The 121,896-nt window shown below is 36.4% G+C and overlaps 6 protein-coding genes and 1 pseudogene across 8 annotated transcripts; all 7 read right to left on the bottom strand.

The window, feature by feature from the left end:
- Positions 1-1,153: 1,153 nt before the first annotated feature.
- On the bottom strand, positions 1,154-4,153 carry LOC142626492 (chaperone protein dnaJ 49). 3 transcript variants are annotated; one of them, XM_075800322.1, is made up of 3 exons: positions 4,078-4,153; positions 2,531-3,915; positions 1,154-1,655 (listed from the first exon to the last, which is right to left on the bottom strand). In XM_075800322.1, exon 2 carries the CDS (start codon positions 3,580-3,582, stop codon positions 2,533-2,535), a length of 1,050 nt encoding a protein of 349 aa, XP_075656437.1. In that variant the 5' UTR covers positions 3,583-3,915; positions 4,078-4,153; the 3' UTR covers positions 1,154-1,655; positions 2,531-2,532. The 3 variants fall into 3 exon arrangements, with proteins under 3 accessions (XP_075656437.1, XP_075656436.1, XP_075656438.1); XM_075800321.1 differs by lacking the exon at positions 4,078-4,153 and having other exon boundaries at positions 2,531-4,070; XM_075800323.1 differs by lacking the exon at positions 4,078-4,153 and having other exon boundaries at positions 1,154-1,605; positions 2,531-4,070.
- A 13,463-nt stretch (positions 4,154-17,616) lies between these two features.
- Positions 17,617-20,925, bottom strand: LOC142623488 (ferritin-like catalase Nec2). Its single transcript, XM_075796918.1, has 3 exons — positions 20,600-20,925; positions 20,061-20,286; positions 17,617-17,988 (listed from the first exon to the last, which is right to left on the bottom strand). Exons 1-3 carry the CDS (start codon positions 20,923-20,925, stop codon positions 17,617-17,619), a joined length of 924 nt encoding a protein of 307 aa, XP_075653033.1.
- A 5,592-nt stretch (positions 20,926-26,517) lies between these two features.
- Positions 26,518-28,701, bottom strand: LOC142623366 (ferritin-like catalase Nec2). Its single transcript, XM_075796764.1, has 3 exons — positions 28,376-28,701; positions 27,837-28,062; positions 26,518-26,889 (listed from the first exon to the last, which is right to left on the bottom strand). Exons 1-3 carry the CDS (start codon positions 28,699-28,701, stop codon positions 26,518-26,520), a joined length of 924 nt encoding a protein of 307 aa, XP_075652879.1.
- Positions 28,702-34,874: 6,173 nt separating this feature from the next.
- LOC142623456 (ferritin-like catalase Nec2) lies at positions 34,875-48,554 on the bottom strand (annotated as a pseudogene).
- A 3,635-nt stretch (positions 48,555-52,189) lies between these two features.
- On the bottom strand, positions 52,190-53,436 carry LOC142624865 (uncharacterized). The gene is made up of 2 exons (XM_075798598.1): positions 52,272-53,436; positions 52,190-52,200 (listed from the first exon to the last, which is right to left on the bottom strand). The coding sequence occupies exons 1-2, from the start codon at positions 53,434-53,436 to the stop codon at positions 52,190-52,192; spliced, it is 1,176 nt and encodes a 391-aa protein (XP_075654713.1).
- Positions 53,437-58,923: 5,487 nt separating this feature from the next.
- Positions 58,924-64,131, bottom strand: LOC142624864 (uncharacterized). The gene is made up of 2 exons (XM_075798597.1): positions 61,176-64,131; positions 58,924-59,294 (listed from the first exon to the last, which is right to left on the bottom strand). The coding sequence occupies exons 1-2, from the start codon at positions 64,129-64,131 to the stop codon at positions 58,924-58,926; spliced, it is 3,327 nt and encodes a 1,108-aa protein (XP_075654712.1).
- A 34,876-nt stretch (positions 64,132-99,007) lies between these two features.
- LOC142623452 (ferritin-like catalase Nec2) lies at positions 99,008-101,566 on the bottom strand. Its single transcript, XM_075796871.1, has 4 exons — positions 101,235-101,566; positions 100,861-100,928; positions 100,509-100,666; positions 99,008-99,379 (listed from the first exon to the last, which is right to left on the bottom strand). Exons 1-4 carry the CDS (start codon positions 101,564-101,566, stop codon positions 99,008-99,010), a joined length of 930 nt encoding a protein of 309 aa, XP_075652986.1.
- Positions 101,567-121,896: the final 20,330 nt, after the last annotated feature.

Below are 121,896 nucleotides of genomic sequence, written 5' to 3'. Positions count from 1 at the left end.
AGACATTATCAATTATGATTATTAAAATCTATATTTGTTTTCACTCTTTTTCGAGTGTCTTTTTAGTCATATGTTTAAACTTACCATAAATATTATCATGTGAGTAAGAATTATGTGAAATCATAAGATTTTTTTTTATTGATTTGAGGACCCAAATAATGACTTGCAAGGTAACATAGGTAATATTTTGTGTCTCTATGTTTCTTGTATCTTGTTGCGCTAAGACAAACTTCTTGAAAAGTGATCAATTGTCAACAAAATAAGGAACATCCAACTTATATGCATAAAGTCCATAGAAGTCAAACTAATTAAGAGTGTATAGCTTACAATCTCATTAATGACTAGTAAATGTGATTACTTTCAAGGCATGTTGGGCTATACTCTCTCTTAGTATTATATTCTTTAATATATATATATACACACACACATATGAGCATCTCTTAAGATTATCTTTTTTGGTCTACTAGAGGTCAATTGTACATATGGACACACAATAAAGGACAGTACCCTTCCTTTCCTCAAAACCTTCAATTCAATCCCTAATAAACCTTTAAAGATATGTTGGACTTATGGGATACACAATAAGAAATGATCATCTCCCTTCATTTTTTAGTGTAGACAAGATTTGATCCTTCTAACACCTCTGTTAAAAGATAAGTTGACACAGACATATAGTATATGTTTTAAGAGTTGTAACTTAAATAGTTAGACATATACTATCTGTTTTAAGAGTTACTAACTTAAATAGTTAAACCATTCAGCCAAGAAAAAAAAAAAAAAACTTAAATAGTTAAACCAAGCCGAAGAATCTTAGGGTCAATCCTCTATTGTCAAATTCAGTTCATGGGCCTCTGCTTAATTACCCAGCCTCTCTCCATTAAAGTTCTTGTGAAGAGCATCTACTGCGATGAATTATGGTTTCCATGTCATTCTTTTCACATGCGCATCTTCGATATAGCATACTAAACCTTTTTTTAGATGAATCACAAAAGGGAAACTTCCTAACTTTCAAAACTTATTCATCGGCTTCTGTTTAATTACCCAGCCTCTTTCCATGAAAATTCTTATTGGGCCTCTACTGTGATGAATTATGGTTTCCATGAATGAATCTTCTGTATAGATTCAATAGAATGCTAAACCACAAAACAGAAACTTTAGATGTCAAAAAGCTCAGGAAAGCCTATGCATAGGTTTTGGGCATATCTGCACACCTATCAAATGTTTGTACATTTAACATAATCTGAGAAAATTCAGACCCCCCCAAAAAAAAACACTTGTTTGACTTCCATTATTCTTTATAACCATCCTCAGTCTACTAGGAGTGTACAATTTTTACATTGCACTACTGTATCACATTTCCTAAAGAGCATAGTATCATGACATGATAAGGGTATTGAAAATCTCATAAATAACAATCCCGGACCACTTGGCGAACTGATTCATGACCAAACAGTGGTCTTTAGATAAAGAAGGAAATCTCAGTAACATCCATGGAATACAACCCCACGATCAGCCACATCCACATCCACCAACCATTACTATTGAGTTCAGGCTCATCATCATAAACTATCATTGAAGCTCTCTCCCAGATTTTACCAATATATCCTAATTAGAAAACAAATGGAAGCATTATTTCAACTGGTACATCATCATACCTACAAGCACAAGCACACAGGAGATTCACCATTTGTTAACACCAGTGTAGAGAGAGATGTAATTTTTGCAGAATATTTTACCACCCAAAATGACAAGAAAATTTAACACATGCATAATGCAATCTTAAGTGACAGGAAACCATGTAACTCAAACTTGTTATAAATTCACAATGATCCTTAATGTTTTAATTCATCAGGGTTGATATCGAGCACCAAGGAGAACAAGCTCCATGGTATAATTACTTCATTAACAACATAATTTTAGTTAATAAAACTAGATCAGTTCCATGTTTAGACAATCAACAGAGACCTTAGTATCTAAATGATTTAGGTTGAGAATGGCTATTAAATATCTTATGGAGAACCACAATATTAACCATTTTTATCTTGGCCTTGATTATGCACAAATCAGGGTAGAAAGAGGCAGCCATTGCCGATAAATTAAGGTAATGGATGAAGTAAAAATGTTAATGTGAAGCATGGCATAATATAGTGCCTATCAAGTTTTATTTATTTTCAAAAACCTATGTTTGAGTCATAGGTGGAAGGTGTATAATGTATGACAGGAAAAAGACAAAAAAAAAAAAAAAAATAAGTAAAACAAAATTATAGGAAAGAAATCTGACTCAAGAGAACATCAATTCTAAAATAACTCTGTCTGTCAAGTAAATTTAGTTATGCTGTCCATATGGGAATAAATTTAGTCATGCTGTCAATATGACAGCAGAAAGCATACGTCCCCTTCGTGCAGATAATTTTGAAAAAAGTCACCACAATTTAGCAAAACCAAGACATGTACAGTTGACAACACAGAACTAATAACAATATAAGTATATAACAATTTGTCACCCAGAAAAGAGAGCACTTTAGTTTACCTTCACGCTACTCCAAAGTCACGTAGCTTATCACAGTGAGGAATTGGCAGATTTCTATTCCAATGATGCCTCTGGAGCTCCATGTGACAGTAGCGGCCAAGCATATTTTTGTAATCCCTGATCACATTGTCCTCAATGTTATCTCGGGCAGGACTTCCAAGAGGATATTTATTCTCAAACGCTGATGATTTGACAAAAAATTCCACTTCATGTTTTTCAGTCATCTTAGGAATCTGGTAAGAGTAATTCTTATGCAAAGAATAGTCGGGCTCGGAAAACGGCAGATATGCAAGCAAGAAAATTATCAGAAATGGCAATAATTGAAGGAGGATAAAAAAACTAGGTCCTCGTTGCAAATTCTCCCTCTGATGACCATCCATTCCTCTGGTCCTATAAACACGGCTTCCTCGAAACATGTCTCCCTGACCAAAAAAAGCCCTGAATATCTCATCAGGATCAATATCGTCATCAAACAAGTCATGTGCCGTTCTCCTCCTTCTCCGCCTAACATTGTATTGCTGGTTGTGCTCAAATTCCTCAACCAAACCTGTCTGATCATACTGTCTCCTTGAATCACTTACACTTAAACACTTGAACGCCTTGCATACTTTCTTAAATGCCTCTTCAGAACCAGGAGCCTTATTCTTATCAGGATGAACTTTCAATGACAACTTCCTATATGCCCTCCTAATCTCCTCAACCGCACAATTCTTTTCCACTCCAAGAATATCATAATAATCCTTATTCCTCTTAATCTGCCTAATCAATTCAACATGTTCTTCAGTATAACTGCGCTCCCCATTTAATCCCTCATCAGATTTCGCCGGACCAAACTCACTCTTATCCTCAGTGACAACTTTTTTATCTGCAGAAGACGCAGGAGAACCCGAATCAAGCTTCTCACACGCAGACAAAAGCTCATCTGCTGGCAAATTCTGGTTTAAGCGTTGCGCAATCTTAATAAATTTCAGCGCACGCTCTTTATCACCAGATGCAATTGCTTCTTCAGCAATACGAACACATCTCAATGCTTCATCCTTATTACCCTCCATTGTCAAAAAAACACACTTCAGTTCTAACTCCAACACCAAAATTTCAATTCCAAAACATCTAAACACAAAAATTCATAATCCCAACAGGGTGAGTCTCAAAATTCCTGCTCCAATCCAACAAAACCCAGTTCACCAAAATCGCCAAATATTCAATCCCAACAAAATTCACAATCCAAAAGAATCAGAATTCCCAACTACATAAAAAGCTCACGATTCATATCCCAATTACGAAATCAACAAACCCAGTGCCACCAAAATCCCAAAATTCGTATTCTGAATCAGAAATGAAGATCTGGGTTCGAAAAAATTCGAACCCTTTAATAGGAAAGTCACCTAATTGATAAAAAAGGACATGTGAACTAGGGCTTTTGATCTAAAAGCCTAAAACAATATAGATTGATAAGTATACTGTATATAACATTCCTATAACACAAATTTGAACTAATAGAGTTAAGAATTTTAATTCATTGAGAGAAAAAAAAAAAAAAAAAATACCAGAGAGATGGCTGGAACAGAGATCGAATTCCTTTGCAAAATCATTGATAGAAAAAAAAAAAATTAAGTCTTCGTTATTCAAAGATGTGCAAAAAACGTTGTCGTTTTAGATAAGGGTCTGAGTGGGCTCAATTTCTTTTTTGATAGTAGTGGCCCAAAATCTGAGACTGTGAAATCTTATTTATTACGTGAGTAAACTTTAGGTAAAATTGGGTAAATTTGACACATTTTTTTTATCTATACTATATATATAAGAGGATTCTACACTTTCAACTGGACTAATTAAAGGCTTTGAAACTGAATTGACACATCTCCATGTACAAAGTGCTTAGGGGTCTAGGGAAAAAAAGATTCGAGCTGCAAGGTTAGCAGCATATAGTAATTATCCTTAAAAAAAAGGAGTTTTATGTGATTCAAAAATACCCTCATTAATGAAGGGTAACTTCATTTAAAAATAGGGTCATAAATGTCAAATAACAAATTTCATTTTGAATTTAAAAAAAAAAACTCTTAAAATTTAGGATTTTGTTCCTTCACCTTAAAAAAAGAAATTACAATAAATGCTTATCTTTAAAGTTTAACATTTTTATTTGTTTGAAAAAAAAAATATTTCTAAATTATAAAAGATGCAAATTATTAGTCTTTACCTAAAAAATTAGAAGAGCCTCTAAGCACGCTCTTAGTGCGTGCTCAAAGGCTAGTATTATATATATATTTTAAGAATCAATATACTAATTGATGTGAATACTTAGGAGTGTAATGAGATGTACCAAAATTAACTTAATATGCCCACAAACACATACATTTCATGACAAACCTAAGTGTATCAGTTATTAAAAAACACACAAATCTCATTCTCGACTACATAAACCCTAGATTGAGATAAAAGAAAAGTAATATTTGTTTAAAAAATATAGAAAAATTTCTAAGCACATGCAACACATGTGCAAAGAGACTCGTATAGATTAAAATCAATGATAATGAGAGATTCTTTAATGTAGTTGGGTTTTAAAAAGCTTTATTAGCATGTGACATGCTCGTGCTTTTATACCTTATTTTTTTAATTTAATTTATTTCCATCTTTTCAATTCATTTATTTTCGAGATTTATGTAGGATTACATGGGACACAAAATATAAAAACGTCCTCGCACTGGATAATAACATCAAATGCTAGTTTGGTGAGAGACAAATACATGAATCTCAATTAAGACGAATTGTAATTTTGACATTTAAAGAAGAAGCATTTGAATACAATTGACGAGTCTATTCTTACAATTATAAAATAATAGGAAAAAAAGAATACAATCATATTAACATTAATAAAAATTGATAATGTGGCAAGCGCTGACATTATATAGGAGAATTTTTTTTTTTTTGGATATAAAAAGTCGTTTTGCCTTCACATTTTTTGTCCTCTCTTTTTTTTTTTTGAAGCTAAAGACAAACTCTCTATCTTTCTCTTTCGATTCCTTTTGTGTATATCTATAAGTCGTGGAGTAAGCTTCAAGGTATAAATTGCTTTCAATTGTTTCTAGTTTTGTTGTAAATTGTACGAAATATATTCTCAAAAGAAAAATAAATAAGTATTAAAATGGTAATTTGAAATACGTGTTCATTTTTCAACAAAACAAAAAGGAAATAAAATTTTACCATGTTCTTTTTGGCAAAAATGCAAAACTGACCATTTAACTTTTATTGTTTCTCATTTTAGTCCTCTAACTTTCAATTTTTTTGTCAATTCAAGGCTCTGTTACCGTTCTGTTACTGTTGCCGTCAGACCCACTAAAACGACGCCGTTTTGGTTGTGTGTGTGTGTGTGTGTGTGTGTTTTTTTTTTTAATTCGGAATTAAAATAAGAAAAGCAGAAAAAAAAAAAACATTAAGGGGAATGATGTCCAGGTGGGATTTCGAAGAGAGGAAGAGTTGGATACAGAGATTGTATTGCCCAAAATTCCAGGTGGGATTTCGAAGGAGGCAAGGGATTTCTTGAAGGATTTCTTGTGAGGAAACCCATGTTTAGGTTAACCTGTTTCGCTCGCTTTCCAAATACAAAAAGCATTACATCAATCACATTGCTTTTCCCACTCCCATTCGGTCCAACCACTGCTGAAAAGCTCTAATTGTCCCAAACAAACAAAACAAGCCAAAAATATTTCAAAATTCAATGAAATTTTGAATTATTATTTTTTTTTTCAAAACTTTCCACTCAATTTTTCTCGGCATCCAAACAGGAGGGAAAAACCCTAACCTTGTGGAAAGGACAGACACGTTGTTCGCCAGCGTAGGACTTGAAGTTTCGCATCACCATCTCTTTGATGAATAGTCTCGGACCTGCTCCGGATCTCCGCTCCGCCGAGCCAGACCCGTCCGCCATCACTTTGTCCTCCGATTCCCCTAGGTATCAGCGCCGGCGACACGCACTGGCCGTACACGTAAGGCTGGTAGCTCGGTATGTCCGGATTGTACACCACCTCCAGATCTGGCACCACCGCGTACACCATCGGCGCCGTTGGCAAATACATCACCGTCTCTCTCTCTCTCTCTCTCTCTCTCAAATCGGCTCACTCTCTCTCTTTCTCAAACTTTCACGGGTTAGGGATTTTGCGTAGTCGTTCCCCTTAATTTTTTTTTCCTGATTTTTCTTATTTTAATTCCGAATTTTTTTAAAAAAAACACAACTAAAACGGCGTCGTTTTAGTGGGTCTGACGGCAGCAGTAACCGAACAGTAACGGAGCCTTGAATTGACAAAAAATTGAAAGTTAGATGACTCAATTGACAAAAATGAAAACTAGAGGACTGAAATGAAAAATAGTGAAAGTTAGAGGGTTAGTTTTACATTTTTGCCTTCCTTTTTTCTTTTTCACTTAATGCATATTTTAGTACTGGATTTGAGTTGTAAAATTTTCGAACATGTCCAAGATGGCTGGGTGAGGGTAATGCTTATTTGAAGGATGATCCATGTAGCCCAAATTGAACAATAGATTAGGCTGGCTACAATGGGTCTCCGCATGGTATTCTAAGATAGGCTTGGGCTAGCTCGTCACCGTTTCTAGCTTGACTATTCAGGCCATATGCATCAGTGTGGCAAAATAGACCCCTCTTACTCAAAATAGAAAAAAAAAAAATTGTAAAATTGGTAGTGAAAATTGGTTCCCACCCCAATGAGAAGAAGAAAAAAAAAATGCTAATGCCCCAAAAAATATCACAATGTTTGCCGCGAGTTGTGAGTAGTGAAAATATGGATCCATGTAAAGAACCCCAACCACAATGCACATTTTCACTCTCGTACTCATCCTTAAACCCCCAAAAGTCCCTAACCCTAACCCTAATTTCTTCTCTTATGGCAGAGGTGGAGTAGTTAGATGACCCAAATGCATACCGGCTTACCGGAAGAATAGCTGGTAATGCCACGATTTACAGGCAACACAGTTGGGCAGGGATGATTCTCTAGCCATCAAAGTAATTTTAGATGCTTCACAATTAGAGTATTGGCCGAGTCAACGTGATGGAGAGGTTTCGCGACACAAAAATATTCTGATTGCCATTTGTTACTTGATATTTGAAATTAGTGATGGTTCGATTTGGGTAATGATCCTAGAGATGGTTTTTGTTATGACCTTAGTGTCCTACATTACTTAAGTATAAGCTTAAACATGTGTTTATAAGCTCTTGGGCACCCTCCCTTTACAAACTGGTTTTCAATGGGTGAGTTTTACCCATGGGTTTGTAATAGCTTTCGTAATTCTCAAACTAATTCTCGTACTCAAATTATAGGCTATAGCTACTAGCCTATACTTGTATCTACTCAACACCATTTTAATCCTGATGCAGATTTTCTCATACTCAAATTATAGGGACCAAAAGTATTCTCAAACTAATTATCATACTCAAATTAGAAGCATTAACTTAATCCTGATGCAGATTTTATTCACACTTATTTTGTAGCTAAAACTTAGAGGACTCAAATTTATGCCAAATTTTCCAGTTTTCATCTTCGATAGCACATTATGTATTATCTTGGGTTTTCATCTTTTTCCTAATTGCCCTTTACATCATTGCATTATTCAATTATATGTACATCCATGCAATTGTTTGGTGGTTCGATTTCTTAATTGGCAAATTATGTGTATTTTGCTTTAATTGTGTTTAGCCTAAAATTAATTAACCAAAATTAAAATTGGGGTCTAAAAGACTAAAACATCTAATAATTAGGCTAAGTGCACTTTCAGGCTTCAATTCAGAAACCACCCACTTGTGAGAGAATTACTTCACCTTTGTTCGATGTTCATGGTGGGTGGTAGAGGTGCAGATGAAGATGCTAAAGGGAAACTCATGGTTGATGTTATAGAACTTGGACCTCAAAAAAGGCATATTTTCATCGAGAAGCTTATCAAACACATCGAAAATGATTGTTAGGTATGTAATAAATATTATACTCACATGTTAGTTATACATATTTAAATTTATATATTTCACATGATTTGTTTATAATTAGTCTTTACATGAAATCTACATATATTTCACATGATTTGTTTATAATAATTCTTTGAAATAAATATTCACATGATATGTTCTATATATATGGGTAGTGAAATTGGACATGACCCGTGAACCCGACATGACACAAAATTAGCAGTTTATGGGTTGAGGCTTAATGGGTTTGTGTCATATTCGGGTTGACACGACTGACCCATTTAATAAACGGGTTCGATTAGTGTTCAACACATGGAACCCGTTTGACTCGTTTGACCCGTTTAATTAAATAATATTTTACTAATATACCCTTTAAGCCCAAGGTATATAAACTTATTAGTTGTTATGGTTTATTTTCTTTGACATATTGTAATTAATTATTTGTGATATTGGGACATACTTTAGTTTTGAATGATTATTTGTGATGCAGTTACTCGTTAGTTTTGAATTTTATATTAAAAATATTTATTTGTTTGTTTTTTCATAATTTTTTTTTTATTTTGATAAAATTTGGTAAACAGGTCGACACAACTGACCTGATTAATAAATGTGTCATGTTAGGGTTGATGAATCTTGACCTGTTTAATAAACATGTCAGGTTAGTGTTGACTTATATAGTTGAATACTTATGAGTTGACATGACACGAACCCAACACGTGAACACGAATTGTCACCTATATATATATAGTTTGTGCAAAAATAAAAAACCAAATGCCAAAAATCTAATTTTTTTCCCTAAAAAGTTAATGTTGGAATAAAAATAAAAATAGCGTACTATCCTTTGGATAGGCAGTGTGGGGTGCCTAACACCTTTCCCACCTGTAACCGCACTTCCAAGTCCAAAATATTTGCTTCAAGACTTTGGTTTACCTCAATTAATTAAGGCCTGTTTGATAAGAGCATTTAAATATAGTTTTTTTTTTTTTTTGCAATCCATAAAATAGTAGGGCTCACACTTAAATCTATTGTTTAGCTCATGTTTCTAAATATAGTTTTCATAAAATTGTATCATATTTTCCTTATTCAAAATAGGATTTTGAAAAAGGGAGAGAGGATGTTTTCATGATACAAAAAATGTTTTTAATGGCACAGTTGTAAATAAATTGAAATCAGTGGACCCCACATATTTGTCCAAACTCTTCTATCTCTTAAATTAAGGAGCTTATATTTACCACAAAAACTTCAAATTTAAAACTTATCATTATTAAAAAAAAGGTACGTAAGTTCTATTTCCTTATCATTATCCACAAAAAAGTAATTTATGGCATGTTTGGTAAGAGTATTTAAATATAATTTTTTTTTTGCAATTCATAAAATGATGGGTCTCACACTTGAATTTATTGTTTGGCTAATATTTTCTCAATTCAGTTTTCAAAAAACACTATCCTATTTTCCTAGTTTAGAACAAGATTTTGAAAATGGTTAAGGGGGTGTTTTCAGGATACAAAAAGTATTTTTAATGACATAGTTGTAAATAAATTGAAAACAATAGACCCCACATAACTCTTTTATCTCTTAATTAAGGAGCTTATTTTTATCACAAAAAAATTCACACCCTTCAAATTTGAACTTATCATTAAAAAAAGAGAGTATATGATGAGCTCTATTGCCTTATCATTATCAAAAAAAAAAAAAAAAAAAATTACAGATTCTACACGTTACTTTTTGTAAATATATTTTTTAAATTTCAAAAATATAAATGGTCTCTCAAAAAATTATTTTTTGTTTTTAGTATTTTGAAAATTGTTCTTAAAAGTGGGAGCCAAAAACGTAAAATATAAAAATTATTATCTAAAAACTAGTTTCAAGTTCACTTTTTTGAAAATTGTTTTTATATTGTTTTGAAAACAAAAGCAAAAATCCTCCTACCAATCAGGCACTTACAAATTTCACACATTACTTTTTGTAATTTTTTTAAAAAAAAAATCTCAAAAATAGAAATGGTCTCCCAAAAAAAAAAAAATATATATAATAGTTTTTTTTAGCATTTTGAAAATTATTCTTAAAAGTAGGAGCCAAACACCTATAATAAAAAAATTATTATCTGAAAATTAGTTTCAATTTTAATTTTTTGAAATTTGTTTTTTTACAGTTTTGAAAACAAAAACAAAAATCCTCCTACCAAATAGGCCCTTAATTACCCTTGAATTGGTTTTTAGTTAATTAGGTAACTAAAAATAAAATTAGAAAAATAGGTGACTAATCACACCTAATACAAAACCAATGATTAGTAGTGACTCCTACCCAAGGACCCAGTGTGCAATAAACCAAAAAGCTTTTACAAGATTTTTTTGGGGGGAAAGTAAAAAAGACTAACAAATTCCCTAATTGATTAACAAAACTAACCAATGAGATGAAGCCACCTATCATCTATTTCTCCTATCACTAAATAATTGAATAAATGTTGCAGCTACGACTTGTATTTTATATTTACAATAGAGGAAAATGACATGTCATTCTTGTAGAAACTTCATCTTGATTATGCCTTGCAACTCCATTTTGTACTTGCTAGTTCACTCTTCAATCTTTGTATATCTTGATACTCCCCGGAGCATATATATTATGTGATGATGCAAAAATCATTAGTGAGCCGAACAGTCCTTATGTGCTCTTTGACGAAACTTGCAAAACACAAACACAGAGAAGACCTTACAAAGAGTATTGGTGTGGTACCGGCTAGAGACCCTCTGAATGTTAAGTTAGAGAGAGAATTTCTACAACTCTAAAGTGCCAAACCTGGGGAATTATGCGTACCTCAGAAAGGTGGGAGTCAAGTGCTTATATAGTGGTGAGTGGTGAATCAAGATCCTTGCAAAGTAGGGATCTTCCCTTATGGGGAAGATCTGTCATTTAGGGTTTCCATGATTTTAGGGTTCCTTTCCATAAGAGAGAGATATGAGCGGGTAATGGGTTTTACTCTGTTTGTCAGGCAAAATGTTTCCTTATATAGGCATTCGTGGGGGTCAAGTTTAGACACGTTGGACCCATCGGCTTCTTTACCTCGTTGGTCTCAACATGCCTAGGAGGACTCTGTCCGCTTAAAGGGGCGTCCGTCGGGTTATCGTTACTATGGACCCATCGCTTGTTATTGCTGTCTCCCTTACCCCATCAACTCACGAGGAAGCTGATGAGTCTATGGGTACCGCCGGCTTCCTTGTGTCCTATGCAGGCCCGTCTCTTTTTGTTGCCTTTGGGTTCTCCATCAGCTAATGGGGGATTGACGGACCCGTGGGTGTAGTCAGTGCCTATGTGTGATGTGTTTGGGCTATGGTTGAAAATACTCCTATCATTATGAATGTCCATTTTGGAAAGGAGATTGAAGAACTTAACCTTTCCTAGAGGTTTAGTAAATAGATCCACAAGTTGGAGTTTAGTTGGGATGTGACAAAATGACAGCCCAATTAAGAGTTAGCACAAAATTTACAAATTAATTTTTTGTAATTTTATTTTTTATTTTTGGCAGTTTATGTAATTTTCATAATTTTAGGATTAGAGTTATTATTTCCTTAATTTTAGGTGCCTCTAATGTTGTTTAGTCAAATTAGGGTTTGGACGTTTTCTAGCGCTCTTAAGTTTTCTTTTACTATTTAAATTCATTGTAGTCTCTAGTGTAATTCAGTTTTTTAGATTAATAAAAATTTAGAGTTTTTTCTATTATTTTTCTAGTGGATTCCAAACTTGTCACTTTGTGGATTAAATATACCCCTCGTGGATTCGAGGTTTACTACCAGAAACTAATAGTTTAATTTTTTTTTTCCATCAAAGAGAGTATCGTGTGTGCTTTCTTCAGACTTCTGTGACATTAGTTGGTATCAGAGTCTTGAATTACCCTAGTATGATGGCTAACCGGCATGATGGTAGCCATCACAATGATGATAATGAAGTTGAAGACATAGTCCCCACTAGGGCTGAGTTCTACCAATTTCGTGAAAAGATTCAATAGTTTTGTGAAGAGGGACATCAAGATATGCGTGAAATTTGGCGAATGATTCTTCTTGTTAGGAAATCATCTCACAATAACACTAATCAATATATTCAAAATGCACTCTTATATACAAGAAAATTCCATTCTTTGATGGAGATGCATAAGTTGGATTTTATTAATTGCTTCTTGATTTGGAAAAATATTTTAATTTTTGGAAGATTTGTGATGAAAAAAAAAAAAAAACAATTTATGTTTAATAAATTGGACGGTGAAGTAGGAATGGTGGGAAGACATTCAAATCAATAGAAAGTGTTGAGGTAAGCATCCAATTTGCTCTTGGCAAAGAATGAAAAATGCGTCAGTTGATTTATGGTTTTCGCCTGATTATTATGATATACTAGCTTATAAAAGTGTTAATTATAGATCTATATATTCATATGAAGAGGAATATGTTCAAAACATGAAAGGCAAACCACAAAACCAAAATGATAACATCCAAATCCATGTGTCAAGAAAAGAAAAGGGTTTGAGAGTTGACAAGATGTAGTCAATTTCTAAAGAAAATTATAAAGTGGTTGAAAAAGATCAAGACTTGCAACAATTTGTTGAATTGAAGCTCGAAGATACCACTTTTCAAAATTTTGATGTTGAGGTCAAAGAAAAGAAGATTGAGTTGATTGTGGATAATAGTGAAAATGAAGAGATGGCAACTATTGAGAATATTATGGAAGATCCAGTTTAGGTCAAATATGAGAATGAGTTCATGACCCACAGTCCCAGGTTCCAGTGGATTTGCTGAAAATGATGACTACACAATCTGTTGATTGTCTTATAGTATAAAATTTTAATTTTATTGTCAATCCTTTGTTAATTGATGTGGCAAATAAATTGAAGGCAACTGAGAAGAAATTTTTCGCTACACTATATGAAGGATGTAAGTTTCAAAATCGAATCAAGTTACTAAAGCATTTGAAGTATTTTTTTTTATATTTGGAACAAAAGATTTCAGATCTCAAATATCAACTTGATGGCGAGTTTTTTTTTTTTTTTTTCAAGCTCAAGGATCTAATGTGGGACATCGTCTATAAATTAATTTTTGTAATTTGTCATTTTTGATAATTTATGTAATTTTCAGAATTTAAGGACTAGAGTTATTGTTTCCTTAATTTTAAGTTCTTTTAATGTTGTTTTGTCAAATTAACCTTTAGGGACCTGACGTTTTCCTCCTAGCCATAAGTTTTCTTTTACTATTTAAACCCATTGTAGCCTTTAGGGAAATTCAATTTTTTTGATTAATAAAAATTCAAAGTTTTTCTCTGGTGAATTCTAGATCTATCATCTTGTGGATTTAAGGAACCCTTTTTGGATTCGAGGTTTACTAGTAGAAACTAACATTTTAGTTTCTGTTTTGTCAAAGAGAGCATCTTGTGTACTTTTTTTAGGCTTCCGCATCATCAGATTCAATATGCTTCTTTCTCTCGTGAAAGATTGGATTGGCATCAATATGAAGAGTTGTATTGCTATAACAATTGAGAGAGGCAGGCTTTGTGTGTTTGATTGTGAAAACCTTAGAAGAGCAATCAACCATCACTTATGAGTTACGACAATGGTCATAGATCGATACCTTGATTTAGCGGAAGATTGAGACACCACCTGTTGTTTCTTGCACTTCCAGGATATCAAAGAATCTCCCAAAAATATGCAAAAACTTGAAATGGATCTTTTTGTCTATGGACAACTTCCTCAATCAGCATCACAATATGACTGAAGCTGTAAACTTGAATTTTCTGATAAAAACAAAGCCTTGTCCTAGAGTGCTCTTTGGATACTTGAGACCTCTATAAGCATATTGCGAATGAGGAACCTTTGGTTGGACAAGACATGAAATGACTTAGTTTGTGAATACTATAGCTAATGTCGGGTCTTGTTAACGTAAAATAGAGGAATTTCGCCTCAAACCTTCTGTATAAGGAAGGGTCAGCTAGAAGAGGTCCTCTAGAAGTAGTAAGAGTTAAGTGTTGCCCCATGGGTGCATGAACTAGTTTGCTACCCAATAAACTTGTTTAAGATAATAAGAGTTCTAAGGTGTATTTTCTTTGACATAGAGAAATATGCTTGCTACCTCCATTCCTAGAAAGTATTTCAAAGGACCAAGATCTTTGAGCTTAAACTTATCATTTAGGAATTGTTTGAAAGCATTCAATGTTGCTACATTGTTGCTGGCAGTCAAAAATATCATCAACATATACTAAAATGAGGATGATTGAAACTCCCTAAACTTTGGTAATGATAGAGTAATCTTCCCTGGAATGAATGAACCCTTGACTAAGTATGGTAGTGCTAGTAGACAGTTTTGAAAACCACTGTCTACTAACCTTCTTAAGTCCATATAGGGATTTTGTAAGTGCACACTAGATTAGACTCCCTTTGCTACCAAATTCAGGAGGAAGCATATAGACCTCTTCATCCAAGTTCCCAGGAAAAAATGCATTATTCGCATCTAACTGTGTGAGATGCTACCCTTGTATAGCTACCAATGCAAGAATTGTTCAAATAGTAACAAAATTTAACAACTGGTGAGAATATCTCACAATAATCTAGGCCCTCAATTTGGATTGGGTATATCCTTTGGCCACCCACCTACTCTTATGTACCTTTCAATTGAACTATCTACTTTAATCTTGATTTTGTAGATCCACTTACACCCAATGAGATGTTTAACAGGTGGTATTTTGGTCATAACCCAAGTGTGATTGGCCTTTTAAGGAAGAGGTTTCAGCATCCATGGATTGCCTTTGTTGAGTTTATAAGGGAGGCCAAAATCAAGGGAACGTGTCAAAAACTTTATGACCCATCAGCTTCGAATTAGTGTAGTCAATGTGGAGTTTCCTATTGAATTACCTCCTTGCAAGTGTCCTCTTCATGATTTTGTGATGCATACACAGTAGCTTGAGATAGTCGGTGGCGGAGCCATGAATTTTTCTTAGGGGGCTAGGCTAATTATAATAAAGTTATTAGGTTGAAAAAAAAAATTCATGACTAAAAAGTAAAATTAGTGTTTTATTTCATAAATTAACTTTAACTCAACAAAGTTACCTTACATTCTTTTATGCTACTGAAATCATTAATAATTGATTTTTAGAATTGGATTGTTTTTAATCCTAACTTCTATTTTAATATGGTTCAACTTTGAAATATTCAACAAGTCGATTAATGGAGATATTAGTAGTTGTAATCCAAGATCACATTTTAAGAAAACAATATCTATTTCTTTAGGTTCACAACTTTAACTCTTTTCTAGGAGTTTCAAAATCTGAAATTTAAGCATTTGAAATATATGAAAGTGATAACCTTCAAATCTTGAACACTTTTTTTTCTTCATATATGAATATGTCTACACCAATTATAAAATCTAAATAAAATTTTATAATCTAATTATATAGTCTTAAAAATTTTACACAGGCTAGTATTCGAATATAATAATATAAGCCAATCAATATGATCAAATTTGAAATTTGGAATATAAATAAAATATAATAACTTTTTTTGTGCAAATGCAATGAACTTACTTCAGTGCTTCATAAAAATATAAAAAGCTCAAATGTGTTAAACCTAACCAAAAAACAAGTCAGTGGAAAAAAAGCTCGGTGCAAACTAGTTGTAACCCATTTACCGCTTTTTTTTTTTTTTTGTTGAGAAAAAGGTAAGTGAGTTTTATTGGATTAAATCAAAATGGAATACATCATCCAATAAAAAAAAATCTTTGCTATGGGTTTCAATTGGACTAGAGCTAAGAGGATAACATGAGGCTCATGCAATGAATCGGGGTTTTAAGCCAAGCAACAATGGCACCGTAAGGAGGATTTATTTTTTGTTTTTTTTAAACGGTTAAAATATGAAACTGGCCTTCTAAGTTTTTTTAGATTTTATTTCAGTCTTCTAACTTTATTTTCGTTCATTTTAGTCTTCTATGTTTCAAATTTATTCAATTAAGGTTTTTTTGTCAACTTTTATTTATTTAAAAAAAAATCAGAAAAATATTTTTCAATCATTAGTTGAATTTTTTTAAATTAAAAAATTTGAAGAAAAATTTTAAAAATTGAAAAATTAATTACAATATATAATAAAAAGATGATGGAAAAGCCTTAATTGAATAAACTTGAAAGTTAGAAGACTGAATTAAAATTTGAAGAAATTTAGAGGGTTAGTTTTGCATTTTACCATTTTTAAATTTATTTTCAGTTTTTGTTCTTGAGTAAACAACAATTATTGAGAGGTGCTACGTCTACAATATTTTCACAACAAATTATAGGTGGTTAGTTGTTATTAGTTTTAATTTGAACCTACTACTAAAATTACTTTTCTACCTCACCAATAACAACCTGTAACAATTAGCCATATAAAATTTGTTGTGAAAATGTTATATTCATATCATTTCTCACAACTATTAGCTATAGCTATAAGGATTTTTTCCCGTATTTGGAGGAATCCTAATACTTTGAATAGAGTCCTAAACATTTAGGTTTTTTGTTTTTTGTTTTTAATATATATGGAATTTGGAGAGGCTTTGTCACCAAGGAATGGGCGGGTGTTATTTCTTTTTTGAAAGGGAATAGTACGTCTGTTTTGAATTTTTTTTTCTCAAAATATTAGGGGGTGGGGGGGCGGGGGAAGTAATTTTAAAGATCAAATATGGTTTTGTTATTACTATTAGTGGAAATTTTGAAAAGCTAGGGGAGGCCATGGCCCCAACGTGGCTCCGCCTATATATATGGCATTTTCAAGCTCACCTTGTGCATGCATGCACGCACATATTCGTAGGTTATAAATCATTATGGTTTCAAAGACATTATTTGCCGAAGCTCACTATTCAAATTAGAAACTTTAAAACCTTTTTTTTAATGATATGATAGGATTTGAACTAATAACGTCCATTCTATTTGGAATCCACAGAAAGTGTAAGCTTTTAAACAAACTTGATAAAAGCTTAAAATGACAATTTTGTCACACATATATAGTACTTAATAATAAAGACTCACAAATGTTTTATTCATTATTAATGTAACTGGCACATAGCTTAAACAATGAACCAGAAAACACGGAAGCTTGTTTTCTTGTAATAAAGTTGTGTGCATATAATTAAAGTAGATGAGATCTGGCAATGCGACCATTGCCTCCTTTTGGATAGAATCCACCGGGTTTTTTCTCATCACCAGAGCCATACACAATCCTCAATATCTCTTCTGCGGTCCTGTCAAATGCAACAGAGTCTGCATCTCCAGCAAGCACGTTTCCATTGATCTTTCCCTCAGCACCTTCAGCTAGAGGAACCACAAGGCCTTCATCTTTGTGACCTTGATGTCCAAGCCTATCTCTTAGTTCTGAAAAGCGATTTGTAAACTCTCCCACAGTTATTCCATATGGCGACACTATCTCCTTTGCATGCTCGTATAGGTATGCTCGAATAACAGCATCTTGGCCTGATTCCACGCCTAAAAGGCCTGCAACAAGCTGAACATATACAAGTCAACATTGTTAGAATAATGGTTTGATAATTTTTGGACAAGTAGTAATTTATTATGATATTAAAGTAAGTGTTGTGAATGTACTCCTATTTCCGTGCTCTACTGATCTACTTCTCAAATAATAAAAAGGTTTGAGTTTACATTAAATTTGGTGTAACTTTTATCAACTTTACACAGCTCAATAACTATATATATTAAACGTAAATCTTGAAAAATCCACTATTAAATAACTTGAATTTCATTGTCTCCTTTTATCTTATATGTATGCTGTGAGGCAGTGGCGGAGCCAGAGGGGGGCGAGGGGGGGCACCTGCCCCCCCTGACTCCACCTCAAATTTCCTTCTATATGCAATTGTAATCTTAAGAGACTGACAATCTGACATAGGAAAAAGAAAGGAAAAAATGACTCCCAATCTGTTGAAACTTAGTGATTCTGACACAAGAAAAAGAAAGTAAAAAAAAAAAAAAAGTTTTCTCAAACATCAAATCATATCCCATTTTCACCTATTTTATTGTTCTTGTAAGCTTTTGTTTTTTTCTTGTAATCATATCCCCTTACTATTTATATATCACAAATTGACGTGTCACCAATCACAAAAAATAATCACAAACATATATTCATTATATTGTTTAAATAACACTAATCACATTTTTACCACATCAGTTTGTAAACTTTTTGTTGTAGATTTTATAGTAACTATGAATTTGTTATTTTTGTTTATTTATTTTAATGATATGAAATATATTTATTTTCTTATAATTTTTTTATTTATTTTGTTATTATTATCGATCAATATTTGTTAGATTTATTTCACTTTAAATATTGTCTTTTAATTTTGCCCCCTCTGAATTAAAATCCTGGCTCCGCCACTGCTGTGAGGTCACTTTCCCAATTAATCGGTATTGTCCGCTTTGGGGAGCCAGTCCCTCACGGTTTTGTTCTCGTCCCCGAGTGCAGGCAGGATTTTCACCCGGACCAAGAGCTGGCCTTGTAATTGCAGGCTTGACACCAAGTCCCACATCGGTTAGAGTTCCCTCCCACTCATGGTTTATAAGCTTCTGGAGCGACCATGAGTGTACCACAGGCCCTTTTAATGTGAGGTCACTTCCCCAATTAATCGGTATTGTCCGCTTTGGGGAGCCAGTCCCTCACGGTTTTGTTCTCGTCCCCGAGTGCAGGCAGGATTTTCACCCGGACCAAGGGCTGGCCTTGTAATCGCAGGCTTGACACCAAGTCCCACATCGGTTAGAGTTCCCTCCCACTCATGGTTTATAAGCTTCCGATGTGGGACTTGGTGTCAAGCCTGCACTCGGGGACGAGAACAAAACCGTGAGGGACTGGCTCCCCAAATCGGACAATTCCGATTAATTGGGGAAGTATCCTCACATATGCAAAACATAAAGATGATCAAAGATTAATTATTATCTCATTTATGAAATGCTTAAAATTCAAAATTTTTTTTAAACTTTAAAAATAGTTAGAAAAAAATGATACTGCTAATTAAAAAATAAATTATATCTAGTTGATACCAAATATGGCTTGTACGTTAAAAATATAGAAAACATATATAATTCAATGATAGGATTTTAATTTTAATATAATAAAAAAATTATTGGGTGAGTTATATGAAATATAACTTGATTATGGACCATTAAAAGAATTACAAATTTCATTTGTCAAGCTTTATTACTGTTTGTGTGTGCTAATAAGTATTAATGTTTCCTAAAAAAAAAAGGATGTTTATCCCACGTTGGTTGTGTGTGTTAGAGTTTCAATCTTTATAACCCTAGGCTATTACTATAAATGTTAGACCTTTTTATTGTGGTACTTTGGTTATATAATATATTATAAGCCTTTTTAAAAATAAGTATTACTGTTTTCTAAAAAAAAAAAAAAAGCTTTATCATTTCTTAGCATAAAAAAATAGTTTATTCCACAAAAAAAGGTAGTATATAACTATGTATATATATACACACACATGCGCATAGAAGCAATAGATTATTGATACTGTTTGTTTTGTAGAACATTACTATGGATCAAGTTTAAATCTTGACTACCCTTCTAGAACTAGGGGCTTTGAGTTTTGGAATTGTTCCAACATAGCCAGTAAGTCCAACATAAGGAATAAGGTAAGATGCAAGGAGGAAGTGAACTCCACTGTAATAAGGATCAAAAGGTGGGGACAACTTTTTCCCTATTGCAGCATCAACTGTTTTTGCAAATGATTCTTTACTTAAGTCTAATAATGGTCTTGGAAATCCTTTAACGACTTTTTGAATGGCCCTGCATCAAGAACTTAATAGTTAGTACCATGATAATTTTGATTATCAAAAAAGTACCATGATAAATTTTTTTTAAAAATTTATAGCTATGATAGGATTTAAAATCTATAGTATCTACATTATGATAATTATGATACTTGTTTATCATTATGTTAAGACATCAATGTGTTCCTATTCAATGTAGGTGGTATTCAAACCCAAATCCCTTATTTAAGGCAAAAATATTTATCAATCAAACTAACTGGAACCCATTAGCCGCTAAACCCAAACAAAAAAGCTCAAATGAAATTGAATAATGATTTTAAAAGAGAAACCTCAAGTGTCCAACTTCTTGGTAAGCAAATTGCAGGATAACATCTTGGGTAAAATGATCTAAATTTGCCTTTTTAGCGCCAAGGGGTGTTGGGCCTCCCTTGGTTAAATTTGGAGCAACTTTATCTAAGCCATAACCCAAAGCGCCATACAAAAAGAATTCAGCTTCAAAGAATTCTAAATTTAGAGGAAATTCCAAAAGATCCACGTCTGCTTTTGCAATATGGTGATGGTCTATGGTGAATTCAGAAGAATAAATCTTGGGGAGGAAGAAGAGGGAGATTAGTAAAGTGGTGATGGTGGCTGTGCTAGTAGCAGTTAGTGCCATCGTTTTTTTTTTTTGGTAGGCTATTTTTGCTAGCTAGTGGTAGATATGTTTTTGTTTTTGTTTTTGTTTTATTTTTTATGCTAATATTGTTTGTATTTATATATAATCTCTAGATAGTTATATTTAGCAAAATTCCACATGGCTAAGTAACATTATTGTTTATATTTAGAATAATTCCACATGGCTATCTAACTTATCTACAATCGTATTATTCTAGCTAGAATAATACGATTGTAGATAAGTTAGATTGATGCTGATGCTATTGTTTATATTTAGAATAACATGGACATTGTCTTTGCATGGTTAGGTGACTGTTGAATGGGGGGTGATTTGAAAAGGTAAAACTAATTCTGTATTATTAATTTGAGTTGTGAACTTACGATTTATTGATGCTCATGTGGACTTTGTAAGAACCAACTCTAAAAGCTAAATCAGCCCTTGCATCATATATAAAAAATACATAATTTCATAAAGGACATTTATATTCTAGATTCAAATCCTATTAGTAGTAATCTGTTAAATAAGAGAAAAAGATGGATTCAAATCCTATTAGTAACAATTTGTTAAAAAAGAGAGAAATATATGGATTCAAATCCTATCAGTAACAATTTGTTAAAAAATAAAGAAAAAGATGGATTCAAATCCTATCAGTAACATTAGTAACTTTCAGGTCCCATACATGATTTGGTTACCACCAATTGATGGAACAAGTAGGTTCTCCCTTACGGTATAAGTCTAATAATAACCAATTCTACCCTATTCAAATCCTATTAGGCTCCCTTTGCTACCAAATTCAGGACGAGAAAGCATATAGACTTCTTCATCCAAGTACCCAGGCAAAAATGCATTATTCACATCTAACTGTGTGAGATGCTACCCTTGTATAGCTACCAATGCAAGAATTGTTCAAATAGTAACGAAATTTAACAACTGGTGAGAATATCTCACAATAATCTAGGCCCTATTTGGGTATATCCTTTGGCCACCCACCTACGCTTATGTACCTTTCAATTGAACTATCTACTATAAGCTTGATTTTGTAGACCCACTTACACCCAATGGGATGTTTACCAGGTGGTATTGTGGTCATAACCCAAGTGTGATTGGCCTTTTAAGGAAGAGATTTCAGCATCCATGAATTGCCTTTGTTGAGTTTATAAGGGAGGCCAAAATCGAGGGAACATGTCAAAAACATTATGATCCCATCAGCTTCGAATTAGTGTAGTCAGTGTGGAGTTTCCTATTGAATTACCTCCTTGCAAGTGTCCTCTTCATGATTTTGTGATGCATACACAGTAGCTTGAGATAGCCGGTGGCGGAGCCATGGATTTCTCTTAGGGGGGCCAAGCTAATTATAATAAAGTTCTTAGGTTGAAAAAAAAAAAATCATGACTAAAAAGTAAAATCAGTGTTTTATTTCATAAATTAACTTTAACTCAACAAAGTTACCTTATCTTCTTTTATGCTATTGAAATCATTAATAATTGATTTTTAGACTTGGATTGTTTTTAATCCTAACTTCTATTTTAATATGGTTCAACTTTGAAATGTTCAACAAGTCGATTAATGGAGATATTAGTAGTTGTAATCCAAGATCAAATTTTAAGAAAACAATATCTATAGTGTGTGTGTGTTTCTCAAAAAAGAAGAAGAGATACTCAGTGTTATTAAGTCATCCCTCATCGGTAAGGTGTGATATTGAGAAGGGGTTTATTACTTACTCTGTGACACTAACTGCCGCATGTAGTTTTGGTGTTGGCGTGTGAATGTATTCCCTTATCTCATCTCTATTTCCCTATATATGTGTGTGTGTGTTTCTCCAAAATGTGTGTATATATATATATATAAAATAAAAAAATCTGATGTTGTTCTGTTCACAACATTGTAGCTCAAATCTTCAAAAATATTTCATCTTTCTTTTATCTGTTTTTGGGACACAGAAACATAGAGGGTTCAAAGATATAGGGATACCCATACCCATCACATTTACAACTCACAAGACCCCTCACCCACCACCAAACCAGAAATATATAGTTCAATATTCTTCACATTCACTAGCTGTGAAGAACCCATTAACCAGCCAAAACCAAGCCATCCATAAATGCTGTTCAGTTCACAATGCTATTGATGTCTGCTAAGTAAATTTAGAACTCACTTTCACTTTTTATATTTCTTTTCGTTTGACTAGATGATGTAAAAAGCTTGGATTTTTCAAGTGGGTTTGTTGACAGAAAAAATGGACAGTACTGGGAATTTTGTAGTGGGTTTGTTGTCTTGTTGATAGAAAAGATTGGAGCAAAGAACAGAGAGGTGGGGTTGGGGTTTCATGTTTTAGGTTTCATTGTTCTTCACTAATTTCATCCAATTTTCCATTTATTATCTCTCATTTGTGATTATTCTTTGTGTTTGGCTAATTTCGTTGTGTTTTTGTTCAAATTTGTATGCAAGATTAGTGGGTTTTAGATATGTATAATTGTTTGTGGAGAGTGTTAGCAAGAGCTCAGTTGGATAATTTTTGTGTTCTAAAGTTCTTGAGCAAGTTTCTAAATTATTAAAAAGCCACCTTTTGATCTTATTTTTTAAAATTTTGTTATGTTTTTTAAGTTTGTAACGGAGAAAGTTCATAGGTGGGTAACAGACCCCTAATAGAGCAAATCTGAAGTGGGCAAAGTGTCAAATTCTAAACTATAGGTAAACAACTTAAATTTTGACCAAACCACATGTGAATAATTTGTAATTTGCCCTAAAACTTAATACTAGAAGTTAGTAAACTTAGATAATATCGCTAGATCTAAAGACTCTAAACATACCCATTGGCAACACAGTCATATAAGAGAGAGAGGGAGAAAGAAAGAAAGATACTGCTAGAGTTGGGTTGAGGCTAGAGTCCCCAGCCATCTTCGCTGTGGGTTTCCATTTGACTAGAGCTGAGAGGATAACATGAGATTCTCATAATGAATCGGGGTTTTAAGCCAAGCAGCAACTGCGCCATAAGGAGGATTTATTTTTTGTTTTTTTTTTTAAATGGCTAAAATGTGAAACTTATCTTCTAAGTTTCTTCTGATTTTATTTCAGTCATCTAACTTTACTTTCGTTCATTTTAGTCTTCTAAGTTTCAAATTTATTCAATTAAGGCTTTTCTAGTCAACTTTTATTAAAATTTTTTATAAAAAAATGTTAGAAAAATATTTTTCAATCATTAGTTTTTTTTAATTTAAAAAATTTGAAGAAAAATTAACTGCAATAATTGAATAAACTTGAAAGTTACATGACTAAAATGAACGAAATCAAAGTTAGAGGACTGAAATAAAATCTGAAGAAATTTAGAGGGTCAGTTTTTACACTTTTTAAATTTATTTTCAGTTTTTGTTTTTGAGTAAACAACAATTATTGAGAGATACTACGTCTATAACATTTTCACAACAAATCATAGGCGGTTAGTTGTTATTGGTTCTAATTTGAACCTACCACTAAAATTACTTTTCTACTCCACCAATAACAATCTGTAATAACTAGCCACATAAGATTTTTTGTAAAAATATTGTGTACATATCATTTCTCACAACTATTAGCTATAGCTATAAGGATTTTTTTTTCCTGTATTTGGAGGAATCCTAATACATTGAATAGAGTCCTAAACATGTAGGTTTTGTTTATTTTTAATATAAATGGAATTTGGAGAGGCTTTGTCACCAAGGAATGGGCGGGTGTTATTTATTTTTTAGATTTTTCCGAACCAAATTTTAAAATTTGAAAGAGACAAAATGGAATTTTGAAAGGGAATAATCTGTTTTGAATTTTTTCTCAAAATATTAGGGGGGCCGGCAAGTAATTTTGAAGATCAAATATGGTTTTGTTACTACTATTAGTGGAAATTTAGGGGAGGCCATGGCTCCAATGTGGCTCCACCTATATATATGGCACATTTCAAGCTCGCCCTGTGCATCCGTGCATGCATATAGTTTTAGGTTATAATTCATTATGGTTTCAAAGTAAGGGTGGCAAAGTAAGCCTAAACTCATTTTCCCACCCAAACCCACCCACTTTAATTGAACCCAAACCCACCCAATTATTAGTTGGGTTAAATGAGCATCAACTCAATTAGACCAAGTGATTATTGGGTTTTAACTAAAAACCCATTGAGCCCATTTAACCCAAAAACAATATATCCAAATTCAATCGGCCCTTCCCATTAAAAAAAAAAAACCCTCAAGACTTTTCAGTGTTTCAGTTTCATTTTCCTTCATTTTCTCTGCCTCCAAACACTTCTCTCTCTCTCTCTCTCTCTCTCTCTCTCTCTCTCTCTCTCTCTTTCTCGCTTGCTCTCTCTCTTTCTCTCTCTAAATTCGGGCAAAGAAAAGCAAAACTCTCTCTCTCTCTCTCTCTCTCTCTCTCTCTCTCTCTCTCTCTCTCTCTCTCTCTCTCTCTCTCTCTCTGTTATTTGGATGTAGATGCTCTTTGAAACTTGTAACTTGTCAACGCGACTCACCATGACTAGGCCGAGTTCGACTCAGGTTGTTCCACCTCATGGCTAATAATCCGTTGGAGGCCACTAATGACGATTTCCTCGAGTCAAACTGATATTGGTGCTGCTGAGGCTGGAGATCGGTTTGTGTGCTTGGATTGTTGATTTTTATTTGCTGACCTGTCATGGTTCAATTTGGGTTTAAAGGGTTGATTAGGTCTTCGTTTTCATGGCTGGGTTTTTCATGGTGCTTTCTTGGCTGGGTTTTCATAGTTGTGCTCGATTTTCATGGTTGGAAAACTGGTGGATTTTCGTTTGGATACTGAGAAAAAAATGGTGGAAAGAAATTTATATTTGAGTTCTTTTCTTTATTTCTGTTCTTGTTTGTTTCCATGTGCTTGGCTTCATTTGGATTTTTTTTTTTGATTTTTCAATTTTTAGTCTTTATTTGGAAAGAAAATCTTGATTTTCTTGGGCAAATTTTGAATACCCAGAAAATCAAAAATATTGTAAAAGAAAAATATTTTTAAAGATTTATTTTAAGTTTAGTTAATGACATGGAATAGATAATTACACGTGCCACTGTTTAATTGAACCAAAACTAGGCATGACATAACACTTTAATTTTTGGTCATTTTCACATTGATGGCATTTTGGTAATTTTAATAATTGGGTAATTGGGTAAGTTGGGGATTACCCATAATAATTGAGTTGGGTTGGGTTGGATTTGGGTAAGAAGTAATTAGTTAAATGAGTTTTAATGGATAAATGAGTTTTATATACCCAATCCAATAATGCCCACCCTAAACCCACTCATTTGACACCCTTGTTTCAAAGACATTACTCGCTGAAGCTCGCTATTCAAATTATAAAGTTTAAAACTTTTTTTTAATGATATGATAGGATTTGAATTAATAACGTCCATTCTATTTGGAATCCATAGAAAGTGTAAGCTTTTGAAAAAACTTGATAAAAGCTTAAAATGACAATTTTGTCACACATATATTACTTAATAATAAAGACTCACAAATGTTTTATTCATTATTAATGCAACTGGCGCATAGCTTAAACAATGAACCAGAAAACACGGAAGCTTGTTTTCTTGTAATAAAGTTGTGTGCATATAATTAAAGTAGATGAGATCTGGCAATGCGACCATTGCCTCCTTTTGGATAGAATCCACCGGGTTTTTTCTCATCACCAGAGCCATACACAATCCTCAATATCTCTTCCGCGGTCCTGTCAAATGCAACAGAGTCTGCATCTCCAGCAAGCACGTTTCCATTGATCTTTCCCTCAGCACCTTCAGCTAGAGGAACCACAAGGCCTTCATCTTTGCGACCTTGATGTCCAAGCCTATCTCTTAGTTCTGAAAAGCGATTTGTAAACTCTCCCACAGTTATTCCATATGGCGACACTATCTCCTTTGCATGCTCGTATAGGTATGCTCGAATAACAGCATCTTGGCCTGATTCCACGCCTAAAAGGCCTGCAACAAGCTGAACATATACAAGTCGACATTGTTAGAATAATGGTTTGATAATTTTTGGACAAATAGTAATTTATTATGATATTAAAGTAAGTGTTGTGAATGTACTCCTATTTCCGTGCTCTACTGATCTACTTCTCAAATAATAAAAAGGTTTGAGTTTACATTAAATTTGGTATAACTTTTATCAACTTTACACTGCTCAATAACTATATATATTAAAAGTAAATCTTGAAAAATCCACTATTAAATAACTTGAATTACATTGTCTCCTTTTATCTTATATGTATGCAAAACATAAAGATAATCAAAGATTAATTATTATCTCATTTATGAAATGCTTAAAATTAATTTTTTTTTAACTTTAAAAATAGTTAGAAAAAAATGATACTGCTAAAGTGCTAATTAAAAAATAAATTATATCTAGTTGATACCAAATATGGCTTGTACGTTAAAAATATAGAAAACATATATAATTCAATGATAGGATTTTAATTTTAATATAATAAAAAAATTATTAGGTGAGTTATATGAAATATAACTTGATTATGGACCATTAAAAGAATTGCAAATTTCATTTGTCAAGCTTTATTACTGTTTGTGTGTTTTAATAAGTATTAATGTTTCCTAAAAAAAAATGGATGTTTATCCCACATTGGTTATGTGTGTTAGAGTTTCAATCCTTATAACCCTAAGCTATTACTATAAAGGTTAGACCATTTTATTGTGTTACTCTGGTTATATAATATATTATAAGCCTGTTTAAAAAATAAGTATTACTATTTTCTAAAAAAAAAAAAAAAGCTTTATCATTTCTTAGCATAAAAAAATAGTTTATTCCACAAAAAGTATATAACTATGTAAATATATACACACACATGCGCATAGAAGCAATAGATTATTGATACTGTCTGTTTTGTAGAACATTACTATGGATCAAGTTTAAATCTTGATTACCCTTCTAGAACTAGGGGCTTTGAGTTTTGGAATTGTTCCAACATAGCCAGTAAGTCCAACATAAGGAATAAGGTAAGATGCAAGGAGGAAGTGAACTCCACTGTAATAAGGATCAAAAGGTGGGGACAACTTTTTCCCTATTGCAGCATCAACTGTTTTTGCAAATGATTCTTTACTTAAGTCTAATAATGGTCTTGGAAATCCTTTAACGACTTTTTGAATGGCCCTGCATCAAGAACTTAATAGTTAGTACCATGATAATTTTGATTATCAAAAAAGTACCATGATAATTTTTTTTTAAAATTTATAGCTATGATAGGATTTAAAATCTATAGTATCTACATTATGATAATTATGATACTTGTTTATTATTGTGTTAAGACATCAATGTGTTTCTATTCAATATAAGTGGTATTCAAACTCAAATCCCTTATTTAAGGCAAAAAATATTTATCAATCAAACTAATTGGAACCCATTAGCCACTAAACCCAAACAAAAAAGCCCAAAAGAAATTGAATAATGATTTTAAAAGAGAAACCTCAAGTGTCCAACTTCTTGGTAAGCAAATTGCAGGATAACATCTTGGGTAAAATGATCTAAATTTGCCTTTTTAGCGCCAAGGGGTGTTGGACCTCCCTTGGTTAAATTTGGAGCAACTTTATCTAAGCCATAACCCAAAGCGCCATACAAAAAGAATTCAGCTTCAAAGAATTCTAAATTTAGAGGAAATTCCAAAAGATCCACGTCTGCTTTTGCAATATGGTGATGGTCTATGGTGAATTCAGAAGAATAAATCTTGGGGAGGAAGAAGAGGGAGATTAGTAAAGTGGTGATGGTGGCTGTGCTAGTAGCAGTTAGTGCCATCGTTTTTTTTTTTTTTTTTTTTTTGGTAGGCTATTTTTGCTAGCTAGTGGTAGATATGTTTTTTTTTTTTGTTTTTTTTATGCTAATATTGTTTGTATTTATATATAATCTCTAGATAGTTATATTTAGCAAAATTCCACATGGCTAAGTAACATTATTGTTTATATTTAGAATAATTCCACATGGCTATCTAACTTATCTACAATCGTATTATTCTAGCTAGAATAATACGATTGTAGATAAGTTAGATTGATGCTGATGCTATTGTTTATATTTAGAATAACATGGACATTGTCTTTGCATGGTTAGGTGACTGTTGAATGGGGGGTGATTTGAAAAGGTAAAACTAATTCTGTATTATTAATTTGAGTTGTGAACTTATGATTTATTGATGCTAATGTGGACTTTGTAAGAACCAACTCTAAAAACTAAATCAGCCCTTGCATCATATATAAAAAATACATAATTTCATAAAGGACATTTATATTCTAGATTCAAATCCTATTAGTAGTAATCTGTTAAAAAAAGCGAAAAAGATGGATTCAAATCCTATTAGTAACAATTTGTTAAAAAAGAGAGAGAAAAAGATGGATTCAAATCCTATCAGTAACAATTTGTTAAAAAAGGGAGAAATATATGGATTCAAATCCTATCAGTAACAATTTGTTAAAAAATAAAGAAAAAGATGGACTCAAATTCTATCAGTAACATTAGTAACTTTCAGGTCCCATACATGATTTGGTTACCACCAATTGATGGAACAAGTAGGTTCTCCCTTACGGTATAAGTCTAATAATAACCAATTCTACCCTATTCAAATCCTATTAGGCTCCCTTTGCTACCAAATTCAGGACGAGAAAGCATATAGACTTCTCCATCCAAGTACCCAGGCAAAAATGCGTTATTCACATCTAACTGTGTGAGATGCTACCCTTGTATAGCTACCAATGCAAGAATTGTTCAAATAGTAACAAAATTTAACAACTGGTGAGAATATCTCACAATAATCTAGGCCCTATTTGGGTATATCCTTTGGCCACCCACCTACTCTTATGTACCTTTCAATTGAACTAACTACTATAAGCTTGATTTTGTAGACCCACTTACACCCAATGGGATGTTTACCAGGTGGTATTTTGGTCATAACCCAAGTGTGATTGGCCTTTTAAGGAAGAGATTTCAGCATCCATGAATTGCCTTTGTTGAGTTTATAAGGGAGGCCAAAATCAAGGGAACATATCAAAAACATTATGATCCCATCAGCTTCGAATTAGTATAGTCAGTGTGGAGTTTCCTATTGAATTACCTCCTTGCAAGTGTCTTCTTCATGATTTTGTGATGCATACACAGTAGCTTGAGATAGCCGGTGGCGGAGCCATGGATTTCTCTTAGGGGGGCCAAGCTAATTATAATAAAGTTCTTAGGTTGAAAAAAAAAAAAATTCATGACTAAAAAGTAAAATCAGTGTTTTATTTCATAAATTAACTTTCACTCAACAAAGTTACCTTATCTTCTTTTGTGCTATTGAAATCATTAATAATTGATTTTTAGACTTGGATTGTTTTTAATCCTACCTTCTATTTTAATATGGTTCAAATTTGAAATGTTCAACAAGTCGATTAATGGAGATATTAGTAGTTGTAATCCAAGATCAAATTTTAAGAAAACAATATCTATAGTGTGTGTGTGTTTCTCAAAAAAAAAAAAAAAAGTTACTCAGTGTTGTTGAGTCATCCCACATCGGTAATGTGTGATATTGAGAAGGGGTTTATTACTTGTTCTGTGACACTAACTGCCGCATGCAGTTTTGGTGTTGGCGTGTGAATGTATTCCCTTATATCATACCTCTTCCCCTATGTATGTGTGTGTGTGTGTCACTGGCGGAGCCAGAGGGGGGCGAGGGGGGGCACCTGCCCCCCCTGACTCCTAATTTTTTTTTTTTGAATTAGTAGTCACATGGAGGAAAAAAGAAAAAAGAAAAAAAAAAGACTTCTACTTGTTGAAACTTGAAAGTGACCAAGCCACCTATTTCACTATTTTTTTATATTATTATTTACAAAATTTTTACTATTTATGATACTTTTCAAAGCATTTTATCTTTGAATGATGCTAAAAATATTACAAATTTTACTACTTATGTCTTACAAATTGGCATGTCACCAATCACAAAAAATAATTTCAAACATTTATTCATTATATTTTTTAAGTAACACTAATCATATTTTTATTCCATCAGTTTGTAAATTTTTTAGCAGCTATGAATTGGTTGTTTTTGTTTATTTATTTTAATAATATGAAATATTCATATTTGCTTACAATTGTTTATGTATTTTGTTATTATTGTTGATTAATGTTTTTTTAGATAAATTTCACTTTTAATATCGTCTTTTCATTTTGCTCCCTCTGACTAAAATCCTAACTCCACCACTGGTGTGTGTGTGTGTGTTTCTCCAATATATATATATATAAAATAAAAAAATCTGATATTGTTCTGTTCACAACATTGTAGCTCAAATCTTCAAAAATATTTCATCTTTCTTCATCTGTTTTTGGGACAGAGAAACATAGAGGGTTCAAAGATATAGGGATACCCATACCCATCACATTTACAACTCACAAGACCCCTCACCCACCACCAAACAAGAAATATATAGTTCAATATTCTTCACATTCACTAGCTGTGAAGAACCCATTAATTAACCAGCCAAAAACCAAGCCATCCATAAATGCTGTTCAGTTCACAATGCTATTGATGTCTGCTAAGTAAATTTAGAACTCACTTTCACTTTATATTTTTCTTTTCGTTTGACTAGATGATGTAAAAAGCTTGGATTTTTCAAGTGGGTTTGTTGACAGAAAAAATGGACAGTACTGGGAATTTTGTAGTGGGTTTGTTGTTTTGTTGATAGAAAAGATTGGAGCAAAGAACAGAGAGGTGGGGTTGGGGTTTCATGTTTTAGGTTTCATTGTTCTTCACTAATTTCATCCAATTTTCCATTTATTATCTCTCATTTGTGATTATTCTTTGTGTTTGGCTAATTTCGTTGTGTTTTTGTTCTAATTTGTATGCAAGATTAGTGGGTTTTAGATATGTATAATCGTTTGTGGAGAGTGTTAGCAAGAGCTCAGTTGGATAATTTTTGTGTTCTAAAGATCTTGAGCAAGTTTCTAAATTATTAAAAAGCCACCTTTTGATCTTATTTTTTAAAATTTTGTTATGTTTTTTAAGTTTGTAACGGAGAAAGTTCATAGGTGGGTAACGGACCCCTAAAGAGCAAATCTGAAGTGGGCAAAGTGTCAAATTTTAAACTATAGGTAAACAACTTAAATTTTGGCCAAATTACATGCGGGTAATTTGTAATTTGCCCTAAAACTTAATACTAGAAGTTAGTAAACTTAGATAATATCACTAGATCTAAAGACTCTAAACATACCCACTGGCAGCACAGTCATAGAAGAGAGAGAGGGAGAAAGAAAGAAAGATACCGCTAGAGTTGGGTTGAGGCTAGAGTTGCCAGCCATCTTCGCTGTGGGTTTCCATTTGACTAGAGCTGAGAGGATAACATGAGGTTCACACAATGAATCGGGGTTTGAAGCCAAGCAGCAACTGCGCCGTAAAGAGGATTTATTTTTTGTTTTTTGTTTTTAAATGGCTAAAATGCAAATCTTACCTTCTAAGTTTCTTCTGATTTTATTTTAGTCCTCTAACTTTACTTTCGTTCATTTTAGTCTTCTAAGTTTCAAATTTATTCAATTAAGGCTTTTCTAGTCAACTTTTATTAAAATTTTTTATAAAAAAATGTTAGAAAAATATTTTTCAATCATTAGTTGTTTTTAATTTAAAAAATTTGAAGAAAAATTAACCGCAATAATTGAATAAACTTGAAAGTTACAGGACTGAAATGAACGAAATCAAAGTTAGAGGACTGAAATGAAATCTGAAGAAATTTAGAGGGTCAGTTTTTACACTTTTTAAATTTATTTTCAGTTTTTGTTTTTGAGTAAACAACAATTATTGAGAGATGCTACGTCCACAACATTTTCACAACAAATCATAGGCGGTTAGTTGTTATTGGTTCTAATTTGAACCTACCTCTAAAATTACTTTTCTACTCCACCAATAACAATCTGTAATAACTAGCCACATAAGATTTTTTGTGAAAATGTTGTGTACATATCATTTCTCACAACTATTAGCTATAGCTATAAAGATTTTTTTTTCCTGTATTTGGAGGAATCCTAATACATTGAATAGAGTCCTAAACATGTAGGTTTTGTTTATTTTTAATATAAATGGAATTTGGAGAGGCTTTGTCACCAAGGAATGGGCGGGTGTTATTTATTTTTTAGATTTTTCTGAACCAAATTTTAAAATTTGAAAGAGACCAAATGGAATTTTGAAAGGGAATAATCTGTTTTGAATTTTTTCTCAAAATATTAGGGGGGGCCGGCAAGTAATTTTAAAGATCAAATATGGTTTTGTTACTACTATTAGTGAAAATTTAGGGGAGGCCATGGCTCCAATGTGGCTCCGCCTATATATATGGCACATTTCAAGCTCGCCCTGTGCATGCGTGCATGCATATAGTTTTAGGTTATAATTCATTATGGTTTCAAAGTAAGGGTGGCAAAGTAAGCCTAAACTCATTTTCCCACCCAAACTGACCCACTTTAATTGAACCCAAACCCACCCAATTATTAGTTGGGTTAAATGGGCATCAACTCAATTAGACCAAGTGATTATTGGGTTTTAACTAAAAACCCATTGAGCCTATTTAATCCAAAAACAATATATCCAAATTCAATCAGCCCTTCCCATAAAAAAAAAAACCCTCAAGACTTTTCAGTGTTTCAGTTTCATTTTCCTTCATTTTCTTTGCCTCCAGACACTTCTCTCTCTCTCTCTCTCTCTCTCTCTCTCTCTCTCTCTCTCTCTCTCTCTCTCGCTTGCTCTCTCTCTTTCTCTCTCTAAATTCGGGCAAAGAAAAGCAAAACTCTCTCTCTCTCTCTCTCTCTCTGTTATTTGGATGTAGATGCTCTTTGAAACTCGTAACTTGTCAATGCGACTCACCACGACTAGGCCGAGTTCGACTCAGGTTGTTCCACCTCATGGCCAATAATCTGTCAGAGGCCACTAATGACGATTTCCTCGAGTCAAATTGATATTGGTGCTGCTGAGGCTGGAGATCGGTTTGTGTGCTTGGATTGTTGATTTTTATTTGCTGACCTGTCATGGTTCAATTTGGGTCTAAAGGGTTGATTAGGTCTTCGTTTTCATGGCTGGGTTTTTCATGGTGCTTTCTTGGACGGGTTTTTATAGTTGGGCTCGATTTTCATGGTTGGAAAACTGGTGGATTTTGGTTTGGATACTGAGAAAAAATGGTGGAAAGAAATTTCTATCTGAGTTCTTTTCTTTATTTCTGTTCTTGTTTGTTTCCATGTGCTTGGATTCATTTGGATTTTTGTTTTGATTTTTCAATTTTTAGTATTTATTTGGAAAGAAAATCTTGATTTTCTTGGGCAAATTTCGAATACCCAGAAAATCAAAATTATTGCAAAAGAAAAATATTTTTAAAGATTTATTTTAAGTTTAGTTAATGACATGGAATAGATAATTACACGTGCCACTGTTTAATTGAACCAAAACTAGGCATGACATAACACTTTAATTTTTGGTCATTTTCACATTAATGGCATTTTGGTAATTCTAATAATTGGGTAATTGGTTAAGTTGGGGATTACCCATAATAATTGAGTTGGGTTGGGTTGGATTTGGGTAAAAAGTAATTAGTTAAATGGGTTTTAATGGGTAAATGAGTTTTATATATCCAACCCAATAATACCCACCCTAAACCCACCCATTTGACACCATTGTTCAAAGACATTACTCACTGAAGCTGGCTATTCAAATTAGAAAGTTTAAAACTTTTTTTTAATGATACAATAGGATTTGAATTAATAACGTCCATTCTATTTGGAATCCACAGAAAGTGTAAGCTTTTGAACAAACTTGGTAAAAGCTTAAAATGACAATTTTGTCACACATATATATTACTTAATAATAAAAACTCACAAATGTTTTACTCATTATTAATGCAACTGGCACATAGCTTAAACAATGAACCAGAAAACACGGAAGCTTGTTTTCTTGTAATAAAGTTGTGTGCATATAATTAAAGTAGATGAGATCTGGCAATGCGACCATTGCCTCCTTTTGGATAGAATCCACCGGGTTTTTTCTCATCCCCAGAGCCATACACAATCCTCAATATCTCTTCCGCGGTCCTGTCAAATGCAACAGAGTCTGCATCTCCAGCAAGCACGTTTCCATTGATCTTTCCCTCAGCACCTTCAGCTAGAGGAACCACAAGGCCTTCATCTTTGTGACCTCGATGTCCAAGCCTATCTCTTAGTTCTGAAAAGCGATTTGTAAACTCTCCCACAGTTATTCCATATGGTGACACTATCTCCTTTGCATGCTCGTATAGGTATGCTCGAATAACAGCATCTTGGCCTGATTCCGCCTAAAAGGCCTTCAACAAGCTGAACATATACAATTTGACATCGTTAGAATAATGGTTTGATAATTTTTGGACAAGTAGTAATTTATTATGATATTAAAGTAAGTGTTGTGAATGTACTCCTGTTTCCGTGCTCTACTGATCTACTTCTCAAATAATAAAAAGGGTTGGGTTTACATTAAATTTGGTGTAACTTTTATCAAGGTTACACTAATCAATAACTATATATATTAAATGTAAATTTTGAAAAATCCAATGTTAAATAACTTGAATTACATTGTCTCCTTTTATCTTTTTTTTTTTTTTAATCTTATTTTTTTTTTTAATATTTTAAATACAAGATAGAATTCTACTCTAACCTAATCTAAGTATATATATGTGTGAAGCTCCCTCTCGGAGACTGCCCCCCACACCCCACAAGCACCACAAGCATTTATACTTGTGGAGTGACCATCGCACCAAGGATGTGCGGTGGTGTCTCCTTTTATCTTATATGTATGAAAAACATAAGGATGATCAGAGATTAATTATTTTCTCATTTATGAAATGCTTAAAATTCAATTTTTTTACTTTAAAAATAATTAGAAAAAAATGATGCTACTAATTAAATAGTAAATTATATCTAGTGGATACCAAATTTGGCTTGTACGTTAAAAATATAGAAAAAAATATATAATTCAATGATAGGATTTTTAAAATTTTAATATAATAAAAAAATTATTAGGTGAGTTATGTAAGTGCACAATTGTGCCTGGACCAAAAAACACACGTGGGCTTAGGCCCAATGAGCCTTAAACAATGAAATTTGTAGAGTATGGACTCGCAATCTAGTTTAGTGATATTCGAAACTTGACAAATAGGCTAAAATATTACAGTATTTACAAATAATAGACAAATGGGGCAAAATGAACCTCCTCGGACGTAAGCCGAGGAAAACTTCCCTTTCTTAATATATTATTTCTCTTTCTTCTTTCAAAGGTTACAGTCTTTAATGTTTTTTTCCTCTCCCTTTTTCTTTACTCTCTTCCCTCCTTAAATACTTCTTCTTCTTCCCTCTTTATCCACGTGTAACGCAAATCACCCTATTAGACACCTGTCCCATCCACCACCCTCTGGAAGTCTTTAAAAGATAGCAAGAAGGCTGACTTCTACTATTCAGGGGTCATTCCCCCATTAATGCGGCCATGGAGGTAGGTGCAGGGTCTTTAATGTGGAGGTAGCAGCCTTTTTCTGAGATATTTTTCTCACATCGTTGCGTCCGGAGGGTGCTTAAATCCCCCTCTTAACCAACGGTTTTTCCAGAACTCTGCCTTGATCTTTTTGGCGAATCCCAGGGTCATCGTGCGTCTGTTCGAGAAGAGATTCGTCCTCGGACGAATCCTCGGACTCTCGACTCATGGGCCGACCTACAGTTCTAGGAGGCTTTTAGTCTAAAACAAACTAGCGCCCATCAATAAAGCCCAAAGCCCAAATACTTACTTAGGTCCTTTTAGTCCCTACAATAGCCCCTCAAAATTTTTCCTCATCCGAGGAGAAAAATAGGATTTTTATCTGACCAGAGCTCCCTTCACACGTTTCGTACATCACCATGCGTGTGGGGGTTGTTTCATTCCTAGAAAATGCCATTTGGCGCTTCGATTTCCAGAACGCGCGCATTTATGACCACAAGTTACACCCTGTTCCCCACGTTCAATGGTGAGATGAACATCCAACAATCCTCATCACCTCCTGAAAATTTGGGCGGGAAGAATCCAATTTCGAGGCCGCCTCCCGCACGTCATGACGTTTGGAAATCTGCGCCCTCATTCATTTCTTCAGAATTCAATCACATCAGAGCGTCAATCATCATCTTTTCTCTCTAGAAACCCGTGGAAACTCGCATAACTACAAACTCGTAAGTCCTTACTTTCTCTACTTTTTTTCTCCTCGGATTCTGTCCTCGGCTTCCTTCTTAACCACATTCCTTTTATAAAGCTTGCCCTTTCCTTTCTCTTAGATGGGTAGATTTAAGTGTTTAGTTGATACCACCGCTGGGATGGAAGGCTTTAGGGCCAAATACCATATTCCCAGTGACGTGGGTTTGAAATACTGCCCGGTAGAAGCCGTAGGTGGTTCTAGGAATACGGGAGAGGTCATTATCCCCATGATTGGTGGGATGACCCTCCATATGAGAAGCGTAACTAGGGAATACCTTCGTAACCACAGGTTGTGTCCAGACCAATGCGCACCCAATGTTTTTAGGGTCTTAGGAAGTGTCGACGCTCTAAATGAGCAGATGGGCCTGAACCTCACTTGGCATGATGTTGTCTTCATGTACGAATGCCACAAACTTAGGAACGTAGGCTATTACATTAAATCCCGGTCTAGTGTAGTTAGGTTAATTTCCTGTCTGCCCAAGTCTAATAAAGGCATGAAGGATGACACCTCATCGCGTCAGGCAACTGGCACGACGGCCCTCACTGCCCAGTCGTATGGGGAGACCCAGGTTTGGTTCTTTAGGAGTTAATTTCTCTACCCCGACCTTTAATCTAAAAATCTTCTAATATTTATTTCCTTTTTACACATTGTCCATTTCGATTTCTCATATGCATTGCAGATCTGACCATACTTGGCTTCTTTGGTATTCTTTCTTGCAGATAAACAACTCGTGCGCCCCCGTCTGAGCCACTGCAACGTTGCTGATCTGAACCGCATACTGCGCTCAGAAGTGTTTGTAAGTGAAGACCTGAAACTTTGAGCGGCTAACCTAATACTAGGGTACGATCCAATATCCTCGGATTTCTAGGAGATAGAGAACTCGATTATCACGGGGGATAGGAGGCGTAAGAGAATAGACGTAGCAAGGCTGCACTTTCTTGCCGACCACGACATCCCCGACGACCTCAACACCATCCTATACACGTGACCCATCGTGGCGATCCCTCTCTCGGCGCACTCTCAAGCAACTGCCGTTGCGGAGGAGCAAGTATCCTCTTCGGACACGTTGGACGACGAGATATACCAGTTTCAGCTTGAGAACGTCGAAAGACCCCGAGGAAACCAGTTTGTCGTGCTCTCTGACGAGGAAGAAGAGCCCGTCGAGGCCTCCGGAGTTGCAGGTTTAATTTTTGCTTGGCCTGACGACGATTCCGAAGAGGAAGAAATGGACGTGCTTCAAGGCCTTCTAACGAAGAGAGGCGAGAAAGTCGCCCAAAAAAGAGTAGGAGGGTCCCAAGTTCCTCCATCCTTGCCACCTCCACCTCCTCCAGCTGATCCTAAACCTCCGATTGAGGAGCCCAAGAAGAAAAGAAAGGGGGAGGCCGAGGAGGCTGGTGGTGAAAAGCAGAAGAAGACAAGACAGCAGCCTCAGCAAGCTCAGCAGCAGAAGCTGGACAAAGGCAAGGGACGTGCTCGTTTAGTTGAAAGTGAGGAAATTAGGGACATGGCCGAAGTGTGCCGAGCACCGGCTACCTGGTCTCCCAACTTGAGATTGGACGGAGCACCAATCTCTTGCCAGTCCAGCATCACGACATTCCAACAAGGCCACACCCACCACCTGGCCGAGGCGTTGGAACGTCCCCTTCTGCTGCCCAATGATATGGACGCCTTGGAAAAAATGAGCCAGCCTCAGCTGTTTCTTTCTTTGAAAAGGGACTTAGCCCTGGTAAGTTTCACTTCTTACGAATATTTCATTTTTAATGATATCGGATTATTAGTAAGTGTTTTCCTGCATCTAACTCTCTGATACTTTGCCACAGGCCATTCAAGAGGTCTTTACTGCGGAGAAATTTGTGGAAGATTCTCGGAAGAAGGTCAGAATGGAGCAGGAGATACGACTGGAGATTGAGAAGTCCCTGGGCCAGGCCCTCGCAGAAAACGAGAAACTCACCTCTCAGCTGGCCAACCTAAAAAGGGAGAGAGACGGCGCCGAGGCCAGCCTGAGAACGGTGAGGACTCAAGTGGAGGGGCAGTGCAAGCTTCTTCATCAAAAGGACAATGAACTCTCCAGAGCGTAGAAGGAACGCTCTGACTTGGAGAAGGAGCTTGCGCAGATAAAGAAGGAAGCTCGCACCTTCAAAGGTTTACTGGAGACTGAGAAGAAGGCTAGCTACTAAGAAGGGGTGACGGTGGCACAAGACCAGCTGACAGAGGCGTTCGCCCTTGTGCCGAGAATACTGTCAGCAAGTCTGGGGCAAAGCCCTAAACGTAGCAGGGGTTCCTTTAACTTCCGAGTTGAGGAAGCCCGAGAACGTTTGGCTTCCCCTTGACATATAGGAGATAGAAGAGGCTCCTGGTGTCCCATCTGCCCCTAAGACAGCTCCTGCTCTCCCTCCTGTGATCCCAGAACCCATTCCAGATCCTACAAAACCTTTAGGTTCCAATAAAGAGAAGGAAGGGTGTGGAGGTGCCGAGAAAGACCCAAGCCAAAGTGTGGAGCCTACTGTCCCTCCAACAACTACAGCAGATAAAGGGAAGCAAGTTCTGTCTTCCTTTGAGTTGGAGCTAAGAAACACTGAGGCAACCAGCAGTTCTCAGTAAGACCCCCCTACAAAAGTTTAGGGCCGAGCCTAGGACTTCTCTTTCTTTGTAATTAAAGTTTAGCATGTAATGTATGTCAGAATAATTAATGAAAGACAGTTTCGTTTGATTTTCATTTGACTTGTATTTATTTAATCTTTGTGTTTGCCATAAGAATTCCTCTCAAACTATATTTCATGAGTATATTAGGCACGAAGTAATAACAAACACCTAACAGACTAACTTAACTATTTGCAAACATTTGAAAATTAACTATTTGCAAACATTTGAAAAGTAAAGCGTTCAAGAACCTACCAAAAACAAACTTGGTTTAGATGATAAATAGTGCCACACTTTGCAAACCCATGTGATACTTAGAATTTGTAACTTAAACGCTAATAATAGTAAAATGTGGGGTCCGAGAATCCTACCTTACCAAATTTATGTTTAATACTTAAAGATGTATGACTTAAAATTCTATTTAAACATGATATGTGGTCCGAGGACCATACTTAACCAAACTTCTGTTTGATGTTTTAAAACATATCAATTTCCACAAGGCAGGTGGTCCGAGGAACATATATTACCAAGTTTCTGTTCGATATTTTAAGAACATATTAATTTCCACAAGGTATGTGGTCCGAGGACCATGCATTACCAAGTTCCTGTTTGATATTTTAAAACATATCAATTTCCACAAGGTATGTGGTCCGAAGACCATGCATTACCAAGTTCCTGTTTGATATTTTAAAACATATCAATTTCCACAAGGTATGTGGTCCATGGACCATGCATTACCAAGTTTCTGTTTGATATTTTAAAACATATCAATTTCCACAAGGCATGTGGTCCATGGATCATGCATTACCAAGTTTCTGTTTGATATTTTAGAACATATCAATTTCCACAAGGCATGTGGTCTGAGGACCATGCATTACCAAGTTTCTGTTTGCTATTTAAGAACATATCAATTTCCACAAGGATGTGGTCCGAGGACCATGCATTACCAAGTTTCTGCTTGATATTTTAGAAAATATCAATTGCCACAAGGCATGTGGTCCGAGGACCATGCATTACCAAGTTTCTGTTTGATATTTTAGAACATATCAATTTTCACAAGGTATGTGGTCCGAGGACCATGCATTACCAAGTTTCTGTTTGATATTTTAGAACATATCAATTTTCACAAGGTATGTGGTCCGAGGACTATGCATTACCAAGTTTCTGTTTGATATTTTAGAACATATCAATTTCCACAAGGCATGTGGTCCGAGGACCATGCATTACCAAGTTTCTGTTTGATATTTTGAGAGTTGTGATTGATAAGCCCATATACATTTATAATTTAAACCACAAACGACAAAAGCGCCCTTTATTAATAATAATACCTTCGAAGGTTGTTTACATTCCACGGACGTTGTACAGCTTTTTCATCTAGATCAGCTAGTCGATATGACCCTATGCCTGCTACAGAAATAATATGATATGGTCCTTCCTAGTTCGGTCCTAATTTGCCCCAGGCTGGGTTTCTAGCAGTACCTACAACCTTTCTTAGGACCAGATCCCTAGGCGCGAGTGGCCTGAGCTTCACATGGGCATCATACCCTCGTTTAAGCTTCTGCTGATAATAAGCCATTTGGACCATAGCTGTCTCTCGCCGTTCCTTAACTAAATCTAGGCTCTTCTCCAGGAGGCCGTTGTTATTTTCTGGGCTAAAAGTACTCGTCCTCAATGTGGGGAAGCTCGACTCTAAAGGTATCACTGCCTCGGCCCCATAAGTCATAGAGAATGGTGTTTCTCCTGTGGATTTGCGCGGCGTAGTTTGATACGTCCATAGAATGTGTGGTAGTTCTTCTACCCATCTGCCCTTCGCATCGTCCAGTCTTTTCTTGAGTCCACTAACTATAACCTTGTTAACGGCCTCGGCTTGCCCGTTTCCCTGAGGATAAGCTGGAGTGGAGTATCTATTTATGATGCCCATGTCACCACAATATTTCCTAAAAGCTCTACTATTAAATTGAACGCCATTGTCCGAAATGAGTGTATGTGGTACTCCAAATCTAGTGATGATGTTTTTCCATATGAACTTCTTGGAACCGATGTCCCTAATATTTGCCAAGGGCTCAGCCTCTACCCATTTGGTGAAGTAGTCGGTCCCCACAAGTAGCCACCTTTTGTTTCCTACAGCCCTCGGAAAGGGTCCTACTATGTCCAATCCCCATTGAGCGAAAGGCCAAGGACTGGAAAGAGGGTTAAGGACTCCCCCAGGTTGATGGATGTTAGGAGCAAATCTCTGGCATTGGTCACACTTTCTTGCATAGTCTTGAGCTTCCCTTTGCATATTCGGCCACCAATATCCTTGAGTGAGTGCCCTATGAGCTAGGGACCTTCCCCCAGTATGGCTACCACAAATTCCTTCATGCAGTTCTTCCAAAAGCGCCTTCGTTGATTCGGGGTGCACACATAACAAATATGGTCTGGAGAAGGACTGTTTATACAATTTCTGATCCTCAGACAACCAGAAACGCGATGCCTTTCGACGGATCTTGTCTGCTTCAGACTTGTCGTCGGGAAGAATGTCGTGTTTCAGAAAAGATATCATAGGATCGATCCAACTAGGTCCAGGCCTTATCAAATGGATCCGGGCTGCACCAACAGTGGTAAGAGCTGGCGCTAGCAAACCTTCGACAAGGATAATCCTAGGCAAACCCTGAGTCGAGGACGTCGCTAAGGTAGCCAAAGAGTCTGCATGCATATTTCCACTTCTAGAAACGTGAGACAAGATAAAGGAATCGAATTTAGATTGTAAACGTTTGACCTCGGTCAAGTATTCTTGCATTTTTGGGTCCCTAGCCTCCATGGTCCCCGTCACCTGGCCGACCACTAACTGAGAATCTGAGAGCATGTGAACTTCCTTTCCGCCCATCCTATGTACCATGTTCATGCTGACCAAGACTGCTTCGTACTCGGCCTCATTATTAGTAGCCGAAAACGCCAACCTTAGGGATTTTTCAAAGACAATCCCTTCGGGGGATACCAGGACGAGTCCGATGCCAGACCCTCTCTAGTTAGCTGCCCCATCAACGGATACGTTCCAAGTCAAAGGTCTTTCGTTTGTAATCATGCCAACTGATTTCTCATCCATGTGTGATTCCTTCAAAGTTTCTTCCAACAATGGTTCGGCGAACTCTGCCACCAAATCTGCAAGAACCTGGCCTTTCACCGAGGTACGTGGCATGTATTTGATGTCAAAGGCTCCCAAAATAGTTCCCCATTTAGCCACCCTTCCAAAGTAGTCGGCACTACGCAACACTGACTTGAGAGGCAGTTGGGTCAAAACTACAACGGTGTGGGACTGGAAATAATGAGGAAGCCTCTGCGTGGCATGAACTACGGCTAGAAGTGCTTTCTCCAAAAGTAAGTAACGCACCTCGGTGTCATTCAGCGTCTTGTTGACGTAATAGACCGGTCTTTGCACCCCACTGTCATCCCTTATGAGGACCAGGCTGACTGCATGGACGACCACTGTCAGATACGCAAATAGGACCTCATCTACTTCAGGCCGAGACATAATGGGTGGCGGGGAAAAATATTCCTTAAGTTGTTGGAAGGCTATAACGCACTCTTCGGACCATTGGAACCCCTTCCATTTATTCAACAGTTGGAAGAAAGGCCTGCATCGGTCAACTGACCGCGAGATGAACCTATTGAGAGCAGCGATCATTCTGGTTAATTTCTGAACTTCCTTTGGATTCCGAGGTGGCTGTAAAGTTTGAATGGCTCTGACCTGTGCCGGATTCACTTCTATCCCTCTATGAGTAACCATATAACCCAAGAACTTACCAGAACTCACCCCAAAAGAACACTTCGAGGCATTAAGACGCAACCTGTACTTTCTAAGTACCTGAAAAGTGTTGTCCAAATCTTTCACGTGCGCAGATATCGTCTTACTCTTCACTACCATGTCATCCACATATATCTCAATGGTCTTTCCCAGCTGCAATTCAAACATTCTGGTCATCATCCTTTGGTAAGTAGCCCCAGCATTCTTCAACCCGAACGGCATCACTTTATAGTGATAATTCCCTGTTGGAGTAATAAAGGCAGTTTTCTCCTGATCTTCTGTCGCTAATGGAATTTGGTGATAACCTTGGAAGACATCCAAAAAACTCATCCGAGGATGTCCGACGGTGGCGTCCACTAGCTGGTCGATGCGGGTCATCGGGAACGAGTCCTTTGGGTAGGCTTTGTTTAAATCTGTGAAGTCTACACATACTCGCCATTTTCCATTCTTCTTTTTGACCACAACCGTATGCGCCAACCACTCCGGATAAAAAACTTCCTTGATAGCCCCAGCCTTCTTGAGCTTGAGCACCTCCACTTTAACGGCTTCGGAATGCTTCTTGGAGGAACGTCGAGGGGGTTGCCTTCTAGGAGGAATAGCAGGACTGACGTTCAAATGATGACAAATGAAGCTTGGGTCAACACCCGGAGCTTCATAGGGGTCCCAGGCAAAAATATCGATGTTGTTCTTTAGAAACTCCATCAATTCCATCTTCTCCTGGTGTGGTAAACATACTCCAACCTGGAAGAACCTTTCGGGATCTTCCGATATCAAAAACTTCTCAAGGTCTTCGCATATGGCCTCCTCTACTGTCACCACGTCAGGCGCATCCAGAGTCGTTAATTGCTATAAGTCTTTCACAGCCGAGGTCGAGGACTACGCTTCGGTCTGATGCAGCATTGAGGCCGATATGCATTGCCTGGCCATCAATTGGCTGCCAAGAATCTCTTCAATGCACTCCCCCAAAGGGAACTTAACCTTAACATGCAAGGTGAAGGAAACAGCCCCCAAAGCGTGCAGTCAGGGTCGGGTAAAGATGGCTGTGTATGGGGAATATGCATCGACCACGATAAAATCCACCTCAACCGTCTCGGAGCCAGATTGCACGGGCAACCGAATCTGTCCCTTTGGTATAACGGATTTCCCTTCAAAACTTATTAACGGTGAGTCATAAGGGGTGAGGTCCTCCAACTTCAACTTCAACCCCTTGAATAAGTCAGGATACATGATATCCGCGCCACTGCCTTGATCAATCATCACCCTTTTTACATCATAATTCCCTATCCTCAGAGTGACCACTAGGGCATCGTTATGGGGTTGGATGGTTCCAGCTTTATCTTCCTCTGAAAATCCCAAGACAAGCACATTCAACTTCAATCTCTTCGGCTTGGAGCCCCGCTCCTCGGCTTGGGAGTGTGAAACTGCCATTACCCTGGTGGGACATGAGCCAGTCCTGCCAGGCGCAGCGAAGATAACGTTGATCGTTTCCAAAGGAGGCTGAGATGAATTATTCCTCTGGTTATTCGAGCCAGACTGACTGCCCTGTCTGCTAGGTTGGTACAGGTGTTGCTTTAATTTTCCTTCACTGACGAGCTGCTCCAAATGGTTCCAGAGGGTTCGACAGTTTTTGGTAGTATGACCCACGTCTTGATGGTACTGATAAAAGAGATTCTGATTCCTCCTGGCAGGATCCCCCGCCATCTTACTAGGCCATCTAAAGTAGGGTTCCTTACGGACCTTCTCTAGTAGCTGGTGCACCAGTTCTCGGAATATAGTATTAACAGTCTGAGGTGCCGCCGAGCCAGACTGTCCGGAGTAATCTCTTCTCGGCTTGTTGTTGTGATATCTGTCCGACCTGAAATCCTTTCTCTCCTGCGGGATAACCTTCGCCTTACCCTTCCCTTGCTGTTGGTCTTCCTCGACCCTTTTGTATTCGTCAATACGGTCCATGAGGCGACGTACACTCCGTACGGGTTTCTTGGTCAAGGACTTCCTCAAGTCATGATCGGTTGGAAGACCTACTTTAAAAGTATTGATCGCCACCTCGTCAAAATCACCGTCTATCTCGTTAAACATCTCCCAATACCTGTAGGAGTATGCTTTCAACGTCTCGCCCTCCTTCATAGCCATAGATAACAGCGAGTCCAACGGTCGAGGAACTCTGCTGCATGTAATAAACCGTGATGCGAATGCTCTAGTCAGTTCCCCGAACGAACCTACAGACCCAGATTTCAGACCGTTGAACCACCTCATAGCAATAGGTCCCAAGCTAGAAGGGAAGACTTTGCACATCAGGGTCTCATTGTGAGAATGCATTGCCATTCTCTGGTTAAAGTGGCTCACATGTTCCACCGGGTCAGTCCGGCCATTATAAATGGTAAAGGTGGGTTGGGTGAACCTTCTGGGGAGTCTTCCATTTCAATCCTACGTGAGAATGGTAACTTAGAGAGTTGGTGCAACGCCCGGCTCATAGCATCGTTCCCCAAGCCCCTGGAGGGGAGCTTCTTGTGCCTATGACCTGGTGAGCCATTCTCTTCACAAGAGGATGTTTTGCTGGGGGGCGACCATGACCTTGAACTGTAACTACTTCCCCGAGATCTCCCTAAAGAAAGACTAGATGAGGATGGCGAATGCCTCCGTCTGAAGCGGCGTAACTTCCTCTTAAGATGATTGATCTCCTTCTGCATGGCTTTGGCACCATCTTCATGGGTGGTATTGTCTCCTCCACCGTGAGTATGACTCGCTCTAGGATACTCGGTGTGAATTCTACCCTCTCGATCCCTCCGGTGCTCAAGATGCTCGAAAAGATCCTCAGGTTGCGATCCCTGAGATTCTGCATGGTGTGAGCCTAAGCTTGCCATGGTGTTCCAGTTCCTTCAACACTAGATCCCCACAGACGGCTCCAATTGTAAGTGCACAATTGTGCCTGGACCCAAAAACACACGTGGGCTCAGGCCCAATGATCCTTAAACAATGAAATTTGTAGAGTGTGGGCTCGCAATCTAGTTTAGTGATATTCGAAACTTGACGAACATGCTAAAATATTACAGTATTTACAAATAATAGACACATGGGGCAAAATGAACCTCCTCGGACGTAAGCCGAGGACAACTTCCCTTTCTTAATATATTATTTCTCTTTCTTCTTTCAAAGGTTACAGTCTTTAATGTTTTTTTCCTCTCCCTTTTTCTTTACTCTCTTCCCACCTTAAATACTTCTTCTTCTTCCCTCTTTATCCACGTGTAACGCAAATCATCCTATTAGACACTTGTCCCATCCACCACCCTCTGGAAGTCTTTAAATAACAGCAAAAAGGCTGACTTCTACTATTCAGGGGTCATTCCCCCATTAATGCGGCCAGGGAGGTAGGTGCAGGGTCTTTAATGTGGAGGTAGCAGCCTTTTTCTGAGATATTTCTCTCATACCGTTGCGTTCGGAGGGTGCTTAAATCCCCCTCTTAACCAACGGTTTTTCCAGAACTCTGCCTTGATCTTTTTGGCGAATCCCAGGGTTATCGTGGGTTTGTTCGAGGAGAGATTCGTCCTCGGACGAATCCTCGGACTCTCAACTCATGGGTCGACCTACAGTTCTAGGGGGCTTTTAGTCTAAAACAAACTAGCGCCCATCAACAAAGCCCAAGGCCCAAATACTTACTTAGGTCCTTTTAGTCCCCACAAGTTATATGAAATATAACTTGATTATGGGCCATTAAAAGAATTATAAATTTAATTTGTCAAGCGTTATTATTGTTTGTGTCTTCTAATTAATAAGTATTATTGTTTCCTTAAAAAAAAAAATGTTTATCCCACATTGGTTGTGTGTGTTAGAGTTTCAATCCTTATAACCATAGACTACTACTACAAAGGTTAGACCCTTTTGTAGTGATACTCTAGTTTTGTAATATATTATAACCTTATTTAAAAATAAGTATTATTGTTTCCTCAAAAAAAAAAAAAATGCTTTATCATTTCTTAGCATAAAAAAATAGTTTATTCTACAAAAAAAAAAAATGGTAGTATATACTGTGTATATATATACACACACATGCGCATAGAAGCAATAAATTATTGATACTAGCTGTCTATTTTGTAGAACATTACTATGGATCAAGTTTAAATCTTGATTACCCTTCTAGAACTAGGGGCTTTGAGTTTTGGAATTGTTCCAACATAGCCCGTAAGTCCAACATAAGGAATAAGGTAAGATGCAAGGAGGAAGTGAACTCCACTGTAATAAGGATCAAAAGGTGGGGACAACTTTTTCCCTGTGGCAGCATCAACTGTTTTTGCAAATGATTCTTTACTTAAGTCTAATAATGGTCTTGGAATTCCTTTAACGACTTTTTGAATGGCCCTGCGTCAAGAACTTAATAGTTAGTACCATGATAATTTTGATTATCAAAAAAGTACCATGATAATTTTTTTCAAATAATTTATAGCTATGATAGGATTTAAAATATATTGTAACTACATTATGATAATTGTTTATCATTATGTTAAGACATCAATGTGTTTCTATTCAATATAGGTGGTATTCAAAACCTAAATCCCTTATTTAAGGCTAAAAATATTTATCAATCAAACTAACTGAAATCCATTAGCCATTAAACCCAAACAAAATTGCCCTAAAGAAATTGAATAATGATTTTAAAAGAGAAACCTCAAGTGTCCAACTTCTTGGTAAGCAAATTGCAGGATAACATCTTGGGTAAAATGATCTAAATTTGCCTTTTTAGCGCCAAGGGGTGTTGGGCCTCCCTTGGTTAAATTTGGAGCAACTTTATCTAAGCCATAACCCAAAGCGCCATACAAAAAAAATTCAGCTTCAAAGAATTCTAAATTTAGAGGAAATTCCAAAAGATCCACGTCTGCTTTTGCAAAACGTCTATGGTGATGGTCTATGGTGAATTCAGAAGAATAAATTTTGGGGAGGAAGAAGAGGGAGAATAGTAAAGTGGTGATGGTGGCTGTGCTAGTTGCAGTTAGTGCCATCGTTTTTTTTTTTTTGGTAGGCTATTTTTGCTAGCTAGCTAGCGGTAGATATGATTTTTTTTTTTGTTTTTTTGTTTTTTTGTTTTCGTTTTTGTTTTTTGGATGCTAATGTTTTTATTTATATATAATCTCTACATAGTTATATTTAGCAAAATTCCATATGGCCAAGTAACATTATTGTTTATATTTAGAATAATGCCATTGTTTGTATCTAGAATAATACGATTGTAGATAAGTTAGATTGATGCTGATGCTATTGTTTATATTTAGAATAATATGGACATTGTCTTTGCATGATTAGGTGACTGTTGAATGGGGGGTGATTTGAAAAGGTAAAACTAATACTGTATTATTTTATGATTTATTGATGCTAATGTGGGCTTTGTAAGAACCAACTCTAAAAGCTAAATCAGCCCTTGCATCGTATATAAAAAATAAATAATTTTATAAAGGACATGTATATTCTAGATTCAAACCCTATTAGTAGTAATCTGTTAAAAAAAAAAAGGAAAAAGATGGATTCAAATCCTATTAGTAACAATTTGTTTAAAAAGAGAGAAAAAGATGGATTCAAATCCTATCAGTAACAATTTGTTAAAAAAGAGAGAAATCTATGGATTCAAATCCTATCAGTAACAATTTGTTAAAAAATAAAGAAAAAGATGGATTCAGATCCTACAAATATGTAAAAGAAAGTTCCAAAGAAGGAGGTAGACCCTGGATTGCTTTTAGTAACTTTCAGGTCCCATACATGATTTGGTTACCGCCAATTGATGGAACAAGTAGGTTCTCCCTTACGATATAAGTCTAATAATAACCAATTCTGCAATATTCAGTCAAGCCTACTAGATGATAGATTTTGATATTTTATTTTATTGTTAATTTATGACTTCTTTTAAATGGAACTTAATGGACTCTAGAAATTTGTTCCCATCTTATTGGGACTTAGAGAAATGGACTTTAGAAATAAAAATTCTTAATAATGTAGTATCAGATACAAACATACAATCTTCCTCAAAAAGATACAAACATGCAATGGGAGCACCTTAGTGTAAATGAGCCCTAGGTAAAGGCTTTATGATTATGTGAGAAAAAAAAAAAAAAACAAGGAAGCGATCGACTCCTAAGGTAATGCTCCATTTATAAGCTCAGATATTTTGTTATAAAGAATGTAATTACTAATTAGGCATTTGTAATTAATTAATTTATAACTCAAATGAGAAAACAAGGAACTTTTAAATTTTTTTTTTTATTCCAGGGTGAAGATATATATATATATATATATATATTACATAGTTCAATAATTGTAGATGGCTTGGCTAGAATGTACAAATTATTTTACAATATTTTTACAAATTTTTTATTTGACAAATTTTCACTAGCTCTTATTTGAGTCCAACATTGTTATCACTTTTTTTTATATATATCAATAACAACACATTACTATTCTATAAAAAAAATTTGTAAAACAATTTTGTACTTTTTACATTTTCAATATAACTTTGAAACTTAAAATTAAAATTCATAGACTAATTATATAGCCATTTAACTATACAGAATCTATAAATTTTCTCTTAAATTATATAGAGAGATGGTTGTCCCCATTTTTCAATGAATTGCAAAACGTCGTTGTTTTATTCTTTTAGATATGGGTCTGAGTGGGCCCAAATCCTGTGAGTCTCTACTGTGAAATGTTTTAATAGGCAGGCTCATAGAGCTTTGGACTTGGAAAGCCCGGTCAAATTATATATGTTCTCAGAATTTTTATTTTTTATATATAATTTTATTTTGATGGGATGTTCAAAGAATTTTTGCTCATGTTCTAAGTTGTCGGAACCCATATACGATGCTTGGTTTGCTCATGTTTGTAAACAATGGTATCTAGTTGTAAGGACTACAATAAGGCAAAGCAGAATTTGCATAAGGCACTTCCAGTGCTTATGATCTCCATTAACAGGAAACACAAAACAAAGCGAGCTATATATGGGATTACTGAAGGAAAAATAATCAATAACCCATCTCCATCTGTTTTGACTTTACAACAAGTAAAGTTATTGCCCTTTGTTTTAACAGTAGAAATAGTAAAGTGTAGCCATTTGATTGGTTAATTTAATGGTACAGTGCAGTATTGTATTATCTAATAAGTATGTGGTGTGGACCTGTGGTTAGACATGGCAAAACCGGCGGGTTGGGTTGCGGGTCGGGTCGGGTCGGGTCGACCCGTATTTTCACCAAGGAAGTCAATACCGTACCGGAGGCTGTACCGGTTTGGCCACCGGTACGGTATATTTCGGATACCGGTCAATACCGGTGTACCGTTTCGGGTTTACCGCTATTTTACATATTTAATATATATATATATATATATATATATATATATACACACACACACACACATACACACAAAATCTCTATTTACCATAAAACATTACCTCAAAAATTCATGTTTACAATAAAACATTACTTCAATTGTTCATTGCATACAAACTTACAAAGAAAAAAAAAAAAACACAATATAAAAAACAAAAAACTTAATTGTTCATTGCTTACAAAGAAAATAAATAATACAAATAATTAAGTTAACACAAATTTAATACAAATTACATAAGATCATCTACTCCCATCCATCAAAATGATCTACATCAGGACCATAATATACATGAGTATTAGCATTTGTCAACACAACATCATCATCACCTTCATCCTCATCAAGAACAACAACATCATCATCATCATTATCATTATCTTCCAAATTCATTGTTGCTAATGGCTCTTCAATGCTAGCCCAATTTACATCTTCCTCAGTTAGTAACAAAAATTCAGAATCTTCAGCTACCCAATCATCCATCAAATCAATATTATCAAGGCTTATTGGATCCAAGTAATCCTTTGTCCTTCTAATGTTCCTACCAAAATCAATATCATACATTAATGACATTTTCTAATCATTCAAAATAAAATTTAAATATATTTAAAAACATACCTTTCTCGTAACAATAAATTATAACGAACAAATACTAAGTCATTCAAACGTTTATGCTCAAGCCTATTTCTCCTCTTGGAATGGATAAACTCAAATGTGCTCCAAGCTCTTTCACAACCAGTTGCACTACAACATTGATTTAGCACTCGAATTGCAAACTTTTGTAATTCTGGAGTGTCATTTCCAAATTGCTCCCACCAAGCAACTTCCAAAAATAAAAGAAAGTATTAATTTAGTACAAAGCAAATTCCAAACTTTCAAATGAAATATATATATATATACCTATATATATATATATATATATATATATATATATATATATAGTATACCTGGATTTAGTTTTTCACGTTGACGGATTGCCATAGGCATTCCAAAGTCACCTAAAGCCTTTTTGTATGCTTCAATTTGAGAACTAAGAGTATCTTGCTCATCAGGATCAGGAACCAACCTTGTAATGGTACTAAGTAGGCCTTTTGTAATTTCTTTTTGCTTCTTAAACGAAGGCCTAAAGAAAATTCTAGGGTTAAGATAACAACCTGCTGCATGTAATGGACTATGGAGTTGTTTATCCCACCTAGCATCAATGACACTAGTAAATGGTATATATGCAGAAATTTTATTCTTCAACCTTGCTTTTATATTCTCCTTTGCTTTATCCATTGCCTTATACAAGTATCCCATTGATGGTTTTTCATCCCCATCTACAAGACGAAGTACTCTAACCAAAGGCTCACTAATCTTCACTATTTGTTGACATTGTAACCAAAACTCTTTATCTTCCAAAACAAGTGCAGCCACCTCCTTTCCCATGACATCTCTAGCATATCGAGATTCAACCCATTGATCACAAGTAAACATTTGCCTAAGTTCTTTCTTGAACTTACTCAAGCATTGAAGACTTAAAAACTCAGTTGCAAACCTTGTGATGGCTGGACGAACCAAATCCCTACCATTAGTGAAGTCACTTCTCATCAAAGATAAAACCTTGCCATGGTTGTATATGAATTTGGTAATCTTTTTAGCCTTTTGAATAGTTTCTTGAATGATAGGAAAGTATCTCCTATCTGAAAAATTCTCCAACATTAAATCAATGCAATGGGCTGCACAAGGAGACCAATAGAATGACCCATATTTCTGCATTAACTTCTTTCCTGCAGACTTGTAAGCAGAATCATTATCTGTAACGAACTGCACAATGTTCTCAACCCCAACTTCTTGAACAACTTTATCAAACAACTTAAACAATGTATCTGCATCCCTTGTTAGGCCTGACACATCAAGAGATTTAAGAAACATAGTACCTCTTGGACAATACACTAAAAAATTAATGATTGGAGTGTTCCTTTGATTTGTCCACCCATCTGACATTATTGAACATCCATAAACTTTCCAATCATTTTTCACATCTAAGAGATAATCATTCATTTCACCCACATGTTTTTGTAATAAAGGACCCCTCAAGTCATGATAAGAAGGTCCCTTAAAACCAGGCCCAATAGCTACTATACTATCTATAGCTTCTTGATAATACACAGAGCGGGCTGCATGGAAAGGTATATTAGCATGGTACCACCACCTTGCAAAATTCATTCTTGCCTTCTCAACCATTTGCTTTGAGGCCAAAGAAGACTTTATGGATGGTTGAGAACAAGGAATTGTTCTTGGAGCAAAAAAGGATTTAATGTTGGACCTTTCTCCAACTTTTTCTTTCCCTTTGGTGTTATAGTTACTAACTGATGAATGACTCTTTGAACCCCCTCTCTCATTATCATTATTACCTTCATCATGATCATCATCATCCTCCTCCTCCTCCTCTAAATCATAAGGATTTGCAATTTGTTTACTAATTCTTCTTTTTTTCTTTTTACTTTTCTTTAAATCTTCAAGCAACTGTCTCATTTGCCATTTTACATCTTCAGATACTTTTTTACGTGCTTCAATATCACCCTTAATCCCAGCTAAATGATGCTTGAGCCTAGTAATTCCTCCCCCCCCTTATCATTTTAGAACAAAAAATACATTGAGTGTTATTCCTCGCATCCGGCACAGCACAGCCATAAGCCCATGCTGGATCCTCGGATCTTACAACCGGGCCAGACGCTACACTTGATTGATTTTCAGTCATAATTCACACTGCATATATACCATCAATTATTTGTTAATAATTCTAAGTTATCTTTTTATTAATAATAATACTAAGTTGTAAATTATTATTACTATCCCAATATCTCAAGCTAACCAAAATCAAGAATGAAATAACAATTCATGAACACAGCAACCCAATTCATGAACACAGTAAACAATTTGTTATTTATCACAGTAACCCAATTCATGAACACAGTAAACAATTTGTTATTTATCACAGTAACCCAATTCACAGTAAATAACAAACATTATTAGAATCTCTATTCCACATAAATATAATTCCACTAAAAAAATTAAAGTTTATACCTGAGGCTGAGAGTGAGAAACAGAGCCAACAGACTGGCCGAGAGACCCAGAGCAGCTAAGAAAAAAAAAATTCAAGCAAATTATGAAAAAAAAAAAAAGATTTTTATACATTATGTCATTCACATGCATTAAAAACCAAAAAAAAAAAAAAAACAAATTCCGAAATCAAAATCATATAAAAATAAAAAATAAAAAATAAAAAACACACATATACCAGTTCCGACGGCAGTCACGACACTCTTCCAACTTCCGGCCAAGGACCTCGATGCAGAGAGTGAGAGAGTGAGAACTGTAAAAGAAATTTGTTGAGACTTGAGAGTGAGATGCGGAGAGGGAGAGAAGTGAGAATGAGAGAGTGAGGGAGAAGAGAAATCAGAGCAGAGAGTGAGAGAAGTGAGAACTGTAAAATAAATTTTGTTGAGACTTGAGACTTGAGAGTTGAGAGTGAGACGCAGAGAGGGAGAGAAGTGAGAAGAGAAACCGGAGAAGAGAAACAGAGAAGAGAAATGGAGGCTGCGGCAAAACAGAAAGGGAAGATAGTGATTTTAGGGTAAGCCAAAATTACTATCTTGCCCTTAAAAAAAATCCCTAATTACAAAAAAAAAAAAAAAAAAACCCAGAACACATTTCGGACCGGTATTCCATTACCGGCCGGTACGGCTGAAATCTTCCGGTATAGCCGGTACAAGGCCGGTACACCCGGTATTTTTACCGGTACGGTACGGGGGGTGTACCTGTACCGGGGTACTGGCCGGTACGGTATGTACCGGCCGGTACGGTATGTACCGGCCGGTACGGTATGTACCGGCCGGTACGGTACGAAATCGCCCCCCCTGATTTTCACATGAATTATTTTATTTTATTTTTTATTTTTATAAAAAAAACATTTATTTGCCATTTAAAAAGTTATGTAACAAATTACTTAATGTAAAATGCATTATTTAACCTCAAAAAAAAAAAAATGTAAAATGCATTATTTTGAATTCACTACTTATATCAAGAATGAACTCAGTTAAACTTATTAATATTTATTCAATAATTTTAAAATTATACAAATCCTAACATTACTATCTAAAACAAAATAACACAAAGATAACTAAAACAAATACACAAGTTTTATTTCAACACAATATCAATATTCCAAAATATAAAACAAAATTACAAATGACTTATTGGATAACTAATTTGATAAAGAATAAAGACATATAAGAAATTTACAATCTTGAAAATTAATTTTATAATTTATTATCAATTGTGGTTGGCACTCTATTTCAATTTGGGATATACATTAAAATTTGATTGCTTACTTATTTATACATGGTCTCTTTTATGAATATCATATCATTGTTAAGCAACACACACTCTAGGAAATATTATAATTCATTTTGAAAAGTCATTTATTTTGGACATAAATTGTTAAAAAAAAGGTCTAAGCATTCATAATTTATACTAATTTGATACTTTGACTTCATTATTTTCACACTTGTGAATGTTTCTCACACATGTCTACAATTTTAAATTTATGTTTTTAACTCTACTGTAACCAGATTATCTTGGCATGTACTTTACTATTTGATATCTAAAAATCTTTACTCATTACAGAATGCTTAACCATTTATCTCTCAATTAATTTGCATGTAGTTATGTAAATGTATCAATTGTTTCCTTAAAACTCATAACAAACAATTAAACTAATATTATCTTAATTTTACTATTTTTTTTACCAAAAAAAAAAAAAATGGTTCGGGTTTGGGTCAGGTTGACCCGCAAAAAACACGGGTTGGTTGCGGGCCAACTTGTTTTTGCTTTGGGTAAAAAAAAAATGAGGTTCAGGTCGGGTCGGGTTAGGTCAGAAAAATTTGACCTGTTTTGCCATGTCTACCTATGGTTTTGTCTTTTAGTTGAGATTTTTATGAAATATAAAGACAAAACACATATATAACAATAACAACAATGGCAAACAAAACCTTAGTCATCAATTACAATAGGAATTGGTGTCCGATTCTCGGTTGAACTGGACAGTTCGGTCCATTTTTTAAAACCATAGTTGTGCGTGAAACAAATTAGTGAGCAAGTTACAAAAATATGTGAGGTAGCTTAGGAAATTGGACTCATCATCAAATAGAATATCATAATAGTTTGATTGACGCTACTATCTAAAGAGTTATTTTATATAACTTCACATCTCCTATATGTCATTTTTAAAGGTATCAAAAGTGCATCCTATGATTCGTAATTTTTTAGATCAAGCATATTTTTTGACATTTTACCCTTTTTGTGTGTAGTGTACCACATTTTACTTAGTTTTGTGATACTGACTTTTTCCTATAAGTACACAGATAATTGTAACATACAGACTGGTGGTGAGATGGTTATATATATATATATATATATATATATATATATCCTTCTCCCATAATTAATTTTTTAGTGTATCGTCAAAATAAGTGAAATGACATTTAGGTCACATGATCGATTGCGGTCCAATACTCCCACAATTCTACAACTTAACTCATTTGCTAGGGTATGAAAGTGCTCAAGTCGAGCTACACTAGGTACAACACGAACGAAGTGTTCTATGGTCAACCAATGGTACAATGCACGACTAGAAATTGAAATATTAAAAATAATCTATGTTATGTTCTTTATATTAAACCAAAAACAAACGGCATACATGCACTATGCTAAATAAATAAATGCATAAGTAATGCAAGACAACAAGAGTGTACAAAGGCTCCTAGGATATTGATGTGGAACGATATGTGGGTTGAGGTAAAAAAAAAATGTCCTACTTTAAATGGGAAGTACTCAAATAGTGACAAATAAAATGACACTCAAGTCTTGGGATCCTTTTAATTTGCACCCATGTAGCCAGGGGCGGAGCCACATTGCCCCTTGGGGGGGGGCCGTGGCCCCTGCAAAAAAAGAAAAGAAAAAGTCCACTACCCTATAAAGAAATTTTAATTGGGCCCCTCCAATCTTGTAAATTTGGCCCCTCCTCCCCTTTCAATACTTCAATTCACTCACGTTTCAATACTTCAATTCACTCACGGCACCATCTCTAAGTTTCAAGGCCTTTTTATCCTCTGGCCCACATAATTTAAATACCCAAACACTACCCAACAAAACATCACTTTATCCCCATTCTCCAACTCAAAATCAGAAATTTCCTAACCCTTTCTTTTGTCTCTTTTTACTCTTTTCTTGTCTGTGTACACGCCAAACCCAGCCACTGCCCCCTCCACTGGTTCCAGTAGCTCCTAAACAAAACAAAACCCTCAACTTAGCTCAATCCTCTTCTCAAACTCAGTCCTCACAATCCCAAAAAATAACTGACCATTATTTTCTTTCTTCTTGCTTTCTTAAAATAAATCATTCAGAGAGCAGGGCGTAGCAGAGGGTGAGTTTTCAGTTTCTGCTTCATCTCTTTTTAGTTTTTTCCCCTCAACTATCTACACTTAAATATTCACATCCTCTTTAATTTTTGATAGATTTTTAGAGAAATATATGGTTGAAGGCATGGGCATGAGGAGGTTGTTTGTGATGACTGATGAGTCTTGAAGGGAAGATAAACAGGGGCGAAGTGAAGATAAAGTTTCTAAGGTAATTTGTTTTTGATTTATTACCTATTTTTGATTAGTTAGATATCATGTGCCATTGGGTGTTGATTGTTATTAAATTGTTTGGTTGGTTTATGTTGTGTACTTGTGTGTTTAATTTTTTGTTTTTGTTAGTTTAATTTTTGCTTTTGTTTGAGGGGTTATTCTTAATTAGAAGAAATTAAAATATAGGAAAATTTTAATAGTAGGAATGATGATGGTTTGACTGTTTAAATTATAGTGGAAATTTTGTTTTTTCTTAAGTATGAATAACATCCATATTATAACTAAGTACAAATTTTTAATTAAAATTTTATTTTTTAAAGTTCTTTTCTGGTTAATTTTTGAGTCATATTCTTAAAGCTAAAAGAATTATGAGCAAATGAAAAACAGTTGATGCATTATTTAAGAAAAAATATGTTAGTGATTTAGAAATTAGAACACTTGTGGCTGTAGAAACAAATGTTGATACTTCAATGCCTGATGAACACCCCTCCAAATGTTCAAGAATTCAGTCTGAAGAGATAGATCATGATGCAGGATCATGTAAACAAATATGTGAATTCTCTATGATAATTTATATAGAAAATGAAATTGCTGAGAATTTCACCATGGAAATGATTATGGATGAATTCAATTCCATGAAAAATTGTCGTCAGACATGATTTTGATGTGAAATGTTTTTTTTGTGAGGATATTTTTGTATATGTCTATAGTGAACTAGACAATTTTTGTATGTTCATTAATATTTAAGATATATCAAAATTAAAATTTCATATTCAATAGACTTTTGATTTATGTTTTTTATATCAATATTTCGAATCAGCCTTCCCATGTAAAAATTCCTAGCTACGCCCCTGCATGTAGCAAAAGTATTAGGCTATGAAGGTGAAAAGGCATGGGTCCTACATTGTCTATAGAGAGGCTAAGAGGAAATAACATTTCCCTAAAACTGTGTTAAAATTTAAATAACTCAAGGCTTCTAATAACTAACTGAGTAAAGTCACATGACCTTGAAACTTCAATTTTAGAGAGCTCATCTTGAATCCTTCTCTTGATCTTGAAATGCAATATTTTGACACTACAAAACTTACAATATATATATATCCAAACTAAAAAGACCCTTGAGCAATGTATTGAATATAGTTAATATATATAGATCAAATAAAAACTCTTCCCATGGTTTTATTATTAGCGAAATTCTCAATCCTGCATTTAGACTAATACAGCTTGCCAATAAAACATAATACAACAAGACAAGATAAATAGTTTACTAGAAGGGATTATATGTGTAGAAGTAGGGGAACGACAATGGTTACACAAACAAAACAAGCTATTAGACAGTTGAGCCTCCAAGATCAACTACTTCTCCTAATGTGATCGTGAATAATGTATTTGGAAAATGTGGTTTTTGAGTTGAAAGCTCTTGAGAAATTTGTTGCATTGTTGGGCGAGATTGTGGAATAGTGTGCAAGCAAGCAATTGCAATCTTTGCAATGGAGAGCACTTCTCTTGCAACTCGATTTATTGGAAGTGAAAGGTGTTGGTCCAACACATCCTTCAATAGCAAATCACAGGTTGTAAATGTTGACGATGAGAGAGATGAGATCAGATCTCCAGGATGCTTTCCCATGATTATTTCTAAAGCCAACACTCCAAAACTAAAAACATCACACTTCTCATTAATTTTCATTGTGTAGGCAAGCTCTGCAAGGGAAAAGAATTGATAAAGGTTATAGCAACACCATTATTAGTAATAAAATCTAAACACTACTTGAATTTGACCCATGCATAAGAAAATTGTAAAATATATCAATTTTATTGATATTATATGATTGGAATTTGGATCCATTCACAGGACTTATGCATTGAACAAAACGTTTATGTGGCGTTTGGTACGAAGAATTCACATTACTCCTGGCATTCAGATTCCTAGTAATGTAGCTATTCTGATGTTTGGTTTCATTGGGAGATTTCCAAGAATGTGAGATGATAATGTTTGGTGTATTTCAAGGAATCTTAAATGAATTATTTGTTTTTCCCATTTTGTCCTTAGATTTGAATGTGAAGTACTAAGCCCTTAAAAAAAAAAAAATCTTCTTTTAAATAAATAATGAAAAAATATATATAAACTATTAATTAGTCTTTAAAAAAAAATATCTTACTCTAAATAGATAGATAAAAAACATTATATAAACTATTAATTAGCAACACATTCATTAAAACTGTGATCTAACATTTCAAAATGACAAGAATAATACAAAAATAATTATTAGTAGAGTTATTTATCCTGTTTATGTTGTTTTGGCGGGAAAAGATAAAGACAAGAGAGAAGATATTGATAATTGTTTTATAGTTTATCTTAATTGCTTAAATGATAAGGAAAAATGATTAAAATTGTCAATTTATAAAAAATACAATTTCTTTTAACCTTGGAAATCTAGATTCCCACCTGTTTTTAAAGGGAATCTATATTCCTACTGAGAGGGGTTTAAGGATTCCCCTGGCATTTGATTCCCTAGCGTAATTTGCAACCAAACATGAGAATCTTTAAACATTCCTGGGAATGCTAAGACATTACCCTGTACCAAACGCCACCTTAGCTTTATGAATTGGCTGAAATAGGGAGGGACATGTGCTAGTTTCTAGTTTAATTTTATTATCTATAGAATCAAAGGTATACTATACTACATGTTACATATGATATACTACTACATTTACTACAATCAACTTAAAACTGACTTCACCTCAAAAAAAAAAAAAAAAAACTTAAAAACTGACTTTGCACTTTTTAGTCATTTCTAGAACGAAACATAATAGTTGATTAGTCTGCGACCTGATAACTTGTCTATTATGTGGTAAAAATGTAGCAAAATTTGTATTAAGTGACAATTGAGCATATATTAGAATTATTTAAAGGTTTACATCCAGAACAAAATAACCATGCAAGTGGCTACACTTTTTTCTATATGAATTTATTTCTACTACGGACCCAATCATGGTATAAATAATAATTAATCTTAAACTAACTTTAAACAAACCCTACGATTTTAACAAAGTTAAGTTGCTTACTCTATAAGTACATAGACCTGGGTATGAACTTTAATATGTAATAACAGGAAAATAGCTGAAAATCTTAGAGCAGTTGCCTTAGATTTGCCAATAAAACTTAAAAAAAAAACACCCCCATCTGGTTATGAATCCATGTGACAAAATAAGATATTGCTATAGTGCTTGTCCAAATTTAAGAGGAACTGTTGCTTATGCATTTTATTATTTTATTCCATTTTTGGTTAGTAATTATTGTGAGTGAAATTTAAGAAAATTAATATTTAAATAAAATATAGTATTGAATAAATAATTAGCTATGGGTGTTTTGAAAAGTAGTTAGCTAAAATAAAAATAATTAAATTTTTATTGTAAAATAGGTTGTAATAACTTGGGAAATTGGTTGTTTGGTGTCCATGTTGGTCGTGATAGATGTTCTCCTAACTTAAGCTTGGAAAATCTTTTATGCTATGGTATTGGGTGCTCCCTACATAAGCTTGGAAAACTTTTTATGCTATAGACAACAACAAAGAAACTAACCTGGAGCCATGTATCCATAGGTGCCTGCAAGTGATGTCCAGTTGGATGAATCAGGCTTCAAAAGCCTAGCAGTGCCAAAGTCAAAGATGTGAGCCTCATATTCTAGATCCAACAGAACATTCTTACTTGATATATCATGATGAATTATAGGAGGCGAGCAATCGTGGTGCATATAAGATAAAGCATTTGCCACTCCTTTTACCACATTGGCTCTCTTAATCCAATCAAATGTTTTTGCTCCCTCCTCACTGTTTAATAACTTCACCAAGCTTCCTCCTTCCAAAAACTCATAAACCAAAAGAGAGTGTTTTGGATGCGAACAAAAACCGTACAACTTTATGATATTACGATGTCTTATTTCTGTTAAGGCACGAATCTCGCTCACGAAGGCTTTTTGATTGGATATCTCGCCATCAGGTAGTGGGTGAAGTTTCTTCACAGCAACAACTTGGCTTGCTTGCAACTCAGCTTTGTAAACACTTCCAAAACCTCCCACTCCAATGCAATATTTGGAGTCGAATTCTTCTGTAGCTTCAATAATGTTTTGGAAGACCATTTTCCCATCATAACTCCATATTGCGAAAAGATTATCATTATGCACTTCTCTTGGCTTGTCTTTTGTTTTCTTCACTCTTTGGCAAAGAAGAAGTGAAACTCCTACAAAGATAAATATAATAAACAGTGCGCCCAAAAGAGATGGTAAAATTATTACCAAAGATTGGTTGGTCCTCTTCGTTTGAGGATTACTAATCATTTTTGGGCAAGCCTTCAAGCCAGCAGCATTACCACACAAGCCTCTGTTATTTTGCAATTCTGCAATTGAAGCTTCGTGGAAAGCCTTGATGTTTGGAATAGGACCCTCTAACTCATTGTAGGATATATCAATGGATGTCAAGCTTGCACTATCACCAAATGTGGATGGGATGGAACCAGAGAGATTATTGTGAGAGAGATTCATTGTTTCCAACTGTTTCATGCCTCCAAGCTGTCGTGGTATATCTCCTACCAGCAAATTATGACTAAAATCAAGACTTTGAAGAGACCGCAGGCTGCCTATATCAGAAGGAATGCTTCCATGGAGTACATTTATACTCAGATTCAGGAACAACAATTTTGAGCATTGTCCAAGTTCTTTGGCGATCAAGCCACTAAGATTGTTTACTGCCAAATTAAAATGTGTTATATCAGATAGCATTCCAATTTCTGAAGGAATGTTACCTGAAAGTTTGTTGTCGTTCAAATGAAGTTCGAGCAATAACTTTAGGCGCCCCAATTCCTTTGGAATATGTCCCATTAGATGGTTTGAAGAGAGATCAAGGACATGTAGCATATTTGCCTCACCAAGTTCAGGTGGTATCATACCAGAAATCTTGTTGTTGGAGATTTTTAGGCTTGTCAAGTTATGGCACTGCCCCCACTGCGATGAAAGTTCACCATATAGATTATTACCACTCAAATCAATATAAATCAAGTTCGGATGAATGCTAAAATCTTCAGTTATATTTCCTGTTAGGTGGTTTCCATCAAGCCTAACTCGAACTAGGCTACTACAATTTTTCAAGCTTTCTGGGATAGGGCCTGTAAAATGGTTATCAACGGTAGCAAAATGTTGTAGTACTCCAGAATGGCATATCCGTTTAGGTAATTGCCCAGTAAAATTGTTCAAACTTAGGTCCAATAATATGAAATTGGTAAGATTGTTCATTTCGAGTGGAACAGAACCAGTTAGTTCATTTATGAGCAGAGATAAAGTGGTAAGCTTGGTCAAATTTCCAATTGTTGTCGGAATTGGTCCAGAAAGATTGTTTAAAGAAAGTCTAAGATTAGACAATTCAACCATCTTTCCTATGGAAGCAGGGATTGGACCAGTGAGACTATTATCTACTAAATGAAGTACCCACAGATGTTTAAGCAATCCTAATTCCTCAGGTATGGAACCAGAAAGACTGTTGGAAAAAAGGTAAAGTTGTTGTAACTCGCTCAAGTTTCCAATGGAAGAGGGAATTGGACCAATGAGAAAATTAGATGACAAATCAAGTTGAGTGAGAGATCTCATCATTCCAACTTCTCGGGGTATATAACCGGAAAAATTGTTGTTTAAAAGGAACAGTGTGGTTAAGTTGCCCAACTTTCCAATTTCTTGAGGAATAGATCCCGAAAGTTCATTGTTTTGAAGGTTCAGATAGGATAAATTGCCCATCTTTCCTACTTCGGGAGGAACAGATCCCGAAAGTCTGTTGCGTTGAAGCTGAAGACTGGATAAATTGCTCAAGTTTTTCATAGAAGCTGGGATGGGGCCTCTGAGATTATTTTCATCTAAAGCAAGGTGAATTAGATCTTTCAATACTCCTATTTCTTGAGGGATGGAACCATTGAGCATATTCATGGAAGCCCAAAAAATTTGAAGACTTGTTATTTGGAGTATCTCGGGTGGAATTCTTCCCGAGATATTATTGCGAGTCAGATGAAGAAACAAGAGTTTGGAGAGGTTAGCAATGCTGGGAGTAATGGTGCCAGAAAGATTATTGTGAGACAAGTCAAGATGGGTCAGATTGGAAAGGTTGAAAATACTGTCCGGAATGGTTCCATAAAAGGAGTTTTTTGTTAGATCAATAGTAAGGAGGTTGGGAAAGGATGAGAAATTAAGGTTGGAAAGCGTACCTTTCAAACCAAAACTTGACAGGTTTAGGCGAGTGACACCCAACTCCAAGTCATCGCAAGTAATTCCAACCCAATCAATGCATGGGCGGTCTCCAACCCACGAAGATAGGAGAGATTTGTTTTGGTTGTCAAGACTGGCTTTCCAGTTTAGAAGAGCTTCTGCTTCCTTATCAAATGCTTTGCCATCTTCAGCTGTAGCAGCCACAGAAAAAGTTGTGGAGGAAGCAAAAGTAGCAAAATGGAGTAGGGAAATCAACAAAACTACATGGCTACAGAACAAGACTCTGAATGCCATTACTTCGGTAACTGTCGGTTATTACAAAATTAAACTCGAGATGGAGAGGGATATTGCATGTGTGTTTGCTGCAAGCATGGGTTGATGAAGATATTTTGGGTACCGGTGTAAGGAATTTATAGATAGAATTACGCCAAGTCGTGTAATGTAGAAATTTTCAATTTTAGAAATTTTCATTTTCTCATTTATTGATGGGATTCATTTTTAGAACTTGCTACCGTACTTAGTGGGTTGATTTAACTCGAATTAATAGTCCCTATCATTATATAAATGCCCTTGTTTTCTCATTTACTGAATTCTAAATACACACCATTGTCGATTTTTCGAATTAGATGTTAACAGTTTCTGTCATTTTATATATAGTATTCTTTATTGATTTAACATTACAACAAAGTTGTAGGAAATTATTGTTTGTTACTGACTAGTAAGCGGCTGTGATTGTTAGAACGTTTTCGTTCAAAATCGGCCAGGGATTGTAAAAGTCTGAATAGCGATCTCTAAAAATAAATATATAAAAAATAAGAGTCTAAATAGCGTTACTATTAAGTAAAGACATCGCAACTTCTAGGCTTCCGTTGTATGTCAAGAATATTGTCAGTATATCTTTAATTAATAGGCGAAAATACAATTTTGGTTCGTACATTTTGGGGTCACAGTTAATTTGGTCCTTATATTTTGATAATTGTCAATTTGGACTTAGTTATTTTCAGCTTGCAAACAATTTGGTCCTACGGTGAACTTATTACAAACGAAAAATACTTATGTGGCAAATTGTTGCGATTAAAATAATGCAAACCCAAGTGCAAATTTTTCACAATTAATAAAATCTCGGTGAGTCCAAGATTGATCCATAGGGAATGATTGACACTAATCTAAAAACTTCTATTATTAAGTAGTAAATAAAAACAGTTGTTTGTTTGGTTCAAAATCGGCCAGTGACTGAGACTACAATTGAAAATAGCAAAATAAATCTAAAGATAAATTAATGGAGAGAAAACACTAGGGACTCAAGGATCCACCTAACATTTTATCATATGAACTTATATTATTTTTAACTCAATTAGGATAGAGAGCCAACTTGCCAAATCAGAAGATAAAACAAAAAAGTACTCAAACAATGTGTAAACTAGATTAAATAAGAGTGATTGAGCAACTCCATAAAAACAGTGCTACTTATCTAAAAACAAATATATAACAAAAGATCCAGAAGTGTTCTAGGGTTTTTTCCCTCGATAACCTCAGCCTCCTTCAAAAAAACAAAAAGAGAGAATCTCTTAAATTTAGATGAGAATTCCTTGATTTTCAGAATTTTATCCAGTATCAGCTTCAAGCCCACTTTTGATCACAAAAATGATTTGTTCTGAATTTGTGTCAAACTACAAAGTTGTAAATCTTCATGTCTTCTTTCTGTGGCCACAAGAATCATATTAATTGGACATCTATGCAAGAAGTTATGAAAAAAAAAAAAAAAGACTGAAACAATGCACGATATTTCCATATCAAGATTTTTCAATTTTGACTTGAACAAATTTCTTTTTACCTTTTTATTATCACAAGTTTTTGACTTATTGAACACTTCAAAAGCCATGCTCCAATTAATCTTGACCATTGAATTCTCTTAGTTGATTTTTCAAATTAGATGTTAACAGTTCTGTCATTTTATATAAAGTATTCTTTGTTGATTTAACTTTACAACAAAGTTGTAGGAAATTATTGTTTTTTACTGACTAGTAAGCGGCTGTGATTGTTAGAACGTTTTGGTTCAAAATCGGCCAGTGATTGTAAAAGTCTGATAGCGATCTCTAAAAATAAATAAATAAAAAATAATAAAAAATAAGAGTCTAAATAGCGTTACTATTAAGTAAAGACATAGCAACTTCAAGGCTATCTTTGTATGTGAAGAATATGGTCAGTATATCTTTAATTAATAGGCGAAAATATTATTTTGGTTCATACATTTTGGGGTCACGGTTAATTCGGTCCTTATATTTTGGTAACAGTCAATTTGGACTCTGTTATTTTCAGCTTGCAGACAATTTGGTCCTACTGTGAACTTATTACAAACGGAAAATACTTATATGGCAAACTGTTGCGATTAAAATGATCCAAACCTAAGTGCAGATTTTTCACAAGTAATAATATCTCGGTGAGTCCAAGATTGATCCATAGGGAATGATTGACACTAATTTAAAAAATTCTATTATTAAGTAGTAAATAAAAACAGTTGTTTGTTTGGTTCAAAATCGGCCAGTGATTGAGACTACAATTGAAACTAGCAAAATAAATCTAAAGATAAATTAATGGAGAGAAAACACCAAGGACTCAAGGATCCACCTCAACTCAATTAGGATAGAGAGCCAACTTGCCTAATTAGAAGATAAAACAAAAAAGTACTCAAATAATGCGTAAACTAGATTGAATAATAGTGATTGAGCAACTCCATAAAAACAGTGCTACACATCTAAAAAAAAAATATAACAAAAGATCCAAAACTGTACTAGGGTTTTTTCTCTCGATAACCTCAGCCTCCTTCAAAACAAAAAGAGAGAATCTCTTAAATTTAGGATGAGAATTCCTTGATTTTCAAAATTTTATCCACTGTCAGCTTCTAGCCCACTTTTGACCTCAAAAATAATTTGTTCTCAATTTGTGTCAAACTACAAAGTTGTAAATCTTCATGTCTTCTTTCTGTGGCCATAAGAATCATATTAATTGGACATCTGTACAAGAAGTTATGGAAAAAAAAAAAAACTGAAACAATGCACGATATTTCCATATCAAGAATTTTCAATTTTGACTTGAACAAATTTCTTTTTACCTTTTTTATTATCACAAGTTTTTGACTTATTGAATACTTCAAAAGCCATGCTCCAATTAACCTTGACTATTGAATTCTTGTAGTTGAATTTTCAAATTAGATGTTAACAATTTTTGTCATTTTATATAAAGTATTCTTTGTTAATTTAACTTTACAACAAAGTTGCAGGAAATTATTGTTTTTTAGGGACTTGTAAGCGGCTATGATTATTAGAACGTTTTGGTTCAAAATTGGCCAGTGATTGTGAAAGTCTGATAGCGATCTCTAAAAATAAATAAATAATAAATAAGAGTCTAAATAGCGTTACTATAAAGTAAAGACATAGCAACTTCTAGGCTTTCTTTGTATGTCAAGAATATTGTTAGTATATCTTTAATTAATAGGCGAAAATACTATTTTGGTTCATATATTTTGGGGTCACGGTTAATTTGGTCCTTATTTTTTGGTAACAGTCAATTTGAACTTTGTTATTTTCAGCTTGCAGACAATTTGGACCTACTGTGAACTTATTACTAACGGATAATACTTATGTGTCAAACTGTTGCGATTAAAATAATGCAAACCCAAGTGCAAATTTTTCAAAAGTAATAATATCACGGAGAGTCCTACATTGATCCATAGGGAATGGTTGACACTAATATAAAAACTTCTATTATTAAGTAGTAAATAAAAACAGTGGTTGGTTTGGTTCAAAATTGGCCTGTGGCTGAGACTACAATAGAAAATAGCAAAATAAATCTAAAGATAAATTAATGGAGAGAAAACACTAGGGACTCAAGGATGCACCTAACATTTTATCATATGAACTGGGATTATTTTTAACTAAATTGGGATAGAGAGCTAGCTTGCCTAATCAGAAGATAAAACAATAAAGTACTCAAATAATGTGTAAACTAGAATGAATAAGAGTGATTGAGCAACTCCATTAAAACAGTGCCACACATCTATAAAAAAATTATAACAAAAGATCTAGAAGTGTTCTAGGGTTTTCTCCGTCGATAACCTCAGCCTCCTTCAAAAGAAAAAGAGAGAATCTCTTAAATTAAGGATGGGAATTCCTTGATTTTCGGAATTTTATCCACTATCAGGTTCTAGCCCACTTTTGACCTCAAAAATGATTTGTTCTGAATTTCTGTCAAACTACAAAGTTGTAAATCTTCATGTCTTCTCTCTATGGCCATAAGAATCATATTAATTGGGCATCTGTGCAAGAATTCGTGGAAAAAAAAAAATACTGAAACAATGCACGATATTTCCATATCAAGCCGTTTGAATTTTGACTTTAAAAATTTCTCTCTTACCTTTTTTATTCTCACAAGTTTTTGACTTATTGAATACTTCAAAAGCCATGCTCCAATTAATCTTGACCATTGAATTCTTTTAGTTGATTTTTCAAATTAGATGTTAAATGTTTCTATGATTTTATATAAAGTATTCTTTGTTGATTTAACTTTACAGCAAAGTTGTTGGAAATTATTGTTTTTTACTGACTAGTAAGTGGCTGTGATTGTTAGAACGTTTTGGTTAAAAATCAGCCAGTCATTGTAAAAGTCTAAATAGCGATCTCTAAAAATAAATAATAAAAAATAATAAAAAATAAGAGTCTAAATAGCATTACTAATAAGTAAACACATAGGAACATCTAGGCTTTCTTTGTATGTGAAGAATATGGTCAGTATATCTTTAATTAATAGGCGAAACTATTTTGGTTTATACATTTTGGGGTCACGGTTAATTTGGCCCTTATATTTTGGTAACAGTCAATTTGGACTCTGTGATTTTCAGCTTGCAGACAATTTGGTCCTACTGTGAACTTATAACAAACGGAAAATACTTATGTGGCAAACTATTGCGATTAAAATAATGCAAACCCAAGTGCAGATTTTTCACAAGTAATAATATCTCGGTGAGTCCAAGATTGATCCATAGGGAATGATTGAAACTAATATAAAAACTTCTATTGTTAAGTGGCAAACAAAAACAGTTGTTTTGTTTGGTTCAAAATCGGCGAGTGACTAAGAGTACAATTGAAAATAGCAATATAAGTCTAAAGATAAATTAATGGAGAGAAAACAATAGGGACTCAAGGATCCACCTAACATTTTATCATATGAACTTGAATTATATTGAACTCAATTAGAATAGAGAGCCAACTCGCCTAATCAGAAGATAAATCAATAAAGTACTCAAATAATGTGCAAACTAGGTTGAATACGAGTGATTGAGCAACTCCATAAAAACAGTGCTACACATCTAAAAAATAAAAATATAACAAAAGATCCAAAAGTGCTCTAGGGTTTTTTTTTTGTCTCGATAACCTTAGCCTCCTTCAAAATGAAAATAGAGAATCTCTTAAATTAAGGATGGGAATTCCTTGATTTTCGGAATTTTATCCACGGTCAGCTTCTAGCCATCTTTTGACCTCAAAAATGATTTGTTCTGAAGTTTTGTCAAACTACAAAGTTGTAAAACATCATGTCTTCTTTCTGTGGCCGTAAGAACCATATTAATTGGTCATCTATGCAAGAATTTATTGAAAAAAAAATACAGAAACAATGCACGATATTTCCATATCAAGATATTTCAATTTTGACTTGAACAAATTTCTCTCTTACATTTTTTATTCTCACAAGTTTTTGACATATTGAATACTTCAAAAACCATGCTCCAATTAATCTTGACCCTTGAATTCTCTTAGTTGATTTTTCAAATTAGATGTTAACAGTTTCTATCATTTTATATAAAGTATTCTTGGTTGATTTAACTTTACAACAATGTTGTAGGAAATTATTGTTTTTTAGTGACTAGTAAGTGGCTGTGATTGTTAGAACATTTTGGTTCAAAATCGACCAATGATTGTAAAAGTCTGAATAGCAATCTCTAAAAATAAATAAAAAATAAATAACAAAAAATAAGAGTCTAAATAGCGTTACTATTAAGTAAAGACATAGGAACTTCTAGTCTTTCTTTGTATGTGAAGAATATTGTCAGTATATCTTTAATTAATAGGCGAAAATACTATTTTGGTTCATATATTTTGGGGTCACGGTTAATTTGGTCCTTATATTTTGGTAACAGTTAATTTGGACTCTGTTATTTTCAGCTTGAAGACAATTTGGTCCTACTGTGAACTTACAACTAACGGAAAATACCTATGTGGCAAATTCTTGCGATTAAAATAATGCAATCCCAACTGCAGATTTTTCACAAGTAATGATATCTCGGTGAGTCCAAGATTGATCCATAGGGAATGATTGAAACTAATATAAAAACTTCTATTATTAAGTAGTAAACAAAAACAGTTGTTTGTATGGTTCAAAATTGGCTAGTGACTGAGACTACAATTGAAAATAGCGAAATAAATCGAAAGATAAATTAATGGAGAGAAAACACTAGGGACTCAAAGATCCACCTAACATTTAATCATATGAACTTGAATTATTTTTAATTCAATTAGGATAGAGAGTCAACTCGCCTAATCAGAAGATAAAACAATAAGTACTCAAAGAATGTGCAAACTAGATTGAATAAGAGTGATTGAGCAACTCCATAAACACAGTGCTACAGATCTAAAAAAAAAATTAAAACCAAAGATCCATAAGTGTTCTAGGGTTTTTTCTCTCGATAACCTCAGCCTCCTTCAGAAGAAAAAGAGAGAATCTCTTAAATTAAGGATGGCAATTCCTTGATTTTCGAAATTTTATCCATTGCCAGCTTCTAGCCCACTTTTGACCTCAAAAATGATTTGTTCCAAATCTGTGACAAACTAAAAATAGCGTCACTATTAAGTAAAGACATAGCAACTTCTAGGCTTTCCTGGAATGTGAAGAATTTTGTCAGTATATCTTTAATTAATAGGCGAAAATACTATTTTGGTTCATACATTTTAGGGCCACGGTTAATTTGGTCCTTATATTTTGGTAACAGTCAATTTGGACTCTGTTACTTTCAGCTTGCAGACAATTTGGTCCTACTGTGAACTTATTGCTAACTGAAAATACTTATGTGGCAAACTGTTGCGAATAAAATAATGCAAACCCAAGTGCAGATTTTTCACAAGTAATAATATCTCGGTGAGTCCAAGATTGATCCATAGGGAAAGATTGAAACTAATATAAAAACTTCTACTTATAAGTGGTAAATAAAAACAGTTGTTTGTTTGGTTCAAAATTGGCCAGTGACAGAGACTACAATTGAAAATAGCAAAATAAATCTAAAGATAAATTAATGGAGAGAAAGCACTAGGGACTCAAGGATGCACCTAACATTTTATCATATGAACTTGGATTATTTTTAACTCAATTGGGATAGAGAGCCAACTCGCCTAATCAGAAGATAAAACAATAAAGTACTCAAATAATGTGTAAACTAGAATGAATAAGAGTAATTGAGCAACTCCATTAAAACAATGCTACACATCTATAAAAAAATTATAACAAAAGATCCAAAAGTGCTCTAAGGTTTTCTCCCTCGATAACCTCAGCCTCCTTCAAAAGAAAAAGAGAGAATCTCTTAAATTAAGGATGGGAATTCCTTGATTTTCGGAATTTGATCCACTGGCAGGTTCTAGCCCACTTTTGACCTCAAAAATGATTTGTTCAGAATTTGTGTCAGACTACAAAGTTGTAAATCTTCATGTCTTCTCTCTGTGGCCATAAGAATCATATTAATTTGACATCTGTGCAAGAATTTATGTAAAAAAAAAAAAATATTGAAACAATGCACGATATTTCCATATCAAGATTTTTGAATTTTGACTTTAAAAATTTCTCTCTTACCTTTTTTATTCTCACAAGTTTTTGACTTATTGAATACTTCAAAAGCCATTCTCCAATTAATCCTGACCCTTGAATTCTTTTAGTTGATTTTTCGAATTACATGTTAAATGTGTCTATCATTTTATATAAAGTATTCTTTGTTGATTTAACATTACAACAAAGTTGTTGGAAATTATTGTTTTTTACTGAGTAGTAAGTGGCTGTGATTGTTAGAACGTTTTGGTTAAAAATCAGCCAGTGATTGTAAAAGTCTAAATAGCGATCTCTAAAAATAAATAATAAAAAATAAGAGTCTAAATAGCGTTACTAGTAAGTAAAGACATAGGAACTTCTAGGCTTTCTTTGTATGTGAAGAATATGGTCAGTATATCTTCAATTAATAGGCAAAAATACTATTTTGCTTCATACATTTTGGGGTTACGGTTAATTTGGTTCTTATATTTTGGTAACAGTCAATTTGGACTCTGTGATTTTTAGCTTGCAGACAATTTGGTCCTATTGTGAACTTATTACAAAGGGAAAATACTTATGTGGCAAATTGTTGCGCTTAAAATAATGCAAACCCAAGTGCAGATTTTTCACAAGTAATAATATCTCGGTGAGTCCAAGATTGATCCATAGGGAATGACCGAAACTAATATAAAAACTTCTATTATTAAGTGGTAAATAAAAACAGTTGTTTGTTTGGTTCAAAATCGGCCAGTGACTGAGACTACAATTGAAAAAAGCAAAATAAATCTAAAGATAAATTAATGGAGAGAAAATACTAGGGACTCAAGGATCCACCTAACATTTTATCATATGAACTTGGATTTTTTTTAACTCAATTAGGATAGAGAGCCAACTCGCCTAATCAGAAGATAAAACAATAAAGTACTCAGATAATGTGCAAACTAGATTGAATAAGAGTATTGAGCAACTCCATAAAAACAGTGCAACGCATCTAAAAACAAAAAAAAACAAAAGATCCAAAAGTGTTCAAGGCTTTTTTCACCTGGTAACCTCAGCCTTCTTCAAAAAAAAAAGAGAGAATATCTTAAATTAAGGATGGGAATTCCTTGATTTTCAGAATTTTATCCACAGTCAGCTTCTGGCCCACTTTTGACCTCAAAAATGATTTGTTCTGAATTTGTGTCAAAGCACAAAGTTGTAAATCTTCATATCTTCTATCTGTGGCCATAAGAACCATATTAATTGGACATCTATGCAAGAAGTTATTGAAAAAAATTACTGAAACAATACACGATATTTCCATATCAAGATTTTTAAATTTTGACTTGAACAAATTTCTCTCTTACCTTTTTTATTCTAACAAGTTTTTGACTTATTGAATACTTCAAAAGCCATGCTCCAATTAATCTTGACCCTTGAATTCTCTCTGTTGATTTTTCAAATTAGATGTTAGCAGTTTTTGTCATTTTATATAAAGTATTCTTTGTTCAATTAACTTCACAACAATGTTGTAGGAAATTATTGTTTTTCACTGACTTGTAAGGGGCTGTGATTGTTAGAACATTTTGGTTCAAAATTTTCCAATGATTGTAAAAGTCTGAATAGCGATCTCTAAAAATAAATAAAAAATAAATAGTAAAAAATAAGAGTCTAAATAGCGTTACTATTAAGTAAAGACATAGCAACTTCTAGGGTTTCTTTGTATGTGAAGAATATTGTTGGTATAACTTTAACTAATAGGCAAAAATACTATTTTGGTTCATACATTTTGGGGTCACGGTTAATTTGGTCCTTATATTTTGGTAACAGTGAATTTGGACTCTGTTATTTTCTTCTTGCTGACAACTGGGTCCTTTTGTGAACTTACTACTAACGGAAAACAAATGTGTCAAACTGTTGTGAATAAAATAATGCAAACCCAAGTGCAGATTCTTCACAAGTAATAATATCTCGGTGAGTCCAAGATTGATCCATGGGGAATGATTGAAACTAATATAAAAACTTCTATTATTAAGTAGTAAACAAAAACAGTTGTTTGTTTGGTTCAAAATCAGCCAGCAACTGAGACTACATTTGAAAATGGAAAAATAAATATAAAGACAAATTGATGGAGAGAAAACATGAGGGAGTCAAGGATCCACCGAACATTTTATCATATGAACTAGAATTATTTTTAACTCAATTAGGATAGAGAGCAAACTTGCCTAATCAGAAGAGAAAACAATAAAGTACTAAAATAGTGTGCAAACTAGATTGAATAAGAGTGATTGAGCAACTCCATAAAAACAGTGCAACACATCAAAAAAAAAAATTATAACCAAAGATCCAAAAGTGTTCTAGGGTTTTTTCTCTCGATAACCTTAGCCTCCTTCAAAAGAAAAAGAGAGAATCTCATAAATTAAGGATGGGAATTCCTTGATTTTTGGAATTTTATCCACTGCTAGCTTCTAGCCCACTTTTGACCTCAAAAATGATTTGTTCCGAATTTGTGTCAAACAACAAAGATGTAAATCTTCATGTCTTCTTTTTGTGGCCAAAAGAATCTTATTAATTGGACATCTGTGCAAGAAGTTATGGAAAAAAAATACTGAAACAATGCACGATATTTCCATATCTGGATTTTTCATATTTTACTTGAACAAATTTCTCTCTTACCTTTTTATTCTCATAAGTTTTTGACTTATTGAATACTTTGAAAGCCATGGTCAAATTAATCTTGACCCTTGAATTCTCTTTGTTAATTTTTGAAATTAGATGTTTACTGTATCAGTTATTTTATATAAAGTATTCTTTGTTGTTTTAACTTTACAACAAAGTTGTAGGAAATTATTGTTTTTTATTGACTAGTAAGTGGCTGTGATTGTTAGACCTTTTTGGTTCAAAATCAGCCAGTGATTATAAATGTCTGAATAGCAATCCCTAAAAATAAATGAAAAATAAAAAATGAGAGTCTAAAAAGCTTTACTATTAAGTAAAGACATAGGAACTTTTAACCTTTCCCTGTATGTGTAGAATATTGTCAGTATATCTTTAATTAATAGGCAAAAATACTATTTTTGTTCATATATTTTAGGGTCACGGTTAATTTGGTCCTTATATTTTGGTGACAGTCAATTTGGACTCTGTTACTTTCATCATGTAGACAATTTGGTCCTACTGTGAACTTATTGCTAACTGAAAATACTTATGTGGCAAACTGTTACGAGTAATATAATGCAGACCCAAGTCCAGATTTTTCACAAGTAATAATATCTCGGTGAGTCCAAGATTGATCCATACAGAAAGATTGAAACTAATATAAAAACTTTTATTTTTAAGTGGTAGATAAAAACAGTTGTTTGTTTGGTTCAAAATCGGCCAGCGACTGAGACTACAATTGAAAATGGCAAAATAAATCTAAACATAAATTAATGGAGAGAAAACATTAGGGACTCAAGGATCCACCTAATATTTTATTATATGAACTGATATTATTTTTAACTCAATTAGGGTAGTGAGCTAACTCGCCTAATCAGAAGATAAAACAATAAAGTACTCAAATAATGTGCAAACTAGATTGAATAAGAGTGATTGAGCAACTCCATAAAAATAGTGCTACACATCTAAAAAAAAAAATATAACGAAAGATCCAATAGTGTTCTCGGGTTTTTTCTATAGATAACATCACCCTCCTTCAAAAGAAAAAAATAGAATCTCTTAAATTAAGGATGGGAATTCCTTGGTTTTTGAAATTTTTTCCGCCATATGCTTCTATCCATCTTTTGACCTTAAAAATGATTTATTCTAAATTTGTGTAAAACTTCAAAAAGGTAAATCTTCTTGTGTTCTTTCTGTGGCCATGAGAACCATATTAATTGGACATCTGCGGAAGAAGTTATTGAAAAAAAAAAATACTGAAACAATGAACGATATTTCCATATCAATATTTTTAAATTTTGACTTGAACAAATTTCTCTCTTACCTTTTTTATTCTAACAAGTTTTAGACTTATTGAACCCTTCAAATGCTGCTCCAATTAATCTTGACCCTTGAATACACTTTGTAAATTTTTGAAATTAAATGTTTACAGTATCAATCATTTTATCTCAAGTATTCTTTGTTGATTTAACTTTACAACAAAGTTGTAGGAAATTATTGTTTTTTACTGACTAGTAGGTGGCTGTGATTGTTAGAACGTTTTGGTTCAACATCGGCCAATGATTGCAAATGTATGAATAGCGATCTCTAAAAATAAATAAAAAATAAATGACAAAAAATATGACTCTAAATAGCCTTACTATTAAGTAAAGACATAGCAACTTCTAGGCTTTCTTTGTATGTGAAGAATATTGTCAGTATATCTTTAATTAATAGGCGGAAATACTATTTTGGTTCGTATATTTTGGGGTCACAGTTAATTTGGTCCTTATATTCTGGTAACAGTCAATTCGGACTTTGTTATTTTCTGCTTGCAGACAATTTGGCCCTACTGTGAACTTACAACTAACGGAAAATATTTATGTGGCAAACTGTTGCGGTTAAAATAATGCAAACCCAAGTGGCAAACTGTAAGTGCACAATTACACCTGGTCCTAAGAACAGTTATGGGCTCAGGCCCAATGAGCCTTAAACAATATGAATTTGTAGAGTGTGGGCTTGAAACCCAGGTTAGAAGTATGTGGGGATTAAATGACAAACTAAAGATTGCAAATATTTGGAAACAACAAGGTATATTGTAGATAGGCCTCCTCGGATGTAAGCCGAGAGCTGTTCTTATATTATATCTTTCTCTTAGCCTTTTTTCTTTTTAGGTTACAAAAAGTCCGTCGTCTTTCCTGTCTTAGATTGCTCTTTAAATACTACTCTTTTGAATGCTTTGTACACGTGTTGCCTCACCTCCCCCTTAGCCTAGATATTTCTTTTCTCAGTGCCTTTGAATAGTAACCAGAAGTTTCTCTTCCACTGTTCAGGTGTCACTTCCCCATAAATGCGGCCAGGGTGGTAGGTGCAGGGTCTTTAATGTGGAGGCAGCAGCCTTTATCTTTGACATTTCTTCAACACCGGTTCTTCTGGGGCGTTCTAGGGCTCACCCCTCTTAACCATTGGCTTTAACCGTGTCATCCCCTAATCTTTACTATGAAATCCGGAGTTCTTCGGTGTTCATCCGAGGGTAAGGTCACCCTCGGCTGGATCCTCGGATCCTCGGCGTATGGGCCGACCCATAGTACTAACAAATCCTAAACCCAGAATCAGGTCGGCCTTTTTTAACACGGCCCAAAAGGCCCACGTTCCCATCAGGATCTTTTTGCCCCACACAATAGCCCCTCAAAACTCTAATTTTCAACGTCCGAGGAGAAAAATAGGGTTTTGATCCGACGAGAACTTACTCTACTCACTTTGCGAGTAATGGCACGTGTGGAAATCGTTTCGCGTCCCAGAAGATGCCATTTGGCGGTTTTATTTTGAACAATGCGCGTATTTATTACTGCCAGTTACACTTTGTCCCTCACGTTCAACGGTGAGATGGACATCCAACGGCCCTCATTACTCCACGAAATTTTAGGCGGGACAAATATAATTTTGAGGCCGTCTTTTCGCACGTCGTGACGCTTCGGGAACCTGCGCCTTCATTTAATTCCTCAGGGGGTAATCCCATCAAGACATCAGCCATCATACCTTACTTGTAGAAAACCGTGGAGATTTGCACACCTTCAACCTTGTAAGTTCTTGCTCCTATTCTTAACCTTTTCTCCTCGATATTTGTCCTCGGCTGTCACTACAAACACTCTCCCTTTTAGAGTTTAGTCTATCGTTCCTCTGTAATGGGAAAATTCAAGTGTCTAGTTGATACTGCCGCTGGGATGGAAGGCTTTAGGGCCAAATACCGTATTCCCAGCGACGTAGGGTTAGAATATTGCTCGGCAGAAGCCGTGGCCGGTTCTAGGAAGGAGGGAGAGGTTATCATTCCTATGATAGCCTTTATAGAGGGTGGGATGACCCTTCCAATGAAACCTGTAACTAGGGAGTACCTTCGCAACCACCGGTTGTGTCCCGATCAATGCCTCCCAAACGTTTTTAGAGTTTTGGGTAGTGTAGATGCTCTAAACGAGCAGATGGGTTTAAACCTCACATGGCACGATGTCGTGTTCCTATATGAGTCCCATAAACTTTCTAAGGTAGGTTATTATATTAAGTCTCGGTCCAGCACCGTTAGGCTAATCTCCTGTCTGCCCAAATCAAACAAAGGCATGAAGGACGACTACTTGATCATGTCCGGGAACTGGCACGACGGCTTCCACTGCCCAGTTCAGTGGGGGGATCCAGGTGCGATGCCGTAGGATTAATCTCCCCACAACACCACTTCTTCTAACACACACAGAAATGCGTATTCGTACTTGCTTAAAGTTGTTAAACATCTGTGTGAATCTGACCAAGTTTGTTTGTTTTGACGTCTTTTTGCAGATAAGCAGCACGTGCGTCCTCGTCTGAGTCACTGTAACATCGCAGATCTAAACCGAGTACTTCGCTCCGAGGTGTTCGTTAGCGAAGACTTACAACTCCGGGCCGCTCACCTCATTTTAGGGTACAATCCCCTTTCCTCGGACTTCCAGGAGATAGAGAACGCCATAATCGCGGGCGACCGAAGACGAAGGAGGATAAACGTAGCTCGGCCCCACTTTCTGGACGACCGCGACCTCCCGGACTCTCCTAACACCATTTTATACAACCGGCCTATAGCAGCAATTCCCCTTGTTGTGCACTCGCAAGCAACTGTCGTTCCAAAAGAGCAGGTGTCTTCTTCACACACACTTGACGACGAGATAGATCAATTCCATCTCGAAGACACCGATAGACCTCGCGGGAACCAGTTTGTGGTACTTTCCGACGAGGAGGAAGAAGCCACCGAGGCCTCTGGAATTGCAGGGTTTATGGTTGCCCTTCCCGAGGACGAATTTGAAGAAGACATGGGAAGAATGGAGGGTCTCCTCACCAATAGGGCTGCTAAGGTTGCAGAGAAAAAGAGGGGGACGTCTCAAGTTCCCCCATCCTTACCACCTCCCCCTCTTCCAGCTGAGCCAAAACTTCCAGCCGAGGATGCAAAGAAGAAGAGGAAGGGGGATAACGAGGGGACGATTAATAAAGACCCCAAGAAACCACGACAACAACTCCCACCGGCCCAGCAGCAGAAGGTGGACAAGGGCAAGGGTAGGGCCCGCTCGGTCGAAATCGGGGAATACAGGGACGAGGCTAAAGTGCACCGAGCACCGACCACCTGGTCCCCTGATCTAAGACTGGACGGCGCACCCATCTCCTGCCAGCCCAGTATAAGGGCGGTTCAACAAGGCCATGCCCACCACTTGGCCGAGGTCCTGGAACGCCCTCTCCTGCTGCCCAAGGACATGGAGACCTTGGAAAAAATGGGCCAGCCACAACTATTCCTCTCCCTAAAAAGAGACTTAGCGCTGGTAAGTGTTTCTCCTTTTAACAATATTTATAAGTAAGTTTGTTTTTTACTGTTCCTAACTCCATCATACTTTATTACAGGCTATTCAGGAGGTCTTCGTAGCTGAGAAGTTTATTGAAGACACTCGGAAAATAGCCAGAACTGAGCTCGAAATCAGGATGGAAACTGAGAAGTCCTTAGGCACAGCCCTTGCTGAGAATGAGAAGTTGACCTCGGAGGTGGCTGATCTGAGGAGAGAGAAAAATGGGGTCGAGTCAAACTTGAAGACCATGAAGACCCAGATAGAAGGACAGCGCAAGCTCCTTCGTGAAAGAGATGAAGAGCTCTCCCAAGCTCAAAGGGAGTGCTCGGAATCTGAAAAAGCAACTGGCGCTGATGAAGGAAGAAGCCAGCTCCTTCCAACTCTCTCTTCAAGCTGCCAAGCAGGCAAGTTTCGATGAAGGGGTAGGAACCACAGAGGAGCAGCTAACAGAGGAATTCGCGGCTTTATGCCGGGAATACTGTCAAAAAGTATGGGGGGAAGCTTTAAATGTAGCAGGAGTTCCTCCATCTTCGGATCTGAGGAAATCCAAGAACGTTTGGCTTCCTCTGGAAATACAGGAGATTGAAGAGGCTCCTGCTGCAACTCCTACCCCCGAGACAACTCTTCCTGCTCTTCCTCCGGTGGTCCCACAGCAGATTCCTGATCCTACAGAACCTTCTGGTTCCCACAAAGAGAAGGAAGGAGGAGGGGATGCAGAGAAGGACTTGAGCCAGACAGCGGAACCCAACGTCCTTTCAATGAAGACAGCAGATAAGGGAAAGCAAGTCTTGACTCCCTTTGAGCTGGAGTTGAGAAAGACCGAGGGCACCAGTACCTCTCAGCAAGATCCTCCTCCACAAGCTTAGGACTTTAGCTTAGGGCTTCTCTTTTTCCATTTTTGAATTATATATGTAATGTACATTTAACAGATTAATGAAGAACAATTTCGTTTGCTTTTTACTTGGGTTATATCTATTTTTATTTTATTCTTTTTGTACTTATTACAAAAGCTTCCCATTAAGTCATAGCAAAAGTTTCTCAGAGTACACAAGTCTAACTCCAAGGATTGCACAATCATAACTTCCACATAATCATGCGTATATTATTAAAGATTCAATAAAAGGTGACATGGTTAATATATTTGAACAATGCCTCGATTAAGAAGAAGAGATGGCCTCATATAACGATTAAACCCTTGTAATGCATAGCTCTGTTTCTAGTAAGACGTAAGATCCGAGTTAATAAACAGTAACGCATTAACATACAGACATAATAAGGGAATGATTTTGATAAAAGTTGTGGTCAGAAGATAAGACTTAATCAATTCTCCGTTTGATTCTTAAAGGTTATAACTTCAAAAGTAAAATTCCCCAAAGCAGGAGGTCTGAAGACCCAACATAACTGAGGTTCTGTTTGATTCTTAAAATTGTAACTTCAAATGTTAATTTATCCAAAGTAGGAGGTCCGAAGACCCGACATAACTAAGGTTCTGTTTAACAAATGACAAGACATCAATTTCCACAAGGTTTGTGGTCCGAGGACTGCACTTAACCAAGTTTCTGTTTGATTCTTAAAATTGTAACTTCAAATGTTAATTTTCCCAAAGTAGGAGGTCCGAAGACCCGACATAACTAAGGTTCGTTTAACAAATGACAAGACATCAATTTCCACAAGGTTTGTGGTCCGAGGACTGCACTTAACCAAGTTTCTGTTTGATTCTTAAAATTGTAACTTCAAATGTTAATTTTCCCAAAGTAGGAGGTCCGAAGACCCGACATAACTAAGGTTCTGTTTAACAAATGACAAGACATCAATTTCCACAAGGTTTGTGGTCCGAGGACTGCACTTAACCAAGTTTCTGTTTGATTCTTAAAATTATAACTTCAAATGTTAATTTTCCCAAAGTAGGAGGTCCGAAGACCCGACATAACTAAGGTTCTGTTTAACAAATGACAAGACATCAATTTCCACAAGGTTTGTGGTCCGAGGACTGCACTTAACCAAGTTTCTGTTTGATTCTTAAAATTGTAACTTCAAATGTTAATTTTCCCAAAGTAGGAGGTCCGAAGACCCGACATAACTAAGGTTCTGTTTAACAAATGACAAGACATCAATTTCCACAAGGTTTGTGGTCCGAGGACTGCACTTAACCAAGTTTCTGTTTGATTCTTAAAATTGTAACTTCAAATGTTAATTTTCCCAAAGTAGGAGGTCCGAAGACCCGACGTAACTAAGGTTCTGTTTAACAAATGACAAGACATCAATTTCCACAAGGTTTGTGGTCCGAGGACTGCACTTAACCAAGTTTCTGTTTGATTCTTAAAATGATAACTGCGAGCGTCAGAGCTACTCATAACTTTGAAATACAAATTGACAAAAGCTCATTTCATTAATAATAATACCTTCTAAGATTATTTACATTCCATGGACGTGGTACAATTCGTTCGTCTAGATCAGCTAGCCTATATGACCCTATGCCTGCTACTGAAACAATGCGATAGGGGCCTTCCCAGTTAGGTCCCAGCTTACCCCAAGCTGGGTTCTTAGAAGTGCCTACAACTTTCCATAATACAAGATCACCAGGTGCAAGTGGTCTTAGCTTCACATGGGCATCATATCCTCGTTTTAGCTTCTGCTGATAATAAGCCATTTGGACCATAGCTGCCTCACGTCGTTCCTCAAGTAAATCAATATCTTTCTCTAGAAGTCCCTTGTTATTCTCTAGGCTAAAAGAACTTGTCTTTAGAGTAGGAAAACCAGATTCCAATGGTATCACCGCCTCGGCACCATACGTCATAGAGAATGGCGTTTCTCCAGTGGACCTGCGCGGTGTGGTCCGATACGTCCACAGGACATGAGGGAGCTCTTCTACCCATCTGCCTTTCGCATCGTCCAACCTCTTCTTGAGCCCGTTAACTATGACCTTGTTAACTGCCTCGGCTTGTCCATTTCCTTGAGGGTAAACTGGGGTGGAATATCTGTTTATGATACCCATGTCGGCACAAAACTTCCTAAAAGCCCTACTATCGAACTGGACACCATTATCAGAGATGAGTGTATGTGGTATTCCAAATCTAGTGACAATATTTTTCCATATAAATTTCTTGGAATCAACATCTCGTATATTGGCTAAGGGCTCAGCTTCAACCCATTTAGTGAAGTAGTCTGTTCCCACGAGCAGCCATCTTTTGTTGCCAGCAGCTCTCGAAAATGGCCCTACAATGTCCAAGCCCCATTGTGCGAAAGGCCAAGGGCTGGAGAGAGGGTTAAGAACCCTTCCAGGTTGGTGGATATTAGGGGCGAACCTCTGACATTGATCACATTTTCTGGCATAGTCCTGAGCCTCCCTCTGCATATTGGGCCACCAATAACCCTGAGTCAGGGCTCTATGGGCTAAGGACCTTCCCCCAGTGTGGCTCCCACAAATTCCCTCATGCAATTCCTCCAGTAATGCCTCTGTTGATTCAGGGTGTACACACAACAAGTATGGTCCTGAAAAGGATCGTTTGTATAGCTTCTGGTCCTCGGACAACCAGAAATGTGGCGCCTTTCGACGTACCTTTTCTGCTTCAACCTTGGCTTCGGGAAGAATGTCATTTTTAAGAAAAGATATGATCGAATCCATCCAACTAGGACCAGGCCTTATTAGATGGATGCGAGGTGCGTTAGCAGTTATAAGAGAAGGTTCTACCAAATCCTGAACGAGGATAACCCTTGGTAAACCTTGAGCCGAGGATGTTGCCAACGTAGCCAAGGATTCTGCATGAGTGTTTCCACTCCTAGAAACGTGAGCTAAGGCAAAGGAGTCAAATTCAGCCTGCCGGCGTTTGACCTGGGCTAAATATTCCTGCATTCTGGGGTCTCTAGCCTCCATGGTTCCCATGACCTGGCCGACCACTAACTGAGAGTCCGAGAACACGTGGATTTCCTTGCCACCCATCTTATGTACCATTTGCATGCCTACCAAGACTGCTTCATACTCGGCCTCATTATTAGTAGCCGAGAAGGCCAATCTCAAAGATTTTTCGAAGACAATTCCTTCAGGGGACATTAGAACAAGTCCAACACCAGACCCTCTTTGATTAGCAGCCCCATCCACATAAACTCTCCAAACCGAGGGCGATACATCCGTGATCACACCAACTGATTTTTCACCCATGTGTACTTCTTTTGAAGTTTCTTCTAACAATGGTTCAGTAAACTCTGCCACCAAATCAGCGAGGACCTGTCCCTTTACCGAGGTACGAGGTTTGTATTTAACATCAAAGGCTCCCAAAATGGTTCCCCATTTTGCCACCTTGCCAGAATAATCAGCACTACGCAACACAGCCTTAAGAGGCAACTGGGTCAAAACAACCACAGTATGAGATTGGAAATAATGAGGAAGTTTGCGCGTGGCGTGGACTACAGCCAGAAGTGCTTTTTCCAAGGGCAGATAGCGCACCTCGGCCTCATTCAAGGACTTACTAACGTAGTAGATCGGTCTCTGTACTCCGCTTTCATTCCTTATAAGGACTAAGCTCACCGCGTGAATAGCCACGGCCAGATAAGCGAATAAAACCTCGTCCACCTCAGGGCGAGATAAAATAGGTGGCCGAGAAAGATATTGCTTAAGCTGTTGGAAAGCTAACTCGTAGGCCTCAGTCCATTGAAACCCTTTCCACTTGTGCAACAACTGAAAGAAAGGACGGCATCGGTCAGCTGACCGAGAAATAAATCTATTCAACGCAGCAATCATTCCAGTCAATTTCTGAATCTCTTTTGGGTTCCTAGGCGGCTGCAAATTCTGAATAGCCTTAACCTGCACTGGGTTTACCTCTATGCCCCTATGAGTAATCATATATCCCAAGAACTTTCCAGATCCCACGCCAAAAGAACACTTGGAGGCGTTAAGGCGCAACTTATACTTCCTTAGCATCTGGAAAGTGTCGGCCAGATCTGTCATGTGTGAAGGTACTGTCTTACTCTTCACCACCATATCATCCACGTATACTTCGATGGTTTTCCCCAGTTGCTGTTCAAACATTCGGGTCATCATTCTTTGATAAGTAGCCCCAGCATTTTTTAATCCAAATGGCATAACCTTATAATGATAGTTCCTGGTTGGAGTAATGAAAGCAGTCTTCTCCTGATCCTCTAGCGCCAAGGGAATTTGGTGGTAACCCTGGAAGGCGTCCAAGAAACTCATCCGAGGGTGTCCAACAGTAGCATCTACCAGTTGATCAATCCGTGGCATTGGGAACGAATCTTTAGGACAGGCCTTGTTCAGATCAGTAAAGTCCACACATACTCTCCATTTGCCGTTCTTCTTTTTAACAACAACAGTATGAGCCAACCATTCAGGGTAGAAAACTTCTTTGATAGCCCCCGCCCTTTTGAGTTTAAGAACCTCTTCCTTCACAGCCTCAGAATGTTCTCGGGAAGATTGCCGAGGTGGCTGCTTTCTCGGAACGATGGCAGGATTGACGTTTAATCGATGACAAATAAAGTTCGGATCTACGCCTGGAGCCTCATAGGGGTCCCACGCAAAAACATCTAAATTATCCTTCAGAAATTTCAACAAGTCCATCTTCTCTTGGTGTGGCAAAAGTATGCCAACTTGGAAGAACCTCTCTGGATCGTCTGTTATTATAAACTTCTCTAACTTCTCACAAACAGCCTCGTCTCCTGTCATCGCTCCAGATGCCTCCGGAGCTGTTAATTGCTATGACTCCTGGTTGGGCAAGGTTGATGACTCAATTTCCGACTGACGAAGCACCGCAGCCGATATGCACTGCCTAGCCACTACCTGGCTGCCGAGGATTTCCTTAACATGCTCCCCCGAGGGGAATTTCACCTTAACATGTAAGGTAGAGGAGACAGCTCTCAAAGCGTGCAGCCATGGCCTGGCGAGGATGGCTGTATATGGAGAGTACGCGTCAACCATAATGAAATCTACCTCAACCGTTTCTGTGCCGGATTGAACGGGTAAACGGATCTGTCCCTTCGGCACAACGGCCCTTCCTTCGAAGCTTATAAGTGGGGAGTCGTAAGGGGTTAAATCTTCCAACTCCAATCTTAGCCCTTTAAATAGATCAGGGTACATGATATCTGTACCGCTGCCCTGATCTATCATCACCCTCCTCACATCATAGTTTCCTATCCTGAGGGTAACCACAAGAGCATCGTCATGGGGCTGGATAGTCCCCACTTTGTCCTCCTCGGAGAAACCCAAGACAGGTAAAGTGCCCTTTAATCTCTTCGGCCTACTACCCCCGTCCTCGGCCTGCGGATGGGAAACCGCCATCACCCTAGTGGGACCTGAGCCGGTCCTACCAGGTGCAGCGAAGATAACATTAATTATCCCCAATGCTGGCTGAGATGAATTGTTCCTCTGGTTGTTTGAACCAACTTGACTGACTCCGCCCGGTGGGGGTGACACAAGTCTTTGCTTTAACTTTTCCTCACCGACGAGCTGCTCTAGATGGTTCCACAGGGTCCGACAGTTCTCAGTAGTGTGACCCACATCCTGATGATACTGACAGAAAAGGTTTTGATTTCTTCTCGCAGGGTCCCCTGCCATCTTGCCGGGCCATCTGAAGAAGGGTTCCTTACGAACCTTTTCTAATAACTGATGCACTCGTTCTCGGAACACAGTATTTACAGCCTGAGGTGCTGCCGAGCCGGATTGTCCAAAGTAATCCCTCCTCGGCTTGTTGTTGTGATATCTGTCCGACCTGAAATCCCTTCTCTCCTGTGGGATAACCTTCTCCTTTCCTTTTCCCTGCTGCTGGTCTTCCTCTACCCTTTTGTATTCATCAATACAATCCATAAGACGGCGTACGCTGCGGACGGGCTTTTTCGTCAAGGACTTTCTTAGGTCGTGATCAGTAGGGAGACCCACCTTAAAGGTATTAAGCGCCACCTCATCAAAATCGCCGTCTATTTCATTAAACATCTCTCAGTATCGGTCAGAATATGCTTTCAGTGTCTCCCCTTCCTTCATGGCCATGGATAGCAACGAGTCCAATGGCCGAGGGACTCTGCTACACGTAATGAACCGCGAAACAAATGCCCTAGTGAGCTCCCCAAATGAGCCTATAGATCCCGATTTGAGACCGTTAAACCATCTCATAGCCACAGGTCCCAAGCTAGAGGGGAAGACTTTACACATCAAAGTCTCGTTGTGAGAGTGCACTGCCATCCTTTGGTTGAAGTGACTCACGTGCTCCACCGGATCAGTCCGGCCATTATATATGGTAAAGGTGGGCTGGGTGAACCTCCTGGGAAGCCTTCCCCTCCCAATCCTCCGTGAAAACGGAGATTTAGAGAGCTGGTGCATCGCCCTACTCATGGTATCGTTGCCTAAGCCCCTAGAACGAAGCTTCTTACGTCTGCGGGTTGGCTGGTCGTCCTCCTCACCGGAGGATGTTGCGCTGGTGGGAGAACATGACCTTGAACTGTAGCCAGGTCCCCTATCTTTCTCTAAGGAAGAACTAGACGAGGACGGGGAAACCTTACGTTTAGCGCGACGTAACTTCCTCTTCAAACGATTGATTTCCTTCTGCATGGATTTAGAACCCTCATCATGGGTAGTGCTACCCCCTCCATGAGTATGGCTAGCCCCTGGGTATTCTGTATGGACGCTTCCCTCACGATCCCTACGATGTTCAAGACGTTCGAAATGATCTTCCGGTTGTGATCCTTGTGACTCTGCATGGTGAGAGCCTAAGCCTGCCATAATATCCCTACCTCTTCTAGACTAGATTTCCCATAGACGGCGCCAATTGTAAGTGCACAATTACACCTAGTCCCAAGAACAGTTATGGGCTCAGGCCCAATGAGCCTTAAACAATATGAATTTGTAGAGTGTGGGCTTGAAACCCAGGTTAGAAGTATGTGGGGATTAAATAACAAACTAAAGATTGCAAATATTTGGAAACAACAAGGTATATTGTAGATAGGCCTCCTCGGATGTAAGCCGAGAGCTGTTCTTATATTATATCTTTCTCTTAGCCTTTTTTCTTTTTAGGTTACAAAAAGTCTGTCGTCTTTCCTGTCTTAGATTGCTCTTTAAATACTACTCTTTTGAATGCTTTGTACACGTGTTGCCTCACCTCCCCCTTAGCCTAGATATTTCTTTTCTCAGTGCCTTTGAATAGTAACCAGAAGTTTCTCTTCCACTGTTCAGGTGTCACTTCCCCATAAATGCGGCCAGGGTGGTAGGTGCAGGGTCTTTAATGTGGAGGCAGCAGCCTTTATCTTTGACATTTCTTCAACACCGGTGCTTCTGGGGCGTTCTAGGGCTCACCCCTCTTAACCATTGGCTTTAACCGTGTCATCCCCTAATCTTTACTATGAAATCCCGAGTTCTTCGGTGTTCATCCGAGGGTAAGGTCACCCTCGGCTGGATCCTCGGATCCTCAGCGTATGGGCCGACCCATAGTACTAACAAATCCTAAACCCAGGATCAGGTCGGCCTTTTTTAACACGGCCCAAAAGGCCCACGTTCCCATCAGGATCTTTTTGCCCCACACAGAAACAATGAACGATATTTCCATATCAATATTTTTCAATTTTGACTTGAACAAATTTCTCTCTTACCTTTTTTATTCTAACAAGTTTTTGACTTATTGAATACTTCAAAAGCCACTCCAATTAATCTTGACCCTTGAATTCTCTTTGTTAATTTTTGAAATTAGATGTTTACTGTATCAGTCATTTTATATAAAGTATTCTTTGTTGATTTAACTTTACAACAAAGTTGTAGGAAATTATTGTTTTTTACTGACTAGTAAGTGGCTGTGATTGGTAGAACTTTTTGGTTCAAAATCAGCCAGTAATTATAAATGTCTGAATAGTGATCCCTAAAAATAAATAAAAAATAAAAAATAAGCGTCTAAAAAGCTTCACTATTATGTAAAGACATAGGAACTTCTAGGCTTTCCCAGTATGTGAAGAATATTGTCAGTATATCTTTAATTAATAGGCAAAAATACTATTTTGGTTCATATATTTTAGGGTAACGGTTAATTTGGTTCTTATATTTTGGTAGCAGTCAATTTGGACTCTATTACTTTCGGCTTGCAGACAATTTGGTCCTACTGTGAACTTTTTGCTAACTGAAAATACTTATGTGGCAAACTGTTGCGAGTAAAATAATGCAGACCCAAGTCCAGATTTTTCACAAGTAATAATATCCCGGTGAGTCCAAGACTGATCCATAGGGAAAGATTGAAACTAATATAAAAACCTTTATTTTTAAGTGGTAAATAAAAACAGTTGTTTGTTTGGTTCAAAATCGGCCAGTGATTGAAACTACAATTGAAAATGTCAAAATAAATCTAAAGATAAATTAATGGAGAGAAAACATTAGGGACTCAAGGATCCACCTAACATTTTATCTTATGAACTGATATTATTTTTTACTCAATTAGGATAGAGAGCCAACTCGCCTAATCAAAAGTTAAAACAATAAAGTACTCAAATAATGTGCAAACTAGATTGAATAAGAGTGATTAAGCAACTCCATAAAAACAGTGCTACGCATCTAAAAAAAAAGTTATAACAAAAGATCCAATAGTGTTCTCGGGTTTTTTCTATAGATAACCTCAGCCTCCTTCAAAAGAAAAAGATAGAATCTCTTAAATTAAGGATGGGAATTCCTTGGTTTTCGAAATTTTATCAACCATATGCTTAAAGCCCACTTTTGACCTCAAAAATGATTTGTTCTAAATTTGTATCAAACTTCAAAGTTGTAAATCTTCATGTCTTCTTTCTGTGGCCATAAGAACCATATTAATTGGACATCTGCGGAAGAAGTTATTGAAAAAAGAAATACTGAAACAATGCACGATATTTCCATTTCAATATTTTTCAATTTTAACTTGAACAAATTTCTCTGCTACCTTTTTTATTCTAACAAGTTTTTGACCTATTGAATCCTTCAAAACTCGCTCCAATTAATCTTGACCCTTGAATTATCTTTGTAAATTTTTGAAATTAAATGTTTACAGTATCAATCATTTTATCTAAAGTATTCTTTGTTGATTTAACTTTACAACAAAGTTGTAGGAAATTATTGTTTTTTACTGACTAGTAAGTGGCTGTGATTGTTAGAATGTTTTGGTTCAAAATCGGCAATGATTGCAAATGTTTGAATGGCGATCTCTAAAAATAAATAAAAAATAAATGACAAAAAATAAGAGTCTAAATAGCGTTACTATTAAGTAAAGACATAGCAACTTCTAGGCTTTCTTTGTATGTGAAGAATATTGTCAGTATATCTTTAATTAATAGGCAAAAATACTATTTTGGTTCATATATTTTGGGGTCACGGTTAATTTGGTCCTCATATTTTGGTAACTGTCAATTTGTACTCTGTTATTTTCTGCTTGCAGACAATTTGGCCCTATTGTGAACTTTCAACTAACGAAAAATATTTATGTGGCAAACTGTTGCGGTTAAAATAATGCAAACCCAAGTGTAGATTTTTCACAAGTAATAATATCTCGTTGAGTCCAAGATTGATCCATAGGGAATGATTGAAACTAATATAAAAACTTCTATTATTAAGTAGTAAACAAAAACAGTTGTTTGTTTGGTTCAAAATCGGCGAGTGACTGAGGCTACGGTTGAAAATGGGAAAATAAATCTAAAGATAAATTAATGGAGAGAGAACACTAGGGACTCAGGGATCCACCTACCATTTTATCATATGAACTTGAATTATTTTTAAGTCAATTAGAATAGAGAGCCAACTCGCCTAATCAGAAGATAAAACAAGAAAGTACTCAAACAATGTGCAAATTAGATTGAATAAAAGTGATTGAGCAACTCCATAAAAACCGTGCTACACATCTAAGAAAAATATTAGAAGAAAAGATTCAAAAGTGTTCTAGGGTTTTTTCACTTGATAACCTCAGCCTCTTTCAAAAGAAAAATAGAGAATCTCCTAAATTAAGGATGGGAATTCCTAGATTTTCGGAATTTTATCCACTGTCAGGTTCTAGCCCACTTTTGACCTCAAAAATGATTTCTTCTGCATTTGTGTCAAACTACAAAGTTGTAAATCTTCATGTCTTCTTTCTGTGGCCATAAGAACCATATTAATTGGACATCTGTGCAAGAAGTTATTGAAAAAAAAAATACTGAAACAATGCACTTTATTTCCATATCAATATTTTTCAATTTTGACTTGAACAAATTTCTCTCTTACCTTTTTTATTCTAACAAGTTTTTGACTTATTGAATACTTCAAAAGTCGCTCCAATTAATCTTGATCCTTGAATTCTCTTTGTTAATTTTTGAAATTAGATATTTACAGTATCAGTCATTTTATATAAATTATTCTTTGTTGATTTAACTTTACAACAAAGTTGTAGGAAATTATTGTTTTTTACTGACTAGTAAGTGGCTGTGATTGTTAGAACGTTTTGGTTCAAAATCGGCCATTGATTGCAAATGTATGAATAGCGATCTCTAAAAATAAATGACAAAAAATAAGAGTGTAAATAGCATTACTATTAAGTAAAGACATAGCAACTTCGAGGCTTTCTTTGTATGTGAAGAATATTGTCAGTATATCTTTAATTAATAGGCGAAAACACTATTGTGGTTCATATATTTTGGGGTCACGGTTAATTTGGTCCTTATATTCCGGTAACAGTCAATTCGGACTCTGTTATTTTCTGCTTGCAGACAATTTGGTCCTACTGTGAACTTACAACTAACGGAAAATATTTATGTGGCAAACTGTTGCGGTTAAGATAATGCAAACCCAAGTGCAGATTTTTCACAAGTAATAATATCTCAGTGAGTCCAAGATTGATCCATAGGGAATGATTGAAACTAATATAAAAACTTCTATTATTAAGTAGTAAACAAAAACAGTTGTTTGTTTGGTTCAAAATCGGCGAGTGACTGAGACTACAATTGAAAATGGAAAAATAAATCTAAAGATAAATTAATGGAGAGAAAACACTTGGGACTCAAGGATCCACCTACCATTTTATCATATGAACTTGAATTATTTTTAAGTCAATTAGAATAGAGAGCCAACTCGCCTAATCAGAAGATAAAACAAGAACGTACTCAAACCATGTGCAAATTAGATTGAATAAAAGTGATTGAACAACTCCATAAAAACCGTGCTACACATCTAAGAAAAATATTATAAGAAAGGAATCAAAAGTGTTTTAGGGTTTTTTCACTCGATAACCTCAGCCTCCTTGAAAAGAAAAATAGAGAATCTCCTAAATTAAGGATGGAAATTCCTTGATTTTCGGAATTTTATCCACTGTCAGGTTCTAGCCCACTTTTGACCTCAAAAATGATTTGTTCTGAATTTGTGTCAAACTACAAAGTTGTAAATCTTCATGTCTTCTTTTTGTGGCCATAAGAACCATATTAATTGGACATCTGTGCAAGAAGTTATTGAAAAAAAATATTGAAACAATGCACGATATTTCCATATCAATATTTTTAAATTTTGACTTTAACAAATTTCTCTCTTACCTTTTTTATTCTAACAAGTTTTTGACTTATTGAATACTTCAAAAGCCATGCTCCAATTAATCTTGACCCTTGAATTCTCTTATTTGATTTTTCAAATTAGATGTTAACATTTTCTGTCATTTTATATAAAGTATTCTTTGTTGATTTAACTTTACAACAAAGTTGTAGGAAATTATTGTTTTTTACTGACCATTTTGTGGCTGTGATTGTTAGAACGTTTTCGTTCAAAATCAGCCAACGATTGTAAATGTCTGAATGGCGATCTCTAAAAATGAATAAATAATGAAAAATAAAAAATAAGAGTCTAAATAGCGTTACTATTTAGTAAAGACATTGCAACTTCTAGGCTTTCTTTGTATGTGAAGAATATTGTCAGTATATCTTTAATTAATAGGCAAAAATACTATTTTGGTTCATACATTTTGGGGTCACTGTTAATTTGGTCCTTATATTTTGGTAACAGATAATTTGGACTCTGTTATTTTCAGCTTGCAGACAGTTTTGTCCTACTGTGAACTTACTACTAACGGAAAATACTTATGTGGGAAACTGTTGCGATTAAAATAATGCAATCCCAAGAGCATATTTTTCACAAATAATAATATCTTGGTGAGTCCAAGATTGATCCATAGGGAATGATTGAAACTAATATAAAAACTTCAATTATTACGTAGTAAACAAAAATAGTTGTTTGTTTGGTTCAAAATCGGCCAGTGACTGAGACTACAATTGAAAATAGCGAAATAAATCTAAAGATTTATTAATGGAGAGAAAACACTAGGAACTCAAGGATCCACCTAACATTTTATCATATGAACTTGAATTATTTTTAACTCAATTAGGATAGAGAGCCAACTCACCTAATCAAAAGATAAAACAATAAAGTACTCAAATAATGTGCAAACTTGATTGAATAAGAGTGATTGAGCAACTCCATAAAAAAAGTGCTACACATCTAAAAAAAAATTATAACAAAAGATCCAAAAGTGTTCTAGGGTTTTTTCTCATGATAACCTCAGCCTCCTTCAAAAGAAAAACAGAGAATCTCTTAAATTAATGATGGGAATTCCTTGATTTTCCGAAATTTATCCACTGTCAGCTTCTAGCCCACTTTTCACCTCAAAAATGATTTGTTCTGAATTTGTGTCAAACTACAAAGTTGTAAGTCTTCATGTCTTCTTTCTGTGGCCATAAGAACCATATTAATTGGACATCTGTGCAAGAAGTTATTGAAAAAAAAAAAAATACTAAAACAATGCACGATATTTCCATATCAATATTTTTCAATTTTGACTAGATCAAATTTCTCTCTTACCTTTTTTATTCTTACAAGTTTTTGACTCGTTGAATACTTCAAAAGCCATGCTCCAATTAATCTTGACCCTCGAATTCTCTTAGTTGATTTTTCAAATTAGATGTTAGTAGTTTCTGTCATTTTATATAAAGTATTCTTTGTTGAATTAACTTTGCAACAAAGTTGTAGGAAATTATTGTTTTTTACTGACTTGTAAGTGGTTGTGATAGTTAGAATATTTTGGTTCAAAATCGGCCAATGATTGTAAAAGTTTGAATAGGGATCTCTAAAAATAAATAAAAAATAAATAGTAAAAAAGAAGAGTATAAATAGCGTTACTATTAAGTAAAGACATAGCAACTTCTAGGCTTTCTTTGTATGTGAAGAATATTATTAGTATATCTTTAATTAATAGGCAAAAATACTTTTTTGGTTCATACATTTTGGGGTCACGGTTAATTTGGTCATTATATTTTGATAACAGATAAGCATTGGTGATGTACATAAATAATTTTAAGAAAAATTGGGGATTTTTGTTTCTACATGATATTGCTAACTAGGGATTTGTAATAGAGATCATGGGTTTTGCTTATAGAATTACATTGGCAATAGGCTAAGGGTTCATTTGAAAACAACTTGGAAACTGTCAAGATTAGCGTAGAAATTCAATAAGACCCATAAATATTACTAAAAAGTGCAATAAGACATATACATAGTAGCAAAATAAATTAGAATCTTCTAATAAGCGGTGAGTTTCATCCCTTCCCAAGCACACTTTAAATAGGTGAGGTTTAAGTCCAGTGTATGTAGTGCACCAGACCCATTAAAATAGTGATATATATTTAAAAGTGGACATGTGTTATAATTTTTATGGATCCAATACAATTAAATACTATGCAATTAGATACTAGATCCAACCCTTGCCCACTTTAAATAATAGCCAAGATGAGTAATGTCATTCGAGAGAGTCTATTGTTACAACATAATTTCATTATTATTATTATTATTTTGAGATTTTATCCTAACGTTGTCCCCCTAGGCCCTAACTTCGCCACTGGTGACAGAGTGACAGTAGAGAAAGAAGATGTGGTGGACCATAGATGGGTCCCATTGATCTCCACTCCGTATACACAGTCACTGTACAATCTTTATTAATTTTTCCTCTCTTTCACTGTCATCACTCTGCCTTTCTTTCCATAGTCTGAAAGCCCAAGAGAAAAAACGTCACGTACACACAACACTTACGAGCGAGAGCGAGAGCGAGAGTGATGTGTAACACATCCTAACCCTCCCTTAGAAGAAGGATATGTGTGACACATCCTAACACATCCTAACCTTCCCTTAGAAGAAGAAGAAGAAGATGAGTGGCCAAAGAGTCAAACATGGGTGACGGGAGAAAAAAGCAACTGAGACCTTAGTGGGTCCCACTCCCATTCTTACAGTCAGTGCTAGCATCATTCAATTTTTGGAGGCCTAACTAAATTGGACCCATTGACTGATGCCTTTGAATTTGGGTTGGAGGATTAAAAATCTAAAAATCCTGTTTGTTGGTTTTAAAAGATTGAGGGATTTTATTGATTTTAAAATTATTAAATTTGAAATTATATAAAAAAAATCAATTGATATGAAAAGCAAAGACATTTTAAATTTATTTTATTTAAAATTCAAATCAAAATCAAAATTTAAGTTTTCAAATATATCTTCAAAATATTTGTTTATGAATCATTCTAATACAATTTTTATGAAAATATAAAAATTGTAAGAAAATTATTTTTCTTTTAATAATTTTTTAAAAAATATTTATTAAATCAGTTCAGTTAAGATATCGTTACCTGTTCCCAAAAAAATATAACACAATTTTTAAAGAAATAAATAAGGTAAAAACACTTTGTGATTTCTATATTTTGATCATATTAATTTTAATTTGGTTATCAAATTTTCATTTATTTTATTTTATTCCTTATAGTCCTATATGGGTTAACTTTTGTTAGTTCTTAAGAAAAGATTAATTATGTGACTATCTCATTGTCACATTTTTTTTAAAAATTCTTCAATTGATTCGCATCTCTAGTCATATGATGGTTATGTGATATTTTTATTAAAAAAAGCTTACAAAAGTTAGTTATAAGGATCAATTTGGTTGATATAGAAACTTCACGGAATTTAAAGGAAAATTGAAACTCATGAGGTGTTTTTATAGCTGGCCCAAACCCTAGGGATTGTTCTTACATTTAGGATTAGGCCTAAAATATTTCAGCCATCAAGATTCAAGTAATAACATTATTAGTTAACAGTCTTGTAATTCAATTAGTTGACACATTCTCGTGTTTTTAACGTAAACATCAAGATATCAAATCCCTTGTCTCCGACCATTGAATTAAATAAAAAATAAAAAAAGTAACAACATTATATAATATTTTCTAACTTTTCTTTAAAATATTTTATTATAATATTACGTAAACATAAAGACAATCAACATTAAAAAAAACCATGAAAATAATCAATACTACCATTCTTTGTTTGTTTTGTTTTTTTTAATCAATATTAATTTTTTTAAGAACACAATATTTATTGCATAATTTTTCACAAATATCTTATGTGGCAAACTGTGATTGATTGCTTTTTGCTTTCAGATATATCCATCACTTTTTTCCCATCACTTAATATTTGCCACATCAGAGTTGTGGTGCAGAATATTGTGGTCCTAGATTCTTTTTTTTCCAGTCAATATTTGTCATGCTCTCATTAAACCTTGGGATACATCACAAAGAGAGAGATACCAATAGTCACCAATTCAGTCAAGTGGTTTAGAAATTGGAGCGAACAACATCATGCATGGTAGGGTGACAGGTTGGCCACAAGGGAGAGGATCACCCAGCTAGAAGCTTTGTAAGGTAGCAATCATTGTCGAAGGCCGCTCAAGGCAAGAAGATGATGTGGTGACTAATGGGGGAGTGGAGCGTTGGTGATGTACATAAATAATTGTAAGAAAAATTGGGGATTTTTTTTTTCTTCTTGATAGTACTAATTGGGGATTTGTAACAGAGTACATGGGTTTTGTTTATAGAATTACATGGGCAATAGGCTAAGGGTTCATTTGAAAACAACTTATAGTTGAAATTGAAAACTTTTTACTGAAAGTACTGGAGGACGGAGGGACCCAAAACAAACTACCAACGTCAATCGGTTGAGTTGATTTCAGGTTTGGATGATGCTCGGGTTGGTTCGGTCAGTGGTAAAGTTCGTTGGGAACTACAAAATCGTTGCTAAAAACTACAAAACTTCGCCAAAATCTGAAAATGTTTGATCGGAATAAAAAATTTTCGTTGAAATTTGCTATGATTTGGCTGGATCAGGCTAAATCTCACTAGATTTGGTCAAGATCTTGCCAAATCTAGCTTGATCTTGCCGAATTTTGTCAGATTTCGTATATACTCCAGTCAGGTTGGGTCGGGTGGCTTGAGTTTTGGAGAAGGAAACTCGCCATTCGACTCGTCGGTGTTGGTTCTTGAAAACGGAGACCCGCTGCCGACCTACAGGAGCTTCGGTTCGGGCTTGAATTGGGTCGACGTCGGGCGGTTTAGCCAGGTTTTCGAGCTCCGGCTGGGTCTGGATAGCCTTAAATGATATATTCCAATTTTATGTTTGCCATTGTTATAAATTGTAAAATAATTTTTACAAAGTTATTGCAATGATAACTTCATTGCAATAATCTATTAGTTCGAAATTTTCTTTGCAATAGATTGCAAAAATAACTAGGATTAAATCAACGCAATGCTCCACTAATTTCTTTTTTAGGGAAATCATGGCCAAGAGGTTGACAAGAACCTTGTTGTAAATATACTCTTCTAATTTCATCCTAATCATTAGGATGAAAAGATGAGATATTTTCTCATAGCCTAAGATCTAAAAGAAGATTATTAAAGTGCAATACGAATTTGCTTAGAAGACGAATCTTGTAATATAAGTGATTGCCTTTTAAAAAAATTGTTCATTGTGCTAGCAAAAGAATAATGGGTAAATTATAAGTTCGTTCTATATATTCAACTTAAGCATTTAATTGTCACATTAATCATGTTCAATAAAGTATTTGGGTATTAGTTTAGTGCATATGCGTGTGTACAAAATGTATCACATAAATTCAACAAATTCAGCTAAAGACTAAAGTAAGCACTGACAGACTAATGATTTGAAAATGTGCATTTTTTGGAAGAAAAAAAATAGCAATTTTAGAAGTGTTATGTCCACAATATTTGTTTGGACAATTTTTGGACTAATTATTAATAATTTGATTTGGGATAATTCATATTTGTTTGTACAACTTTTGAGAAGCGCTATATCCACAATATTTTCACAACAAATCTTAAATGGTAAGCTGTTATTGGTTTTAATTTGAACATATACCAAAATACTCTCCCTCTCCAAATCAAACACCCCTCCCACCCATTTTCTCTCATTTATATTCTATCTTCCTTATTTCACCTTTAACCAAATAGACCCTTAGTGATATTATGGTCCAAGTGCCATTAGTGATATCATGGTCCAAGTGGCCCAAACCATATCAAGGCTTTAAAAGCCTAAACCAAAACCTATTATAGGCTCGTAATAAAAGTAAACTATCCCGAGTTAGTCTACTTTTGACCAAAGATTTTCTAGTACATGAACCATGGATTGAGTTTATTGTAAAAAAACAAGTTCAGTACGTAGCAAAGACATTGACTTTATTTTCTCTTTTCTCTTTTGTCACCTTGAATCACTCAACAACTTAAACAAATGACATATTTTGAGTATAGACTTGAGACATATGAAGGTTATTTAGTACATCATGTTGCCCTAGAGTTTGGCCACATGCATTCTATTTTTCTATTATTGGAAAGAGTTATTTTAGATGGAATTATTTCTCTCTCTCTCTCTCTCTCTCTCTCTCTATATATATATATATATACACTAAACCTAAAAACACTCTTGAATAATGAATTGAATATACTTGTTAAGGATTCAAATAATTAAAAACTCTTTTTGGTTTTATTAGTGAAACTCTCAACTTTGCATTTCGATGTATATATTTTTGCCAATCAAACATAATACATTCTTGCCAATCAAACATATTATTAGGAGGGGATGTATGTGAAGAAGTAGAGGGACAGCAATGGGAACACAAACAAATCAAGTTATTAGACAGCTGAGCCTCCGAGATCAACTACTTCACCAATTCTCCTAATGTGATTGTGTATAATGTATTTGGGAAAGGTGGTTTCCCAATTGAAAGTTCTTGAGAAACTTGTTGCATTGTTGGGCGAGATTGTGGGATGGTGTGCAAGCATGCAATTGCAATCTTTGCAATGGTGAGCACTTCTGTTGCGGCTTGATTCATTGGGAGTGAAAGGCGTTGGCCCAACACTTCCTTCAACAGTATATCACATGCAAGTTGTAAATGTTGGTGATGACAGAGATGAGATATGATCTCCCAGATGCTTTCCCATAATTATTTCTAAAGTCAACACTCCAAAACTAAAAACATCACACTTCTCATTAACTTCCATTGTATATGCAAGCTCTGCCGGGGAAAAGAATTGACCAAGGTCATAGGAGCACCATTATTAGTAATAAAAATATAAACATCACTTGAAGTTGGTCCATGCATATGAAATTGTAAAATATATCAATGTTCTTAATATCATATATATATATATATATATATATATATTTGCTGAATATTCTGAATATCATATGTTAGGATTCATTCATGGGACATGTGCTAGATTCTAGTTTAATTTAATTATCTATAGAATCAAATATCTATAGAATCAACGATATATTACATATTATACATATGATATACTACTACACGGCACTTTTTAATCATTTTCAGAAAGAAACATAACGGGTGATGGCTAGTTTAGTTGGCTATGGACTAAATACAAACGAAATGAGTGGTTAGTTTATTTGTCTATAGACAAAATATAGGAGGAACGTGGTTTTATTCATTATTAATGCAACGGGCACATAGCTTAAACAATGAACCAGAAAACACCGAAGCTTGTTTTCTTGTAATAAAGTTGCGTGCATATAATTAAAGTAGATGAGATCTGGCAATGCGACCATTGCCTCCTTTTGGATAGAATCCACCGGGTTTTTTCTCATCACCAGAGCCATACACAATCCTCAATATCTCTTCTGCGGTCCTGTCAAATGCAACAGAGTCTGCATCTCCAGCAAGCACGTTTCCATTGATCTTTCCCTCAGCACCTTCAGCTAGAGGAACCACAAGGCCTTCATCTTTGTGACCTTGATGTCCAAGCCTATCTCTTAGTTCTGAAAAGCGATTTGTAAACTCTCCCACAGTTATTCCATATGGTGTCACTATCTCCTTTGCATGCTCGTATAGGTATGCTCGAATAACAGCATCTTGGCCTGATTCCACGCCTAAAAGGCCTGCAACAAGCTGAACATATACAATTCGACATTGTTAGAATAATGGTTTGATAATTTTTGGACAAGTAGTAATTTATTATGATATTAAAGTAAGTGTTGTGAATGTACTCCTGTTTCCGTGCTCTACCGATCTACTTCTCAAATAATAAAAAGGGTTGGGTTTACATTAAATTTGGTGTAACTTTTATCAAGGTTACACTACTCAATAACTATATATATATTAAATGTAAATTTTGAAAAATCCAATGTTAAATAACTTGAATTACATTGTCTCTTTTTTTTTTTTTTTTTTTTTTTTTAAATACAAGATAGAATTCTAGTCTAACCTAATCTAAGTATATATGTGTGTGAAACTCCCTCTTGGAGACTGCCCCCCACACCCCACAAGCACTTATACTTGTGGAGTGACCATCGCACCAAAGGTGTGCGGTGGTGTCTCCTTTTATCTTATATGTATGAAAAACATAAAGATGATCAGAGATTAATTATTATCTCATTTATGAAATGCTTAAAATTCAATTTTTTTACTTTAAAAATAATTAGAAAAAAATGATGCTACTAATTAAAAAGTAAATTATATCTAGTTGATACCAAATTTGGCTTGTACGTTTAAAATATAGAAAACATATATATAATTCAATGATAGGATTTTTAAAATTTTAATATAATAAAAAAATTATTAGGTGAGTTATATGAAATATAACTTGATTGTGGACCATTAAAAGAATTATAAATTTCATTTGTCAAGCTTTATTATTGTTTGTGTCTTCTAATAAGTATTATTGTTTTTTCAACAAAAAAAAAATGTTTATCCCACATTGGTTGTGTGTGTTAAAGTTTCAGTCCTTATAACCACATACTACTACTACAAAGGTAAAACCATTTTGTAGTGATACTCTAGTTTTGTAATATATTATAAGCTTATTTAAAAATAAGTATTATTGTTTCCTCAAAAAAAAAAAAAAGTTTATCATTTCTTAGCATAAAAAAATAGTTTATTCTACAAAAAAAAAATAAAAAATGGTAGTATATAACTGTGTATATATATACAGACACGTGCGCATAGAAGCAATAAATTATTGATACTAGTTGTCTGTTTTGTAGAACATTACTATGGATCAAGTTTAAATCTTGATTACCCTTCTAGAACCAGGGGCTTTGAGTTTTGGAATTGTTCCAACATAGCCAGTAAGTCCAACATAAGGAATAAGGTAAGATGCAAGGAGGAAGTGAACTCCACTGTAATAAGGATCAAAAGGTGGGGACAACTTTTTCCCTATGGCAGCATCAACTGTTTGGAGAGGTGCTACGTCCACAACATTTTTACAACATTTTTACAACAAATCATAGGTGGTTAATTGTTATTGGTTCAAATTTGAACCTAATACTAAGATTACTTTTTTGCCCCAACAATAACAACCAGTAACATCCTGCCACCTATGATTTGTTGTAAAAATGTTGTAAAAATGTTGTGGATATATCATTTCTCTTTTGCAAATGATTCTTTACTTAAGTCTAATAATGGTCTTGGAAATCCTTTAACGACTTTTTGAATGGCCCTGCATCAAGAACTTAATAGTTAGTACCATGATAATTTTGATTATCAAAAAAGTACCATGATAATTTTTTTTAAAAAATTTATAGCTATGATAGGATTTAAAATCTATAGTAACTACATTATAATAATTGTTTATCATTATGTAAAGACATCAATGTGTTTCTATTCAATATAGGTGGTATTCAAAACCCAAATCCCTTATTTAAGGCCAAAAATATTTATCAATCAAACTAACTGAAATCCTTTAGCCATTAAACCCAAACAAAAATGCCCAAAAGAAATTGAATAATGATTTTAAAAGAGAAACCTCAAGTGTCCAACTTCTTGGTAAGCAAATTGCAGGATAACATCTCGGGTAAAATGATCTAAATTTGCCTTTTTAGCACCAAGGGGTGTTGGGCCTCCCTTGGTTAAATTTGGAGCAACTTTATCTAAGCCATAACCCAAAGCGCCATACAAAAAGAATTCAGCTTCAAAGAATTCTAAATTTAGAGGAAATTCCAAAAGATCCCCGTCTGCTTTTGCAAAACGTATATGGTGATGGTCTATGGTGAATTCAGAAGAATAAATTTTGGGAAGGAAAAAGAGTGAGATTAGTAAAGTGGTGATGGTGGCTGTGCTAGTAGCAATTAGTGCCATCGTTTTTTTTTTTTTTGGAAGGCTATTTTTGCTAGCTAGTGGTATTTTTTTTTTTTATGCTAATGTTTGTATTTATATATAATCTCTAGATAGTTGTATTTAGCAAAATTCCACATGGCCAAGTAACATTATTGTTTATATTTAGAATAATTTCACATGGCTATCTAACTTATCTACAATCGTATTATTCTAGCTAGAATAATACGATTGTAGATAAGGTAGATTGATGCTGATGCAATTGTTTTTATTTAGAATAATATGGACATTGTCTTTGCATGGTAAGGCGACTGTTGAATGGGGGGTGATTTGAAAAGGTAAAACTAATACTGTATTATTTGAGTTGTGAACTTATGATTTATTGATGCTAATGTGGACTTTGTAAGAACCAACTCTAAAAGCTAAATCAGCCCTTGCATCATATATAAAAAATACATAATTTCATAAAGGACATGTATATTCTAGATTCAAATCCTATTAGTAAAAATTTGTTAAAAAAAGATAAAAAGATGAATTCAAATCCTATTAGTAACAATTTGTTAAAAATGAGAGAAATATATGGATTCAAATCCTATTGGTAACAATTTGTTAAAAAATAAAGAAAAAGATGGATTCAAATCCTATCAGTAACAATTAGTAACTTTCAGGTCCCATACATGATTTGATGGAACAAGTAGGTTCTCCCCTGCGGTATAAGTCTAATAATAACCAATTCTACCATATTCAGTCAAACCTACTAAATAATAGATTTTGATCTTTTATTTTATTGTTAATTTATGACTTCTTTTAAATGGAACTTAATGGACTTTAGAAATTTGCTCCCATCTTATTGGGACTTAGAGAAATGGACTTTAGAAATAAAAATTCTTAATAATGTAGTATTAGATACAAATATACAATGGGAGCACCTGAGTGTAAATGAGCCTAGGTAAAGGCTTTATGATTATGTGAGGAAAAAAAAGAAGAAGGAAGCGATCGACTCCTAAGGTAATGCTCCATTTATAAGCTCGGATATTTTGTTATAAAGAATGTAATTATTAATTAGGCATTTGTAATTAATTAATTTATAACTCAAATGACGGAACAAGGAGAATACAAAATGCAGTCCGCTGCTAATGCAATACACTGGTAGTGTTTGTTTTTTCATATTTATTTTTAATAATTTTTTCCTTCTCTCTATTAATCTTTGTCTGTATTTTATTTTCTTAGCAAAAACTGTACGGGCCCTACCCCCATGTCAAGCCCAATTGCCCTAAGGCTCATAAGGATTAACTCTTATAGAGGCCCCGTGCCGACCACATGTAGTAATGCGCGTGCCGTCCAAGAAGTCCGATCTAGGAGCGCTCAAAGCAGCCTATGACGTGCACTGCCGAGCACAGACTTACCTACGGGGTTGGTCCCGGCACCACTATCATTTTCTCCTTCCCGCCACCCAACGTCCACTTAGATGAAACGGTATTGGACCTCCTTTCCATTGTCTAGGGAACGCCCCTACCGAGTATCAAACCCAGCGGTGGAGCCAGTTCCAATGCCACTCATTTTCTCCCACTCTAACTAAACCCCCACTTAAGGGTAATAGTATTGGATCCCTCCCTTCGCCCATCAGGAGAATAATCATGACCTTTCCACTAAGTTTGGCTATAAATAGACGAAGAAGAATTAGTCAAGGGGGTTGGCAATTTGAGAGAGAAAAGACTAGAGAGGGAGCAATATCAACACCCCCCAAGGAAGGGAGAGCGAGCAACAAGGGAAGGAGGCCTAGTATACGTCCCTGCCAAGCATAACACCACCCGTGGTAGGAAATCCAAAAGCCCACTATACAAATAGATTGTGAGCCCAAATCCCTTCAAGACCCAGCAACCTTATCTTGGGATGCACAATCGGTGCTGTCTATGGGAATCTCCTACGTAGCCATGGTGCTATCTTGGCACACTTGTAAGTATGTCTAGAAGCGGACAGCGAAGCCATGCGGAGAGCGGTACTAGATGGTCGTCATGGGGGTCTACATGGCGAGAGAGGAGGCAAAAAAGGCAGGAGGACAGAAGGCACGAGGAGGTAGAAGAGTCTGGGCCTGGGGAAGGGTCGTACCAAACCCTCCGGACAATGTCTGATGCCTCAGGCCGCGGCCGCCTTGACAGAAGAGACCAGGAGTTTGAACGGAAGGACTAAGAGCTCAAGCACCTGCGCAGGGCGGTCAGGGATTTGGAGTTGTAAACATGGGGCCGACGAGGGAGAAGGGACCACAGAGTACGAAGGGAAAGGTCGGTAATTGTAGGGAATCGCCGTGAGGCTAGATCTCATCAATCCGGGTCTCATAGGCACCGCGACCATTCGCGAGAGTATGCGGACCGCGAATCAACTTCCCCCGACCTGGAGTGACCACGTAACGCGGCAATGGATACCATGAGCTGAGCACTGCGTCAAGCTGCCCGGTCACCGTTCTCTAGAGATATCGAGAGCGCGCCCATACTGAGCCGGTTCACGCGGCCACCGTTCAATTCCTACACTAGGAGGATAGACCCGATGGAACATGTGAGTCACTATATCCAAATGATGTCCTTACACTCTCATAACGACGCATTGATGTGTAAGGTTTTCCCTTCGAGCCTTGGGCCCACTGCTTTGAGGTGGTTTAATGGGTTGAAGAAGGGCTCGATCCATAGTTTCTCGGAACTGATCCAGGAGTTCGGAGTGAGGTTCATGACGTGCAGCCGGGTGTCGCAGCCCGTGGACGTGTTACTATAAATGAAGATGGGGGCTGGAGAAACCCTTCGCAACTACGCCAGTCGGTACTAGGAGTTGTACAACGAGATTGGCGGGGCTAATGAAAAGATTGCGGCGAGCACCTTTCGGATGGGCCTACCCGAGGAGTCCGGGCTGAGAGAATCGCTAACCCTAAAGCCTCCTGAGGATATAAGGCAACTGATGAGGCGTATCGAGGAGTATAAACGCTTAGAGGATGATCGGCTGCAGTCCAAAGGGAAGGAGCCGATGATTAATTATCCTCGAAATAACAGCTTCAATCCCAGACACAGGAAGGATTTGAGAATTCAGGAGCCCGGCCAGGCGGTTGGGGGAGTTAACGCGACATTCGAGGAGCCTGTACACCGCATCATTGATAGGATAAAAATGAGCCGTATTTTAGACGACTGAACAGGATGGCAGGCGACCTGTCAAGGAGAAACCAGAACTTGTATTGCTCTTATCATAGGGATAAAGGGCACACCACTAAGGAATGCAGGGTGTTGAAAGATCATCTGGAATAGTTGGTGAAAACGGGGCATTTGAAAGAGTTTCTGGTGGAGACAGGGAGTCAGGAAACCGGACAGGCTGAGCGACTACGTCGAAACCCCCTCCCACCCCCTTTGGGAGTGATAGGGGTCATCCACGCCGCTCCAAAGGCAATTATAACACCCATAGCAGAGGGGGTGTTGACTGTGGTGTCAGCAGAAGGAGGCACGAGCGAACAACCCCTGGAGAAGAGGCCGAGGTACAGTAGACAACACATTGCGTTCGACGATGATGACCTAGAAGGTACTACCCAGCCTCACCATGATGCGTTGATAGTCACGGCCTGAATAAGGGGATTCATAGTGAAGAGAATAATGATAGATCAAGGGAGCGGTGCCGATGTGATGTACCCGAACTTATACAGGGGGCTTGGCCTAAAAAAGGGAGACTTGATACACCTTTAATGGGATTCGACGGGCACGTGGTGATTCCAGAGGGGCAGATTTTGCTCCCAGTTATTATGGGCGGCTGGGAGGTGATGGTGACGTTCATAGTGGTCGCCTCTTTCTCGCCATACACGGCAATACTCAGAAGGCCGTGGATACACGACATGGGGGCTGTGTCGTCCACCTTGCACGTGAAAATCAAGTTCCGAACTGATGAAGGGATTACAGTAATAAGGGGCGATCAATAGGCGACCAAACAATGTTTGGTAGCCGCGGCAATCAAACAAACTGAATAGAAGGAATCAGCCAAGAAGGCGCCCCTATAGCAATTACAGCATCCCTAGGCAGAAGGGACCAGCGCTGTCGAGGATTTAGTTAGCGTAAAGATCGTGCCGGGAAGTGAAAGGAGTTTTCAAATAGGGGCAAGCCTGAGTGGTAGGGAAAGGGTGCAGCTGCTATTATTCCTCATACAAAACGTGGATGTGTTTGCATGGAGCCCATATGAGGTGCCTGGCGTCGACCCCAAGTTCATAGTTCACAAGTTGAATGTAGATCCTTTGTGCCCCCCTAAGAAATAGAGACCGAGAAGGTCTGCTAGGGAGCACGCGGAAGTCGTCAAAGAGGAAGTTGGGAGGCTGAGAAAAGTAGGGGCCATAAAAGAAACGTTCTTTTCGGAATGGCTTGCTAACACGGTGGTCGTGAAGAAGAAGAGCGGTAAGTGGAGGGTTTGTGTTGATTTTACCGATCTCAACCGAGCATGTCCGAAGGATCCATTTTCGATGCTGAAAATCGACCAGTTGATGGACGCTACATACGGGCACCCAAGAATGAGTTTCCTCGATGCTATCCAGGGCTATCACCAAATTACCTTGGCCACCAAGGACCAGGAGAAGACGGCATTCTTAACACCCGATGCTAACTACCACTATACCGTGATGCCATTCGGTTTGAAGAACGCGGGAGCCACTTATCAACGAATGATGACAAGGATGTTTAGGGATAAGATTGGACAGACGATGAAGGTATATATTGACAACATGGTGATAAAGAGCAAGCAAGAAGGATAGCACGTCAGTGAACTGAAAGAGGTGTTTGAGATACTCCGACGACACCGGCTGCGCCTCAACGCCGATAAGTGCGCATTTGGGGTTGGATTCGGAAGGTTCCTGGGTTATTTGATTACTAAACGGGGGTAGGGGTCAACCCCAACCGAATCGAAGCCATGAGACGTCTCAGATTGCCGGGTAACCCGAAAGAGGTCCAAAAGCTAACTGGTATGCTAGCTGCCCTCAGCCGGTTTATTTCCAAGTTTGCTGATCGGTGCTGGCCTTTTTACCAATTGCTGAAGAAATGGAAGGGGTTCCAATGGGACGAGGAATGTGACAGGGCCTTCCAAGATCTGAAGGATTACCTTGGCTAGGCACCGACGTTGTCAACCCCCGAGCCTGGAGAAGACTTGTACATGCACCTCTTCGTGTCCGAGCATGCAGCGAGCACCGTACTACTAAGGGATAACGGTGCACAGTTCCCGGTTTATTACATCAGCAAGACGCTACTCGACGCGGAGACCAGGTACTTGCCACTGGAAAAGCTGGTGCTGGCACTCATACATTCCATCTGAAAATTACCCCATTATTTTCAGGCCAACACGGTCCACGTCTTGACCGAGTACCCGCTCTAGTCATTGTTGAGGAGATCTGACTTCACAAGGAGGATAGCCAAGTAGGGGACTCGGCTAGGCTCCTTCGACATCAGATACAAGCCGAGGAACTTGGTGAAAGGATAGGTACTTGCGGATTTTATTGCCAAGTTCTCGCCGAGAGCTGCGAGCATAACTAGAATGGTAGAAGTCAGGCTGTGGAAGGTGTTTGTGGACGGAGCGTCCAATACGACTAGAGTAGGGGCAAGGATCATGGTCATCACCCCAGAAGAGCTGAAATTGGAACACTCATTCAGGTTAGGCTTCAAGGCTTCTAACAATGAGGCCGAATATAAGGCTCTGCTGGCGGGACTAAGGGTTTTCATGGACCTGAGGGCAAAGGAGGTAGAGGTGTATTCGGACTCCCTCCTTGTGGTGAGTTAGGTCCAGGGGAACTTCGAGGCCAAGGACCCCCGAATGATAGAATACCTACGGCTAGCAAAACAAATGATGGATAAATTCAAGACAGTCAAGATAGAGCGGATAGCTCGAGGGCAAAACTGGCACGCCGATTCCTTGGCAACTCTAGCATCATCGAAAGTTGACAAAGTACCTCAGTTGATCAGGGTAGAGTTGGTGCCCAAACCAAGTATTGCCACTAGTGCACTGATTGTATAGGTCACTGAAGCCGAGAAGTGCTAGATGGATCCGATCATTGACTACCATTCAGAGGGCCGGGCCCTAGAGTACGAGAAGGAGGCAACCAGAGTACGGTGAACCGCCGCTTGGTACTGGTTATCTGCTGACCAGAAGCTATATCGCAGATCATTCAAAGGGCCATACCTACAGTGCATACGCCCTGTCCAAGCTAAGGAGCTGTTAGCTGAACTGCATGAGGGAATCTGCAGTAGCCACGTGGGGGGACACTCCCTAGCACACCGAGCAATGACCCAGGGTTTCTGGTGGCCGCGGATGAGGAAGGAAGCCATCGAGTATGCTCAGAGATGTGAACAGTGTCAGGTTCATGCACCGATGATCGGCCAACCTGTTGGAAACTTGAACCCAGTTTGCAGCCCATGGCCATTCGCCCGCTGGGGGCTGGACATAGTTGGGCCTTTTTCTCGAGCAACGGGAAACCGAAGGTTCGTGCTGGTAGCGATGGACTACTTCACAAAGTGGGCAGAGGTTGAGGCATTGGCCAACATCCGAGACGTTGATGTTAAGAGGTTTATGTGGAGGAACATTATAACGAGGTTTGGCGTGCCGAAGTCCTTAATATCGGACAACAGCCTGCAGTTCGACAACAGAGTGTTCCGGGAGTTCTACGAGGGCCTTGGTATCCAGAACCAATACTCCACACTGGCCTATCCGCAGAGCAATGGCTAGGCAGAAGCAACCAACAAGGCCATCGTGAGCGGCCTGAAGAAAAGATTGGAGGGCGCCAAGGGCAGATGGGCCGAGGAGTTGCCAAGCGTCCTGTGGGTATACCGAACTACTCCGAGGAGATCCACTAGAGAAACGCCATTCTCTCTAACCTACGGGGCGGAGGCAGTCATCTTCGCTGAAGTAAACCTATGTAGCGCCCAAGTTGCGAGATTTGATTCTGATGAGAACGAGGAGTTGATGGCTAAGGAGCTGAACCTGTTGAAGGAGCACCGAGATATGGCCACCATCCAGCTGGCAGAGTATCAACAGAAGCTTGCCCGGAGGTATAATAGAGCTATCAGGAGGAGGGAGTTTGCCGCGGGAGATCTGGTACTCCAAAAGGTAGTGGGGAACACGCGATACGCGAGCGCGGGAAAGCTAGCTCCAACCTGGGAAGGACCCTACCATGTGATTGCTATTGTCGGAGCAGGGGCATACTATCTGGAGGATTTAGAGGAAAGACCGCTACCCCGGCCGTGGAATGTTCGCAATTTGAAAAAATTTTACCAGTAACCGGACACCCCCACCCCCCAAAGATACAAAACTGATGTAACCAGGCACCATTACCCGTTTAATAAGAAGACCTTGAGTCAGCGTCTTTTCTTTTTTTATTTCAAGTTATGACTGCTAGGTAAGGGTTGTAAAGAGGATTGCGGGGTTGAAAGCAGCTCGTTCGCAGCAAGGATAGAAATCTGCCCTCGGTTCGAGCCCTATCACTGAGTAGGCAAAAACCTTACACTATTTTTATCTAAGGACAGAAACCTGCCCTCGGTTCGAGTCTCATCACCGAGCAGGTGAAAACCTTATGCTATTTTTATCTAAGGACAGAAACCTGCCCTTGGTTCGAGCCCTATCACTGAGCAGGTGAAAACCTTACGCTATTTTTATCTAAGGACAAAAACCTGCCCGCGGTTCGAGTCATATCACCGAGTAGGTGAAAACCTTACCCTATTTTTATCTAAGGATAGAAACCTGCCCTCGGTTCGAGCCCTTCCACTGAGCATGTGAAAACTTTACACTATTTTTTATTTAAGGACAGAAACCTGCCCTCGGTTCGAGCCCTATCACCGAGCAGGTGAAAGCCTTACACTATTTTCTATTTTAAGACAGAAACCTACCCTCGGTTCGAGCCCTATAACCGACCAGGTGAAAACCTTACACTAATTTTATCTAAGGACAGAAACCTGCCCTCGGTTCAAGCCCTATCACCGAGTAGGTGAAAACCTTACACTATTTTTATCTAAGGACAGAAACCTGCCCTCGGTTCGAGCCCTATCACCGAGTAGGTGAAAACCTTACACTATTTTTATCTAAGGACAAAAACCTGCCCTCGGTTTGAGCCCTATCATCAAGAAGGTGAAAACCTTACGCTATTTTTATCTAAGGACAGAAACCTACCCTCGATTCGAGCCCTATCACTGAGCAGGTGAAAACCTTACGCTATTTTTATATAAGGACAGAAACCAGCCCTCGGTTCGAGCCCTATCATCGAGTAGGTGAAAACCTTACACTATTTTTATCTAAGGACAAAAACCTGCCCTCGGTTCGAGCTCTTCCACCGAGCGGGTGAAAACCTTACACTATTTTTTATCTAAGGACAAAAACCTGCCTTCGGTTCGAGCTCTTCCACCGAGCAGGTGAAAACCTTACACTATTTTTTATTTAAGGACAGAAACCTGCCCTCGGTTCGAGCCCTATCACCGAGCAGGTGAAAGCCTTACATTATTTTCTATTTTAGGACAGAAACCTGCCCTTGGTTCGAGCCCTATAACCGCACAGGTGAAAACCTTACACTAATTTTATCTAAGGACATAAACCTGCCCTCGGTTCAAGCCCTATCATCGAGCAAGTGAAAACCTTACACTATTTTTATCTAAGGATAGAAACCTGCTCTCGGTTCGAGCCCTATCACTGAGCAGGTGAAAATCTTACACTATTTTCTATTTTAAGACAGGAACCTACCCTCGGTTCGAGCCCTATTGCCGGGTAGGTAAAAGCCTCACGCTAGCCCTATTGCCGAATTGGGATTTGGCTAGTTTGTTTGATCTAAATTGTTCACTGACGCTGGGCGTCCAGTAAGATAACCCCCGGCAATCTAAAGCGAGAGAGTAAGATATGATGGAATTTAACAACGATATAAACGGCATAAATTGAAACAACGGTATCCAAAAAACATTAATTTTAGATATATGACAGACAAGGAGGTTGTTCTATCACCACAGCCCGGCGATTTAAGCTTTTCGAGCGGCAAAGAAAAGATAATTACGGCAACAAAACAAAAGGAAAAGGCAGAAAGACAAAGAAAGGTTGAATCATCAAACGGCAAGATCGGCTAGAGGGGGCGAAGTCACCGGCTGCTCGGTTCCGCTCACAATTGTCGGTAGGGCTTGTTCTGGTGCAGCTTCGGCCCCCGCATGGACGTGGCTAGACACCTCAGGGTCGGCTGCCTCCAGATGAGCATCGATGTCCCGCACAAGGTCGATCATACTCAGAGTCTCCTCCTCGTTTGATGCCTTGGTCCGACTCTAAACGGCAGGTGGAGGAGGGGCTGGGTAGGGGATATGCTCGGTGTTCCACAGCGGAGAGTCCGTGGCCACCCCCACTGCCTGGAGGGCAGCGAGCCATCCCTCCCCGAAGCCATGGCGCCGAGCTTGGTAAATGATCGGCTCCGTGGAGTTTTCAGCATCCGAGAAATCGACATTGTACCACTTCTCCTCGCAGGCTTCGAGGGACTCCTTCAGGATAGCGATCTCACTAGCCTGGGCTAGACTCAAGCTGTCCACCGTCGCTAGCTTGAGCTCGGTCTCCTCGAGCTTCGTCTCCAAGAAGGTCAACTTCACTTTGGCGGCCTGTCGGGCTCTTTCTGCATCCATCGCCTTCCTCTCCGATGCCGTGGCAGCCTCCCCCTTTTCCCTGGCTGTGGATTCAACAATAGCCTTCAGCGCCTTCTCCCCCTCCAAGGCCTCGGCAGCAACCTTCAGCCGCCCGATCACAACACTTGTCATCTGCGCGGCCTGCAGACAGGATAGTAACCAAGTAACGAAATTAGAAAAGGAAAGAGAGAAACACTTGGTGCAATGCACACAGTCAAGGGGGATAAAGCGTTACCACGATAGAGTGCCATAGCAGCCGCGTGGCCAATGTCTCGTCGTCGCCCTGCGCATAGTAATGCACATCCTCGAGCAGTATGAGGCCCTGCGCCAAGCTTTGGGCCACTCGCCCCCTTGCACCCCTGTCCCATAGCCGGACGCTGGCGGTGGCCGGCAAACACTCGTCGCCCAACTAGAAGGTGGGCTACCAATCGGCCACCTGCCGCGAAGAGGAGGCCACGTCCGTCCCTGCCTGCACCGAGGGGGATGTCATCGCCGGCCCCTCCGGAAGCCTGGAACCACCCGCTGCACGGGGAGGGGTCTTCAGCAACGCGTCACCCGGTACAGGAGGGCTACTCTCGATAACCCTTTTTCTCTTCTTGCCCTCGCCCTCAGGAGGAGTTTGACTTGTTCCCCTCGGGGACTGGGTTTGAGCCACAGGACCAGCGCCAGGAATGAATCGAGAAAGGGTCATCTCCCTATGCTTCACCATTCTCTTTGCTTGGGCGATAGCAGGTTCCTCGGCTACGGGGGCAGTGTCCTCTGGTTGTCCGATCGCTTTATGCCTTCGTCGACTTTACGACACTCGCTCGGCAGAGCCGTCCCTCACCGGCGCGATATCGTCGGTAGTTGTATAGCGTGGGCCGCTTCCTCGAGCCTCGCCTATCGTGAGCCCGGGAGGGAGGAAGGTCTTGTACCGCACGTCGATATACGACAAGAGGGGGCTGTCTACCAAGAGCGCCTGGCCAAAGCTCTGCCAAGTGGTGTACAAGGGGTTGACATTGAGGATCAAGACGCCCTAAGCTGCCCGTCGTCGTGCATGAAGATCTCCGACCTAAGAACGAAGTTGAGGTCATGTGCATGTATAACTCGACTGTTCGGGAAGAACCTTCTGGATTCTGCAGTGAATCAGGGAACAAACTGGTCATCTAAAAGAGGAAAATATAATATAATGTGCATAAAGGGTACAAAAAAAAACAATCGAAGGAGGGTTGCCAGTACCGACCAACTTCACGCAGTGAGAGTGGGCAAAGAAGTTCACTGGCATGCCAGTTACCGCACACCCGAATAAACTCTCCGACTGAGTTCCTATTAGAGTCGAGCAGGCAGGATATGAGCCGGACTCGGGTATCTCTAGTTTTCAAGTAGTAACCACGGGCAAAGTTACCACACAATTTATACATGAAATTTTTGTCGTGTTGGTTCAACTGCAGCCCGAACATGTGGTTTAACCGAACGACACAGCTAACAACCCTAACAAAGTTGGGGGGAAACTGGTCGGGGCATAGGCCATAAAACCCTAAGGTACCTATGATGAGAGGGTCTACGGGGAACCTAACCCCACCTTCGAGTATCGACATCAATAGGAAGAATGTTGCGTTCGAATCAGCGGCCCTCTCAAGTTCGAGGCCGCCCACGTTGTAATACGCAATGTCGACATCCCCTAGGATGCCAAAGGTCTCTCTAAAACTAGCCAAGGCAGCCCCAGGGGTAAGGAGGTGAGAAAATCCCATTACTATGAGATGATATGGAAGAGAATCGAAAAGTTAAGAGAGGTAGAAAGAACTTACTTGGGGGCTCTAGAGAGTGGAGAACTGAGAAGGTTTTTTGGCGCAGAAGAAGAATGCTCGGCAAAGGAGGGGATGGGAGTGATGGAAACACGAAAAGTGGAGAAGGAGTCCAAGATGGACTACTTATAGGCCCTTGAAACATTTAATGAGGCCAGAGGCGGGAAAAACACCCCCCAAATCATTTTCTTGGGTAACCCCCCACACACGTGGGCACGGTTCACGAACTGTCAGATGGTTCACGAACCGTCGGGCGGTTCGCCAACCACCAAATATTAATTACTGAGGTGACGATCTGATGCAGCGCCATCCTCGAGAAATCTGCTAAGCTGATTGCCCTGGCCGGGTGCCGAGGATATACGTCCACGGGAAGCCATCACTACGACTAGCCCGGGATCCTTGATTCATCACCTGAAGTAGAGCATGAATCAAGGGGGGGGGGGCTATTGTACGGGCCCTGCCCCCATGTCAAGCCCAATTGCCCTAAGGCCCGTAAGGACTAACTTTTATAGAGGCCCTGTGCCAACCACATGTAGTAATGCACGTGCCATCCAAGAAGTCCGATCTAGGAGCGCTCAAAGCAACCTGTGACGTGCCCTACCGAGCACAGACTTACCTACGGGGTTGGTCCCGGCGCCACTATCATTTTCTCCTTCCCGCCACCCAACGTCCACTTAGATGAAACGGTATTGGACCTCCTTTCCATTGCCTAGGGAATGCCCCTGCCGAGCATCAAACTCAGCGATGGAGCCAGTTCCAATGCTACTTATTTTCTCCCACTCCCAACTAAACCCCCACTTAAGGGTAATGGTATTGGACCCCTCCCTTCACCCATCAGGAGAATAATCATGACATTTCCACTAAGTTTGGCTATAAATAGACAAAGAAGAATCAGTCAAGGGGGTTAGCAATTTGAGAGAGAAAAGACTAGAGAGGGAGCAATATCAACACCCCCCAAGGAAGGGAGAGCGAGCAACAAGGGAAGGAGGCCCAGTATACGTCCCTGCCGAGCATAACACCACCCGTGGTAGGAAATCCAAAAGCCCACTATACAAATAGATTGTGAGCCCAAATCTCTTCAAGGCCCAGCAACCTTATCTTGGGACGCACAAAAACATATAAGCAGTTAAAAGTAATTTAGTTTATTAAGTAAACAAACAAACATTAAAGGTTGAGAAGAATGCCAAAAGTTTCAAATCTAGTCGTATTTATGTAAGAAAAACAAAGGTGAATTCATCAATGAAACAATCATAGTCCGGTTAGTTGTGGCTGTTAAGAGAAAATTTTTCCTTTCAATTAGGACTTAGAATTAGTGTATACTTTATTAAAATAAAGAAAAGGAATTAGTGTATGCTTTTTTAACAACTGTAATATAATTGCCCAATTTGTAATGTAATATCAATGATCCAGACACAAAGAATACATATTTGTAGTGTCAAATTTTCATTTAAAAACAAGATTAATTTCTTCAATTGAATTAATCTGATTGTTTTGCCATTCAATAGTTATTTTTAAGAGTGTTCTTTCTTATATTATCTTTCATCACTCCCATAGCCCATCCTACATTATGTCAACACACACACACACACACACACACACATATATATATATAGTGCTTATACCATCTGCAACTCGCACCACATTTAAATAGTTGCTATGATTCAGTAAAGAAAAAATAATAATAATAAGCAATTACTTTATGAATTTTATTATAATAGATTGCAAATAATTGACAAAACTAATTCAGTTCAAAGTATTGCAACAATATTTTCGTTGTAATAGATATTTACTTTATATTTGTCATTGCAATAGATTATAAAATAATTAATATCATGTTATTGTAATAATATATTTATTTTTGTGTTTTCCATTGGAATAAATTGTAAAATAATTTATATCAAGTTATTGCAATAACAACTTCAATGCATTAAACTATAAATTCGAAATTTTCATTGCAATAAATTACAAAAATAATACACTTCTCAGTCCTCACTCAATCACTCACTCAACCACAAGCACTATCACTTCACTCATAACACTAATTCTAACTCTCCCTATCTTTGCCTTCAGGCTGCTCCAAAGCTAGTTGTGAGTGGACTGATTACAGTGGCAATTTCTGTATGTGCTCACAAACCTTCAGAACTAATTCAAAACTGAGGGATCATTTAGGACTCACAACCAAATGAAATTCAAATGCTTCAAATGTAAGCGCCCATTTCGAGACCAAACCTGAGTGAGAAGACCATAACTTCCAATAATCCTCTTGATGAATTATCTTTGTGTGTGTGTGTATATATATATATATATATATTATATATATATATATAGAGAGAGAGAGAGAGAGAGAGAGAGAGAGAGAGAGAGTTGCACTTTGCCAACTGATTACCAATGTTCCAACTTTGACCAAGAGTAGGACCCTAATGAGGAAGGAAGTGCATGAAGGAAAAAAAAAATTATTTCTTCAAATATCTTGTATTAATAGGCTATTACTTTACGAAACTTATTACAATAGATTGCAAATAATTGACAAAAATAATTCAGTTCAAAGTATTGCAACAATATCTTTGTTGTAATAGATAATTACTTCATGTTTGTCATTGTAATATATTATAAAATAATTGATATCAGGTAATTGCAATGATATGTTCCAGTTTTGAGTTTGCCATTGTTATAAATTGTAAAATAATTTATATCAAGTTATAGCAATGATAACTTAATTGCAATAATCTATCAACTCGAAATTTTCATTGCAATAGATTGCAAAAATAACTAGTATTAAATCGACACAATGCTCCACTAATTTCTTTTTTAGGGAAATCATGGCCAAGAGGTTGATAAGAACCTCTTTGTAAACATGCTCTTCTTGTTTCATCCTAATCATTAGGATGAAAAGATTAGACATTTTCTCATAGCCCAAGATCTGAAAGATTATTCAAGTGCAATACGAATTTGCTTAAAAGATGAATCTTGCAATATAAGTGATTTCCTTTTAAAAAATTTGTTCAAAGTGCTAGCAAAAGAATAAAGGGTAAACTATCAGTTCATTCAATATATTTAACTTAAGCATTCAATCATTACATTAATTATGTTCAATAAAGTATTTAGGTATTACTTTAGTGCATAAAATACATAAATTCAACAAATTGAGTTAAAGACTAAAGTAAGCACTAACAGACTAACGATTTGAAAATGTACATTTTTTAGAAAAAAAAATATAGCAATTTCAAAATTTTCCTTTGAAACACAATTTTGAAAATCATAATTAAACATTTGATTTAGGCTTTTGGGCTAATTTGTTTTTTTTTTTTTTTTTTTGGGCAATTTTTGAAAAGTGCTATGTCCACAACATTTTCACTACAAATCCTAAATGATAAGTTGTTACTAGTTCTAATGTGCGTTTGGCATTAGCGTAAAATGCCAACTTTTTTTACTATTTAGCTTATTTTTGGTACTATTCATAGGTTCCACTATACTATGAGAGGTGCTACGTCCACAACATTTTTACAACATTTTTACAACAAATCATAGGTGGTTAGTTGTTATTGGTTCAAATTTGAACCTAACACTAAGATTACTTTTTTGCTCCAACAATAACAACCAGTAGCATCCTGCCACTTAGGATTTGTTGTAAAAATGTTGTGAAAATGTTGTGGATATATCATTTCTCCTATACTATTTCAGCAAAAAGTGCCAGTTTTAGCTAAATAAGCTGTTATCAAACAGACACCTAATTTGAACATACTACTAAAATTACCTTTTTGACCACTAGTAACAGTTAGTAATAACCTACTACTTAGGATTTTTTTTTTTTTTTTTTTTGAGAATCAGCCACTTAGGATTTATTTGTGAAAGTGTTGCAAAGCTTTTATTTTTAATGGGCTCAAATTTTTATCTTAGGATGTTCACATTTTTTTTGGTGGTCAAGATTTTTTTCTAGAGTGGTCAACAACCTATATTAATTTAAAATTTAATTTTTTAAGGTATATATAAAAAAATTTCAAATAAATAACAAGTAGATCCACCCCTTACCATCAATATTGCGAGAAACTCACCTTTAGGTAATATCTAATTAAGTACATTTTTACATGATCTCAAAACAAGAAAAAAAAAAAAAAAAAAACATTTTTACATGTGCTTCTGTTGCATAATTTGTTTTGCTCAATTCCTTGTCTTCTTTTCTCTTGCTGTATTGGATAATTTCTCCGGGAAGAGAGCATTCAAAGCTTCATTAATTTGAGATTGTGATCTCTTTGAAGAACTTCGGGTACTAAGTATTAACTATAGCTGTTATTTTTTGCCACTTTTCTCAGTCCACGAACCCAAAGCAATTATCTAGTGTACTATATGCAACCATATGATTTCACGGTTTGGGGTGCAACAGGTGCTGTCGTTAATAATTGGCCTAAAGCCATATGTGTACAGTACTAGCGTCGAGGTTAAAGTCAAGGTTTAATTGTTCATGCGATATGCCTACTTCTAGCATGTACTATGAGTCAATGGGATCAAAAGCTAAGTCCAGGCCGTGCACGTACGAGAAACGCTCATGTTATGTGTGAAGTTTCTTAGGATAAAATTAATTCGTGTAAGTTTGAAGTAATTAATCAGGCAAAATATTAATCAAGCCAATTACAAAATGCCACATCGAAATTTAGTGGCAAATTCTAAATTTTTATGTCATTAAATTAAATAAATTAAGTGTTGATATGTGTCATCCAAGATGTTATCATATTGGCAAATTAAAATTCGCCACATGTCATTTGGCCCCATAAGATTGAGATAAATATCCTAATTAAATTGGAATGATAATAGTAAATAATTATCTCTATTAAAATAAATAAAAATGAAGATAATTATTTACAAGTAATAAGTTTTAGTGAGACTCTTTAACTTTGAGCCAATTAAAATCTACTACTTATCTTCAATGAGATCAATTTAGAGTGAGACTCATCCTTTTAACCACTATAAATAGAGAGCATACATTCTCTCATTGTCATGACCCAAATCCATGGAACATGAATTTAGATGCATGACTAACTAATTGAACTTATATAACTTAATAAATATAATTAATTAATCCAAAATAAATTAAAACTCCAAAGAAACAATACTCTTAAAAACCTCTTACAAAAATCTAAACTCCACAAATTGGAAATAATCTTCACTATATAAAACATGAATTACAAAATAAAGGTAACTAGAATTCTATAAGTCTTCAAATAATACTGAAGTCGCCTACAACTTTCACGCTCTACCTTGCACCTTACAAAGCAATTCAAAGGTTCTATATTCCCAACTACACTTTAATCTGAAAACAGTAATTGGTGGGGTGAGCCACACATCTAGTAAGTAATTATACAGAATACACAATGGAATAGAGACAAGCAAAGCACGAGTTTGATTTCACAATTTCACTCAAAATATCATATATAGTTTTCTGAACATATAAAGAACCACTTAATACGCATATAATCAAATCTTAAAGTCATTCGAAAACACATACAGATAATTGATCAGAGCACAATGTCACATGTACACATATCACATATTCTCACACACAATCCTATGAGCAGATACCAACATCTAACCCCTGTTAGTGAGGGATCAACACTTATTCTCACATACGACCTTGTGAGCGGGCTTACACATATACCTAATCAATTCTAAAAATACTTATTTTGAGTCACATATCACAAAAAGCAAAGTTTATACAACATATAATAATTTTCTTAATATCAACAATTATTCCAACAATAAAGGCATATCGAATATCTCAATATCAAATTGATACATAAATCAAAGGATGCTTGACTCTCTTAGGGAAAGAATAGGAATTGAGGAGTTTATATAAATATTTTACAATTCTTGAGTAAATTTGAAAATTCAATTTGCTAAAAGAAGCATTTTAAATACCATTTGGAGAATAGAAATATGACTTTGAAATCACTTGGTTTTAACAAATTTAAAGAACAAAAACCCTTTTAGAAAATTTACTTTGAAACTCAATTATTTTCGGAAAATATTTTAGTTTAGAAATCATCTTTTAAATGAGATTTGGACATTCAAAACGTTATTTAAAATTCGAAGTTTCTCTTTAAAACATTATCTAAAAGTCGAAGTTTCTCTTTCAATGATGTAAAAAAAATGCTTTCGATAAACTTTAGAAAACGTAAGCTTTAAAAACATAACTTTTGAAAACCTTTAACTTCTAAGAACCTAAAGAACAAAACTTGTGCATATTATGCATAATTACTTATAGCACTTGAATCACTCTAAAAGTCCAGCTGAAACACCCTCCAAATAGTATCAAAATACTCTTAAATAGGACCTATAATCAATCATGGAAATATACTTAATATCCTCTACAAAATATAAAGCTTATAGAACTATACAAATGGACTCACTAGGATTATACTTTGCTGAACTAATAACACTTTCAACACTAAATTAACGTTTCTCTAACCAATGGTATTCTAATCAATAACACATCCTTGCATTAATCGAAACTCATTTTACCATGAGGAATGCAGTAGCCAACACTTTATGATTTAATATATAACCCCAATGCAAACTGTGAGCCAAAACCAATATGATTCTGTTCATGAATTTAACATTCATTGACCCTATGAATTTAATATAAGAATTTTGGTATGAAATCTCAAATCTGTTCTTATCCTTTTAAAAAATTGTAGACGTGTTGAACCCTTTTTTTTTCCACACGTGTTGAACCTAAATGGTTCATTGTGTTTGGGAATAGTCAACACCTAGGCATAGACTATCAAAGCTATCAATAAGAGAAAATAGGACTTTGACAAAATGATAGCTAGCTAGTGAAACATGTGTGGGGTCGGGTGCAAATTTTCTAGCAACTCAGAATTAACATTATGGTATAGATCAGTAGCCCAAAAGCTCTTATAGTCCTGTAAAAATGAAGCAATCCTTATTCATGGATTTAATTCGGCTTTTCTATTAGAATCCGAACAGTGGCAACCTAGGATTCAAGAATTATTGAAATAGTGTAAATCGTAATCTAAGAAACTACCAATTCAACAATCTACACATCACTAAGTTTTCCATGATAAAATTCTAACTCCTTAATTCTTTGTTTCTAATGGTGAGAAATCATACCTTAAACAATTTGATTTCCTCTTCAATTGTATGTGCTTTAAACTCCAAAGAAAAACACCTCTTAGCCTCTTTGATAAAACCCTTCCTATGAAAATCTTGATTATCTCTTCCTTTACCCTGTAGTTTGTATTAGAGATGTGGGCTTAGTGGGGTTGCGGGTTGTAGTTACTAATAAAAAGAATACTCATGGCCCATCAATTATATTTAAAAGAAAATTTTAATAATAACCTTAAATAAAAGTATGTGGTGGGGGGGGGGGGGGTATTACACTCATTCTACACAATTTTTTCAGAAACCCGTTTGTGGCAAGATCTTCTACATTGTAAATTCTTTTCATTTTTTGCTATTTCACAACTAAGAAATTATTTTTTTAGATATACTACTTTGTCGAAGAGTGAGGAAAATAGAAGACAAGAAAAGAAGCACAAAACAATAATCTTTTTGCTATATGGAGCTATGATGGGAAATAGTATATGAAAACATAATTAAAGCTACAAAAGAATTCGATTTCAAATATTGTATTGGAGTAGGAGGATATGGAAGTTTTTACAAAGCTGATTTGCCAATAGGTCAAGTTGTTGTTGTTAAGAAACTTCACCCACTACCTGATGGTGAGACTAACAATCACAAAACCTTCATGAGCGAGATTCATGCCTTAACAAAAATAAGACATCAAAACATCATGAAGTTGTAAGATATTTGTTTACATACACAACATTCACTTTTGGTATATGAGTTCTTGGAAGGAGGAAGCTTGGTGAAGTTATTAAATAGTGAGGAAGGAGTAAAAGCATTTGATTGGAATAAGAGGCCAACATCGTCAAAGGTGTGGTGAATGCTTTATCTTATATGCACCATGATTGCTTGCCTCCTATAATTCATCATGATATATCAAGCAAGAATATTCTATTGGATCTAGAATATGAGGTTCACATCTCTGATTTTGGCACTGCTAGGATTTTGAAGCTTGATTCTTCCAATTGAACTTCACTTGCAGGCACCTTTGGATACATGGCTCCAGGTTAGTTTCTTTCTTGTTGTCTATAGTTTTTCAAAGTAGAAGTTTTCAATTTGTTATTTTGTAGTCTGTCATAAAAATTGGAAATGTGGGGTGATGTGTAATTAGAATTTCTAACTTGCTGATGGGATAAGTCAATGGTTATCTCAAAGAGGTTGAACCCATTGTGTAGGGAGCACCCGATATCATAGTATAAATAACTAGCTAAATATTCTTTCACACTCTTATACCATTATTTTACATATATATATCCACAATTTTGATGTGAAAATATCCCTACTTTTAAAATGTCTATATTTTAACACATACAAAGTAAATGTGAAAACAAATTTGAAATAGCGGATATATGAGAATCAAAACCCAATAAAATTTTCAAGTTTAAAGTGAGAAGAACATCTATCTTAGAAGCCCACATGGGCACCAAATAGCCAAAAGCCATAGTTATACAACCTATGCCCAACTACTAAGGCTTTTTAGCTATTTCATGTTATTATATTAACACTACAAAACACGCAGGTCTTAGGCCGCGTTTGAAAAAATGCGGCCTAAGACCCTAGTTAAGCTGCGTTTCCCTGAAACGCACCCATAGCCCCAGATTTATGGCCGCGTGTGTTGAACGCAGCCCAAAACCAAGTCTATAGCCACGTTTGTTGGTTCTACAGCTGCGTTTTTCTAGAATGGGCTGAAGCCACGTTCATAAAACACGGCTATAGGTCTGTCCTAAAGCCGCGTTTATTAAAAACGCAGCCATAGTCAGCCTGAAGCTGCGTTTTTGTAAACGCAGCCTAAGGC

This window comes from Castanea sativa, chromosome 2 (genome assembly GCF_040712315.1).
Source record: "Castanea sativa cultivar Marrone di Chiusa Pesio chromosome 2, ASM4071231v1".
Taxonomy (NCBI): domain Eukaryota; kingdom Viridiplantae; phylum Streptophyta; class Magnoliopsida; order Fagales; family Fagaceae; genus Castanea; species Castanea sativa.
The sequence above is the reverse complement of the archived record's forward strand: the minus strand, read 5'-3'. Positions and strand labels throughout refer to the sequence as shown.

What these genes read in the sequence shown, in the direction of transcription:
- LOC142626492 (XM_075800322.1), bottom strand. Translation starts at nt 3,582, where the DNA reads ATGGAGGGTAATAAGGATGAAGCATTGAGATGTGTTCGTATTGCTGAA.
- LOC142623488 (XM_075796918.1), bottom strand. Translation starts at nt 20,925, where the DNA reads ATGGCACTAACTGCTACTAGCACAGCCACCATCACCACTTTACTAATC. An exon ending in CAAGAAGTTGGACACTTGAG is followed by an intron (nt 20,287 to 20,599) that starts GTTTCTCTTTTA and finishes TTCTTGATGCAG; the next exon opens with GGCCATTCAAAAAGTCGTTA. An exon ending in AAGCCCCTAGTTCTAGAAGG is followed by an intron (nt 17,989 to 20,060) that starts GTAGTCAAGATT and finishes GTATATGTTCAG; the next exon opens with CTTGTTGCAGGCCTTTTAGG.
- LOC142623366 (XM_075796764.1), bottom strand. Translation starts at nt 28,701, where the DNA reads ATGGCACTAACTGCTACTAGCACAGCCACCATCACCACTTTACTAATC. An exon ending in CAAGAAGTTGGACACTTGAG is followed by an intron (nt 28,063 to 28,375) that starts GTTTCTCTTTTA and finishes TTCTTGATGCAG; the next exon opens with GGCCATTCAAAAAGTCGTTA. An exon ending in AAGCCCCTAGTTCTAGAAGG is followed by an intron (nt 26,890 to 27,836) that starts GTAATCAAGATT and finishes GTATATGTTCAG; the next exon opens with CTTGTTGCAGGCCTTTTAGG.
- LOC142624865 (XM_075798598.1), bottom strand. Translation starts at nt 53,436, where the DNA reads ATGAGACAGTTGCTTGAAGATTTAAAGAAAAGTAAAAAGAAAAAAAGA.
- LOC142624864 (XM_075798597.1), bottom strand. Translation starts at nt 64,131, where the DNA reads ATGGCATTCAGAGTCTTGTTCTGTAGCCATGTAGTTTTGTTGATTTCC. An exon ending in CTATGGATACATGGCTCCAG is followed by an intron (nt 59,295 to 61,175) that starts GTTAGTTTCTTT and finishes TTTCCCTTGCAG; the next exon opens with AGCTTGCCTACACAATGAAA.
- LOC142623452 (XM_075796871.1), bottom strand. Translation starts at nt 101,566, where the DNA reads ATGGCACTAATTGCTACTAGCACAGCCACCATCACCACTTTACTAATC. An exon ending in CAAGAAGTTGGACACTTGAG is followed by an intron (nt 100,929 to 101,234) that starts GTTTCTCTTTTA and finishes TTCTTGATGCAG; the next exon opens with GGCCATTCAAAAAGTCGTTA. An exon ending in AAGTAAAGAATCATTTGCAA is followed by an intron (nt 100,667 to 100,860) that starts AAGAGAAATGAT and finishes TAGCACCTCTCC; the next exon opens with AAACAGTTGATGCTGCCATA.